The sequence below is a fragment of the Prionailurus bengalensis genome, unplaced genomic scaffold (assembly GCF_016509475.1).
Source record: "Prionailurus bengalensis isolate Pbe53 unplaced genomic scaffold, Fcat_Pben_1.1_paternal_pri Un_scaffold_82, whole genome shotgun sequence".
Classification (NCBI taxonomy): Eukaryota; Metazoa; Chordata; class Mammalia; order Carnivora; family Felidae; genus Prionailurus; species Prionailurus bengalensis.
This window is the reverse complement of record NW_025091181.1, coordinates 1-136,714: the sequence shown is the minus strand read 5'-3', so window position 1 is coordinate 136,714 and position 136,714 is coordinate 1. Positions and strand designations below refer to the sequence as shown.

Below are 136,714 nucleotides of genomic sequence, written 5' to 3'. Positions count from 1 at the left end.
AAACTAAAAGCAATAATACCAGTTAAAACCCAAGGTGCATCATACCTAATGAAAACCATGTATAGGAACCCCAGGATACAGCAAGGGTAGAGCTAAGGTGATGGTTAGGCACTAAAGGAAAACTCGCTTCTAGCTCTTATTTGTATCCATAATAAATGAGAAGAACTGGCAAGATCAAAAGAACATCTGTGTCCAAGGACCTTAGGAAGCAATCTTATCACTCCACCACTGCCAAAGACGACACACAAGAAGAATGTTCAATAAGCTGGAGACTTAGCTTTGCAAAATCAGTCTTAAAAGTACACAGTTTGGGGACACCTGGGTGGCTTGGTTGAACATCCAACTCTTGGTTTCGGCTCAGGTTGTGATCTCACAGGTTTGTGAGACTGAGCCCTGCATTGGGCTCTGCACTGTCCGTTCAGAGCCTGCTTGAGAGTCTCTCCCCACACAAACCCCTCCTCCCACAGTCTGTCCCCGTCTCTCTATTTCTCTCTGTATCAAAATAAATGAATAAACATTTAAAAAAAAGTTTAAAATTACACAGTTTAATTACAATGTACCAAGAAAAACAGTAGTATTTGTGATTAGAATTCATGAACATCTACAGGCAAAACTTTAATTTTCTAATTATCCTAAACTTTTAACTTGTTGAAATGGATAGGTGGTGAATTGTATCAATTTTTCAACTAACATCAATAAATAAAATGTAATTTTGACAAGTTTTTAAGTACTAAGTAGTCAACATAGCCACCACAACAACCCACCCCAGGAGAGCTTTCTGTCTTATGTACATCACATACATGATAATGGTAAGTCATTTATTTTGACATACAACAGAAGGTGAATCTTCAATAGATTTTCTTCAGTTGAAGAAATTCACATGAACACATGACACTAAACCATGCCTTATATTTATTCTTTGTTAAAAGAGAATTTCAAAATATTTTACCAACCTTTCTTTTCCTGCAACTGAAGCCAAATCCTTATTTTCAGGCTTTTGCTAATTTCCAAAAATGTCTTTACATAGAGCAAACATGTACTCAACTTCCCCCTCAGGACACATCTTCATGAGTATATGTATTTGTGACAATCTATGTGAATCTTTAACCTGCATTTCGAAAATTACTTATCAAGGCAACATATTATCTGAATAATTTTAACCTTCTGTCCTCTCTACCTCACTCATCAACCTATCTTTTCACTCAGTAAAAGTGTGGGGCAGTAATTTGATAGACCTCAGTTGGTTTGACATGCTTCTAATACTTATGAAGAATGTGTCAGTGAAAATGCTGTTTACTATATTGAAAAATTTTTTTCTTCTCCACAGATTTCTGTAAACTATCAATAAAGTTAATCCTCTAAGCATACTCATTTACTAAAAGAAATTGCCATTATGTCCACTTTGCATAATGACAGAACTATAATAAGATGAATTAAGACTTATTATGATGATTTTTACCTCATGATAATGATATAAAAATGATTAGACAGAACAGAAAATTGAAATTAGAAACATGTGGAGACCATCTTTCTGGTCCTTGGATTAACTTCAAATTTTCTAGGAGTATTACTCAGCTGGTTGCCCTACTTTCTACAGTCCTATTAAATTGTTAAAATCAACAAACACATTTCCCCAAGGAATCAGGCCAGGCTTAATTCAGTCCTCCACTCAGAGGATTTGCAGAATGGAAAAGAGCAGAGATATGCTTGAATTTGACATATCAGAGCTTTCTATGTGGTTTTAATAAAAATGAGCAGCTGGACTAGGCAGTGAGTTAAGGCAGGATATGATGTAATACATGATGATGATTATAGATAGATAGATCGATAGATAGATAATAGTAGACAGATAGATGATTGATCGATCAGTAGTAGATAGATGATAGGTAGATAGACAAATATATAGATGATAGATGATAGATAGATAGATAATACATAGGTAACTGATAGGTGATAGATATGTAGACAAATCTAACAATAATCAGTCAGGGCCTGGATAATGCTCTGAGTTGATAAGGATAGGAGAACCCACAAAGAATGAAGGCAAGCTGAGGTCACCAATTCCACTATGATGAGAGATATGACCTTGGAGTTATTATGGCTCTCATTACTGTCCTGTCTGTATTATTCTGTTTATCATCTTCTATTTGTCCCTCTCACTAGACAATGATCTCTTAAGATAATATATAAGAAAACAGATTTTAAAGTCTAACTTACCTGACTTTGAGTCCTGACCCCACCTCTTTTTAGCTCAGCAACTTTGGCCAGATTATTCTGCATTTTTACATCTCATTTTTCTCATCTGTACTGGAATGGAATAATACCCTCCTCAGGACTCACTGTGAGCTAAAATTAGAGGACATGTTGAACAAGAGAATTTGGGGCCCAAATTTCTATTCAGCTTCAGCCTCAGTCTGTGGAGGACTTCATAGCCCAAGAACATGTACAGTTTTCTCATTGGAGGCTCATTGCTGTGCTTGTGTATGATCAAGGATTGTGTGATCACAGAGACTGCCATAATAACTGCTAGTCATCTCAACAGCAGTAAGATGAGGCATGCCTTACGATTTGTCACTAATATCTACTCTCTTTCAAATGTAAATAGATGAGGAATCTATAAAGCTATAAATCTAAAAATCTATTTCTTTGAATTGACAAAAAATCTCTTTATGCATTAAATACATTGAAATTCTATTGATCGATAGAAAAATATATACTATTGATTAGTAGAATGATGTAGAAATTAATAATGGTGAAAGCTATTAATCTCATATGCAAAACAATTAAAGACTTCTGATTGGTTTAATAAACAGAGAATAAACCAATGGTTAATACAAATCTTAAGAAATTTGTTGGTAGATAACTTTATAAGGTACATTATATTCTTTAAGCCAAAAATTGTTGTAAAGATTCTTTTTTTTAAATCTTTTTTTTTAACGTTTATTTATTTTTGAGACAGAGAGACAGAGCATGAATGGGGGAGGAGCAGAGAGAGAGAGGGAGACACAGAATCCAAAGCAGGCTCCAGGCTCTAAGCTGTCAGCACAGAGCCTGACGCGGGGCTCGAACTCATGGACCATGAGATCGTGACCTGAGCCAAAGTCAGACGCTTAACCGACTGAGCCACCCAGGCGCCCCTGTAAAGATTCTTATAAAATAATAATCAAAGCAGAATAATAGAGAGCAGATTATATTAAATTCTAAATATTGTAGAATTTTCTGATGTAATAGCATTCACAAAGCAAAATGCTTTGAAGAACTCTATTTAATTTTATTAAAATCAACTTAGGCCCTGCCTCCTTTAAAGGAAAAAAAAGTGGGGGTGCCTGGGTGGCTCACCCACCCAGGTGAGTTAACCCACTGACTCTTGATTTCTACTCAGGTCACGATCTCACAGTTCCATGAGATCAAGCCCCACATTGGGCTCCATGCTGACAGTGCAGAACCTACTTGGGATTCTCTCTACCTCTCTTTCTCTCCCCCTCCCCCGCATTCTCTCTTTCTCTCTCTCTCTGTGTGTCTCTCAAAATAAATAAACATACATTTAACACAAATTAAAAAAAAACTATTTGGGAGTTTTACACATCTAAGGATCTATAAAAAAAAATATATGTGCTTTGCTATTTCAAAACTTCATAAAGAACAAAGTTCCAAATTTGTTCAACATCTATGATAAATAATCTTTACTGAAGCATAAAGCAGAATATAAAGAAATATAATAACAAGTAGTTATTATAAATAATACTTTATTAATTATATTAATCTATTATTTTATACTCATTAATATAATAAATTAAAAGCAGAATGTATGCTTTGCTATTTTAGAATTTTATAAGGAGAAGAAAGATTTCAAAATTATGTAACATCTATAATACATAATCCTTTATTGAAACAAACACAAAATACAGAATATGAAGAAAAGGGAAAAGGTGGGTTTATGACTCTAGAGAGCATGAGAAGTTGACATAGTAAAGGATATAGAAGCTGGATGTGGAAGGGACAGGAGAAAGGTGACATCTATATCTGTGGCTTAAAGAGTTGAAGACATGGTGGTGTCATCCATAGAGAGAGTGCTAGAAGGACATCAAATTCAATGGGAAAGATCATGAGTATAGCTTGGGTCAAGCTAAGATAAATGCACCTGTAACGTACTAAGATGGCTGGAATGGATGTATGTATTTTGCATTTCTGTGTAGACATAATGAATTAAGCCATGAGTATACATGACATTACTGAGAAGATTAGGCAGAGCCTGGAGGAACTGCAACATTTTCAGAGGGTGCCCATGGGTTGTGTCTACACCTGCACAAAATATTAATAAGCCATAAACTCTCAGATGATTTGAGGTGCCTTTCAGCTCTCCCTAGGAGCTGCCTAAAAGCCCCAGCTGCTACAACCTAAATCTCTTGAGTATAACAGCTTTATCAGTCCATGCTTTTGCCTGAAGTTTCCATCAATTCATTCATTCATTTGTTCGTTCATTCATTCATTCATTCAGCAATACTATTTTTTGAGTACTTGTTATGTACCAGGTAATCTTCTAGCATTAGAGCTATAACAATTTAAAAAAATACATTATTACCACACTCAAGGAGCTTACTTTTTTTTAGAAGGGGTTGTGCTATAAAAATAAACAAATAAATATATAATGTATCAGGTAAGTCCAAAGGAAAAGACAGTAGGATTGGAGGTATAGGCTATGATGGGGATGATATTTTATGTAGGGTCAAAGAAGGTATCTCTGAAAAAGTGATTTTTTAATAGAAACCTGAAGTGAGACAATGAACCACCTGGGGGAAAAACATTCTGAACAGAAGACATCTCAAGCACGAAGCAGCTGAGGTGAAATCTTAGCCTATTCTATTCAGGGAAAGGCACAGAGACTGGCATGATAGTGGGACAGCAAACAAGGATGAGAAAAATGGGAGAGGACCTCAGAGAGAAGAGAGAGGGCCAGACTTGTAGGACTTGTAGGCAATTATAGACAACTTGATTTCACTGTGCCTAGAATGAAAGATTTATTTCAAAATTTTAATCTGGTCAGTGGTATGATCTGACTTCATATTCAGATTTGAAAAACATGATCTGACCAATGCAGGAAGAGTAGATAATAGAAAGTCAAGGGCAAAAGAAAGTGACTTGAGTGTAAGTAGTAAAGGGAGTGAATGGTGAGAAGTGAATGGATTCCAGTTATATTTTGAAGGAAGAGTCAATAGGATCTTCCCATTGGGATTTGTATATGGAATTCAGAGGAAATGAGGAGAGTTGTGGTAAACTGGTCGCAAAATTGACCAAAACTCTTTGCCTATGACTTTATATGTGCCTGTAGCAATACTGTTGTGGTCTATTTCCTCTTCAATCTGGGCTAGCCTTATGACTTTATTGGGCAGATAGAGTGAGGCAAAATTGACAGTTCGTAGCTTGGCCTCAGAAGGACATGTGTACTTCCATTCAATCTTTTTGAACTCAAAGAGTGCCATGGAACCAGCCAAGGATAACCTGCTGAAGGATGAGAGTCCCCAGTGGATCAGCTTGCTGACCATAGATACATAAGTGGCTTATCAGATAAGACCAGCCCAGAGAAGTAGACTTCTGAATCAAATAAATTCTTGGCAGCTAGGCCATTGTGCTTGGGATCTTACTGTGGCTTATTGTGGCAATAATTAATTTATACAGAAATTTGTACCTGAAAGGAATGATGCCGTAACAAAAACTTAAAATATATGGCACTGGCTATGGAACAGGTGGCAGGAAGAAGCTGGCAAAATGAAAAAACAAAAAAAAAAGTTAGCAAAACCTAGGGGGGGAAAGGTAAGAAACAGTGTTACAAAGCTGGGGCACCTGGGTGGCTCAGTCATTGAAACATCTGACTCGATATTATCTCTGGTTGTGATCTCTCAGTCATGGGATTGAGCTCCATGTCAGGTTCTGTGCTGACAGTTCAGAGCCTGCCTGGGATTCTCTCTCTCCCTCTCTCTCTCTGCACCTCCCCATCTGTGCACTCTCTCTCTCTCTCTCAAAATAAATAAGCTGGAAAAAAAGCAAAAAACTTTATAAAAATGTATTATAAACCTGGGAGGAAAAGGAGACCTAGGTTGTATAGTGGTAGCAGAAAAATCTGTGTTCACTTGGCAAAAAAAAAAATAAATAAAATAAAATAAAATAGAAACCTAATGAACTTTCAGATGTAGTTAAGAAGACCTTCTGGTAGAATATTGAAAGTGTCAACTTGTTTCAGATATCCAGTAGTGAGTTGTAATCTGAATATACAATACCCAGTGTGTAGTTAAAAATAGAATCAATATCTAATCAAAGATATGTAATTCACATTGGGAAAAATAGTACTTGATACTTTCTCTGTAAATATGACAATGCTTAGCACACTGACAGTTACATAATATTCATATAATAAATGTCAACTCCCATTTAATTGTACTTTCTTTTCACACACAAGATAATATTCTATAGTATAGGACAGATTTTGGCAGCTATTGAATATTTTGTGTGTATAGACTTTAGATGATGAGATTTTCTATCTTCCAATGCAGTAAATAGGTATAACAGTTAATGAAAGATTCGAGATCACAAAGTTAAAACATGAGAATCTTAGCAATACATGGTGAGAACTTAAATCATCTGGTCTGGATGGACGGTACCCCATGGAATAGTGCAAGGGCCAGATATCCACAGTGCTGACTGAGCTAGGAATGATAATATCTGACAAGCTGGACGGCTTTGCTTGTTGATATGAAGACCCCAAGAGAGCTGTCAGGCATTTTATGCCTGATGAACTGTAGAGCAGCCTGTGTTCCTCTGACTGTGTTTTTCCAGTCTGGGATGTGGGGAAATAACAGACACATAAACCCTGGAAGCTCTGTTTAGTGGCCTGGAACACGGAGTTTCTTTCTAGGCTGATTTCTGGGTATTGCTCAAATTTCTTAGAGAAAGTAGGAACCACTAAAATCAATTAACTCTGTCTAAGGGCTTTTCTTGTTCTTCACAGTCCTTTTTTCATCCCCGCTTTGTTGGTTCATATCCATCCCTGATTTGTATTTTCTTCTTTTTCTTTAAGGTTTACTTACCATAAGTACATCTTTCATTGGACTTTGTTGTGTTCCTCCTCTCGATCTTTATCACTACAAATACCCTGGCCCCCCATTTTTCCTTCCCATTTCCACCCCACCCCAGCTAAATGTCTTCTTTTTGCAAAGGCTTCCTGAAAAAGAATATTTATAATGAAACCTGAGGAAGATGGTGACAATTTTATAAAATAGCCACACATAAAATGTGTTTTTAAGTAGCTATTCTAGGCATTTTGCTAGCTGCTGGAGACACATCTACAGACAGGATGGATACCTCCCTTTCTGCACTATTAAACATATATATACATGTAATAAATACTGTGAAATGTATAGGATTCTAGTGGGTGAAGCACTTGGCCAGAGATGCCTAGAAGAAATTGAGACCTGAAGGACAAATAAGGGGAAGATGATGGAAGAAACACTCCAGCCAAAGAAAATAATGTATGAAAACCCTGGAGTGAGAGAAAACACAGTCTGTTTGAAGACCTGAGAGAAATCCAGTATGGCTGGAACTTTGAAGAGAGAAGGAAGATGAAGCTGTGATTTGGGAAGGAGTTACATGAAATCAGTACTTGGAGACCACTTGTAGGATTTTACCCTAATGTCTAGGTGATGAATGGCAGTTTATCCAGAAGGCTGACATGACAGGAGTTATATTTTCAAAAGATGAGTCTATGGCTTGTGGATGGATTGGAAAGGGGCAAGATTTGGTGTGGTTGGGAGGCTATTTCTCAAGTCTAGAGGAGAAATGACATAATGTGTATGTGTCATGCAAGTGAATATAAAGGAAAAGGAATACATTCCTTAACTCCAGAGATCGCAACGGCTAATATAGGGGTTGTGGGAGGAGAAGGTGTGTGGGTGTGGGAGAATAACACATCAATTCTAGCCTGAGAAAGTAGGAGCATATAAAAATCAGATATGCCATGCTCTGGAGATTCCAGAATGCCAGAATAAGAAGGGTGTGCTTATTAGCATAGGCAGTTGGGGTCATTAACAGTTTGGGGTATGTGAAATGGCATGACTGGAATAATACTTTATAAAAGGAAAGCACACACTTTAAAACATTCTTGAATATGAAAGTCTGTTGCGTTTAAGCTTTTGCTCACTTAGAAATATTTTTTCCTGCCTTACCTCATCTTATACTGGACTTCAATAAAATGGACCTTTCATTTGGGTAATAAAACTCAGTCTGCGTTACTTGTAAAATTTGAGGATGTATCCCCACAAAGCATAGACTGAGGAAGGAGACAGCATGAGCCAGGGTCCTTGAAGAGAATCAGAAGATTGGGCAGCCTCTGAAAAATACATTAATTTCTATTTTTACTCCAACGGGACCTTGGAAGAGACGGCAATGAGACCAGGGATGAGCCAGAGCAGTGCCCTTTACTGGCAGAACTTGGAAGTCCTGGCCATGGACTCCCAATAAACCTGTCATGGCGATTCTCATATTTGATTCTCTGGAAGAAGGCACAAAATTTAAGGGCAGGTTCATGTCATTTCATATAAAATAGTATAAAAGAAATGAGGGAGAAGAGAAGGATAGAAAAATAATGGTGCCAACACATTTATTGTCACAATCAGAGAAAGAAGTTTAATTTTCCCAAGCAAAGTGAAACTAGCAAATGGGTCTTCGTTGTCCATTTGTGTTGCCTCCTTCCTCGTTTGCGGTACAGAAATAACCATAGAGGGAGATTCATACGTTCGTGTGATCTACAGAGTTTGTTTTGATGAGCTCTACTATTTGATCCAGTAAGGGTAGGTAGCCAATAATGCTGGCCTTCCTGCCTCTCCAGTGTCTCCTCTCAATTCCTGGAAACAGACTGAGAAGTTATAATTTTGTTCCCTAAATCCTTCATGTCTGTTTTCCTGCTGTGTCTGTTATATATATGAGTCATTTTCCAAATGTTTAAAAGACAAAAATATTGTGTCAGAGCTCATTGCAGCATCTTGAAATTCCTTGAGGAGGCTGAAGCCTCTAATGGAAACAGTCCTGGACCAGGAGCCTTGATATTAGCCTTCTAGTTTACTTTGTCACTCCCTTGCTGCAGGAACTTGGACAAACCAATGTGTCTCCAGGTTTCAGCTTACAGTTCTATGTGCAGTGAGGGCGTCAGATCGAATTAACGCTGGTCATGTTTTTATAGTGGTTTGTGTGTGTGCGCGTGTGTGAAGGCCCCTCTGAATTCCACTAGATGTACTCAGGGACTATAAACATACTAACACAGAGGTTATCACTCCAGAACTATTCATAGAAAGCAATTGAGAGGGAAAGAAAGAAGGAAAAGAGGAGGGACAGAAAGAGCTGGACTTCAGGTCATGTGACTCATTTCAGTATCTGAACTATATTTAGACTAAATTAGATACTTCATTTGGGAAGTTGTATCGATCAGCTTAAATCTGATTATGCTCAGTAATAAATGACCCCCAAATTATCAGTGGCATATAATAGCAACAAAAAGTTTTCTTCAAATTTACATTACACAGCCAGCAGATTTGGTTGTGTCTGCTTCAAATTTTCTTCATTCCTGGGCCCAGACTGAAGGAACAGTCTCTATCAATGACATGCCATCCCCCCCCTCTTTTAAAGAATAAAACTCACTTTATTTTTTAAGTGTTTATTTCTGAGAGAGAGAGTGCACATGTGCAGGGAAGGGACAGAGAGAAAGGGAGACAAAGAATGCCAAGTAGGCTCCATGTTATCAGTGCAGTGGACACAGGTCTCGAACTCACTAACTGTGAGATCATGACACGAGCCCAGGACCTGTGCCGAAATCAAGAGTCTGAGGCTTAGCCCACTGAGCCACACAGGCTCCACAAGGATATGCCATTCTTAAGTTAAAGGAAAAGAGCAAACGGTGATACCACGTGAAAGTTCTTTAAGCTGAAAGGAGAGCTCTTTCCTTCCACTCCCATTTTATTTGCCAAGTCTGAATTTGATGGGACAAGAATCCCCTCACAGGGAAAGCATCAGATAATTAGTCACAAAAATGCAATAAACTACAGTAACATTTTTATGAACACCAAACAAAATGTAGCAGTACCACAAGAAAAGTTAGGGCCACTGACCATTGACATTTGATAAAAGTCAGGTTGTGTCCTACACAAGTGTCATTGACTGTCTTTATATTGAGTGAAGAAAGTAATGTTAAAGGTCTTTCTAGTCCATGGGGCTCCTGGGTGGCTCAGTTGGTTAAGCTTCTGACTTTGGCTCAGGTCATCATCTCGCGGTTCGTGGGTTCGAGCCCCACGTAGGGCTCTGTGCTGACCGCTCAGAGCCTGGAGCCTGCTTCAGATTCTGTGTCACCCTCTCTCTCTGCCTTTCCTCATTCTCTTTCTCTCAAAAATAAATAAACATTAAAAATAAAGTCTTCCTTGGGTGCCTGGGTGGCCCAGTCGGTTAAGCGTCCGACTTCGGCTCAGGTCATGATCTCGCGGTCTGTGAGTTCGAGCCCCGCGTCGGGCTCTGTGCTGACAGCTCAGAGCCTGGAGCCTGTTTTGGATTCTGTGTCTCCCTCTCTCTCTGACCCTCCCCCATTCATGCTCTGTCTCTGTCTCAAAAATAAATAAACGTTAAAAAAATTAAAAAATAAATAAATAAAGTCTTCTTAGTCCAGCTTTCTCACAAACTCTGGCTAAATTATACACCAATCAAAGCAACAAATGAAAATGGAAACAACATACCAGAATTTGAGCCGCAGCAAAAGCAGTTCTAAGAAGAAAGTTTATAGCAATAAACACACTAAGAAACAAAAAAGATCTCAAATAAACAGCCTAACTGTTCATTGGATTGTTCTCAACTGTTCAAAAACCCCTGCCATGGCTGTCCCTCATTTCTTCCCAATACACATGGCAACTATTCTTACTTCTTTCTTATCTGTAGTACCTATTTGGATTATATGTACAACTTTTTTTACATGCTTTTATTTTCTTTTGACACAGAGAGAGACAGAGCATGAGCAGGGGAGGGGCAGAGAGAGAGAGCGAGACACAGAATCCGAAGCAGGCTCCAGGCTCCGAACCGTCAGCACAGAGCCCAACACAGGGCTCAAACTCACGGACCGTGAGGTCACGACCTGAGCTGAAGTCGGACGCTCAACCAACTGAGCCACCCAGGCGCCCCGTGTGTACAATTTTTAGACTTGATGTTTCACAGTTTTTCAGAGGTTGATAAAGCACGGTACTTGTTCAATACATGTGCATAGACTTGGCTTCCTGCAAACTAATAACAAACCAGCCTTCATAGGAAAGCTAGCACGTCCATAAATGGAAAATGTGGAATTTATTTTGCATATCATTATTTTAGTTTTGCAATATTTGAGTCTTTTAATCATTGATATCATAGCTACACTACTTAAAAGATTAAAATAATTTAGGGCCCTTTAGCTTTATAGCCTTCGAAAGACTTAAGTTATTTAGTTGAACGGGAGGAAAAAATTGTACTGGAGGAAAATGGACTTAAAGTTTTGCTGCCTATTCAAAGCCAGTCAATAATGGTCTTTCAGTGTTTGCTGTTGTTTTGTTCTGTTTTTTAAACAGGAAGGAACTTATACATAAACACACACAAATGTACTCCAGAAAACATTCTTAGCAGGGCTGTTTAATATCGTCTTACTTAGAGACGTAAACTCTAAATCTTCTACTTAATCCATATTAAACTATGATATACTTTCATTAGCCAATTTAAAACTGAGAATGATCAGAAATTAGCCATTTTTACAAAACAGTTCTCTAGAAGAAGCAGGATTGGAGACCATTAGATATTCTTGCTCCTTCCTCTCTGTCACCTGATATTAAAAAAGCCCCATTAACAAGGTTCTGGGAGTGGGTGGGTATATGCCCCAGTGTGCTAAACTTTCTGCTGATTAGATGACTATATTGTAATCTTTCCTTTACTCCCTCATTTCTTATCCTCTTTATGCTTCAACTCCTGCAGATGTATTTGAAATTTGAAAAATTATCAGCAGACAAACTATATCTCACCCTTTCCCCACTTTTGTCATATTCTTTTCATTTACCATGTTTTTGGTATTTGAAGTATGCTGCCCATGGGGCCAAGGTCAGAGATTGGCTCATTGGAAGACTTCCTCCAGTGAAACATTTCCAACTGTTATTTCCAACAACTCTGTATTACTTGCTGGCTTTATTGTGTTACGATTTTGTTTTCAGCTTCCACATTTGATTTGTTACTTGCTGCTATTTTTAGCTGTGTGATCTTGGGCCAGCTATTTAAATTCCCTTTGTCCCACTCTTCCTATCTGTATAATGAGGGAAGTATGAGTATCTACCCATTTGTGTTGTTATGAAAATAAAAAATAAACACTAAGAAAGTATTTGAAGTAGTAAGTGCTCAATAAATGCTACTACTGTGCAGACAAGTAGATGTAATAATCTCAAGTTTTAACATTTGACTCCCTTATTAATGCAGCCCTTTCCATTAATGATTTTGAAAATAAGAATATTTTCAATAATATAATAAATGTTTTTAGCAATTTTATTTATAAAGTACTTTGCATGTGATATTTGGGCAAGCTCTATGAGGATAGGAATCCCTGGCTTCTTGTCTTGGTTACTGTGATAAGATGTACCTTGGTATCTGTTTGTTGACTGCATGAATAATAGCATAATATTATTTTATCCTTGCGATTCTGAGTCTTGTTAAAACAATGATGATACATTAAGCCAGTTATGATTAATTTATATAATTTGGTAGGGCTGCTTAACCGAGTATACCTACTGGATGGTTAAGACAAGAGAAATTTATTTTCTCACAATTCCAGAGGCTGAAAGTCAAGATCAAGGTGTGAGAAGTGTTGGTTTCTTTTGATGCCTTTCTCCTTGGCTTAGAGATGGCTGCCTTCTCCCTGTGTCTGTATATAGTCTTTCCTCTGTGCACGTCTGTGTCCTAATCTCTTCTTACAAGGACACCAGTCATGTTGGATTAGGGTCCACACTAAACACCTCATTTTTAATTTAATCACCACTTAGAAGTCCTTATCTCCAAATACAGTTACACTTTGAGGTACTGGAGTAGGGGATAAGGGTTAGGACTTCAGTGAATGAATTTGGGGAGAGAGGACAGCTTTCAGCCCATAATACCATGTGACTCTCTCATTAAAGTCTCATGTGGAAACAGATCTCTTTAGTCAACAGGTTTATTTTTTCCTCCATCCAAATGTGCTTTATCCTGGTAGCAGGGGGCATGGGTGGGCAGACAATTAGCAAAATAAGGCACAGGAATAGAAATAAAGAAATCAAAATCACAATAAAGACACACAGGAAGAAAGATAATAGAAAAAGCATAAAGTGAAAGGAAGGAAGTAAAGGAAAAAGGAAGGGAAAAAAAGAAAAAGACTGGCTAGAAAAGTAACTTATCTTATGTTTTAAGAGTATTCTTTTTCTTTTTTTTTCCTAAAGGCTAGCATGATGCAACATGAAAAGGAAGATTATTTATTATGTGCCAGTAATCTGAGAATCAGGGGAAAAGGTAACTTTGGCCATGAATGTTCCCCATCTCTCCCTATGATTAATTCAAAACCTCGCTTGCTACTTTAGAATCCCATTTATACCATTTTTGTCGTTATTGCAGATCTTAGCCTGAAAGAATTGAAGAAATTCATTTAGAAAATCTTATGTACAGCAAACTGTTAACAAGCAAGCAAAACTAGTTTGTAAGGTTTCTGTTAGCTGCTCTGCAACTGGCTCTGTTCCCTTCGGCCGGCACCCTGTCACAACCGCCACCACGGCGATGTTCAAATCATCCAGCTGAAAGCCTCAGCCCATGAACCAGCGGTCTACACACGGTTTCTGCATTAATCCGTGAACTTAATAAGCATGTGTCTCCCCGGTGGTGCCTCGCTGTCTAACTGAACTACTTATATCCTGTAAATTTGCAGTCTGTTTGACTTCTAGAAAACAAAGCAGTCAGGCTTGCCTGATCTCATCAGTTTAATCTCAGAATATCTAAGCTCTTCAACAACCCGTGTATCTTTATGTAAAAAAAGAAAGAAAGAAAGAAAAATTGGCACAATGAGAGCTGTTATTAGAGACATGTGTTCCAGGCTGTGATCAGAAACTGTTAGTCTTTCTTGATGAACGCGAAAATACGAAATTAATATATTAAAAATGAACGTGGCTGGCAAATTACTGTGTGCTGAAATTACCACAGTCATCTACAGTGTGACATTATTGTTGGGGTCTTGAGGATCGGGCAGAAAATGCATTTTGCAAGGAAAATGGTTAGCCAGGAGGTCTGCCAGGTAAGCCGAGAGAATGAGTACACGTGAGTGCTTCTGATATATTAATTATACTTCCATCTGAAAGTGTCTTAGCCTTGGTAAGTTCAGTCCGAGAAGGCAAGAAATAGCATACACTAAGCAAGGAGGCTTGCTCCCAGAGATATCTGTGAACTAACTTGTACCTTTTCCTGAACTGCGTCCTTAGCGGCTTGTACCTTCTTGGTACCAAGCTAATGGTACGGCTGTCATATAACATTACAGGAAAGTAGAACACTGCAAAGAAGGAGTATCATTCATTATAAAAAGGAAAACCTTATAAGTAGGCCATCTTCCTGTTTTACCATTTGGGAAGTACATCACAGAACCTTTCCCTGTGTTGTGCTTGATGCAGGGACATACTAAGAATGGCTAGCATTGATCAAAAATTCTGTTCCAATCACTTCCAGTCACAGGAATCATCCAATTGAATAGTACCACCCTCGCTTAAAATCAGAAAAGGGGAGATTAAGTAACTTTCCAAAGGTGGCATACTCAGTGAGTGATAGATCCTGGACTTGAACTCAGGCATTGAATACAAGAGCATTGTCTTAACCACCATGCTGGGTAGCAGTTTGGGGCATAAACTTCCGGTTAATGAAGACTTGGCTTAAGACAGAAAAATGCTGAAATGGGAATTGGACATGTCCTGCCTATACCACTTTCCATATACAGTAAGACATGTGTGAAGCGATCTGAATAAGAGAGAGGTCAGTTTCTTTCAGAGAAATAACAGTAGGGTTCACTCCATATGGGTCACTTCTGGGAACACTCCAAGTACCTTTTATTTTATTATATTAAAAATGTTTTTAATGTTTATCTATTTTGAGAGTGAGAGAGAGCATGGGCACCCATGGGCGCACATGGAAAAGGGGCAGAGAAAGAGGAGAGAGAATCCCAAGCAGGATCCACACTCAGTGCAGAGCCGGATGCAGGGCTCTGTGAGATCATGACCTGAGCTGAAATCAAGAGTCAGACACTTTGACTGAGCCACCAAGGCATCCCTCCAAGTACCTTTTAAACATCCATGATAGTAAGGGCTCAGGGGATCACAGGATAACAGCTCTGCCTCTCTACCTGTGGGACATTGAGCAATTCTTTTACCTCCTCTGAACTTCATTTTCTTCACTGGTTTCTAAAAATAGTATTTCTCTGCTACATTTGAAAAAGTAATAAAAACTTCCTCATTTCATCTTCTCATAAATAGTGCAGATAATATCAAGAGGCACACTTTGTAAAATTTGTTTGACTGGTGAGAAAACTAGGAAGTAACGAAATTTAAATTAGACTCTGTAATTTCTATATTTCATGCTTTTCCTCCAAAATCATGTAGCCTACCATAAGGCACTTTTTTTTCCTAAATTTCTAAAAACTTCAATGGGCTGGGAACCATCTGGCAAGAAGCTAGCATTTAGTTGAAACAGGAGATATGTGAATCTCTTCTGAACCTGAGATGACTTGATTTTATGACCACCCAAGGTCTGACCATCTATGGTCCTGACTTCTTGGAAATTTCCTGATTCTACTGTCAAAGTTCTTTCATGTAAGCAGAAACCGGTTGTTACAGTGTCTCTCTGTAGCTGGTTAACTGGTTATTTCATGCTTCTAATTATACTGAATTATTGAGTCCAGGAAAATATATTTATTGTACTAGGAGCCAGGAAGTTTTATATTCCATGACTCTAGGTTAAATCCTTAAACTCATCAGGAATCCTTGAAACACAAGTGTGAATGGATTAACTCCAATCCATTTCAAATTCTGGGAAACAAGCAAAGATATATGCACTACTAAAGGCAACTTGGGAGCCTTATATGATTTCCTTATACAAAGGATGTTATTAACCCTTGAGTAGAAACAACTCACTGTCAAAAAGCTACATTTTATGGAAAGTTGTTTCAGTTTTATCAGTCCCAATGTGGGATTCGCTTTCCTAAAATCTGAAATAGACCTGCACGCCTATGAGTTTATACTCAAGCTACACCTGCCATCCTAAGGGAGTTTATTGTTAAATAGAACTTGTGACTAAATAAATAAACATAATACTCACAGTGGAACACAAATTTTAATGTAATTTACCATTCTAATACCATCTGTTACCTTTTGCGGGCATTGTGAACATGTCAGGCTGAAGGTTAATTCAAGAAGAAACCAGAATTCTCTCTGAACTATTTTATTGCAAGTATGTCTTCTGCTTCCTTTATGTACAGTTTATATAATTTTGTTTTTGAAGAGTCAAGCCTTTCACGAGAGCTCTATTTTCTTTAATTTGTATTTATTTTTATGCCTTGTCCTTGCCATTCTTATGCTCGGAGGCCATACTCCATTACCGTCTCAAATAAACAAGAAAAGATCAACTTGTGTGAATTGGAGCAAAGAAGAAATGCGTGCATACATAGCACTCGCCACTTGCCAAGATATGGTGGCATCAATTTTGCTCTAATTTTTAAGAGATGAAGGTAACATTCTTACCTAAAAAGAGAAGCAGATTCTTTAAACTCCAACAAGGTACATGTTCGACTTCCACTTCCAGACATGATGGAGGGCTGCTACTGGACTTGACCACCCACTTACTCCTAGTCACAGAAAACAATTTTGGGACTGAATACAATGTGCAAAGCAACACTGTAAACTATTGGACAACAAAAAACAGAAGGATGTGATCCTTGAGAGAAGAAAATACACAAAAGAAACTCCATGCTCCACTCAGGTTTTGCATGGAGGACCTTACCAGACGGCAGTGCAGGAAGATGGAAACACGGTTCTGTTCTAGTAAAGTGGCTGGGGTTGGAATTTGTGGGGTAAGGTATCACAAAGGAGGAAATTATCCAGAGTGAGAGGTCCCTGAAGTTTTAATGTGATTCCTTCTCAGGCTCTCAAGTGAGAGCCAGTTTATGCCCTCACAAGCAAGACTCCGCAGGCTTAGCAGAGTGTGGTGCTGACTGGAGACACCAGATGTTGTGCAGTGTTGAGAGATGCCAGATTTCTGGCCCAGCCATGGAGAATAAGGCTTGCTGAGCACATGGGCATTGAGGTGAGACTCTGGAAAGATCACACCTTAAAAATAAAGACCACTCTCTGGAGTAAGGGATGAAACCCAGAACCAAAGTCAAAACCAAGATTCTGATTTTTTTAAATTAATGTATTTATTTTGAGAGAAACAGACAGAGAGAGAGAGAGAGAGAGAACAACAGAGTGCACCTGCAAGTTGAGGATGGGGGGCCGGGCAGATAGAGGGAGAGACAGAGAATCCCAAGCAGGCTCCACACCGTCAGTGAGGAGCCCAATGTGGGGCTCGAACTCACAGACTATGAGATCATGACCTGAGCTGAAGTGGACGCTTAACAGACAGCCACTCAGGGGCCCCAAGATTCTGAGTTTTACCATAACCCATCACTTACTTATATTTCTACAGTTCTGGTCATTTTGCATACATATTCTTTACTTTTCATTCATTTGATAAATAATTCAACAAATAGTCACTAAGCTCCTATTACATACACCAGGGCACCACCATAAGTGTGTTTCTTTTTAGCACTATATGTAAGACATATAAACAGATATATAAATATAGTATATATATATACAGCATGTATTATTTATATGTTATATATTTATATATGCATTTATACAAATATAATTTTAATATAAAATCTGCATAAATATAAACTATACTTTATATAAATATATATAATATTAAGTGTATAAAATATCTCCCTAGTATTGCCTTTTTCTCATCCATTTATTCACTATCTGCCCACAAAAACCCAAAAGAATTCATCTGAACCTTTTCACATTCCAATTTGAACGTGATTAGTCCGAGAGTACTTTTCCCAAACTGGAATGATGGAACCATCGCAAAGGCAAGAGGGAAGCAGTCATCATAAGTGAGCATATCATGCATTGTTTATTACGCAAATATAACCTGTACGTGATTTCACTGTTACTGTTCCAGACCACAAAAAAAAAAAAAAAAGCAAGCCTTTCCACCCAATCTGAAATTACAAAATGGGAAATATAAACTTGTATTTTAACATGCCGGCTTCGTAGTAACCCAAATGTGGTAACATTTTTAATTAATTAATATTCTCACAGTCATTATAAGACATTTATTAAGCAGATAAGTTCAGCAGTTTAAAATTACTTGGTATGTTCTCTCTCTGTGTACAAACATTAAAAGGATACAATGACTATTGCTTCTCTTTGGGAGAGTTGAAAGCAAAGCTCACACATCATAATGATCACATTATGCTCCTTTAACATTTTCAAAGCAGATATTTTTACCATTTTACAGAAGGAAAAACTGAGATTAATTTTGCATTAAGTAATAAAATCCAGATTTCTCAAATCCTGCTCAGAATGCACTGGCTTCCAGCAAAACAGCTGCTTGACTTTAGACTTTCAAAAGAACTGTTTTTCATTCGAGGCTTATATGCATCTGTTGTTGGAGAAATTCAAAAAGGCAAAAGGCTCTTTGTGTACAAGCTCCATTCTGGCAAATGTATCCAGTGGATTTTGCCTTAATGTGAGATGTAACCAGAGAAATATTGGGGTTTATTGATTTTTTATTTAATGCAATGATAAGACTTGGGTGAGTCACCTCTTACAATCCTATAAACTGTAGTGATATATTTTGATAGAAGTATAATAAAACTAAAACTGCGCAGAAAACAAATGAATTAGAAGTCATTGGCTATCAGGAAAAAATGTTGGTCTACTTTATTATAAAATTTCCCTGAATTTACCAAACTTTTATAATTTGGTGTTTTTAACTGAGATTTGCAAATTATAAGGTTTCCAGTATATACACATGTTAAATCACAAGAAATCCTAACTTCTGGAAGCTATTGTGTATTACTTTAGCATTCAGCTCTATAATTTAACAAACAAACAAGAATCCCTGAGGCTTAAGCCTGATTGCCTAAAACCAATCAGTGATTGTTTCTAGAGCAATTTATCTACGATGACATTTGGGAACAACTGTTGCTTGGGATTAGTGTTATAAGGACTGAAACTAAAGTCTTATATTTCACTTTGGAAATCCATGCACCCATTGAACCAGTGGTCACGAAGCACCCTGACAATGTAGATGCCATATATTAAGGGAGGATACCAACAATGAGCACTGAAAACAGAAATTTACATATTAGACCAGTGATTATCAGCCTGGGGTGAATCTGTTCCAGTGGGACTTTTGGCAAAGTCTTGAGACAGTTCTGATGCTGCAACTTGGGAGTTGTTAAACAAACAAACAAAACCCACAAAACAACTGTCCCAAAAGGGAGTCACTTATGCTAAACTCTACCTCACCAGTGATTTAATCTAATTGCAGTTCTGACTTTCCGAGAAATGGAGTCTTAAACCAGGAATCACCTGATGGGCACTGCAGGGTAATCTACCTGATACCCTTGCCATCCCCTAAAGGAAACTAACCTTGCAATAACCAACTCAATTTTTTTTTTTTTTTTTTTTGCCTCATACAACTTTCTTGTTCCTGCTCCCTTGTGCTTATGAAAATATTTCACTTTGTACTTGGAACTCTTGCCTGTTAGCTTGGATGTTGCCAAATTTCAATTAATTTTTGCTCAAATAAACTCGTACAATTTTGAACATGCCTATTTATCTTTTAACCATGTGTACTGGCATCTAGTGGATAGAGTTCAGGGATGCTGTTAAGTAACCTTTCTTGTTCTTTCTTTTCTTTCTTACTTTCTTTCTTTGGAGAGAGAACTCAGGTGAGCAGGCTCTTCTCTCCAGTGAGCCAAGAGGAGGAGGAAGAGGAGGAGGAGAGACAGAGAGAGAGAGAGAGAGAGAGAGAATCTTAAGCAGGCTCCATGTTGAGTGTGGAGCCCAACTCAGAACTCATCTCACCACCCTGGGATTATAACCTGAACCAAAATCAAGAGTCGAATGTTCAACTGACTTTGAGTCATATCAAAGGCACCACATTTTTTAGAAACTTCTATAAACAGGAAAAAACTCCACAACAAATTCAGCCCTGAGTGTCAATATTGCTGAAGTGGACAAGTTCTGAATTAAACTAGTTTTAGTACCAGTCACAAGTTTTAGCTTTAGCATTGAAATAAACCTATTAAATGTAAATAGAGTTGTTTGTGGAAAAAGGGGATTTGCAAAAAGGCTTCTTTGCTGGTAATTAAAACCATTATCAGCTATGGTGCAGAGGTGAATTAATTTGGATTCTTCCTTGATTGAAATCAAAGGAGTCTTAGAATAGGAACAATGAAATAGTGGATCAGCTAGAGTCAAAGTGTTGCAGTTTAGGATTGTATTTAAATTAAATTCAGTGAAAATTGCAGAAGAAAAATCAAATGTTGGTACTCTTTAGTACGATCTTTAAATATAAATCATATTCTTAAGCATTTGATTTCCCAGCTAACATGCTTTAAGAGGCCACAACCTCACTAAAAGTGCCAGGAAATTGATGCAGATTAACCAATGCTCAAAATAATGTATACTCATTGATCAGGTTGGAAATGGTTTCTTGCAAAATGCAGACTTGGCTTAGATGCCCCTCTGAGCACATTCTTTGATAATACGACTCGAATAGCGTCTTACTCCATCAACGTTTGTTGGTGAAAGTGGTGTTATTGACGATTACTGGTCCTTCTATTCTTGAGAGCAACAATAAGTTATTAGTCCCAGACCAAATATTGCAATTGTCAAAACAAAACCAGTAGACATAAAAAGGTTGTGGAAATTTTTGAAAACTGCTCTAAATTCATGCAGACTGAATGAAAACTAATTTTGATGCTGAGGATAATAGTAATGACATGAGTAGAGACGTGAAATCCGTGTAAATTACACACAGCTTATGAATGTTGATGAGGAAGAAGAAAGAAGTGCTGATTTTCCCCCACAGTTGAATGTGTACATTTTTGCTTTTCTTTTGAGAAGTTGCTTTTTAAGGACTGAGATACATTGATAACTTGCTTTTCAATAATATATTTTTATTCACAGTAAACTTAAATTATTCAGTCACTTTGATAAATTACTGTTTCACTCTCTGTATATGAAGTGGGAATGATATTGTGACTTTCCCCAGATAATTCAAGGGTGAAGGGTACTACATAAATGCACAGTATTTATCGTGAGACTAGGCCTTATAGCTTTCATGGTGATTTCATCTGGGTTTAGCTAATGGCTTTTCCATTCTGGTTGGCTAACCAGTAGAAGGTAGCAGCATACCATAGGCCCACCCAAACTGAAATAATCTAAGGTTGCAACCACCACGGTAAATGTGCTGTCCTAGAATCCTGTGGGCCCTGTGGTTTATGTTGATTAATCACCTTTCACTCCTAAGCCTTTACATTTAATATCAAGTGTTTTAAATATTCTTTCTGAAGTCATTTCCAAAGCTCTTTGCAGTTCTGACATGCTGTGATTCCCTATACGTAAAATTGTTTCTCTTTCTCCCCGGCATAATTTCTTCCCTCTAGTAGGTATTGCCAGATGAATCAATTCCTGAGATATCATCAACATCATGTTAGAAGTCACCCTGCTGTCATAAATTCAGGCACAAGAACTTCAGGATAGAATCCACAAGATCAGGATTAGGGTTAACAAAGTCTGAATGTGTGAAAGCCTTTAAAACACAGTGGTGTTGAATGTTCAAAAAGTATTCAGTGTGATGCATTTGTCATGCCTTTTAAATATTTCTCTAATATGAGGCTTCATTTGTGAAAGAGTATGTTAAGGAAACCATAACAGGGAAAACTGGTGTTATTTAGACCTGTGGTTTCTAATTAACATATATTCTATTCAAGGGCAATTTAGGCCATCTAGAAACTCCCCAGCTGGAGCCATACATGGTTGCTGGATTCCACTGGATCTGTGTTCTTAGTCAGAACCTAAACACATTGTCTTAAAAAGGAATTTATAAAACTCTTCATCACCAAAAATGGATTTTATTCCAGTACTTGTTTGGGATAATGAAGGGCATTGCATATATTTCTAAATAACTCGCTGTATTAAAACTATTTCTGCTTGACAATACAAAGAAAAAGAAGGATAAGACAAGAAGAAGAAAGAGACGAAAAAGAAGAAAAAGTTGAGTGGAGAAGAGAGAACGAAAGCAGCAGCCATTCAAAAATATTCATGGACTACAGAGAAATCTGAAGGGCTCTGCTTTTAATACTCCACATCTGTCTTTAAAAACATATCAATCACATGATCACTAGCAGCTGTTGCATTAGACTTCTAATCAGCCATGATTTTCAAAAGGGAGAAAGAATGCTGTTGGATCAGTTGATGGAAAGTTATTGCTTCGAATGTACCAGCTTGGTACCAGCAACCAATGCAAAATTTAAAGAGACAAAACTTTACTAAGCACCGTAAACACTATTCATGTGTAAAGTGCTATGCTATGAACAGCATAAACGGTCCCACATGTTTGGAAGCCTGAAGAAAACAATGCAGGTTGCACCATGTATTCAAACTGATACATTTAATGGGATACGAAGTGTGTTAAAAAAGGGGGAGTGGGGAGAAAACAGTCTCTACATTCATAAGTCAGGAAAACACAAAAGCACCACATATTTTAATCACTGAACAGAATGGGCCCCCCATGTTTGGGGACCCTATTCCCTCCTAGGTCTGTGTGACTAGCACCCGTGCTGTTGGAAATTAATAATCCATGTGGGAGTGAGAACATCAGGGATTTCGGCAATTTCACATTTAGTGGGGAAGAGATTACTCCTGTTTTGAATTAACTTCAAGCTTTCTTGGAGACAACTTGTCAGGTCTGTAACATTTACCTTTTCATGCTAAGATATAATGGCAACACGCGAAAAACTCTTGCATTGAAGTAGGGCATGTTGTTCCAAATTAAGGGGAAAAAAGTATTCACTTCCAGCACAGGATATTTCTTAATTCATCAATCATTTGCTGCTAGAGCTGGTCACAGTGGAATCACTGGTGTCCAGTAAGTTGGAAAGAGAATTAAATGGACATGTGACTCTCTCTGGAAAAATAACTCTATTTATCACACCCCAGGAATATGTAGAATGGACCGTTTTCCTCCACTGTCATATTCATTGAGACCGTGGCGGTGATAATGTTTCACGTGTGATGGCTAAAATAAGTTGCAACCGATATCCCTTTAAAGATAGATTTCCAGTCAGAAAGAATTTCCTTTCAATGGCCAAAAGTACTAATTTATCTTTCCCCTTATTTATTATAAATAAAAGGCTTAGAATAATTATAGACATGAATATTGCATGGTACTTAATTTCTTTGTTATAATACAAAATTATTTAATGTAATGACTAAATTATCCTACAATATTTATGAGGATAATCATGATTGTTAACCATCATATTCTGCTCTAGAGCACAGCAAATATTTATTGCTGTTGGATGTGCCTGTGTTCTATATTCAAAAATGATGATAGACAAAAGTATGCAAGGACATGGGCTTCGCTTTTCTGGAGTTCAGGCATAAAACAAACCAACAATTGCAACCAGGCTGCCAATGGAAATGAAGAGAAAATAAGAGCTTCTGCCTTGGAGTGGCGGGAAAATAGTGGGATAAGAACCTGAAAGAGTTTTACTAGATATTTGTGCTAGACTCAGTGCTGGGTGCATGAGGGTGCCCTAGAGATAGGAAAGCGTGTAACCAGTGGCAAGGTAGACAACTGTGAGCATCCAGCGTGGCTCCAGTGTGGCACTCATATCCACAGAAGGAAAGAGAAAGGACATGAAGGTGAACACCTACATTGGAGATGGATTATATACAGTCATCAGTGTCATGCTCTCATATTTTAACTTTTTTAAACAGATACTAAGACTCCATCTGAACAAATCATTTTCAAACTCTGCTTTGAGTTTGAGAGTTCATAGGATTTATCAGGGGACTCACCCAAGACTCCGAAGTAGGTGAGATAAGAAGAGAAATGAGGTCTGAGGATCCCAATCCCCATTCAAGTTTCAGCCAGAGACAGATGAGCCACATTCACCCACAAAATGTTATTGAAGAAAGGGTTCGGCTGTGTAAGAAAAGTAAGTAAGAGAAGGAAGAAGTTGAGAAATCATTATATTCAATATTTTGAAGTGGGAAAACCACAAATATACAAAGTTTTGGTTTGTGGTCAGGTTAGTTGGTTAGTCTTTAAAGCCATTCTGACGGCTGTGTGAACAATGGATTTGAGGAAGACAGACCACTTGTGAAGTCAAGGCAACAATTAATGTGAGAGGTAACAGAAGTTGAAAATAGGCCAAGTGAAAATGGATAGAAGACAGATTTTAGGGATAAATCAGAGACACACTACTTAGCACTCAGCAAATTGGAAGGTGAGATGGTTTGGTGTTACATATAGGGCTATTCAAAGTGTGGTCTGTGGGCTCAGTGAGCTCACTGAGTCTCAATCCCCACCCCAGACTCTGAACCAGAATCACTGGGGCCGGGGAGGGGTTGGGAGAGCCCTAAACCGGTGTTAGAGTAAGCCTGCCAGCTGATTTGTATGCGTGCTACAGTTGCAGAAGCACTGGGAGAGAGGGTGAGCCAAAATTCCTAGGTTGGTATGCGGAGCGAACAGTGATTGAAAATGAGAAGGATATGTTTGGAGACCAAGATGATTGTTTCAGTTTGGGATATGTTGTACTTGACTTAGTAAAGAGTAGCCAAGTAAATATTTAGAACTATGGGTCTGGAGCTCAAGACAGGAGTTGGGATGGACAATTGGTTAAGGTAGTGCGTGTTATTTTAAGAGATAAACTCTAAAATTTCAGTGACTTCACTTTCAGGCATTTTTTTTTTCCTCAGGTAAAGTCCAAACAGATATTCCTGATGAATAGGTCACTGAAAGTTTCTCTGACTGGTGGCCTCACCAATGTCAACACTGACTCCTCAGCCTTAGGCTGCAGCGGAGGAAGGACTTGGGAGACCAGGCATGGCCAGCCTGAAAGAATGTCATGTCACTTGCATTCCTGTTCAGATAGGAGAATACAATCACTTGATCACATTTTGCTGCAAGGAAGATGGGGAAATCTATAATTCTAGCTGGGACTTCCGGAAACAGAATTGATGAGAAATTGGCCAGTCTTGGTCACTCTTAAAGATAGCAGTTTGGGAATCAGAAGTACACAAAGCACCTTCTGACACCATGGAAGAGGACAAGATTGCCCATGTAACATATATCTTGCCAATAAGTGACATAAATAACACAACAAGACATATTGATAGGCTCATCAATGACGAGCCATATCGCATACTTCTGAGAGATAAAATCACAATACTCAAAAAACGAATGTACAAAGTTAGGAAAATAAGGTAAGGTCAGCAATATTTGGATTAAGAGATCTGTTTTTGTACTCTTTAGGAAGGCAGCTTGTTAGCTAGACATTTGTTATAGTTTGTGGAGATTGAAGAAAATACATGTAGTCTTTAGTCTTATCCTAAAATTGATTATTGTAAAATAAACAATATGTATTGTTTTCTTGAATAGATACAATATTTATTTGAGATATGCTTTTCCATAGTATTATTTATGTTTTAACACTCTTGAAGTGCTTGGAGAGTTTTTTTTTCTTATATTATCTCATTCTTTTTTTTTTTTTTTCAATCATAATACCTGATGGCTAGGATGGCCGATGATTTCAAAGATGATAGAATAAGGGCTTAACTGGAAAAGATTTTTATCCAAGGCACAAGGTAAGTGCAAACCAGTCTTCATACGAAAGTGACCGAGAGTTCCAGTGGTGATCTAATTTGATAGTTGGAAATGATGATCCATGGAGCATTATGGTTTCTTCTTCAGAAAACATTCTGCTTAGCAGTGAGCAGGGAGCTAAGGAAGCTAAAATAATTCCTTTATAGGGTATGCAGAGCATTTTCTCCAGTTCATTTTCATCTGTCTCTGCAGACTTACTCGTTTTCACAATTGCTGGCTCACTTGTTTCCTACTGGCATTCTCTGACCCCTCTCACCTGCCCCCAGCAGGCTTGAGCTGGGGCTTCACTAAACGCAGACGCTTTTCCACAACACCTTCAAAACAATCCAGTAAGAGAGGAAAACCAGCAGAGACACGTGCAGACAAGACTTGCAATATGTGTTTGAAAGATTTTCTCTGTAACTTTTCCTTGTAAGCTAAATATCCCAGAGTTCACTCTCCTTACACGCTGAATATTTATATTCGTATATATTTTATTTACAATAGAATTTCACTTGATTTTAAGTCCTTTCCTGTCCATGGGATGATAGGGCTTTTCAGATGTGTTGTAAAGTATGATAGAGAGATAACAACTGACGGAGACAAAATGAGAACTCAGTGAAGACCAAAAGCTACGTCTATTATTTAGCCCCCACGGCATCACTAGATGAAATCTCGCAGGAGAGGGCGCTAAGATTGACTGGAGGGCTGTCCTGTCCTTCTCTGCAGAGACGGGCCACACTGCTCACGGTGGGAGAAGAGTTGCTATGGTTATCTTGGGGGGCTGCTGAACTGGGAAGGAATTGTGGCAGCTGTTGCAATGCGGAGGAGCCCTTAACCTCTATAAACTTTTGTAAAAGTGGTTTCCTTTGTGATGAGCTTGAGATGTTACACCACTTAATTTCATGTTGCCAGTGTATATCATGAGGTCAATAAAGTTTCCTTAGACAGCGTGAGGCAGGCTGGCGGGTGCCGTCAATGCATTGCCCAGGCAACCGGAGAGAAGCTGCGGCTACTGAGAGGGGGAGGGGCGTCCTAGTGACCTTTTGTCTAGAGTGTGCTTTTCTCTCTTGCTGAGAAAGTTCTAATCATATTTCAAATATTGCTTCCTTCCCCCAGTTAGCACTACTCCTTCACTCTTACCATCCTTACTCCCCCCACCTCACCAAAAAAATACTTCCCACTCATGATTCCAATTGCACTTTATTGCAAATTGCAAACAGGAAACAACTTTGTTAAGCTACCGGGGTGGAAAGGGCTGCTTAAGAGTGCTACAGGTTTAGTGTCATCTCGTCTTGGTGTCTCTAATGCAAGCAGTCATCTATTCTTCCTGAAAAAGCTGGGACAGAATAAAACTCATTTCAACTAAAATGCAGGCCAGAGTGAGTGCATGATGTGGGGCAGGGTGGGGGGATACAAAGCAGAGAGGAGGGCCACACAAATAGAAAGGCCACTCCAGTGTTGATAATTAACCAGAGGCAGCCTTTCAAAGATTTACTGGAAGAAGGCAACTCAGTTACCAACAAAGAAGAAATAGATGGAATGGGTATTTTTTTTTCAAATAACCATAAGGGCCCTAAAATAAGGAACTAGTGTTCCAGTCTAGATTAATATCTATCCAGGAAACTTTGGGTTCTGGCAGGCCAAAGAAAAGGAAAAATCTTGATTGTACCAGAAAATGAACAGTATCTTTACCTGCAAGGCTAAGTGGGTTTTTCTGTTCTTGTTTGTTTTAGTTGTGTCATTATTGGTTTATTTTTTCATCAATGTTGAATAAGGAAAACAAGAGTAACAGCTAACATTTATTAAGAGTTTACAATGTGTCAGATACTATGGTAGGGGCTTTATATATATATATATACACATACATATACATACATATATATACATATACATACATATATATGTGTATACATGTATATATAATACATATATAATAAATATATGTATTATACATATATATATACACACACTCACACGCACATGTATATACACATTTAGTCCTCACATCAAGCATAAAACTAAGTCTTTTTATTATCAATATTTTACAAATGGGAAAACTGAGGCCTAGAAAGGCTACACTACTGGCTGAATGTTACCAAGTGATTGTTACCAGGGGCAAGAGCTGGGATTTAAATCCAGACAGTTTGGGTGCACGGTGTGCTCCCTTCACCTCACCGCCATGTTTGATTTTAAAGGATTGTTGAGAATTCCATTTGCCATCACTGTATCATGGGTGGAGGAGAAGATGCTAGGCGCAAGAAGCAGAGCTAAAGGTACCACAAAGCAGTGGAATCACTGATGGGGCCAGGTCTCCAAAGGGAGAGAAATGGATGGGAACAGGATGATGAGTTGACTAGGGATAGGAGAATCTTCTAATCCAAAGAGAGAAGTGGATGAGTGGGTGTGTAAATTAGTGCCTTCTGACGGGCAGCAGATTAGGCCCCGAAGCTGGTTCAGGCATGCTACTCCAGAGTCAGAGCCCTTTATCTCCAGGCTCATGGTTGAAAGAGTGAATGTGGAGGAGGTGTTCCCTTTGTTACTTAAGTCAGTCAGAAGGACTCTGCTCACAGTCTACTGGTAAGAATTACTCATATGAACTTCAGTTATATGTATGTGGAAGAAGAACACAAAAAAATTTGGAGAGAGCTGATGGTCTCTAACAAACTCGTTAATGTTTTATAATCCAGAATTAGATTTATTTTTTTACCAATTTTCCAGCCTCAATTCAGCCAAAGTGGACTTCTTTTATTCTCTTATATAACGCCAGGATTCCACTCTACAGAGGGCCTTGTCACATACTGTAGCTAATTCTTCTGTATTCTTCAGAGTGACATTTAATCCTATCTTCAGGAAAGCTTTCTTGAGCTTCCTTTGCTAGATCAAATCCTAGGACAAGTTCACATAGCATCAGTTACTATTTTTGTTACAGACCAGCTTTGTAATTGACCAATTTTTATTCCTCCCTTCTCTCAACTGTATTTTGAATGAAGGCTCTCTTTTGGTTCATTGTTTTAAGTCCCAAGGTTCACAATAACAGGATTTACATTAAATGCTAGTTAGTGGAATGACTGGCTGACCAACTGACTGATTGGCTGAATAAATAAATAGGCAATATCTTTAAGACCAATTCTCTGCCACTGCAAGTGTTCAGAGACTGGAAACTCACCTGTTGGGAATACTGAGAGGTGTTGGTATTTTAACTCAATGGATTATTCATTTGTTCATTCCATACATGTACTGGAATCCCATACATATGTCTGATATGTACCAGGGATTATTAGGCATGAGAGCTATCTAGGACTCAGTGAAAATTTCCATGAGTTGATATACTTGCACTCATGTCTTGATCTTTGCATACTCTTCCTTTTGACTAGAAAACACCTTTGCTTTACCTTTTCATCTGATAATTCTTAAACATCCTAAGAATCCTGGCTTATTTTTTTATTTTTATTTTTTAAGCTTACCTACTTGCTTTGAGAGAAAGAGGCAGAGACAGAGGGGGAGAGAGAGAGAGAGAGAGAGAGAGAATCCCAAGCAGTCTCTGCTGTTAGTGCAAGAGCCCAGTGCAGGGCTGGAACACACGAACTGTGAAATCATGACCTGATCCAAAACCAAGAGTCAGATGCTTAACTGACTGAGCCACCCAGGTGCCCCAGAATCCGTTCAAATGAGTTTCATTCAGGTAAACTTCCATTGTCCTCAAAGAGTGTGTTAAAGGCATAGATTGCTATACGTCACCTATTATTGTAGTTCTCATGGAGTTTATACGATGACTCACATGAGGTGTAGCAGAGTACTATTGATCACCCAATCTCCATTCTTTTCCACTCACATACAATAAACTTTTAGCTGCCCCAGAGCCAGAAGGTTATAGATTACATTTGCCAGCCCTCTTGCAGCCAGGTGAGACTATGTGGCTACATTCTCATCATTCTCATCAAAGCCATATGAGTAGATGTATGTATGATCCTTTCAGGTCTTTTCCACATACATGATTGTCCACATGGTCTCTCGTCATGAATTCTCCCTTTACATTAACTGAAATATGGCAAAAACTTGGGGCAAACTTCTTGCATCTGTAAGTGTTGAGGGTGTTAATACCAGTCTATGAATAGAAATAAACACTTTCTGATTCATTTCTCTATACTTTGTCTCTTTGTTACAGAAGCTTAGCCTGCATCCTGACAAGTACAAGAGATCATATTTATATAGTTAACCTTTGTATCAGCTTTTTGCACTGGATCTGGCATATAGCAGGCACTCGATTATTTACTAAATAAATGAATGAGTGAATTGCTATTATCAAAATGAGTGGTATAGTAATTCTGGCTAGGGAATGGCCAGTGACTTGGTGAATGTCTGAACCAAGAAATAATGATTGGGCTTGTTTATTCCCTAAAGACATATCACCTGGCCATTATATACATAAATATAGATAAATAGATAAATAGATAGGTAGCGATGTATAGACATAACTTGCATAGATCTGTATCTATATTTTCCCCCTAGAGGAAATCAGTTAATTACTTAAGGGCTGAGAGATAAATGGGAATAATTGGAATGAATAGGTCCAAAGTGGGAGCAAGAAACAGAGTTTAGAAAGTCATTGAAGTTTTACTGTTTGGTTATTTTTTGAATATACATAAGCTCGTATTTGGATAAGCTCAATCTGTGAGACTCTTGAGGGTAAACATTGTGGTTTCTTTCTTCTATAGATAATTTGTGTTTTCTTTGCCCCATTTGAGGTTCTTGCCGTAATTTTGGAATCCTGTATTTACTTCCCTAACTTGGCAGCTATACCTTGTATGTTCTTAGACACCCTAGCCTTGAGCCACAATCGGGTATTATCATGTGCACCAAAACAATGCCAACGTCTTTCATTCAGTTTTCTTGTATTCGTATTTACACTTCATTTTCCACTGGTCTCTATTACTTCCTTCTGAGTCAAGTAATATTTTTAAGCATATGCCTGTGTAACCAAGATCTAGTTAATTGTAGTAGAAAGGACCTCCAGAGTTGTCTTACTCTTCAGGCTACTTTTTATCCTCTAAATACAGTTTATTCATTCTTCATAATCTATCTTTAGTGGTGGCGTTCTCTCCAATGTTGGTCACTACTACTTCTGTGCAATTACTTGCTTTATCAATCAATGCACTTGCTCATTTGACAAAAACCTTAGAATGATTATTCAGATCTAGGCAGGGGATCACTGCAATGTAGTGAATACGAAAATAGAAATATGCACAATTCACTGTAGCTGCTGAGCATTAGGGAAATCCTTACTCTTCCCTGTGAGGTCAGGAAAGGAAGTCTTCCCTGAGGTGGTATTCTTTGAACAGAAGTGAAAGTTGTGAGGTCTCTTGACACCTGGGCTTGGAAATTCCAGAACATGATTTCTACCATGGGTTATTGGTAGAACCCAGTCACAAGGTAAGTCTTGATTCCAGTGGATAGGAAATGCCCCCACCTCTTGACGTGAGCAGTGGCACGTGCACAGGGAGGGGGTGTGTGGTCGGCATCCATCATCACTATTTACCATGTACCTGTATCCTACAAATCCCAAAATTGATCTCCCCGTACGTCAGAACTGTGTTTCAATATTCACTCTCTTCCATTTCCCTCTTTATTAACCAAGTTTTTTTTTATATTGGGCTGCATTATTTTCTGTAAATGTTATGTTTCCCTATTACTTAAATTATTTTAAAATACATATTGTTTTAACTTTTATTTATTCTCTTAAAATTTCCCCATGTTCCTAATGAGATTTTCAACTTATTTTCCATATTGGTTCTTGATGTCTTTATTTTCCTCCTTTAATACTTTCTGGCATCTGTCCCTTCCACATTTAAATGACATTTTTTTTCTTAAAGCTCTACTTTATTTTTTTAATTTTTTTAAAAATTTATTTTCAGAGAGAGTGCATATGCAAGAGGGACAGAAAGAGAGAGAGAGAGAGAGAGAAAGAGAGAGAGAGAAAGAGAGAGAGAGAGAATCCCAAGCAGGCTCTGCACTGTCAGTGACAGGAGCCTGACACAGGGACTCAAACTCACAAATCTGTGAGATCATGACCTGAGCTGAAATCAAGAGTCAGATTCTTAACTGACTAAGCAACCCACGTGCCCCTTCAAGCCCTACTGTAAATAAAAGTCTTCCTTGGCTTATGATGGGGCTATGTCCTAATAAACATATTGTAACTTGAAAATATCATAACTCAAAAATACATTTAATACACCTACTTAGTGAACATTATAGCTTAGTCTAGGATACCTTAAATGTGTTCAAAACACATTAACCTGTAGTTGGGCAAAATCATCTAATGCAAAGCCTATTTTATAATAAAGTGTTGAATATCTCGTGTAATTTATTGAATAACGTACTGAAAGGGGAAAACAGCATGACTGTATTGGGACAGAACAGTGTTAAGTGTATCAATTGTTTACCTCCCTGATCACATGTCTAACAGAGCTGCGGCTGGCCGTCACTGCCCAGCATGAGAGAGCATCAGATAGCATATTGTGAGCCCTGGGAAAAGATCCAGATTCAAAATTCAACGTGTGATTTGTATTGAATGAGTATCACTTTCACACCATTGTAAAGTTGAAAAGTCATAAGTTGAACAGTCATAAATCAGGGGCCACTAGACACTTTACAAATCTCTTTGAGTTACTAGGAAATGTGTTGAAGCTTCATATCCAATTCTTACTTAGTGGTGATATTTTTTCACATCTGTTTTCTTCAATGATTGCTTTCTTTTGCCATTCCTTCAGCTCTTTCTGAGTAATATTTGTGTATGCATACTACATTCCTTCTTTCTGAGTATTTGAAGGCACCATCACTTTTTGGAAGAATATTCTGAGGGCTGCCTGGGTGGGTCAGGTTTAGGTTAAGCATCCAACTTCAGCTCAGGTCATGAGCTCGAGGTTCATGAGTTTGAGCCCCAAAAATAAATAAATTTTTTCTGTTTCTCAAAAATAAATAAAAATATTAAAAAAGAAGAAAAATATTCTGGGAGAAGAATCGGAGTATCAGGAAATTTATTTGCCCTCTGGAATGTTCTTCAGTGCAAGCTTTTATGTCTATGTATATAAAAAGTCACTTAAACTTTTCTTATATTGTCAGCTGACAAACATCAGCAGCTGCTCGTAGCTTATAAACCCCATCTTCTCCATGCTGCTTCTCAGTTGCACAGATGAGACACCTGCACTCCTCCTCTGTCCTCCTAGATGTGTGCTTTCTTTTTTTAATTTTTTAAATGTTTATTTTTGAGATAGGGTGAGAGAGAGAGAGAGAGAGAGACAGAGGATGAGTGGGGCTGGAGGACAGAGAGAGAGGGAGACACAGAAACCAAAGCAGATTCAAGGCTCCGAGCTGTCAGCGCAGATCCGGACACGGGACTCAAACCCACAAACCGAGCGTGAGATCATGACCCGAACTGAAGTCCAACGCTTAACTGACTGGGCCACCAGGCACCTTAGATATGCGCTTTCTGCACACACTCCGCTGCAGTCCTTGGTCTCTTTCTCTCTCCTGTCTTCCTCCTCCTCCTCTTTCTCATCTCCCTTCTTTCCCTCAGGCAGAAACATGCTCCAATATCATTTTTCCAAACAGTAAGTCAGTAGTTATATCCCTGAGGACATGCAATACACTCGGTGAAATCTGTGCTTTTCCACTGTTTTCCTGAGTGGTCTATCTTGTTTTTACTTACCCTTGTTTTCTTATATACTGAAGTTCAAGTTTCTTTCAGAATCAGTATATCAATACTTTTTAAGAGCTCCAATTACTTCTTGAAATATTGTAGATTACAGCTTCAAAATAATTCTACGCTCATATGTGTTTATGTATTTACATATATATTACATTTACATATAACATATACACATATTATATATAGTGTAGTATATATATTATATATAGTATCTTATTTAATATATGTGTATGCACACACACACACACACACACATTAAATACATAATGTAAATAAGGGCACCTGGGTGGCTCAGTCGGTTAAGTGTCTGACTCTTCGTTTCAGCTCAGGTCATGAGCTCACAGTTTTGTGAGTTCGAGCTCTGCATTGGGCTCTGCGCTGAGATCATGGAGCCTGCTTGGGATTCTCTCTCTCTTCCTCTCTCTTTGCCCCTCCCCCACTATTTCTGTCTCTCTCAAAATAAATACATATACCTTAAAGTTTTTTAAATAAATAAATATATAACATAAAAGAAAGAGGGCACAAAATGCGTGAGTTCAACTCCAAGAATCATAAAATAAACACTCAGCACCAACAACCACCTTAGGAAATACAATATCAACAGTACTGTTGAGACCACTGTGTGTTTTCATTGACTGCTTGCTCCTCTCCCCTTTCCAAATATAAGTGTGCCCTGAAGTCTGTATCATTTGTTTGTTTTTATTTAGATACTACATGTCTGTAGACATGAAGAGCTTCCCACACAGATATATAATCCATAAACTGTTTGTTTTTGACTTTTATTTGTTTCTGGCCTGTGCAAAAATTAAATGATTCAGTAAGCACTCTTCTCTAGTTGGTTTTTCTTTCCTTCTTTTTTAGACCTGCAGCTGCCCTTCACTCGTTCGTATTCATTCTATTATTATGCAAGAACTTTTCAAGTATCTATAAAATCACTGGGTTATAGAGCATGCATGTCTTCCAATTTACACATTTAAAACTAAGCATTTGCCACAGTGGTTGTAGCAAGGTACATCATAGCAGTGGATGAGAGTCCTCCTTGTTCCTCACCAGTGTTTCGGTCATACCTTTAATTTTTGTTTTCCTTATTACTAATAAGGTTAAATATTCTCATATGTTTAGAAGCCATGTATTTTCCACTCACTGCTATATAAAACCTTCTCAATTTGTTTTTCATTATTTTTTCTGCTTTTCACGGGACTTATAAATATGTGTATGTTTATATATGTGGGCATGTGTGTGTGTATTTACATATTAATTCTGCAATTGTCATATATGTTACAAATCTATACTCCGAGTTTGTGACTTTTCTTTTCACTCTTAACACAGTATGTTTCAGTGAACAGAAATTCCACTTCTGATTTGTTTTTTTAGTTTTATTTATTTATTTTGAGAGAAAGAGAGAGAGAGAGCACACACATGAGCCGGGGGGAGGGGGGTGGGTAGAGAGAGAAGAAGAAAGAGGATCCCAAGCAAGTTCCACACTGTCAGCGCAAAGCCCAACACAGGGCTCGACCTCACAAACCTTAAGATCATGACTTGGGCTGAAATCGAGAGGCGCTTAACTGACTGAGCCACCCAGGCACCTCTAAAAGTTCATACCTCTAATGCAATGAAAATCCTTCTCTATGTTACCCAAGGAAGTTATGCCTCTATTTGTTTGCCTAAAAGTTTAAATTTCTTCCTTTTGCATTTCAATCCATATGCTAAATGGAATTAATATTTGTGTATGATCTGATATGAGATAGGAATACAATTTCTTCGTCGATGGCTAATTAGTTACCTCGTTAGTTTCCCCCATTGATCTGCTTTGCCAGGTCTACCATGAATTATGTCTCCTACATATCCACATATCTGTTCTATTGGTCTAACCTAGTTCACTGCCACACTTTATTAACTGAATGACTCTAGCATATATGTTTCTATTTAGTGACACAGGTTCTTTTTTGGTCTTCTGACGATCACCTGTCTCCTTCATCTTTGTGGTCCACCTCCTATTCTACCCCTTTTCCCCAACTTATTCTTCTCTCATCTATTTACCTTTCTCTTCTCTTCTCCTCTCCCCCGTATCCCACCTTTCCCCCTTTCTTCTCTTCCTAGCGTTCATTCTCTTTCCTTTCTCGCTCTCCCTTTTATCCTCCTTCCCTCTTTATTCCCAGATGTCCATTCCATTAATTTATTCTTGAAGTCAGTAAGAATTGGCTCACCACTCAAATAAATTTCAACTGAGTGGGAGATAAAAACGTGAGCGAGATTTGAGTTGAGGGAGAAATTACTTCCAAGATGGATAAATCCAAAAGGAAAGGGAAACAGGATCCAGACACAATTCTCATAGTAGAAAGCATTTGAGTTACAGCTTAAAAAGACAGGTCACTTTTCGAGTGTACATCTCCAGGGTCAAAGCCTTCCAAGCATGGGAATGCACTGAAACAAGTTCTATGAACATAAGGGGTAGGTGAGAGTATGCAGTGAGTAGACAGTTCAGCTAATACATAGGATGCAGATGGTAGGAGGTCAAGTCAGCAAAAGAGAGTGACCTTAGTGACCTTCCCTTGTGAGCCATTGGAGAACCACAAAACATAACTATAACGTTATGATCAGAGATGTATTATAGGAGTGTTATTGGACAGCCAAGTGTTAGATAAACCAAAGACGAGAGCAAATGGCATCAAGGAGACCATGAAGTGGTATTGAAATATTCTATTCAAAGGGTAGTAAGGGCTTCTATGGGGCTTTGGCAGCAAATAACAAAGTGATGGACACCTGCCAGTTCCTTTGCAAAAGGAGAATCAACTAGTTTTGGTGATCATGGGCAGTGAGGGAGAGGAATAAGTCAAAGAAGACACTGAAGCCTTAATTCTGAAACTGGGAAATTTTCAAGTTCATTTCCAAGGCTAAATGGAAATACCCAGTAGTGAATTGAAAATGTAAGTTTGGTCCCTCAGAGCAGTAGTTGATATCATACATTTTGGTTTAGAGGCTATATGTGTAAACAAGATACAAATAGCACCATGCACAAAGGAAAAAAATAATATATTTCACTATATTAAAAGGAAGAATTTTTGTCCATTGAAATATACCAAGTTAAAAGTAACACTATATTGTATAGGACACTAAGGAAAAATTCACCTCCTCATTGAATGTGGTCAAAACTGGTGTCCTCATCCTACAGTTAGGAATATGCCAGCAAGACCTATTGTCTCTGGAGAAATCAATGTCCTTCTTCTATGTCCAATGCTCAATGCCAGGCCATGACATTGAAGAAGGAGCATTGGGTTGCTGGTGTCTCTAGGACTAAGTGGGTGGGCACCTGGGGTGGAGGAATCAGTATGTATGGCATCATCTACTATAGGAGTCATGTAGCATAAAGAGTAAAAGGAATCATTAAATTTGATAATCATAAGGTTATCATTAAATTTGGAAAGGCTGGTTTCAGGAGTGGATTTCAGGATAGACGTCAGATTTCAGAGATTTGAAAAGTAGATAACAAACGAAGAAATGTACATAGTTGATTTATGCCGCTATTTTCAGAATTTGGATTTGATCAAGAGGAGGCTACAATGGGCGGAGCTAGAGGGCATGGCAAAATAGACAATCGTTCTTAGAATGGGGGAAAACTTGTTTGTGGTTCAGCAAAAGCAAGGAAGGAAACATCTCTGAAGAAGTAGAGGCTGATGAAGCTGTTGAGGGGCTATGAGGGCCTGGAACCAAGGACACAGATAAAGGGGCGTCATGTGAAAAAGGACAGAGAAGTAATATCTACTGGAAGAAGGAGGCCAAAGACATTAAGACAGATGGATTCTGTCTTACTTCAGAGGGATCTGTCTTGGATTCAGAGGGATTCTGAGTTAGGAAAAGGCTTGCCAGGGAGACACATGGAATCATCCTGCTCTCAGTGAAGCACAAGGAAGAGTCATCTGCTTCAAGTGGTAAGGAGGCGTGTGGACTTGATCCCGGAGAATCACAAAGGATTGCAAACAATAGCTTTGCAAACTGTGGTAGAGATTTAATCACCAATCTGTGGTGAATCGACAAGAACACATCTATTTTTTTTTATTACTGCTGTTGATTTGCTGTTATGTTATATTTTTTCATAATTTCAGAGATTTACATCCCTAATAATACCAACACTGAGTAGTGGACGGAGAGTTCAGTTTTCTGCCTCACTGCTTATAGAATGTGCTAATAGGCAAAAATAGAAATCAAAGCCATCTCTCTCTCTCTTTCTTTTTTTAAATGTGAAATTACAGAGTCCACGTTTAAAAAACAAGTTTTTCTTTAACTCTAGAAGCAGACCTACATCTTGAGGGGTATAAAAAAAAGGTTTCACATGGGAAGCTGGATTTTTAGGCTAATGAATACAACTCTATTTTTGATACTATGCTGTGTGTTTATATAAAATCGAGGAGCATTTTAGGCCAATTAGTGGCTTGCAAACCCTATACTTTTTCCAGCAAGGGCTAAGCTTGACGAACTTGAGAAGTTAATACAGAAAAGTGTTGGCAGTGAATAATGTGGTTGGCTTGATTCAAGGCAACAAAGCTTTAGCATAAATTAGCTTTTATTTGTTAAAAGAAAAACAAATTCTGTTTGTTTTTGTAATACAGTTTGTTAGTTCTTTTAATTTGGGGGAAAATTTGGGGAATTCCAGTTCTCACAGAAGTGAGAGGCTCAGGCCAGCGTGAGCCAGGCCTCGGCGCACAGGCCCTGTGTAAACACCCACACGCGTCTCCCTCAATACACCTCGGTCAGAGGCAGCGGGGCGGGCCTGTTATGCCTGGACCTCAGCTGAACCGAGAGTGCCAGCCAGGCGATGACTGCTGTGTGATCCACACTAGATTATTCAGACCACCAAAAGGGAGCTTCTGGCACTTTCCCCCTCCCCACCCTTTCGTCTTGACTTTTATGTAGTGGCCATTGAAACCAAGATTTATGGATAGCTATTGCTTCGGTGGAATTTAAAGGGTGAGTCAACCTTCTCTTAGTTTTGGAGATAAGACGCGTGAAGATCAGACACACAGTTCAGTGTAGTCAAAGCAGAGTAGTGTAATACTCGACAAAGTCAGTTCCCAAGTGGAAGGCTCTCTGGCATAGACTGTGGCAGCAGCAGCCTCCTTTGTTTAGCTGGCCACGTGAAGAGAACAACACGAAATGAGAGGCTTTTTTAGCTTCAACCCAGAGAAGATGACATACGTGCAAATCAGATAAGTTGCAGCACAGCTAATGGTAAAAACTTCTAAATTCTGAAGGCCCGGGATCATTTTGCACTTTGCTTGGCAGCGTAGATCTGGGCTTCGGCTACAATTCCTAGCTGAAGTGAAGTTTGGCGCTCCTGGGGGCAGGCTTGATGGGACTGTTGCTACATTTTACTTATTTTGTTATGAGTTGGTAAAATTTCAAGATATGTGGCGCAAGCGTGTCTTTAGAAGAAGCCTGAGATTGGGGCGTCTGGGTGGCTCAGTCGCTTGAGTGTCCAACTTTGGCTCAGGTCGTGATCTCATGATTTGTGAGATCGAGCCCCACATTGGGCTCTGTGCTGACAATTCAGATCCTGGAGGCTGCTTTGGATTCCGTGTCTTCTTCTCTCTCTGCCCCTCCCCAACGCATACTCTTTCTCTCTCAAGAATAAACATTACAAAAAAAATTTTGAAGAAGTCTGCAACTATACTTAGTTCAGTGCCTTTGCTTAAGGGCCACTAAGCACTCTCACATTTATAATGCACTTGCTGGTCATGGCAACACTGAAGTGCTGTGGCAGAAATTGCTAGTTGTCTCCAATTTCTGGGTTTTCTTCCCCCATGGCAATAGAATTTCTATATTTGTCAGGGTTCACAAGAAAAACAGAACCAAGGGGTTATAGGTAGGGATAAGTACCAGTTTAGATATAGTTATAGGTATAGAAAGATATAGATACAATTATAGATATATGGATAAGAGAATTGTAGAAATTGGTTCACAAAGTTATGGAAGCAATAAAGTCCCACAGTCTGCCCCCTTCAGGCTGGAGAACTAGAAAATCAGTGTTATAATCCAGTCTGACTCCAAAGGAGCTAGGAGTTCTGATGTCTGAGGGCAGGAAAAGACAAATATTTTTGTTCCATTTGGGACCTCAAAGGACAGCATGATATCTGCCTACACTGGTGAGAATGGACCTCTTAACTTGGTCAACTGAATCAAATGCTAGTCTCTTCCAGAAACTTCCACAGATGACCCCAGAAATAATATTTTGCCCACTCATGGGCATCTCTTAGCTCAGAGAATTTGACACATAAAATTAACAATTCCAATCCCTAATTTTGATATGGACACAGATAAAGACCCCATGTGCTAACCTTTTCTGCAGCTGGGTGTGACCATATAGCTAAGTTCTGACTTGATGGGATAAGAGTGGAGGCAATGAAATGTGGGCATAATTCATGTGTTCTACTTCCTCATTATGCCATGAAAAGGCACACTCTCCTCCCCTTCTCACTTGCACACGAATAGCACCCAGCTTGAGAAACTTTGTTCTAGGTGATTTAGATACATCAGTGAATAATAAACGCAAAAGATTGCTCTAAACGTTAATAATTGTGTGACTTTGGGAACAATTATTTAATCATTCTAAGTTTATTTCTTCGGTTTAAATTTGAGGTACTAATTGTTACCGTGAGGGATATAATTCATATGGGAGGGGTTGCATACAAAGTGCCGATCACAGTCAGACTCTTGTTAACAGCAAGCTGAGCCCCTTGTTGTGAGCTGTGCAGTGGGAAGGACTGGATGGGAAAGGTGGAGAGGCTACCGGCGGGTGGGAACAGGCGCCGTGGCCAGGGCAAGAGGGTTTTCCTCTCTTCCGTGAGACCACTGTGGGGGTTTCCTCAGTGAACAAGACAGGACTCTGTGGTCAGTGCTGGAACTCTTTGTCCTGAATTCACAGTAACAGGAAGAGTGACTCAATATCCAGCCTCAAAGGATGGAGAAGCTGAGTCTGGTTTGGAACTTCCTCCCTCAAGTCAGGATAGGTCTGGAAACCAGAAGGGTATAGCGGAATGTTAGCATGATTCATACAGAGTAGTGGGCCTTGCTAAAGTAGTGGGGGATGGGAAATAAGGCAAAGGGAGCGAGCAGGTTCTGGCAACAGGGATTTATTAGCCTGGTGGTTTGAGCAAAGTTTTAATAGCCAATGGACCTTAGTTTAAATCCCAGATCTATACTTAATAACTGTTATTGACACCAACTTCCACATCTTTAAAATGAAGACAATAGCTACCTTTTGAGGACTATTAATAATAACTATTATGTACTGGGTTCTCATTATGAGTCAATCACTCTTATAAACATTTTTGGACAATTTATCAGGTAATCTTCACAGCAACCGTGGGAGGTAAGATCTCTCGAGATTTCCAGGTTACAGATGAGAAAACGGGCTTGGAGAGTCAAAGAATAGGACCATCACCAAATTCTACTGCCTGGTTGCCTTTCCCATTTAGGATTAAGCATGAAAATAAAGCGCTTAGCATACAGCTTAGGTAATTGCCTTGAATAAACGATAATTTTTTTTATCATTGTCCCAATTTCAAACGATGAAACGTGTTGTCCCAATTTCAAAGATGAATAACCCGAAGCTAAGAACAGTTAAGTAACTTTCTCCAAATAGTATACTGGGTTGGTAGAATAAAGCTCAAGCTTTCAGCTGCAAAGACTTAACCTGCCCCCACATTCTGCCTTGCACCTCAAGAGTGTCAAGTTGCCTCGAAAGAAGCCACCTCACCCAGGACTGAGTAGCCATGTTCAAGCAGCTCTCAGAGGTGAAACAGATGCCCGAATTCTTAAGGACACGACCTTACCCTTCTTAGAGAGGATGTTTTTGTTGTTTGATGCATCTCAAACAGCAGCCAAAAGCCCTCTCCATCCCACTGCCCATGATGCTCCCCCCCCTCCACAGATCCAAGCTGCCTGGAGTGCTCCAGTCACATGATCTCTCCTCACTTCTGTTTATGGAGTTTCTCAGCCAAGAGGAAAACCATTAGGTGTCAAATTGCAAGTAGAAAGCATCCAAGAAGCTGCCTATTCCAGCACAAGTTCCTGCCAAAGAACCTTAAATAAACTTGGTGGAGGGAAGATGTCTAAACCTATCCTGTATGCTGTATATTTAGTTCGTGAGATTAATACATAGAACTTGATTTCACTGAATTCATTAATTTGCATTCTAAAAAAGCAGATAAAAACTCTAGGCTTTTTTTTTCTTTCTTTCTTTCTGATTCTCTTTGTGGGTTTCTTTTGGGTAAAAAGCTGGTCAATACACTACTTAGGGTAAAAGAAAAATCTATGTAAAGAGTTAAACAACTCTTTATTTATTTATATTTTTAGCCAAAGGTGAGAGGTAAAGTTGAGCAATTTCTCTAAGAATCAATGGCTGTATACAGCAGTAATACAGAGAGAAAAGAAGATTTGAACATATAAGAGGAAAAATCAATATAGTTAAAAAGTAGAATTAAACACTTAAGATGCTTTGCATTAAAAAAAGTCTATTGTTTCTACACAAAGCTTTATGAAGGAATCTGAACAGTTACCCTCTTAAAATATATATATATATTTAAAATATATATATATGTTTAAAATATATATATTTATTTATATTTAAAATATATATATGTTTAAAATATATATATATTTTCAGAGGGTAACATATATTATATATATTTTATATATATATAATATATGTGTATATATACAATATATATATTAAGGTCAAATTCCCTTATGTTTTATGTGATTTAATGAATTTCATGCTACCTGACTGCTTTCCCTACCCAAAGGTATAATAATGGAAATGACTCTCACTAAGCTGTGGAAGCTAGAGGTAGACACTCCCCTGTCCTCCCGAGCTCCCCATTAGGAAGAAAGGGTGAGCAGGAGCCAGGCGAGTGAGTCCTGGTTCCTAAAGCTTAAATGAGGGAGATCTGGCAAGGAAATGGAAGAAAACAGGATATGACATTTTACCTTTAAGCAAAATTTATTTTCTCAGAAGAGAATTCACATGGGAGAGAGAGCAGATTCCCTCTGTACTCCTTTATCTAAATAATCCAGGAATCATTTTTGGAGGAACCTGGGTAGAGTTCAAGATAGATGCTTAGACTTTGTGGAAAACCAGAAAGTAATAAGAGATTATTCAGTAAGGAAGAATCAGAGAGACTAAGAGGAGATGCTTCAAGAAAAGAAGGCAAGAGTTCAAAGTTGCAAGAATCAAGTGCAAAAGAAGTAGAAACTTGGATACCTAAACAGTAAGACGTTAGGGTATATAGTCAAGAGTGAAGCAGTGGACAACTACTTGAGTATAGAGCAGGCAAGGTGTCAGAAGGTCAAAGAAAACCCTAAAACAATGGAGTGGGAAAGTTATAAACACAAAATCAGTGAAAAGTCTAGAATCCAAGCTGAACCAAGCTGAACCAAGTGAAATCAGTTGGTTCAAAGTGCCAGTCATGAATAGTGCATTAAGGAAAACTGAAAGTACTCACAACTGATAAAAAGAATATCCCTCTCCTGAGACAGCAGCATATGAAAAGGAGAAAATGCATTTGTATAAAAAGCAGATCATTTTGCCTTTGGGCTTGAAACCGTGGAAAAAGGCAGAATGTTTGCGAAAGAAGAAAAGAAAAACACCTTAAAGAAAATGGTCTCTCTCCCCAAGGCATGGCAGTCTTCCTCCTCCCCTGGTCTGAGGGCAGTAGGCACAAATAGTCCTCAGCACAGAGAGGAGAGGCCCGAGGCTCTCAAACACAGAGTCTGCATCACTGGGATCTATAAATCGAAAAGGCCACATATATGCAAAAGTGAGTCCAAAATCAATACACTTCCTAAGGACAGACGGATTGATCCTAAGATACTGGGCCAGCCGCAAACACTTGACCCAAAGGATAACTGACCATGTAGCCGAAGAACCACACTCTCTCATAAGGTATTGCTTCCCAAACTTGGCCATCTCATGAGCATAGAGCTAATGGAAGTAGTTAAAAGGCACACCGGAGAAAATAGCAAACTGAAAAAGCCGTAGTTTTTAAATGAGGATTCTTTTTTTTTTTTTTTTCAACGTTTATTTATTTTTGGGACAGAGAGAGACAGAGCATGAACGGGGGAGGGGCAGAAAGAGAGGGAGACACAGAATCGGAAACAGGCTCCAGGCTCTGAGCCATCAGCCCAGAGCCCGACGCAGGGCTCGAACTCACCGACCGCGAGATCGTGACCTGGCTGAAGTCGGACGCCTAACCGACTGCGCCACCCAGGCGCCCCTAAATGAGGATTCTTATCCTTGCAGATGACCAGCCTCCAGATTCTCGCAGTTTCCGAACCCTGTGAAAATGATGGAGATCAATATCAAGGTATACTAAGGTGCCCAGCTCTTTTGTTTGGGAAGCTTTGCCTTAGGGGAAAGTTTGAGATCTCCAGAGATAATTACCCTTACAGGCAGATGTCTACACATTCAAAGAAATGGGTAGACACAAACATCAAAGTTAAATAGCAAGCCTTGAAAACTTGTATAGAGCAACTGAGCCCAGTACAGCTTAAAGTGATGTCTCAAGTACAAAATATAGCAAAAGAAGTCACTGTTTCTTTGAATGGAAAGGGAGACCCTCTTCTCTGCCTCTTCTCTTCCTCTTCCTCTTCCTGTTCTGGCTCTTCTTCAGTGCATGGAACTTACAAAGTATACAAATGCACAGAGGTAGATGAGGAGAAGAACAATCCGGCAGACCAACAAGCAGCAGTTTCATACAATGGAAATGGCATTTGTAAAATGTAATGCCGAGATGGCACGTGTTCAGGCTGCCGGTGTGTTTTCTCGTGCCAGAGGCATGTTCTTAAAATAATAGAATTTGAGTGCTTTTAGGGAGGGTATGTGGTTTTTGTTTATGTTTTTGAAGCTGCCACCACTTAATATTTTATCAACCTTTTTCATTCAGCTTTAAAAACTTTTTTTTCTAACCTTTGAAGATATCTGAGCTTGCACACACCAGCTCTTAAGCAGTTCTGAGAAGATCTTGAAGCCAGCATTTTTAGAGGAATGACCTCTAAACATGGTCAGCCCAGCAGAGATAAGTCTGGAACCCAAGGAAAGGAATGTACAAAAATAAGGCGGCAGCTAGCATGAAGACAGAAATGATTTCTAGTAAGGAAATACTGTTATTAAGAGTTATCATAACAGTTTCAATTTTTTTAATAATAAAACACACAGGTTTATACATGCATATTTTTTCTAAAACCTATACTCCTAAAATATATCTAATTTATCATATTTTATTTAATTCTCTTTAATGCTTCTGTTTTAAAAGGTATCCAAAGAGGATGTTGAAGTGTCTATACTTACTTGAATTTGATCTACCACCTAATAAATGTCTAATTGTCTTGGCAGAAATGATCCTTGAGTGAGTCTTCCAAGTAGCCCAAAACACACAGTACAAATGGGCTTCGGGGGGTATATTTTTATATGTGTTAGATACACGGGCTGTTCCGATTTGGGGAAAAGTAAAGTATGAGTCAACCTGGAGCTCCTTATGTTTTTTGATAGAAAGAAGGTAACATGTGGGATAGCTAAAGGGATATGCTTATAAAGAGTAGAGAGAGGTATGAGGTCTACACATGGAGGCTCTGGCCTTAAAAGGCACTCACTTCCCAGTGGCTCCCACTGTTAAAGCAGTGAGATAGGATTGGATTTATATAATGGGTAAGTGGAGATATCATACCTGGCCCACGTTGGAATGATTGTATGGAATAAGATCTAGAGAAAAATAATTTTCCACAGAAAAGTACATGATTGATTTATCCCAATAGTACCATTCTTAAGTAAGTGTGAATAAGCTTGATGTTATAAAATTCCAGCATGCACATGGAAACCTGTAATGCAAACATGTATGAACATAGCATATAGTTTATTGACGTAACACATACATAAGTTGTAGCATTTAGAAGCACCCTCCCGCCTCCAGCTGAATAAAACCATCGCAATGGTTTTAGCACAACCTGGTGGTCATTCTACATTCTACAATAAGGTGATGAAAAGCATTCAAGTATATCTATGTAAAAACACTTCAGCTTAAGGAAATTACACCAGAAAAAATGCAAATTGTTCCCACGAAATTTACTATTTAGACTAATAAAAAAGTATAAAGTAATTCTATAATTTCTTTGTCTTGTTTTCTTGCCCTAGCATACAAATCCCACTGAATTTATTTGTGTCGTATGTGAAGTTCATTAACCTAAAAAAAAAAAGTTTTCTATTTCTCATAAAGCAAGGGATAGAATAGCCAATATGGTTGAGATAAGGATCAGGCTGCCAACGTACAGATTTACTTTCCACAGAGCATTCAGGGACTTATTTACTCTGACATTTTGTATTATGAAATATTGAGGTCTGAACTGTTTAAGTCTAAGAATTTTGAGTCTGCTTTTAAGATGTTTTTTAATAATTTTTGAAAAAATATGTTATTAAGCAAATGTATAAATAAAGCCCAGAATTTCCTCATTGCATTACGAATCCACAACTATACCTCCTTGATGATCTTCACATCTTCTTCAAAGATGGCATGATGTTTAAAGGATTAAATACCGGTTTATTTCCAAATGAGTGAATTCATGTTAAGAATTACTAGTGAAATGTGACTGTTTCAATAATTGAAATACGACTATTTTACTAAAATTGGAGTGGAATATTCTGTATAATGGGCTTGCCCAGTGAAAAAGAATAAAAGTTTCTTTTTTTAATACCATAAAGAAATTATACTTTCCCTTGGTTAAATTCACTTATTTTGGAACTTATTTCTATAAAAGTCAGATATTTCAAACTTATAAATGCTTTATTTATTAAAAATACTTATGAAAAATCACCAATATTTTAAATGCCTATTCAGTAATAAAATCACTTCACCGAGACTCTGTAAAATTCATGAAACATTATGTTATTTGTACTCTATGTTTACTGAAATGGTATTATCTGTGTTTTTGGGTAAAGTGGGATTGTTAAGTATGCATCCAAATGGAAGTTAACCACGTATTTATTTTTGCATATGTCTGATAAAAAAAACATGCCAATCGTGACATCTGAGGCATTATATTTTGGTAGTTGCTTCCAAACAATCCTCATTTCTATTAATTAATTAATTTATGCATTTATTTATTTATGAGAGAGCACATGCGAGAGCATGCACACACATGAGTGGATGAAGGGTAGCGGGGGTAGAGAGAGAATCTTAAGCAGACTCCATGCTCAGCACAGAGCTTGACAAGGGGCTCAATCCCAAGGACCCTGGAATCATGACCTGAGCCAAAATCAAGAGTCCAACACTCACTGAACCACCCAGGTGCCTCCTTCCGGCCCATTTCTTTTCTTAAAATTTGGTAAGTAGAAGGTGAAATTATTTGTGAGGTAAGAAAAGTAGGCAGAAAGGACCTAGAACCAGATGCTTCCCTGGAGGCACAGAAGGACTAAACTCCTAAAAGAGGCCTCGGAAGGGCAATTCTAACTGTATTTAGCAGCTTTCAGTCACTCCTTCAGGTTCCTTTCTGAGTTCCCCTCACTGAACCCTCCCCTTCCTGTCTGAAGGCAGGAAGATGACCTGAGGCTGCATGCCACAGTGTCTCCTGAGCAGTTAAACTCTGCTCTCTGGATGGGGTTTGTGGCAGACCACAGAGGCCCCCACAAACGTGCTTCCTTCCACTGTATAAACTTTTCTTTAAAATGTCCCTGGAGCCTACCATGTGACAAGTACTTGAAATACAAGTGACAAGCCCACTGAGGCTTGAGCTCTGTTAAGGTAAATCATGATGAAGAAAAGGCCCAGGGGCTGAAGGAGGTGTTGGAAATGATCAGAGGTGGGGAAAAACTAAAGCAGCCAAGAATTCTAGAAGATGGGAGAACACTACAACTTTTGTTTTAAAACACATTTGTTTTAAAGCACTTTTGTTTTAAATGGGGGGTACTTGGTTAAAAACACATGGTGACCAAGTTGAGGATCATCTGTAGTAAATATTTCACTTGAAGTTGATATATATTTATACTTTAAAAAAGAAGTAATGCAGTGACTGAAATGTAAGGCAACAGACAGCTTTTAAAACATGCCTATGGACCATTCCAGTGTTCCTGATACTGCAAGTTGCTACAGAAAGGATACACAGATAGGTTCAGGTATAGTTCCTAGTCTTGAGGAGGTATTTCCTGAGAGAGACACCTGTACAAAAGTTACAGTGGAATGTGACCTGCACTATGGTAGAGTTATAATCACTGTAGTGTGAGAATCAGATGAAGGGAGCAATAAATTCTGACTTGGGTAGTAAGGAGATATTTACAAGTTTAGTGATATTTGGAATGTGTCTGAACATAAATATTTACCAATCAGTGGAAAGAGCTCAAGTTATCTCACCAAGAAAGAACAAAATTCAGGAGTGGAATAAAGGTAACATAGATGAAAACAAAGCCAATATCTGGAATAGGAAAAAAAATGTGATACATATGCCTAGAGAACTATTCCCATCATAAAGTATAAACATGATTTGATTAAAAATAAAGATTCTGGGAATAAACAAGAATCCTTGTAAGTAAAATTATATTTTAGAGGGAATAAGTCAATAAAAGCTAGAATAATAAGGTTGAAGACCCTCAGAGAGGTATCAAAAGGACACTGAGATTAGAAAAATAACACAGTAGGGGCACCTGGGTGGCTCAGTCAGTAGGGCGTTGGACTCTTGATTTCAGCTCAGGTCATGATCCCAGGGCCCTGGGATCAAGCCCCACATCAGGCTCCATGCTGAGTGTGGAGCCTGCTTAAGATTGTCTCTCTCTCTTCCCCTGCCCCTCTTCTCCACTCCTGCTCTCTCTCTCTCTCTCTCTCTAAAAGAAAAAAGAAAAATAGCAAAGTAAATGCAAGAAAGTTAGAAAATTTGGAGGTTCTATTTAAGAAGGAAGGTAATCCTCACCCACCCCAACACACACAAAACAAAAAAGGACCAGAAGAGAGTAGGGAAGAGGAGAGAGAGATCGAGAGTTAGAGAATGGGAAGGAGGAAGGGAAGAAAATAATTTAGGGAAATTTGTCCAAGCTGAATGGGCCTGCCAAGTGAGCAAAACCATGAAATGAAACATAAAGCACCAAAATCTTCTCACATCAGATCACCTTGTGAAAATGTAGTTGATGGCGGAGAATGATCACCAAGATTTTAGGAAAAAAATAAGACAACAGCAAAATCAGAAATCAGACTCAGGAACTTAGTCTCAGAAGCAAAATTCAATGCTAGAGAAAAAGAGAGGTGCCTTTAAGAAACTGAAAGAATCCAATGGATGTAGAAGGTTGAACAAGATTCCCTGAAGGAAACCAACTATATGGAAAAGAAATTTGAAGATACATTTAAAAAATCATGAAAACATTAAAATCTGCATGTAAAGAATGAAAGTATACACTGTGTCGCAGGAAGATGTCATACAGTAGATCAAAGCCAAGATTGGGCTGAATGAGTTTCTGAAATTCAAAGATCAAGAAAGAATCATGAAATTATCCAAGAAGGCACAAGTTAATGCTTAAAAGAAGAAACATCTGTGTGGGCACCAACTTTCCACTGCATCAAAGACAGAATTCAGTGAAACACAGTCTATAAAATTCTTTGGAATCAAATACCTAATTCCTAAATTTTATACCTCCTGCCCACTGCCCTCCCAGTATAAAGACAGCTTTTACCAGACCAGAAGGAAACTGCATCATAAAGAATATCTGATAAGACTCGTTTTACAAGAAAATGAAGATAATTTAGAGATGAATCAAATAAGAAATTCAGGAATTTCAAAGTCCTAGCAAGGCCTCTAGCCTCCGGCTCAGTTTAAAGGTAAGTCTAATTCAGTACCAGTCAACTTGTATTGTGAAATTAGCAATACAAATAGGATGAATATCAAGAGGTGGAGAGAGACAATGTGGGTATGACAATTCTTTGTCTTTAATAGCAGAGAGAGAAATAATGACAAGTAAAGTTAAAACACTTTGAAATTTTTATAAACTCTGCCTCATGTTCAATGTAAAGTCATTTAAATTTAATATATGCTAAATATACATAAAAAAAGAAAATTTAAATATAGGTTAAAATTTACTTTCAACTCATTAAAATCCCATTTTCAATAAGGTCAATTGAATTAAACATAATCCTTTTTTAAAAAATAAGAGGAAAATCTGTGTTGTCAAATTTTTGTTATCCCAATTTTTTACACATTTTTCTAATCTAAAAAATTCTTATTTATTTTGACCTTCTTCCCCCCCTCTTTGCCTCCTTTTGTCCTTCTTTCTTAACTTCTATATATATGGGGAAATGACTACAGTAATATTCACCAAATTGTAATGATGTTTATATCTGAAAGTACATTTGCAAATTTTAAAATTAAAATGTATTGTTTTCAAATGGGTAATAAATTCACAGTTTAAAATTCAAAACAACATGCTAAGATGTACAAGCTCCTACCCACATCAGCACTCTCCACAAGCCCCTACAAGTAAATATATAATATTTCACTGAAAGGTAGGTACCTGAGTTTATTTATCCAGATGTCTATAGATGGATGCTTGGGTTGTTTCCAATAATTTCTGATTTCCAAGAAAGAAATATATAATAATGTGTACATGTGACATTTTATAACTGTATAAATATTTTTGAATGGTAAATTACAAGATGTGGGGTTTCTAGGTAAAAGTAGAAATACATCTGTAAATTTGATAGCTATTGCCACGTTGCCCGCTATTGGGTTGTTCCTTTGTACTGGTAAAATCGTGAGTCCTTATTTCTCACACAACCCTGACAACAGGGTACAGACAAGTCTGTATATTGTTCATTATGAACTGGTTACCTCAATGTAGTTTTAATTTGCATTTCTCTTATATGAGTGAGATTGAGCATATGTTTAGCGATTTTTGTAGTTTTTTTGAACTCTCTAGGATCCTATGATTAATTTTCAATTGGATTTGAATAATTTTTTACACATTATTATTGGTGCTTTTCTGATTGCTTGCTTTTATACAAGAATGTATCAGTTTTACAAAACAATGATTATTCTAAAAAACATAAAGACTCATTGATGAAAAATTTGGTCTGATAAAGTGTAGGAAAACCGAAGAAAGGACAGGGAAAGTGAGTATGGTAAGGATAAGAATATATATTTTAAAATGAATAAGAAGAAAATCAGGTGAGTGGCTTCTATTTTTTTTCTTTTTGTTTTCCTTCTCTTTTTTTTTTTTTTTTCCAGAAAAAGAGTCCATGGAATTTGATGAAAGTAATAGCCTTGGAGAGGGTTCAAGCATGGAAAAACACCAAGGAAGAGAGTAGAGGAAATCAATTTTGAACTGAAAATAATCCATACACCACACTGTGGTCCTGAATCAGATTTGGAATCACCCATGTTTGATGATACCAGTAGGAAATTGAAGTGTTTGGTGTCTTTTTGTTTTTTTTTAATAACAGTAGTTTCAGGCAGGGAACCTGCAGGAATGGAGGAGAGAATAGAATGGGGGAAACAGGACTAATGCACCCTCAGTTGTCAGTTGGGCAGGAGTGCTTGTGGGCCAAGATGGTTTGTGTAAGTATTTGAAGTTAAGGTACAGAAAGGAAAGAATCAGGATGGGAAGAAGGACTAGAGTTCTCCGTGGAGTAACTAGAAATCCCAGACCATACCCAATTCTTACTTCTTTTGTTTTTGTTTTCTTTTGTGGAAATTAATACTAAAACATGTCTTGCACTTGTAATAATTTCAGTGGCTACATAAAATCACCAAACATAAATCTCAGATGATATTCCCAGAGAGATATCTTCTATGTAAATCTCCATAGAATTCTGTTAGCTAATGAATAGCCTACAAAGTGTATCATCTTGCATTGCTACATAAAATTAATCTCTCCCTTTAACATTGTATAAATGTAGGGTTGCTATTATTTCTGAAATTCATATGGGCTCTGAATCACTACAGGACAGTGAATTGAAACATATTATAAAAATCTGTAGAAATTCAGTGGGTTTTAGTAACATGACTAAACTTGTCATTGATTTGACTGATTTTTGACCTTTTCTAACTTCCTGCAGTTAAATTGTGAATAAATATTTTGTGACCGCTTGAAAGAACAAATAGAGTTTATTTCCTACTGATTCTCACCAAAGAGAAATTTGACTTCCATGATTTAATGCTACTCTAAACAAAGGGAAAACTGTCAAAGCATGTTTTATTTACAAAAATAACTTGTTTCATTTAAAAAGTCATTTTAGGGGCGCCTGGGTGGCGCAGTCGGTTAAGCGTCCGACTTCAGCCAGGTCACGATCTCGCGTTCCGGGAGTTAGAGCCCTGCGTCAGGCTCTGGGCTGATGGCTCAGAGCCTGGAGCCTGTTTCCGATTCTGTGTCTCCCTCTCTCTCTGCCCCTCCCCCGTTCATGCTCTGTCTCTCTCTGTCCCAAAAATAAATAAACGTTGAAAAAAAAATTTAAAAAAAAAGTCATTTTATAAAACTAAAACAGATTGTGATCCCAGATGAGAAACATCAGTCCATCTTCAGGGAAACCCACACACTTGCACACACACACTGAAAAATCCAGACCAAAGTTTCCTGCTTTTATATCACTGCTATATATTTACTCACATAACTGACATGACCCTAGATGTTGAAAAAAATGCTTCTTGTATGTTGAACCAAACGTGATTCGTTATGGTGTTCGTGTGTTCTTCAAGAGGGAAGCAGAGTTATTTCGGGTTGCCAGATATTCAAAGATAGTATGGGGATCAAAGTCAAGGTGCAGCGTCTAAGACAAAGATCTCATGGATTATTAAAGGCTTGTCACCTAATCAGTGCATCCCTGTGGGAAATGAATAGCGTGGAGGGGGAGGAAAGCATTTGTTTTTTTAAAGATGCTGTCAAAATAATAATTGCTACAGTGTTCTACAGGGTGTTACTTTAAGTAACCTACATCTCTTTGCTATTGTTTATGAAGGTCCACTCCAAGATGCAACAATATGATGGAAAATTCATTGGCCAAGGCGATTTAAAGTAACTCAAAACAGATAATAGATGACCATTAAGTTTAGTTTTTATTTCTGTTAATTATGAAAAAAATCCAAATTATGGTATTAAATCTTCTGCGTATTTACCATCCCTGAAAACAAACAATTAAATATCAGTGGGAACTCCTTTATAAAAGGATTTACTACCTGTGAATTTCTTATAAATATAATAATTCATTTCTCTCCTTTCTTTTTTATAACTTATAACACAGAACAAAATCCATGAAATGTAATTCATGAGGGATAATACCGTCTGAGTTAATGAAATATCTGAATTATTGATTACCAGTAAAAATTCACAGTACACAGTTACCCAAGTATACCACCAGGAAACCCTAGCTTTGAGCCTATGTCAACCAGTGGGATGGACAGGTTCTGTGGGTATCCTGATACTATTCTACTTTTCATTCCAGGCCTTAATGGGCAGATTGGTTCCTTTCCTAGTGCCACATTTTGTCCCCCCTTCTCAGGGTATGTATGCAAAAGATTACACAACCATAACAATTCAAGACAATGCTTATACTTTTTGATGGTTCATCTGCCTCTATAGATCTGATTTGCCTGCTGTATACGAGAATATTAATGAACCCAATAAGCCCTCCTTTCTTGGAAAATTAAATATGTATACCAGAGGTCCCACTTTTATTATGGGAAGAAGGTGTATATGAACCAAGAAAGCACTGGTTTTTCTAGAGGGAAATGCATGTGTGATTTCACATGGAAAATCCATTTCCAGTTACCTGGCATTCTAAGTTTGGGGACAGCTGGGTCAGAAGAACCAAGCTCCCTTGGACTCACTTACCAGAGAGAGTGAATGAGTCATACTCTCCATAAATGTGGTTTGGATTTTATGGTGCCCTGTTAACTTGTTTCAAATACTGATTGATGGGTCCTCTGACAAACACACTGAAATGTGATCCAAACAGTAAGAACTTGTTCTGATTACCAAATCGAAGGACAATGGAACAGTGACATTTGTGATTTATTGTTGTGTTTTATTTCCTGGCACTCACTTTAGCGATGAGGTGATCTTTGTTTATATGTACTATGAGAACAATCCTTTCCCATGGATGTTTAAGAACGTGTTTATTTTGTATAATAACTTCAATGTTATGAGTTCAGCTAAGCTTACTATGTTGTGAAGTGTTGTTGAGTGTATGTTACACGTGGTTTTGTTTTTGTTTTCATTTTAATCATGGCTAAAGAAAAGACAGAAAATAAATTCAGATTATTTTCTTCACTAATTTTTCAAAACACACAAACCAAGTTGATACTCAGAGCCAGAAGAGCAAAAGGTTATGAACATAGCCTATGGTGCCAGTAAGAGCTGCTTCAAATCCTGGGTCTGTCACTCACTAGATGTGTTACAACAGGCCAGCTACCAAACTCTTCTAAAGTTTATAGACAGTTCCTTGTCTATAAAATGGAGATACTAAGAGTCTGTGCTCTATAGAATTTTTCTTGGCAAACAAATGAGGGTAAAGCAATTAATAAAATACCAGGCAAAAGGGGCGCCTGGGTGGCGCAGTCGGTTAAGCGTCCGACTTCAGCCAGGTCACGATCTCGCGGTCCGTGAGTTCGAGTCCCGTGTCAGGCTCTGGGCTGATGGCTCAGAGCCTGGAGCCTGTTTCCGATTCTGTGTCTCCCTCTCTCTCTGCCCCTCCCCCGTTCATGCTCTGTCTCTCTCTGTCCCAAAAATAAATAAACGTTGAAAAAAAAAATTTAAAATACCAGGCATGTATTATGCGTCAATAAACATTAGTTATTACAATAATTTTTATTTTTTTGGTTAAAAGTAATGACATAGCATGAATATCCTTTGGGCTAGTAGTGAGCCAACCAACCAACCTAACAAAAAAAGAAAAAACAAAAACAAAACAAACAAACAAACAAAAAAGCCAATGTATTTGCCAAGAAAATGTAGGGAGAAATGTGAAGAAGTTTACTGAAGAATGATTACAGAAAATGGACCCTTAGCAAAATTAATCTTTTCACCTGAAATTGGAAATGAAAGAGCTGAGTTCTGAATGTGTCTTCTGGAAGAACCTTTCAGATTGTTCCAGTTGTAAAATTTGTATAAGGGAATGAAAGCACAGCCTTTTCTACTTATTTCAACAAATATACTTTTCCTTTGAAGTTGTACATGTGGAAGTCTTCATATCAAGGAATATGTTACAATTAAGCAGGGGCAATTACCACCCATTTATTTTGACCTAATATAGTTCAATGAGAACATTTTATAACAAATCTCCAGTGTAAAGTAAAAATTAAGATCAGTCCTAGTTAGTTAAAAGAAATAATAAACTTTATATTTTGTGGTTTTTTAGCAAAATTAGATATGAAAATTTCACTGTACATGTATTGGAGTTTTGGGTAGAAGCTTACACTTCTAAAATTACCATTGCAAAGACATTCAGCTAATCACTACACACAGTTTTACAATTTCAAGGGACTATTAAAACGTATACCTCTTTGCTGAAAATATTTATCACTGTAAAATGTTCATGACTTGGGAGCTCAATTTTTTAAAAGATTTTATTTTTTAATGTTTATTTAATTTAAGAGAAAGAGAGAGAGCACAAGCTGGTAAGAGGCAGAGAGGAAGAGAGAAAATACCAAGCAGGCTCCACGCTGTCAACACAGAGCCTGACACAGGACTCGATATTACGAATGGTGAGATCATGACCTGGGCTCAAATTAAGAGTCGAACACTTAATAGCTGAGCCACCCAAGTGCACCTTGGGAACTGAATTTTTTTTTTAATATATGAAATGTATTGTCAAATTGGTTTCCATACAACACCCAGTGCTCATCCCAAAAGGTGCCCTCCTCAATACCCATCACCCACCCTCCCCTCCCTCCCACCCCCCATCAACCTGAATTTTAAGAACAGTAGACGTATCTTTTATTTCCAATGATTCCTGGTACCAGAAATAAAATAAACTTTAAAAGAAATATAACCTAGTCTCTTTTAGCCCAATAAATATAAAACGGGATACACAGCCCTGTCCCTAAAATGGACCAGATTTTATTAAATTGGAACTTTGCACTCAATTTTTCTAACTAGATCTTGGAATTACTAATGGCAGTACCAAACTTTAGAAAGTGAGTCTTTTCTATCTCATGGTAAATTCTCTAGGAACGCAACCGGTGGTCATAGACATGAGTCTATACTTCACACATTATTTTTTTTTCAAATAAAAATCATAGACATATAATTCTATGTTCTAATGCAGTGAGCCCTACCTTCTGGCTGGTATATATTCTCAAAGATTAGTGGGCCTTCTGACCTCCTAGTCTATCTCTCCCTTTACCACAACTTCTCACTTGAAGAAGAAAACAAAAAAGTTTCCAACTTGCTTCTTAAACTAACAGAAACTACCATGGATCTATTTTCTAACTATTTATTTTGTTATCTTCTCAAAAGGATGGACTCAAGTGGAAAATACACATTAAAAATACACAGCATCTACATTTGGAAGATGTCACTTGCAGCTGAAACCTCAGAGGAAAACTTTACCTGTAGACTATTTAAAATTCAGAACTTTTGCTGTTTGTATTTTGAAGCAGCTCACAGATAAATAATCACAGTTAACACCAGTCTACCGCATATTAAAACTGTGAATTTTAACATTATCTAGTAAATGGCGACTGATCACATTTCAGTTGGAGAAACCAAGGTATAAAAGTCTGGGTGATTAATTAAAGAAGTGAAAGCAAGCTTTATTTCTTTCTGTTGCCCATAATGGATGCTTCTCAACCCCCTTTTCTTATTAATAAGTAAGGAGACAGTAAATAAACTCAGTATAAATTAGAAACTATTGTTTCATTCTAAAATTCACCTCTTCTCATAGTTAACAAGGTACTATCCAATAATGTAAGAATTGATTCCTAATTTCACATGTCCAATAAAAGAATTAGAAAGATGAACATAAGATAAATTGAGTTGAATGGAAAGCAACTGATGATGTATAGTTAAGACACTTAAAATCAGTCAGGAGAGAGAAGATACAGAAAACCGAGCCAAACTAAAGGTAGTGGAATTAATGTAATATGCTGATGCAGAATTCACCAAAAGAGTGTTCTTCATTACTTTTTGAAAAATACCATTTTTCTTAATTTTTTTTATAGATCCTAAGCAATTGTTAGACCATGGATCTTTTAAAGCAGTTGAGACCTGTGACATTGCTGTACAAATGTTCATTGCATTAAGCTTATATTTTAGTATGTGCTTACATGGTTCATATATGAACATGTAACACAATATGTTACATATAAGAAAATATAATGATTGGATTTTATTTTGATTATTGATGTCAATCTCTGGTAAAAGCAGTCTAAGAATTTTTTTAATTTTTATTTACATTCCAGTTAGTTAATATACAGTGTAATATTCGTTTCAGGTGTACAGTATAGTGATTCACTTCCATACATCACCCTGTGCTCATCATGACAAGTGCCCTCTTTAATACCCATCACCTATTTAACCCATGCCCACACCCACCTCCCCTCTAGTAACCGTTAGTTTGGTCTCTGTAGCTAAGAGTCTGTTTCTTGCTTTGTCTCTCTCTTTCTCTTTCTCTTTTTTTTCCCTCTGCTCATCTGTTTTGCTTCCTAAATTCCACATATGAGTGAAATCATGGTATTTGTCCTTCTCTGATTGACTTATTTTGCTTAGCATAATACTCTCTAGCTCCACCCAAGTCATTGCAAATGGCAAGATTTCATTCTTTTTTAATGCTGAGTAATACTCCATTGTGTATATGTATCACATATTCTTTATCCATTCATCAATCAATGGACACTTGGGCTCTTTCCATAATTTGGCTATTGTAGTCTAAGCATTTGAGAAATTCAAAGCAAATGCACTTTCGTTGTGATGAGCACTGGGTGATGTATGGGATTGTTGAATCACTATATTGTACACCTGAAACTAATACAAGACTATATGTTAACTATACTGGAATTAAAATAAAGTAAAATAGAATGGGTAAAAACAAAGTAAATGTACTTGGGTGAAAGTCAAGGATAAATTTTAGCATGGAAAATATGCATGTGCAATATTACATTTCTCATATCGGGATTGCATTCCAAAAAATAGCTAGATTAGGTTTCAAATGTAAATATTTCACACAAATACATTTGCATAATTCTATTTTTATCCTATGAATATTAATATCTATTGCATTTGTTTAAAGATGTTTATTTAAATTCAACTGCAACACACATAATTTTTGGTCAAAAGTATCAAGCAATGAATTTCACATATTATACAGAGATTACTGCAAAATTATAAACACCATGTGAGTATAAAAGATAGGCTTGCTTGAAAATTTTAAATTAGATTAAATGAGCTTGAAAGATAGGGACTAAATGCTAACATATGGAATGTAAGATTTCCAAATGTTAATATAGTTAACTTTCTTGTAGTAACTACACAAACACACACACACGCACACACACACACACACACACACTACTTTTATGTCTATTTCTAGAAGTAAAATAGTAAACTATAAGATTTATATGAGTAGAACAAGGAGGACATCTTGAGGTCGTTTCAGAAATGTACATTTTATTCTTAGATCCCACACACAATTTATGATTTAAAAAATAGGTCCTTTAAGCTAAGTTAATATGTTCAACATAAAATGGGTTTTTTCTACAAAAAAAGGCAAGGTTTCTCAAAAGCACTTAAATTCACTTAAAAGCATCCTCTCTCCCTTTCCTGTTGCCATCTCTGTTTCTCTCTGTCTCTGTCTCTGTTTCTCTCTCTCTCTCTCTCACACACACACACACACACACAATCTAAGTCTACAAAGATGTTATTTTTTGCTTAATGGTAGGTAAAATTTTAACATATGCAAAAGACTGTACAAAACATTTTAGCAAAACTATCTTAAATATGTTTCTACTGTAGCAAAATAGAAACTTCTCACAAATATTGGTCCAATGCACTTCATTAATCCACTGTTTATCTATTTTGCCATCCTACTCCTAGAAAAATAGAAATAACACAACACAATGAGTCCTGTATACATCTTTTCCTATGCACTTTGAGTTAAACCTGGACTCGCAGGACCATTGGCGGAATGTTCTGCCTCCTCAGGGCTACTTGTGACTTTAGCACCTTCATCTTCTTTATTTCCTTCATTGGCCTTATCGAGGGCATCAGGTGAACTAACACAATTAGCATCCTGTTTTGCTTTGTCCAATTCATTATCAAATTCAATTTTATCTTCTTGATTGTTGCTTTTCTTTATTTGTCCATTCTGGGCAGGATAGGCACTAGCAACGATATCGTATAGGAATTGGTATTGCTCCTAGTAAAAGAAAGAAGCAAGAAAGATTATGTAATTATTATAAAGGAGGTTTCTGTAATTATTTGTATATCAGATGAAAATTAGCAAGAACTATCAATTTACTTGGAAGTCTTGGTCATTCTTGCTTGTTCATTCCCCTCACAGGCCACGAGGTGTCTCACTTCCATGACATGGCCCAAGATGCCACTTTTTGAGGTTAATGCTTCAGGAAGCCTATCTTGATCTCCATAGGTTAAATTAAGTGCCCTCATTTGTGTCCTTCTTATAATCTCTGTCATTTCAACTACTACACTGTTTAATAAATACCTGCCTTTTCCTCATGCTAAATGGTGAGTCTTTTAATGGCAAGAGCACATAACAGGCACTCAGCACACTTTTAAAATCAATATATGCAAGTTTAGTGTCATACATAATTAAAAGCTGCATATATTTGAGTGAGTAGCTAAGTTTATATGGCGACTGGTTATTAATTTCCAGATTGCCCTCTGCCAGCTGCAGAAGATCCATGCTTGATTGATTACAAAACTGCCACACTTATTATCCTCTCTGAATCCACACTTCTTTGCAATGTGACTTTGCAGACCCTTTCGAAAAGAGGCGGGGTCGATCTCCACATTCTTAAAGCTGAGCTGCCCCTGTGACTTGCTTAGATAAGGAAACGCAGAGGAGGGCAGATTGTGCCAGTTTCAAGCCTAAACCTCAAGGGGTCGTGCGCCCTGCCACCCTACTCCTTGGAGCTCTACCGCTTTTACGTGCATATGCGTGGGCTTGTCTTTTGGAGACAGAGACCTGCATTCTACTCATCCCTGTTGCCAGAGCTAAGTGCCAGCGACTGCCAATCTGCTGGTCGTAGAGATCATTTTGGACAAGCCACGCTTAGTGGACATATCAACAGCAGCAAACCTATGAGTGAGCTTGGTCTAGATTGGCTGAACCTGATGTCATTGGCAGAAAGATTTCATTGTTCCAATATACTATTGAACTATAATAAATGTTTTTTTTTTCTGCCACTAATTTTGGAGTGCTTTGTTACAAAGCAATACACATTAATACAGGAGTAAAGATGGGGGAAATTAGGGAATTCATGAGCGCTTGAAGAAATGTCTGACGTGAATTGCCATAACAAATTGCTGGCAAGCTCCAGTTAGGTCTCTTATTTATATTAATGATAATTTCATGTGAATCGTCATGTAAAAAAGGAATATAAAAAAGAATAGAACAGTGAATAGAAGACAAGAAAAGGAAAAGAAAGGAGAGGATTGGAGAAGAGGGAGAGAGAAGAAAGCGTCAAAATAAAAATGCAAAACACATCAAAAACAGCTCTAAGGTCTACTTACAAATGTGGGAACCATTCCTGGTCTAGCTCTGCGCAGAGATTTTACTACTTGAAAAACATCTATCACTTCTTCTGTTTCTGCACTTTCCAAGAGATTTAACAAAGCACAAAACAGTCCTGTTTGCTGAGATCCATCTCTGTAAGAGGAAAAAAAGATTTAAAAAGTAAATAATTCTACATTTTATGGAAAAAGTTATATTAGAATAAAAACTGAAAGGGAGAGATAGAATGCATTCTTCACTTCATGTTTATTGTAATTATAGTATTCCAATCTTGTAAGAGCAAAACATTTCTGCTAAATCCATTTTTCGGACAAACTTTTTTCAGTTTGAGATTATAATAATCTTATACTTAAAAAATAATTGTCTTAGGCTTTAAGCATATTTTTTCCTCTGTTTAACACCTTATAGATCATAATGCATTTTTATTTACATCTGAAGTTATTAGGACAACTTTCATAATTCCAATTTGCAGATGAGGACATCGAGATTTAGGAAAAAGAAAGACATGACTAGAAATCAATGAAACCAGAAATCCTGGACCCAATATTTTGTATATTATTAGACTGCATGCTTTTTCTCCTCCCTTCTGTTTCTCTAATGCTTTTACAAATGTCCACATTTCTGGATCAATAGAAAACTGATGCTTGGTGAAATTTTTCATTAAAAAGAAGACAACTCGATAATTTACCTGTGAGAAGCATGTTACATTATAATAAATATTCAATTTAAAGAATATGTTATTAGCAGGATTATATTTATTCAAGTCTTTTCAATTAATATACAATTTATAATATGTTTGCTGATGGCAAAGCATTCATTCCTCTGGATTCTGTTAACACCTAATAGAGTGGATCAGTGCATAGAAGCATAAATAAAATGTAATATCCATCCATCTGTCTGTTCATGCATCCTTCCATTCATTCATTAACTCATCCAGGACATATGACATTCCAGATTCAATGTTAGGCACTGGGACTGAAAGATGATATGACACTGGTAGTAAGAAATTTACAGACTAAAATGATTACACTATAATCATTCTATCATATTTCTGTAAGAGCTATGCTGTGGGAGCAAACCTGAGAGAGTGACTGATTCCACAAGAGGCTTTCAGTGTGGGCCTGCATTTTATGTATTAGCATAAATAATCTAACGGGAAGTGTGGACCATGAAGTCAAGCATTATGAAGATTTTTTAGAGAATATGCTATCAAATCCCACCCACCCGCAGTGAATGAGGAGAGGCACATTCTTGTGATGCTTAGTTCCTTCAGTGGAATTCTTCTTGGGAAGTTTTTCTTTGAGAATCTGAATCATAGAGATTAATTCTTTGGGTTCTGGAGGAAGCTCATCCACATTCCAGTTATTATACTGGTACTGGTACACAGTCCGAAAATCTTTCCTCTAAAACCAGAAAAGAAGAGAACATTAACTCACGTAAGGTTCGGTCCCTCTAATAACTTGATAGTCACATTTTCTTCACAATTACTTTCATTTAACTCATCTTAAAGTTATAATAAAACATTATATACCTTTTGCTTTACTTTTATAGAGTAATGTTTATTAGTTCTTCTACCAGACCAATAACCAGATCAAAAATATATACTCCTGAAATTATTTATGTACCTTGGAATGTCTCAGTTCAAATACACGGAGGGTATAAGCTGAAGATTGGTTGGTGTCTTTCATATCAACTTGTATATCTCCATATGTCTGCTTTCCTTCTCCCCAGTACTGAGCACAGACTTCCTAGATAAGAAAGAACATGATTCAACACCTTCTTCACAAGTGTTCTGTTTGCTTTTTAACACATTGAGATCACCTCTTACTGTCTCCGTCTCTCTCCTCTCTCTCTTTCCTCCCATTCTATTAAGTTGAAATTACTAATTGTGTTCTAAAATTAAAAGTTGTCCATAAAACTCTACAATCTATCTTAAGTATCTTGGACATGCATTCTACAATACCTGGTGTTTGCTTGTGCAAATCAAGGGAACTGAGAAATACCCAAAGTGGCCAGGACATCACTGGAGTGGCTCTGTCACTGCTAGTGTAGGTCTTTGAGATTTGTTTCTCCCTTCCATACCCTTATTATCACCTCTTCAAAATTTATAGATTGAGCTGGTGTTGATCATGACCCCTGCCATAACAAGTCTCACTGTCCCTCCAGTGGTCTTTGAGGAAGGAGATTTCATCCTTTAGTGCTTTGTCACTGTATCTTGATGACCAACACCATGAGCAGTTTTTTATAAGTTAACTGCAAATCTAAGTAAAGGGTCAGACTGAAGAGTAGGTGGGTCACAAAAGTGTGTTCTCTCTCTGCAAATGGCTCTGTACCAACTACAGTCCCACAACTTCTGACAACAACAGGCAGATGCCTAAACTACCATTTCATTTTCCAGTTTTCACAGTTTGATGAAAAAAATAATTGCTATAATACCATGCTGGAATTCCTAACAAGTTATTTAAAAAAAAAAAAGTAGGGTGCCTAGGTGGCTCGGTTGGTTGAGCGTCAGATTGTGGCCTGGGTCATTATCTCGTGGTCCATGAGTTTGAGCCCCATGTGGGGCTCTGTGCTGACAGCTTGGAGCCTGTAGCCTGCTTCGGACTCTGTGTCTTCCTCTCTCTCTGCCCCTCCCCTACTTGCACTCATGTGTGCTCTCCTCTCTCTCTCTCTGTCTTTCTCAAAAATAAATAAAAGAACATTTAAAAAAATAAAAAGGAAAAGAAAAAAAAACCATAAAATAAAAACAGCATTCCATGTCAGGGATAGGGAAACAAAGAGAAGACAGAGAGAAAGAGAAGGCATATAACTGCATGCTTATGAGAGTGTTCATTAAATAGGCTTTAACATAGGGGCGCCTGGGTGGCTCAGTCGGTTAAGCGTCCAACTTCAGCTCAGGTCATGATCTCTCGGTTTGTGGGTTCGAGCCCCGCGTAGGGCTCTGTACTGACAGCTCGGAGCCTGGAGGCTGCTTTGGATTCTGTGTCTTCCCATCTCTCGGCCCCTCCCATGCTCATGCTCTGTCTCTCTCTGTCTCTCGATAATAAATAAATGTAAAAAAAATTAAATAAGCTTTAACATATGCCATATAATGTGTTAGGTGCTAAAACTAAGTAAAATCTACTACCAGAGAAATTTAGATAACTCAAAGTATTAAGCGGAAGATCAAATACATGTCATAGGCATTAAGCAGATCAAAATGGACCTTAGGTTCACCTCCAACTATAGAATTTTATAATGCTGAATATTACATGAACGTAAAGAAGGCAGGATTTAGATAAATTTTTAAGGAGTTCTATCTAAACTCCTAAATATAAGGAGTTCATATATCTAAATGTGCCCTCTATTCCCATTTTGATCCTTTTCTTCTAGAAGGATCTAGAAGGATCCTTTTCTAGAAGAAAAGGATCAAAATGGGAATAGAGGGCACATTTAGATATATGAAATGCCGGTAAATTAAGTCTCAGTGATGAAAATGTAGATTGTGTGTTAAGATTCAGTCAGAAAACCTTCTTGTCCAGAATAGAAATTATGGAAAACATAAAAATATGAAGAAAATGGAAAGATATATGAGGGTCTGGTTATTGAGGGACTTCAATATCAAACTGAGGAGTCTGGTTCTCATCTTGAAGAAAATAGGAGGAAAACGTGTCAGTTGCTACTTGTTTGTATCAAGGAGCGACACAGAGACAGCTGTGCATTAGATGATCCACAGTTGGGGGTGGCTGGGTGGCTCAGTTGGTTAAGCGTCCGACTTTAGCTCAGGTCATAATCTCACGGTCTATGAGTTCAAGCCCCACATGGAGCCACTTCAGATCCTCTGCCCTCCTCCCCCCACTCCTCCCCCAACCCCTCTCTCCCTCTCTCTCAAATAAATAAATAAAACAAGAAAACAAACAGACAAGCAAAGTTGATCCACAGATGGTGTGCAGTACCAGACAAGGGCCACATGAGAGATGGTCAGAAACCAGACATGAGCTGCTAGAGGCCAACACTGGGATGGAAGATGGTAAGGATGAACAAAGGCAACTGTGTGACAGAAGGGTCAAAAACACTTGGGTATATCCAGCAAGTAATCCAAGAATGGCAAATGATATTTTATGACAGAAAAACAAAAAATATTCTTAAAAGTACAAACCTGGTCTCCATTCTTCAGCCCTGTCAGCATAACAATAACTTTGACTTTTCTTTGGAATATCATCTGCCAAAAGTCGCCAATGGTCTCTTTTAGTGGTCCCTGAGCAGCAATCATCACTTCAGGTTTCCAGTAACTCTTTAAAAGAGAGAGAGAGAGAGAGGGAAAGAGAGAGAGAGAATCTGTTACTCTCGCTCACTGGTGAGAGAGCGGTGGATTCTTAACATAACTATTTGGAAATATTGTCACTTAATTTGATATCCATGCTTTCATATAAAAACATTAAGATTCTTAGGTCCTAGAAACAATGTGGTATCTTTATGTAAAATACTTATTTGGTTTATGACAATACTTAGCTAATAGTATGAAATCAAGTTTAGAACATTATCCTAACAAACCTAACAAGTTTTCCCTTCCAAAAAGTTTTAGAAAGTTAATGTGGTTGAAAAAGAAAATACATAAGCATTTCAAATTATCTTCATCATGTCTGTACCTAATTGATGTATTTTCTCAAACTGTATTATTTTTCAAACTAATATGAAGAGTCATGTTTGTCATAAATTGTAACCAATAAGCATTGTTTTATTTTGTATCAACCCATTAGGTTTGGATATCTTTAAGTCTTTCAGTAAGTTAAAATATAGTATTAAAAACCAACACTTTTTTATCAATCAATATATAGTTATGGCTAAGCTCATAATTCTTTTATAAATTCACTTAATGAATGGCCATAGTAATATAGTAGATTTTTCAAAGGGTTAGATCCTGGGCTTTGGAAATTTAAGTACCTACCATTATAAATGACGCATTGATGTATTTACTTGTTTCTTCTGAGTCACTGTCATCATCAGAAGATTCATCTGAATCATGCTCACTCTCTTTGCTCATCTCTAGTTCATGTTTAAGTGCCACTCTGTTAAAGTCATCTATGTAAAATAAATTAGTAGTAAGTCTTTCTTTAAAAAATCAAATCTCTGCTTGATTGTCAGGTAGAAATTAGAGAAGTGACAGATTGCATCATGGAAATTTACTAATCTATATGAAATGAGACCCTACATAAAATTCAGTTCTTAGTGATTAACAGATTATAAAAAGGCAATCTAAGAAAAAGAAGGTCACAAAAAGTTTCTTGGGAAAACATGGGATATACCTCTGTGTTAAACAACAGATAGATACCATAATATTCCAATATATCATTTGATCTTTGACACATATACTTTAGTTTCCCATGAAATATCATCATTCTGCTAGATATAAGCTTAAATTCATAAAGAAATTAAAGAAATGCATAGTTTAGGTAAAAACCTAATTTCTTAATTATGTCAATTAACATCAAATTAATAATCTAACAAGTATCTCAGATGACTTATTATTTAATCAAGAAAATTATTTAGTCCCATAATTTCTCACTTTCTCAATCTCTTTAATCTATAATTTCCTAATCAAATGATCTGATTAGCTATATAACCATCAACTGCAGATTTTGAACTAATATTTATAAGGACTTCAGAAATTAACTAGGTCAACCACATATTGATATGATTTACCCAGCTGTCTAGTTTATTAGCTTGGGTTATATTTTCTCCATGCTAATTTTACTTTACACCAATGAATAAAATTATAGTTTTATCAGACATTACCTACCGATTCTTAAATAACAGAATTCAAGTATGGAAACTGTACATGCATTGATCTGTTAAATTTGATGATTAACAGTTTATAAGCTAGTTTCTACCTACTGTCAATCTCCCAGATAGAAGGAAGGGATGAAGAGAACACAGAAAGAAAAAAAGAAGTAATTTTTGCTACTGGCAATTACCCTGAAACAAACAACTGAAATTAACTAAAGATGAGAGAGAACTAGTAAAGAAGACTAGGCCTTTTTTTCTCCCACTGCAGAGGATACGTCTTTCTGACAACGCATTTCAGAAATAATTGGTAGAATGAAAATACTGAATACAGTCTATCCTCCAAAGTCCAAAATTCTTTGGACTTGGACTTTCAAAGAATTTGTTATAATTAAATATAAACAGACTCTTAGCTATTCTCTACTGTCAATCCAATGTTGAAAATTTGCTTCAACGAAATTTGTGTGTGTGCATTTACATTAAGCAAGTCCAAAAGAGAGTTTAATTCTAATACCAAAAAAAAAAAAAAATAATAACATAAAACGAACTACATACATGGAATGATGTTAGAATTCCTGTTTTTACTTTTATTTTGTTCTTGATTTCCAATGTGCTGTGTCCTCCAGCTCCTATATGAGGGAAGTCTCTGAGGGTAAAAAATAGAATGGAACACTCCTTTTAAGATGTAAATATTGCTTTTGTTTATTATTGTGACATAAGATGCTCCCTAAAGTATTTCATCAAGTTTTGTGAAATTTACATGCATTTCCCATAGTTCACAATTTTTACATTTGCCTCTGAATTTTTCCTTTTAATTGTTCAAGCATTTAATATGTATTTTTTTTAATTTTTTAATGTTTTATTTATTTTTTTTTGAGAGAGACACAGAGTGTGAGCAAGGGAGGGGCAGAGTGTGAGGGAGACACAGAATTCGAAGAAGGATCCAGGGTCTGATCTGTTAGCACAGAGCCCGACATGGGACTCGAACCCACGAACTGTGAGATCATGACCTGAGCTGAAGTCAGTCGCTTAACCGATTGAGCCACCCAGGCGCCCCAGCATTTAATATTTTTGACATGGAAATTTTGAACTAAATATATACAATTATATAACAAAATATGTTTCCTACTAAAGAGCTGATGAAAAGCAAAATAGCATGGTTTGTTCTTGTATAAGTTGAAGCACTATGCAGATGTTGATTATTATCCATATTGCAAGGGGTAACGGTAAATTATTTTTAAATGATCATAAATAAACTCTCCAGATACGGCATTCACAGGAGATTTGACCCATGCTTCAAATAATTGATAATTGATTTGTTAATGCCTTCCCTACTGCTTTTCCTCTCACTCACAGTTGCTAATCAGTCAGCAAGACCTATCATTTCTGCTGGTGAAGCTCTCAAATCATTTTGCTTTTCTCTCTTTCTACTTAGTACAGTCCACTTTGATTTCTCACTTGAAAATGTCAACAGTTTCTTAACTGGCCTCTTTATCTTCAATCTCCCTTGCTCTAATCCTCTTAAAACTTGAAACAGAGTCCACTGAGGCTCCTCAGAGGTCTCCCATCATTGGTAGGAAGTATTCGACCAATCCCTTTACTACTGCACAAAAACCTTAGGGAATGCACTCTTGATTGTCTGTCCCGCCTCACCCTCTGATAGGCCCCTTCCACTACAGCCAAACCAACGTCCTCAACTCCCCCTGGGAAGGGGTTGAATTGTCCTGAATCTTAGCAGATTCGCACGTGTGTTTTCTGCTTGGACTGCCCTTTCCCTTGTCACTCTAACACTTACTTGCCCTTTAGCTATCAGTTTAAGTGTCCTTTCTTCTGAAAGGTCTTTTTGCTTTCAGCCCTTTCTCCCCATTGGTCCTTAAATAAATATTTGTCAACTGGATGAATAATCTAAACCAAGAGAGCTCATCATGTACAGTTTAGCAGGATTTTATACACATACAAACATATGTGCATGTGGATGTACATGTGAGTGTGTATATATATGTATATGTATATATACATATATATACACATATATATATATTTTAAATATGGTTTGCTCTTTCAAACTAAATATGGCACCCTGTTTCAAACCCCATTTATTGCTGTGTAACTGAATGAATGAAAACCTCATCAGTGAATACTAGGCCACTTGAACACTTCCATGAACTGCTTGAAAGCTGATGCCTTGGAAAGTATTACAACACTTTTTTTGCTCTTGTCTGAACAGTCACCCAGTGGTCTCTTCCCTCTAGTCAATACCCAGTATTATAGATAAAACTAATGGTTCGCCTTCCTTGAAGACATGGAGGGGTTTTCACACCTCAGTCTGTGCTTGTTTCAGTTGCTACGAGTCTAAGCCTCCCAGGGCATCCATAACATCTAGAGCTCTACTACTAAATAATTACCTAAATGATTATCCTAAAATACAACAAACTCAATGTCTTATATCCCATCAACCAATGTCTTCCTCTCTGCCCTCTGGTGCTCATGGTCTGTTGTCAACAAACTGCCATCCATCTTAATGCTTTTCTTTCAATAGTCCCTTCACCTTTTTTCTGGGGAGGGGGCAGGTGTACCAAGTGAAACTTGAGTGTCCCTTGAGAACATCGCCAAAAATGCAGTAGTTCTTTAAAAAAAACCAAACAAATTGAATTCTCCCCTCATACCCCATATACATCACAGCGTGAAAAGATATGTGCTGTCGGTTTCTACTTGTAAACCATTTCTACTCATTTCTCCTTCCAAATACCCAACTACTTTGATTTTCCTGAAATCACGTCACCTTCCTTTAACCTTTTTTAGAGGCTTCAGGTACTAATTACTGGATCACCCCACCTCCTTTAGTTTCAGACTTGTTTAATTTTTCTCCCCAGGTCTGTCATCATTCTTGTTTACTTCTACATTGACAAGCATGATCTAGCCAACACTCTAGTCTCTTCACTTCTCAGCTTCTTTACCTCCTATGACCTTTCCCTCCACTCCTCTGCCGTCCACTTTCTCCATTCTACCTTTTTAAGTTTCATTTCAAATGTTCATTTAAAAATTGCAATTTCGGGGCGCCTGGGTGGCGCAGTCGGTTAAGCGTCCGACTTCAGCCAGGTCACGATCTCGTGGTCTGTGAGTTCGAGCCCCGCGTCGGGCTCTGGGCTGATGGCTCGGAGCCTGGAGCCTGTTTCCAATTCTGTGTCTCCCTCTCTCTCTGCCCCTCCCCCGTTCATGCTCTGTCTCTCTCTGTCCCAAAACTAAATAAACGTTGAAAAAAAAAAATTAAAAAAAAAAATTGCAATTTCAACCATCCCATTATTGAAGATTACCTCTTTTCTTCCCTGTCATTTGTTCTAGTATCTTCAGTTTAGCAACGTGCAAGTCTATCAAAACTTCCCATATACTGTCCTTAACATTTTCTCTATGTGCCCAAGGTCCTTCTGTGGCCAGTTTGCTCTTTATCATCCACCACTGTATCATTCATTTGCAAACACCCTCAATTTCTTCACCTGGGACTTTCAAACTGTCACTTTAAGAAATCCTCTGTGGGAGTGGGGGATGGGCTGGGTGGCCCAGTCGGTTGAGCATCTGACTTCAGCTCAGGTCATGACCTCGCAGTTTGTGGGTTCAAGCCCAGCATCAGGTTCTGTGCTGACAGCTCAGACCCTGGAGCCTGCTTCAGATTCTGTGTCTCCTTCTCTCTCTGACCCTCTCCCACTTGCCCCCTGTCTCTCTCAAAAATAAATAATAATAAACAATTCAAAAAAGAAAAAAGAAATCCTAGATGGGTTTAACTCAACTATCCGCATGCACAGCCCCTGTTTTCAATGTTTCTGTAGAAAACAATGAAACCAGATGACTCTCTTTAAATTCATGACCATAAATTTCAACTTTCTACTTTGATATAACTATTTCATATACTTTCCCCTTTCTGAAGCATAAGCTTTGCTTTGCTCTTCTTATCCGTGTACCCCTAAAAGTTTAACTGATGATCTCTTGCTTCATACCCTCTTTAGAAAAAGCAGGCAATTGGATGAGAAATGCCTCAACTTCCTATCACCAATTCTACGAACTGACCAACATCTCTACTCTCATCTTCTTTCTACCTTTATGCTTAGATGGAATAATTTCACTGCTCCCATCAGTTATAGTCTCTGGGTTACACTCTCTCACTATGTCTATCTGCAAATCACTTTGACTCTTATGCCCAAAATTGTACAAAGGGAGCAAAATTGTACACAGAGCAAAAACCCAATCATATTTGTTCAGTGAAAGAAGTTACTCTTTCAGTGGCTTTACGTAAGAATGTTTAAATGGCATTCATAAGTGTTTCCAAATGGCATATAGGGGGGCAAGCAGAGTTAGTGTACTGAATACGCTTGGTTTATCAGCTGAAAGAGCAAGAAAATAGCAATTAAACATCCTTCCCCTCAAGACTACTCTGGTAGACTGCTAGTTCTTACACGATAGTACAGGTCTTCTGGTGGATTGTGTTACGTGGTGATTATTATATGCTTCACCTCCACCCCCCACCTCATCCTTACTTTGAGCCAAGACATTAAACAATTCTGCATCCGATTAAAAGCATGTTCCTGGTCTTGTGAAACTCTCCAATTTGACCAGTTTGGCAGTTCACAGACAGTTTCAGTAAACTTGATCTCAGTAGTGAAAGAGAAAAGGTACAAAACATTTTGTTTGGACAACTGAGCAATCTGGAGATAGCTCCACAAATTCTTGGAACGAGTGAACTACATCCTAGGCTGGCTTTCAGAGTAATTGCCTAATAAATAGGTTAGGACACATGTATTTATCCTTTAGTTTCTGTCTACCAGCTCCAGCCAGTTAAACTTCCTAAGTAGTCATAAACTCCTCTAATTATTTCCTTTACAAACCCAAACCAGATGTAGTTTTAAAAGGTGAGATGCTACATTGCCTTTGGCAGACCAATTTTGTGGGTATTACTATTATTTTGACACTTTATTTTATACCAGCTTAATGAGAAATAGTTAAGAGGGGAGGGCTGGGGACGCATTTCTAAGCTTAAACAAGTCTCCTGCATAACAGCTGTTATGTTTTAGGTATTTCTCTTGAACTCCCTTTGTCTTAGTTTCCTCATCTGTACTCCATTGGTTATGGTGAGGCCCAAATTCAGGAATCATGCCGAATGCACACCCCCAGAAAATAGCCCTCGTGAAAGTTAACTTTAGTAACTATTATTATTGCTATCACATCATTACCTGGAATTCAGCCTCTAGGGGAGATGGCTCACTGGGGGGATCTCTTTTCTTCATGTTAAGTAGATATGGATGTAATTCAGACAAACTCACTTCTGTTTCCCCAAATTGGTTGTATTCCACCAAGGCCTGGTGGATCAAGATATACTGTGCCTACAATTTCAAAGAAAAATATGGATAATTAATTGATAACTTCTAGTCTTATGAATCATATTGAAATAAATTATGCATCTCTATAATTGTGCTCAGATTGGGACAATGTTTGTAAAAGAAAACCAATGCCCATAACATTTGAATAGTATGGAATTTGGCTCTCACAATTCTCTGGAATGTGAGCAAATTCCACTTCAGATCATTTTTTCAGAAAAAAAAATAGCTTGGTACATAGATTAAACATATACTATGTAGTGCATAACTTTTATTTGATTCCTAAAAATTAGAAAACATTACCTGTTACTTCCTTCAGTGACCATTACTGAACCAGTGAGTCAAATTACTAATATATAAAACTATAATAAATATCTAAGAGGAAAAAAATCAAATTGATACTCCATACAACACATTAGAAAAAAAAAGCTTCCTAGAATCTTTTAAAATAGAGAAAATTATCAAAAAAACACAATACACCAAATCCACATTTAACAACTCCCAACATTTTTATCATATTTGAATCCACTATTTTTTTTTTTTTTAAATTTTTTTTTTTTTTCAACGTTTATTTATTTTTGGGACAGAGAGAGACAGAGCATGAACGGGGGAGGGGCAGAGAGAGAGGGAGACACAGAATCGGAAACAGACTCCAGGCTCTGAGCCATCAGCCCAGAGCCCGACGCGGGGCTCGAACTCACAGACCGCGAGATTGTGACCTGGCTGAAGTCGGACGCTCAACCGACTGCGCCACCCAGGCGCCCCGAATCCACTATTTTTAAATAAGTGACAAATTTGTGATAATTGCATTCAAGCCTCTTCAACTACTAATGTTAGTTTCCTGAGTTTGACTATATCCTTTTAGCCCATTTACTTTTTCCACAGGAAATAATTTTTCCTTTTGTTCCTGGTTGACAATCTATTTTTATTCTTCTATAGTGACACCCATGTATCTGTAAGCAGTGTACAAATTTGTGTGCTTTTTTTTTTTTTTTTTAATTTTTTTTTTTCAACGTTTATTTATTTTTGGGACAGAGAGAGACAGAGCATGAACGGGGGAGGGGCAGAGAGAGAGGGAGTCACAGAATCGGAAACAGGCTCCAGGCTCCGAGCCATCAGCCCAGAGCCCGACGCGGGGCTCGAACTCACGGACCGCGAGATCGTGACCTGGCTGAAGTCGGACGCTTAACCGACTGCGCCACCCAGGCGCCCCATAAATTTGTGTGCTTTTTAAAAATTGTGTAAATTGGGGCGCCTGGGTGGCTCAGTGGGTTAGGCATCGACTTCAGCTCAGGTCATGATCTCACGGTTCGTGAGTTCAAACCCCGCATCAGGTTCTTTGCTGTTAGTGTAGAGCCCACTTTGGATCCTCTGCCTTCCTCTCTCTCTGCTTCTCCTCTGCTTTTGTTCTCTCTGTCTCTTTTTCTCTCTCTGTCTCTCGAAAATGAATAAACATTTTAAAAAATAATAATAAATAAATTAAATTAAATGGCATAAATAATATCTTACATGTTTCATTTGGTGACTTTATTCACTCTTTGTTTTCATCTGAACATGTAACCAGATAGATAGGTACAGACTAAGATTATTCCTTTCACTGTAGCATAGCATGCAATTGTGTGTCCACGTATTGTTTGCCCTTTATCCCATAAAGTGCTTCCTTTTTTTCCCTTTTGCTACTCTATCAATGCTGAATTTAACATTCTTTTTTTTTAAAGTTTATTTATGTATTTTGAGAGAGACAGAGTGTGTGTGTGAGCAGGGGAGGGACAGAGGGAGAAAGGGAGAGAGAATCCCAAGCAGGATCCTAGCTCTGAGCCCAGTGCAGGGCTCAAATTCACAAACCGTGACATGAGCCAAAACCAAAGTTAACCGACTGAGCCACCCGGGTGCCCCTAATGAACACTCTTGCACGTGTTTTTAGTTATGCACATTTATAAGTGCTTCCCTTGGGTATATACATACATGTGGAATTGCTGGGTCAAGTGCAGGTATTTTCAATAATAACCATCCCTTACAATTACTGGTTACATACTTGTGCCAGAGACTCACCTATGCATTTTACTTGGATTACCTTTTTGTCATAACTCTATAGGGTAAATATATCACTGTGTCCATTTTACAGATGACTTAACTGAGGCACAGAAACATTAGAAACTTGTGAAACTGTACATACCATTAAGAATTAACAGCAAGATAGGAACCTTGGAAGTCTACTTCAAAATCTGGGCTATTATTCACTCTACTACTCCATGTCCCTAGCTCTAATTTTATGAGATGCTGTCAAATTAGTTATCAGTGTTTTTGTTTATTTTTTTCCTAACATGTGTAAATGGTATCTTATTATTAATTTGTGTGCTTGTTTGTTCACATATATTTATAATCATCCTTCTTCTGCAGGACTTTCAGCCACTAACATGAAATGTTCCTAACTATAATTGGTGCTTATCAATTGATTTAGTTTTCATGAAATAAAAAGAAAACTATTTTCACTCAGTTGAGAAGAATTTGGATTTCTTTTAAGATCACCATTCCCACCACAAAAAGACTTCAGTCAAAAAGCAAAAGGGATAACAGTGATTGAAGGGGAGCACGTACCTCCACTTGAACCATCAGGCACCTCTGTCGCCTTAGCTTGACGACATAACCATAAACGTCCACTTTGTTCTCTGCCTCCAGGCCTTCTAGCATGGCGTCAATTCCAATATAAGTGCCTGTGCGTCCAACACCAGCACTGACAAAACAACAAGCGAACAAACAAACAAATAAACAAAGTGAAGGCATGATCATGGTGGGGAAATGAAAAGACAACAGGGGTGAAGCAGAGGAAAGGATAAAAGTCTCTCCTCACAGACTGTTTTCCAAAACAGCAATCGCCAAAGGGAAGGGTGTTCTCTAACAGCCCAAGAGGAAGAGTTGGGACAGCCCTGGTGCCGGCCTTGGGAGTTCTCCATGTACCTGCAGTGCACCACAATGGGGCCACTGAAGAAGTTGCTGAAAGCGTTCACTCTCCTTCTCAGCTTGAGGAGCAGGTGAGGATCCTCAGGAACCCCGTGGTCAGGCCAGCTGGTGAACTGAATGTGAGTCACCTCTCTTCCGGTTGCTTTTTCTTTTTTCTAGGGGAGAGATAATTTTTTCTCTGAGATGATTTTCTTGCAAGCAAATTATCTGGCATAAATAAGTGGGGGCAGGGGGGAATCCAGTATCAAAAACTCCTCATGCAAAGGTTTTCAGCCATTATTACATTTTTTTCTTTCCAGTTAATCACCAGGAGTTGAGATGTCATGCAGGGGTGGCATGCACTAACCAGCAAGCAATAACTTACCAGTAAGGTAAGCAAGGTGTGGTAAGTTCGTGGAAACTGCTGGGAACTTTCATGCTGCCATGCCAAAACCAAACAGCAAAAACAAACACACACACCAAAAAATGGGAGTGTGGGTAGGTGGAAAAAGATATGAAGTAAAGACCATTCTCACAGTTCTTTGAGATATTTCCACTTGGTAGGTCAGCAAATTTTCTTCATGTGAAGAAAGTCTGATTAATTGTTCTGCTAATGCTATACTTCTTAGCATTAGAAAGGTCAGCTCAGACTGTAGAGAGACAACTGAGGAAACTCAGCCCCAGACTACAGCTCGTATTTGTCCCAACTTCAAGATAATTACTACAAGATGAGTAATTCATAGTTCTCTGACCTGGTGTGAAGAAGAACCACCTACATTTAGGTAACAGAAGAAACAACAAGACTTGGGTGGTTGTAATTGTCTGATGGGAAATGATTATGTTAATTAAGAATAATGATGAGACTAATCAATACAACCAGATCTACGTATTACCCATAAGTATGGATGGGGTGGGGGTCTCATGCCTAAGTCCATCATGTATTTAACCACAAACTATTGGTGGTAGAACCACTGTTCCATAGCCCTCTGTGGCCCATAGTAGTTAGTAATGCCATGGGAGCCTTAGAAGGCTTTGGAAGAAATATATAATTGAAAGGGGTTGTTTTTGCATCTTTAAACAGCTTTAAGATATATTCACATAGCATAAAATTCATTCATTTAAAGTATAATTTTTTTTATTATATTCCCAGACTTGTACAATCATCACCACTATCTGATTACAGGACGTTTTCATTACCCACTCCCAAAAGAAACTCTTACTGATTACAGCCATCCCTCTTCCTGCTTCACCTCCCTCAGTTCCAAGCAATCCTAACCAGCTTTCTGACTCCATAAATTTGCCTATTCTGGGGACGCCTGAGTGGCTCAGGCGGTTAAGTATCTGACTCTTGATGTCGGCTCATGTCATGATCTCACAATTTGTGCGTTCGATTCTGACATTAAGCTTTGTGCTGACAGTGCAGAGACTGCTTGGAATTTTCTCTCTCTCTCTGTCTGTCTCTCTCTCTCTCTCTGCCCGCCCCACTCTATCTCTCTCAAAATAAATAAACTTTTAAAAAATTTGCCTATTCTGGATTTTTCATAAAAACAGTATCCTAGAACATGTGAGGACCTCTGTTTTAACTATTATCTAAAGCCCTACCGACTGTTTTTTCCCAAACTAACATTTTATCTTTACTACATAGTTAGTGCTTTGTATTTCTTACAGTAGTCTTTAATTGTGCCATGTGTATATTCTTTCCATAATGGTAATTAATAGACCCATAGAGAATAAGGGCCATTTTACCATTCATTCAATAATTCAGTCATTTATTCAACACACTTAAAGAGCTCTTTTCTTTATATGTCAAGAGTCATAGAATTATAAATACTTTTGATGGGACTTGGACAGACAGATCCCACTTTCACCAGTGATTTAACTTGACCTGCTGGCTTGTGTTCTAACCCAACTCCTCCTCCTGTAGGTTGTTAAAAATAATTTTTCTTAGATATAATTTCTCACATTTAATTCCATAATTGTATTTTTAGACAAACCGTATGAAAATAAAAATATGTGATAAAACAAACTCACGTTTGTAACGTTCAACTTCTGAATGATATAATCTGGACACCTTTTGTGCTCGGTGATCTTTACCACAACATCTCCAAAAGTCCGTGTGCCCTCTTCCATTGACGGCCAGTATTCTGCACACTTGTTCTATATTTTAAAAAATATTAATAATTTTTGTTTTTCATTTAAACAAATGTATGTATAAAGGCTCTTTAAAAAACAAAACAAAAATTATTCATCTGAAATTCTCAAAATATTCATGTATTCTCCTTTAAGTACATATACACCTTAAGCTGTGATGGTTGAAATGTATTCCATTTCCCATTAATGGCCCTGATAGATTTCCTTCATACTACGTAGCCAGAGGATGATCTTCCCAAGCTTAGCTGCATATTAAAAGGAGATGTGCTCAGTTGTCAGCAGAAATGATGTGGTTGCATGTGGTTAATTTCAGGCTGGAGGATAGGGAGGCTTTCACGCTTCCTAAAGTCCCATTACATGAATTACCACGTATCTGCCCAAGGACAGTTTTCTTTCAAGTATTCTCAAGTACTTGTGAAATCATTTCACAGAAATGCACTAAACTTGTAACAATAGTGCAAAGAAATAGGAGTCAAATGTAAGTCCAGCAATTAAGCAGAAGCACTTAAATTTTATTCATATATACATATATTTAGGTATGGACACTATTTTTCTACATGTGTAAAAAGTTCAAATCAAGTGTCATACTGATTAAAATAGAGAACTGTCTGTTTTTGTCATCCATCCAGCACGTGTGTGTGTGTGTGTGTGTGTGTGTGTGTTTTGAAATACGATTCAACACTCTCTTTTTCTAACCCCAACCTTTACCCTATGAATCCTACCCTGTTTCCTTCTTCACATCGAGTGACCATGACAATGACTGTGGCTTTCTGTTCCCAGATCATCCTCCAGAAATCATCAACAGTTTCATCCCTGGGACCTAGGAAGTAAATAAACACAAACTGATAAGAAATATCTTCTTAACTGCGCTATGAAACAATTTTCAAAAAGAGTGTTAAACTGTCAGATAAATTACCTTGTGCAGCAATGTATTTCCTGGGTTCTTTGAAACCCTGTTCAAAAAACACACAAAGGCATATCATTTACTGAACACTCAATTATTTCTTTATGTGCAAAATCATGAGTTAGAGGAAGTTAATTTAGATCCCCCGTCTCTTGGTTGTGGATTTCTCAGGACATTTTCAGATCATAAGGGGGATTTTATTAACTCATGGTCACCCTTTAAACTGCACCAAACATGTTAGCACTTACAAACACCATTCCTGACCTTTATGTATCTTTGCTATATATCCAAAACAATTTTGAAAACTGGACTTCATCCTCATCGGGATGATGCAGCAATTTACAAAAATAATCCAGACATTCTTATATTTTATGTCCTGACAACTCAGAGCACCGTCTGTTACAGTTTAAACCTTCTTACAAGCCATATTGTTGCTTTGGGGATTTTTACTCAATTTCTTTCAATAAATCATTGTGAGATATCCCCACACATCTACCTTTTAACTAGCGCTGGGATAGACCACCGATTCCCTAGACTCCTTTTCTGCCATTGTAGATAAGAGACAGAGTGACTTTAATTTCATTACCTACAATGTTTGCTTTTTCCACTCCTATTACCAAGGCAAAGAAGGATGACAGAGGCAAATAAGATATTGTGCTAGTTTCTTCCAAATTATCTCATATTCCTTAAATTCACCTGAGCAATCAGAGAAGCCCTTCAGAGAGATAACCTTCGCCCATTAGATGAAATATTGTTACATGGGCTAACCTTCTCCCATTAGGTGAAATATTGTTACATGGGCCACAAGAATTCAGGATTAATATTAGTAACTTCTTGAAACTTCTATCTCATGACATAGTATTATTTATACATTAGCTCATTCAACACTTATTTATTAACGGGCTACAATATGTCAAGTACCTATCTAAAAGCTGAGACACATTTTTCAGGAACTCCTAGTTCTGCTGGAGCAGAACTTATTTACTTATTTACAAATAAGTAAAAGTCAACACCATAATTCCCACATATATTTGAATAGGAAATATAAGGGGTTTTTCTCAGAGATTATCTAAATCCTTATAAAATCTTCTGTCAATTACTTTACTTTGAAAAACAACGTTTGGAAGAAACCCTATATACTAAAATAAAGTTTATCAATGCTAATTGTGAAAGCCTACAGAAGTCACCTGCAGAATCGGTTAAAATAGAGGTCAAAATTATGGCACAGTGCTAGTAATTATCTTTAGACAATGACCTCACATTTGTAACTGTTGCTTGTGATTATAAACAAGCCTTTGAGGATAATATTAAAAAGGAATGAAATAAGAAATGGTATAAGAATATCATAAGCACATGTCATTTGTTGCGTGGGATAGAGCTTACAAGGACAACAGCAAGCAAGGATACAAAATTGTCATGTATCAAAGTTGATGGGAGGCAGGACATTAGTACAGGTTAAAGTGATGTCTTTAGGGACAGAATACTTGAGAAGAAAAGTCCCAGCCCTGCTTCTACTTGTAAAAATGTTTCATAAATGATCTGAATAAAAAATATTCTTAAATATTTTTTTTTCATTTTACAGAATATGTGTGTAGAGGATTCAATAGCATTTTTCAAAACTCATATCTACTCAGAACGTCAGGGTGTGAGTTCATTTGCAAATAAGGTCTTTGTGGAAGATAAGGCTATAGCCCTCTGAGGCTGGGCTCTAAATCTAATGACTGGTATCTTCTTTTTTTTATGTATTTTTTTTTTTTTACTTATTTTTGAGAGACAGAGAGAGAGAGAGAGAGGGAGGGAGGGAGAGAGTAGGAGCGGGGAAGGAGCAGGGAGAGAGGGAGACACAGAATCTGAAGCAGGCTCCAGGCTCTAAGCTGTTAGGACAGAGCTTGACAGGGGGTTTGAACTCACGAACTGTGAGATCATGACCTGAGCCGAAGTTGGATGCTTAACCAACTGAGCCACCCAGGAGCCCCAAATGGCTGTTGTCTTTATAAGAGAAAGGAGACACAGCGCTGTAGAATCACACAGGGAAGATCATGTGATCATAGAAGCACATTTGAAGGTGATACAGGCACAAGACTAGGAAGGCCAACGATTGCCAGGAACCACTAGAAGCTAGGAGAGGCAAAGAGCAATTTCCCCCAGACCCTTCAGAGGCAGCATGTCTCTGCTGACACCTTGATTTTGGATTTCTTGTCTCCAGAACTTTGAGAGAATACTTTTATGTTGTTTTAAGCCATCTTGTTTGTAATACTTTGCTATGTCGGCCCTAGGAAACTAAGATACCATGTGAATAAATAAATATATAAACAAACAAACAAACAAATTTAATTTGACCATTTTACCTACTCCACTAAAAATTTATATATTCATGTACATCGAAATAAGCAAACCTCAGTTTCAATATCTTTCTGCAAGAAAAGCTGGTGAATTGCCTTATAGCATAGTATACAATTTGTCTACTATTTGACTGTCAAAAAAAAATTTTTGGCATTCTTCATATATTGCTGGTGGAATGTAAATCGGTATGACCCAGTGGAAGACCATTTGGAAATATCTTTTAAAATTGCAAATGCATATTCTCTTTGGCCTAGAAATTCTTCTTTTAGTATTTTATCCTAGATACACTAAAACATTGTAAAATAGTAAGTCAAGATTTTCCATTGAACCATTGTTTATAACAGAAGATTCTAAACACATTTAATGTCCATCAATATAGGCACTTATTAACTAAATCACAATACAGCTATACCATGAATGACTAATAAAATATAAAAAATGCAGAAATTTTCTATGTCCAGGGTCAGCAAACTACAACTTATGTCTGATTTTGTTAAAAAAAAAGTTTGGAATGCATTCACATTGTGTATGGAATTGTGGCCACTAAACTTCAGAGCTAAGTAGTTGTGACAAAAATGTCCTGGAAAATCCAAAATATTTGTTGCCTGGACTCTTACAGAAAAGATTTGCCAAACCCCGTTCCTGTAATGATATTATTGTAATGTATTGTATTGTAATTATTATAAGGATATATCCATATATATTCTTATTGTATCATTACTATATATATATATATATACATATATATGTGTATATGTGTATATATACATATATGTGTATATATGTGATATACATATCACATAACTTTACAGGTTTATAAAGCATGGCACAGAAAAATGTGAATATTATGTTAACACTTTTGGATAAAGAGAAGATAACAAATGTTAGTGCCTTCGGACTGGATCAATAAGAAACAATATAGAGGTTACCTTGTGTAGTAGGTGGGAGCATTGCACAAATGGTAGATTGGGTGGAAAGAAGCTATTTTTCAGTCTCCCTGTTTTTACACTGCTTATTCTTTTTTAAATGTGTGATGCATTACTTATTCAGCAATTATATAATAAATAACATTTTAAAATATTTTGGATAAATTAACCATATGCAACATTTATTTTTGGATAAATATGATGAACAAATGATCTGGGTCAATGAAGCATATCTCTGCTGAAATGCAATGTTATGTAATTGAAGAACAACAGGCTGGAGTCAGGCAGACCCGGGTTTGAATCCCAACTCAACTTTCTACTGATTGAATGAGGATAAGGATAACTAATTAACCAGAGTCTCCCAGTCTTCACCTCTACAGTGAGTATGGTGCACGTGGTCAGGGCAAATGTGGGGCTCTTATGGGAAATACATATACAGATCATTAAGACTAATATCCAGCACAATAGTAGGCACCAGAGTATTTTAATTATTAGTATCACTTTTGGTAGAGAAAAATTTTATAATATACCTAGCATGAATAACAAATAATAAATAACTATTCCTGTAGATATTAATGATTTTGTTGTTTATGTAAGTGACATGAGGAGTTTACGTCAAACTATTTCTAATAATATTTCTAAACTTTTGACATGACAAAGAAAGAACTGAATGGAATGTATAGATACAATGACAAAACAACAAAGACATAAAATAATCTAGCAGTTATGCGTTTTTACTCACGTCAATATAGCTGGCATTTATATAATTTGACCCTGCATCTCCACTTATATCAGAGAGTTCAACACGGTTGTAATCATCTGTTCAAAGAAAAGAAATATAAATAAGTGAAATAATGAATAACCAAGGAGCCTAAACATATAGAAATTCAATTCTCCATGAGTACTTACAAGGAAGGATGTCAACATAACGATTTTTGTTCTGGTTAAAGGGTTTTCGAGCATCCTTGATGGAAAACTTGCTAAATACCCGTGGAATGCTCTGAAAGACATAATGGTCCTTTGGGTCATGGCAGATTCAAGAAAAATAATTTCCCCCTTGTCACTTACCATTTTGAGCAAATGAGACATCCTGGAACGTATTTCTTTTTTGCTGATGAACAAGTTGCATGGAGTAATTGAAATTAACATTATTAGGAATTATGCAAAAAATACTAAAAATGAATGATGGGCTACTTTGAGAATAAAGTTGTGACACAACTTTATAACTAATAATGATACAATAAAGAATTATTTTGAAATATTTGCCAGTTTCATGACTATGACAATCTCTTCTGGTCTATAAATATCTGCTGATAATATCTGCTTTGACTATGTTGCTAGATTACGTAGAATAAATTATAAAGACAAAGCATTATATAATACATTTAAAATGGAATTATCCTGATAATTGAGTAAATTTCTCATCACGTATCAAGAAGAGCACACACCTGAAATTCAGCCAGAAACAGTCTTCCTTCATCAGCAATCTTCCTCTTATAAGTTTCCAACAAAATATCTGCATGGATTGGCTCCACACTCATCAGTTGCTTTTCATCATCTTTAAACATATTAAGGATTCATGACTAGGGTTATGTCCATCTTTCAAGTGTTCATACAAATTTCATTAAATTTATCGCTTGGATTAATCCTTTGCTTCTTCCCTTCTCACACATACTACCTGGAAAGTCTCAGTCACATACAAAGATTCACCTATGACTTCTAAATGTTGTACTCCAGCCTTCTTCTGGGCTTTATTTTAACCTTTCAATCTCCCAGATTTTCCAAAGGGTTATCCCACATGTACATCAAAGTCAAAATGCCCAAAGTAAAAATCATTTTTCCTTTACTCCAGTATTTCAAATCTCAGTAAACAAGATGACCATTCACAAACTAATTTAAGATGGAAACTTCCACAGTTATAGATTTCTCCCTCCCTCTCCATATCCAGTAGGTGACTGGGTACTTTCCATCCCTCTGCCAGTGGTCAGGTGCAGGCAGGCCTCCTCATCCATGTAACTACATCTTCCCAAGTCCTCTCCTTGTCTCTAGTTTTTCCCCATACTGATTTGTCTTTTAAACTGCTGCAAATTAGTCTTCCGAAATAAAATAAAAGCATGCAACTTTACTTGTTAAAAAAAAAATCTGACACTCTTATTAGTGTTTCATTGACTAAATGCTAAGGTTTGAACACATAACGTAATATAACAATTACCATACTTATTTATCTATATCATAGTTATTATTTTTTCCTTTCATTATTTCCATCTTTAAGTTATCATGAAATTTTGTAAACAGACAAGTAAGAGAATATGATTAATATCCTTATACTCAAGACTCAGCTTAATTTGCTAATCCCTTTATACTAGGCTATGAACAAGTTGTGTTCATGTGTTAGGCCTCCAGAGTACGAAGCACTTTATATGGTATGCTTGCTTAATAACTTACTAAGGAGTAAGAATACATATTAACCATAAAGAGCTACAATTGTATATGGCTCCTGAAAAGCAAAGTTTCAGAAAATTAAGCGAATATAAACTGCCACTCATGTAAAAAATGTGTTTCTCCTATTCACGTCAATGTTCTCTATCAGATGATGCAAGACGATGTCCATTAAGGTTGCACATTTGTCTTAGTGTCTGCAGAAATTTCCGTCCAAATACAGCTATCAAATTGGCCATGTACAGTCACTTCTTTGGGTTGTTGGGAACCTCTGGTATTCATTCGTTCTGAACTCAAGGCCACCTTTGAGGTTTTAGAGGGTTTGGGTAAGTTCTAATGCATGCCAATGGACAATTAGTATGAACTTTGAGATAAAATGCTTCTTTGACCCTCCCTAGTCTGCCCTGACACCTTGAAATTGACTCCCCTTCTCTGCTCAGGTACTTGTTACTCTTGTGCTCTTCATTCTTCCCTCAGGCTTTCAAAACTAATCCTCAGAACATTTCATCTCATTCATCTATGCATTCATTGACATTTATTGAATTCCATATACTCACATAGATACTCAGGATAGAGCAGTGAAATGAGGGGGAAAAAAAATCTCCTTACTTTCGCATCCCTAGCTTACATTCTAGTCACGGGAGGATAGTTAACAAATAAAATAGATAATGCAATATCAAGTAGTGATAGATTTTGCAATGGAAAATAAAGTCAATGAGAGGTTCCAAAGAACCAACACTAAAGCTTTTGTTTACTGATTTGGTACCTGCTCTTGCAGAGGGAAAGCTTTCAGAGATAAGTTAAAACAAGACAGAAGAGTTCTTAAATTTCTCCTGTCTTGACTATGAGGAGACAGATCATTTTATTTATTGTAAACAGTTTCAATCTTTACCTCTATCCCCTTTAATGGATCAAAATCACATTTAAAAAATGAAAGAAACAATGTACAGGTTAAAAAGAAGGGGAAAAATGGAATTTCTTTTCCTCTCTTAAGTCAAATTGCATTTTTTGTCATGTCCTTAAATGGGCCTTATGTGGAAACAGCCACCATCCCACCTTTTAACCTTTGCAGAGACTTGAGCACACTTACTAGCTCTATCTCTATGTGACTTTTTGTTTACTCTTGTACTCCCTTATTTGTTGGTCTAATGTCTCCCCACAATCTTAGGTGACTCAGATGCCTGCCTTTCCCACTCACAAGCTTCTATCTTCTATCTTTCTCTAGAAGCATACACATTCAACCACTATGGCATTTACCAAGTCGTTGTCATATTTGCTGATACTTCTGCCTTCCTCTATTAGATTTTCAACCCTTTAAGAGCAGGGTCTGTGGCCTATCACTACCATATATTCAGCTCTGGCACAATACTTGCCATATACTTGGAAATTCATAGTACTTACTAATTGAATAAATAGATAAGTGAATCTAAGTTTCTTCATTGTATCAACAGAGGAAGTCTAGGTTAGATAAAAAATGTTGAATTCTTATTTAAAACGAATAGATTCAAATATGAGGAGGATATTCATCAGTAAAAAACTGGTATACTTACCCCTTTCAACAAGTTCCTGCTGTTCATCTATATCACTGTGAAAATAAGAAACGTAAGTGTCTATATTTTTTAAGAAACATAGAATTCAATTGGGATTCGATTTATATTTAATGAATGTATTGAAGGAAGGAAGGAATGGAAGCAGGAAGGATAAAGAAAGAAGAAAGGACAAGAGAAGGGGAGACAGGAGAAGGAAGGGAAGGGAGGGGGAAGGGGATGAGGAAGGAAGGAGCTTAGCAGGGGAAAGAGGAAAGAATGAAGGGGAGGAGAGGAGATGGAGGAGAATGGAGGGAAAGAAAGAAAAAGGAAGGAAGGAAGAAACCAACCAAGGGTTGTCTGCTAAACTCAGGTAAGTGACTAAATTATTTTATTTTAAAATTCTTGTTTTTCATAAAATATGGTTGTTCCTGGCCCAAAGAAATACATATACTTCCCTAGATACTTCTTTCTTTTCTTTTTGCCTCTATCATTTCTACATCCCTTTGACCCACTTTTAACTAAAAGAATAAATACCTATTCTCTTCCTTTGTTATTATTAAAAAAAATCTATAACAGTATTACTGTAGAAAATGTTACTATTTACTACAAACCAACAAGACGTTGCGAAGTTTTTGATCAAAAGTTCACTGATGAACTGGACTTAATGCTACTTCTCATTCTATACGTAACTGGTTCTAAACTTGCCTCATAGATAGATGTTTTCATCATTATTACTACTATTTTTCATTTTGAAATCAACTCTTACCTGGATCTTCTGTTGCGCAGGTCATAGATTTTGTAGAGAACGAAAAGCAGGGCTAAGAATGTCACAATGATCAGAAATACCAGAAATGCAATCAATGCTTTAGAATTATCTAGAAATGAAACATAACACATGAAAGGAGATTATTATGTCAAATACATTGCTGGGTTCTTTGAGTAATCACCTTTAACATACTTTCATTTTTATTATGTCCATGTCTTTTGAGGCTTTCAAACAAACACATTTTTTAGAATGAGACCAAACACAATAAATTCCTGATATTGTGTATTTTGCCCATATTATTCAAAACAAATAAAAACATCTTATATTTTAAGAAAGCAATTAGAATACAGAAGAGAAACTCTCCTTCCACAAAACACTATTCTTTTATGCGATACTATCATTTAGACTTAATTCTCTTTCTTTCAGTCACTCCATTTGGAAGGGATTAGAGAGGGAGTCTAGTTATTATAGATCTCAGAGAGAAACTCATTTGGTGTAACTTTATGTGCATAAGTAGATAGCCTCCCACAAAGATCACAAAGGCTTCTGTCCCACACAGATAAACTTTCTTACCATTGAGGTATAAAATCAATTAACCGAGGGACAAAATTGTTTTGTTCTACCGTTAGGATTACTTATCCTGATGTAAATGTTCACCAGGGTTTAATGGGAAATCATACCCTCTTCTGGAGAAGGACAGAGAAAAGACAGTGTACTGGAAACATCCTTTGCCCTGGGGGAGTATCTCCTACTTTTCATATACAATGAAAGGGCAGAGAGGAATGCAGTGAAACCAGGGCCTCACTTGGGAGCTAGACTGCTTCGGTTCCAACCTAGCCGTACCACTTCCTAGGTGGGGCCTTGGCTAGAATCTTCATTATGTTTGTGACTCCATTCCCTAATTCCAAAAATGAGGTTAAATGAATTGATTTACAATAAACACTTGGCACGGTGTCTTGGACATACAAGGACTAATTACTCACTATTCGGAAAAAAAAAAAAGTTTTGAGTCCTACTGTGTGCCAAACACTGATTTAGTTACATAAGATATCTCGGAGAACAAAACAAGGATCCGTGTCCTCATGGAAATGACCTACTGACACGACAGACACTTAACAGTGCACATAATAAATAAGCAGATGGTAACGTAGGTTAGAAGATGATAAAGACTGTGAGCAGGTGAGAGAGTTAGCTAAGCAGATATCTGGAGGCTGCCTGTTTGAGGCAAAGGAAGGATAGGGCAAGAACCCACAGGTAGGAGCATGGCCGGCATGTCCAAGGAATAGCCAGAATGCCAATGTGGCTGGAGTGGAGCCAGTGAAGGGTGGCAACAGGAGTTGTCACGTAAGAGTATGACGCAGAGAGGGGAGAGGCAAGGGCCAGATTTGTAGGGCCTGGAAGCCATTTTAATGATACATCAGCTTTTTTGTTACACAGGCAGCACCTGCAGGATTTTGAACAGAGAAGTGATATACTCTGACTACACATTTTACAGGTTTTTAGGACTACTCGTTGAGAATGCCATAATCCAGCCAAAATATGACAGTGGTTCATACCAGTTTGGTGGCTCTAGAGTGAGTAGAAATAGTTACATGAAGTTATAATTAATGGACATCAGGAAGACTGTGGGTGCAGCGGAGAGCAGGAGCTCACTTTTGGATTTGTGAATTTGAAAAATAATTAGACACCCAAGTGGAGATGCCAAATAGGAAGCCTGAACATGCAAATGTGGAACTCTTGTACCATAAATCTTGCAAGAAAGGGTCTGGGACTGGACATAAATTTGAAAGCTTTCATCATGGAGCTGTTATTTAAAGGTAGAAGATTGAATAATTCACCAGGAAATTAAAATTAGATAGAAAGGAAAGAAATCCCAAGACTAAGTCCTCGGACACTCTAATATTAAAAGTTTGGAGAGGAAAGATAGAACCAGGAAAGGAGACTAACAAGTGAAATAGAAGAAAATTTAAGAGCGTGTCCAGGAAGCCAATTTAAAAGGAAGTCTTTCAAGGAGGAGGGGGTAATCAACTATGATGAATGGTGTTGATAAGTCAAATTCAATGAGGACTGAGAATTGACCTTTTTTTTTTTTTTTTTTTTTTACGTTTATTTATTTTTGAGACAGAGAGAGACAGAGCATGAACGGGGGAGGGGCAGAGAGAGAGGGAGACACAGAACTGGAAGCAGGCTCCAGGCTCTGAGCCATCAGCCCAGAGCCCGACGCGGGGCTCGAACTCACGGAATGTGAGATCGTGACCTGAGCTGAAGTCGGAGGCTTAACCGACTGAGCCACCCAGGCGCCCCGAGAATTGACCTTTTGATGTACTATCAGAGAGGGCATTGTTGGATTTGACAAGAGCGATTCAGTGGAATAGGCAGGCCCAAGAGAAAAATAGGAAAAGAACCAGAGACAGTCAAAATACAAATCTCTTTCATAGAAGCTTTACTGTTGGGAGGTGGGGGGGTGTGGAGATGAAATAAAGGGGTGGCTGAAGAGGAAATAGTGTCAAAAGAAATATTGTGGTTGCTGTTTGTTTTCAACAATTGCATACCGATTAGACTTATCTAGCACAGAAGGGAAATAATGATGCAGGAGAGAGAAAAGAAAGCTGTTGGATGTGGGAATTGGGCGATTGATGGGATCAAGGGATTCAAGAATAATTTCAAGGGTGATCATAATGATTGATTATGAGTTTACATTGTATATGGAGGGATTGGAGGATACCAAAGGGATGTGGAGTGGTGCACCAGTGTTATATATTGCTACTATGGTTTGCTCTGGCTAATGCAGATAGGAAAGGAAATGATGTTCTTACTATTTTAGATGAGGAAATTGAAATTCAGTCATCCTAAATCATGGTTTTTTTTTAACTTTTTAACGTTTATTTATTTTTGAGAGACAGAGAAAGAGCACGAGCATGGGAGGGCAGAGAGAGAGAGGGAGACACAGAATCTGAAGCAGGCTCCAGGCTCTGAGCTGTCAGCACAGAGATCAACGGGGGGCTTGAACTCACAAACTGTGAGATCATGACCTGAGCCGAAGCCAGACACTCAACCGACTGAGCCACCCAGGTGCCCCCTAAATCATGTTTTTAAAACAATATAGGAATAATACATTTGAAGCAGTTTGGTAAGACTGAGAAGACTGGGTATGCTGGGTATTTAATCAGTCCTCCTTTCTTTCTTGTGGCAGAGATTGGCTAATGCTGAATCCACCTGTTTTCTTTTCCTTCTGAATCAGCTTTACTTGCTGTTCAGTGTTGCCATGTGACTGAGATAAAGGTAGAAGTGAGATATGTTAGTTCCAGGCCTGGTGCTTAAACCCTCTGGAGAGATGTTACACACTCTCTTCTCCGGGTTGCCGGATGGATGTTGGCAACCATAGCAAAATTAGAAGCTATATATGAAAAATAGAAACCCTATGTCAGCCTAGAGTTTTGAATGAATATGTAGAACAGAACTCCACCACCTACACACACACAAACACTTACCAATTGGTGTAGGGTAAGAAATAAATTTCAATTCTGTTAAGTCACTGGGATTTGGAGGTTTATCTGTTAAAGCATCTGTCGTTACATTAATTCATTGGTACCCCTCATTCACCCCATACTTACTGAGAAGTGCTGCACTGGGATAGTCTCTAAGGATACAGCAGAATATAAGGCATGAGAAGTTACCAGTTCTAAGGAAATTTTCATTCTTTGGGGGGGAAACAAATGCTAAACAGGTAAACCAACAAATAAAATAATAATGTATTTTCCTTAGATTTATGAAAGAGTGAGTAAGTGGAAAAAAAGTAAGGGGAACCTATTTTCTACACGTTCAGGAGTGGCCTTGAGCATGAGACTTTCTATAACCTGAAAGATGGGAATGACCCAGCTAAACAGATAGCTGCCAGAGACCGTGTGTCTCATGTTCAAAATGTCTGTAACTGGAAATTCTTAATAGTAAGAATAAATTAATTTCAAATAGAGACTGGCAGATGTTGGACCTGTGTTTGAATTCTGGCTCCACCACTTCTTTACTGGAAACAAAAAATAAATTGATTGAATTATCTAAGTTAAAATTTCCTCGTCTATAAAATGGAAATGATTTTATTTTATTTAAAAGGATCTTGTGAGGATACATGGGTTGCATTGAATATTTTAGAGAAGTTCTTATTGCAATAGACTCCCAAAATGACCCAACGTGTTTTTCTCAAATTCTTTTCACTAAAATTATCAATAAACCTGTGATTACTGGTATATATATTGATCGACATGATTGTTTCCAAAATTTGTGGATAAAAACCTCATCAGAGGAACAATCATCTAAACTCATCCACCTCAAGGAAATTACTAAAATGAAAGCATGTTACTAGAAAAATAGGACACCTTGAACTGAGATTTTGCGAGAAACTGCCCCAAATGACTATGAGTAAGCGTTTCATTCCACAGCAATTAACTAGGGTCCATTCTACAGAAACATTAAGTAGCTTCAGACTTGCCTTGATAAAATTATTAATGATAAAACAACCAAGACTTCAGATATATATCATGACCTAAGAACACGTCTCTCTCCCTTCTTTCCAGGAATTCTGCTAATATTAAAGACCTGACAGTGGCATAGATCCATAATGCCAGAAAGAATGGGAGAAGGGAAATTAGAGTTAGAGAGATTTCAGCAAGTTTTGGAAGGTAGAAAACAAAGGAGAGAAAGCCAGCACCAAAATAGCACACTGCATAAGATCCATACCAGTTACCCAGAATGCCTGAGTCTCAAATTTGGAGGCACATAGACAGTGGAAATGAATCATAGGACCAAAAATGGTACAGTCGAATGTCTATTTACAGAGAAACCAAACACCCTTTGAAAAGACACTCCAGGGAGGAGACAGAAGTTTATTCTCTGAGAAAATTGAAAGGAAAAGGTTAAGAGACTCAAGGTAAAATCAGGTTCAGAACAGAGCAGGGATGTGGCCCAGGACTGAGATTAGGAGGGCAAAGTCAATGTCTGCCTATGAAATGGTTGAACACCTGTCCCTCTGCCCTACTATGGGAAGAACCATTTCCCTACACTGTAACACTACTACAAGAAGTATTACATTGATTAATTTCCAGAGATAATAAATGGCACTGGAGAAAACAAATCATAAATATTACAAGGAATCTCCTCAGTCAACAGTCCCTGTAAGGGCTACAGAACTTTTTTTTAATAATTTATTATTTATTTTTTAAATTTACATTCAAGTTAGTTAGCATGTAGTGCAACAATGATTTCAGGGGTAGATTCCTTAATGAACCTTACCCATTTAGCCCATCCCCCCCTCCCACAACCTCTCCAGTGTTTGTTCTCCATACTTAAGAGTCTCTTATGTTTTTGTCCCTCTCCCTGTTTTTATATGATTTTTGTTTCCCTTCCCTTATGTTCATCTGTTTTGTCTCTTAAAGTCCTCACATGAGTGAAGCCATATGATTTTTGTGTTTCTCTGACTGACCAGTTTCACTTAGCATAATACCCTCCAGGTCCATCCACATAGTTGCAAATGGCAAGATGTCATTCTTTTTGATTAGGGCCATAGAACTTCTAATCAACCTTTTCTATGGTCTCCCTGTAACTTTGATCAAACTGCTGATAAGAACCGAATTGTCAAAGAAATCCTCAACAATAAAGGGGGGTTCCAAAATAATAATTTGACTTAGGAGTTCCAAAATGGGACTAACAGGAGCTCCAGAAGGGCTACAGGAAAAAAAAAAAAGTGGAATGAAAAAAAATTTCTCAGAGATATGTTTCCAGGTCACAAAAGCCAATAGTATACAAGAAAAGACTCGTGCAAGACAAAGAATAAAGAGGAAAGCCTAAAAGTCCCAAAGAGAGAAAAGATATGAGAATACAGACAAAGAACGAAAAACAGGATGGCATTAGAAAGTAATACTGGATGCAGGAGAACGAAACAGAAATACTTTTTCAATACTAAGTTTTTAAACACAGAATTCTATGCCAGGTCAACCTATGGATCAAGTGACAGAGTAGAATTAAAGCATTGCATTTTTATGTGTGCCAGAATTAGAATATTTTCTTCTTACACTAGAGAATATATACCAGTAATTTTTTTTTAACAAATGAGATTCATATGTAGCAATTCTGAAACAGGAAACTAATGAAGGAAAATTTTACCACAGTAGCTAAGCTGTACACCTAGGTAGTCCAAATCAGTACAGGAAGAAAGGGCCCCAGGAGCTCTTTCGGGAACATTGTCAACGTGTGGCTAATGAAGTCTTATGCCAGGGAAGCTCAGCAAAACTTTTCTAGGAGGTGCATTCTTGGCAAGTCACAACCCAAGACTTCTCCTGGTGAAGACGTTACTATTAAAACCTCATTCTGTCATTTATCTATTACAAAAATGCCATCGTGAGTGAAGAGTCAATAAAACGTTTTCTGCTTGGTGAGGAAGGGACCGTGGGATAACACTCTAGCTCCACGGACATGGAAATCTGATAAAAGCGGAATGTTAGCTGCCTTTCTAGGCAATGTTGCCAATGACGAAAATGATCCCTGGTTGCTCAACTGTGCCTGGACAGGAAGATTTATGTGTGAACCACACTGTCCTGGTGCAAGCCCCAGTTTTCGGTCTCCCTGAGTGGAGTAACCCAGGGCACATCTCATTTTTGGGCACAATCCCTGTGGCATGTCTGGAAGCTACTCCCAAGGAACTATTCTAAGAGATACCGATTCCTTTCTTAACGGGGGGCTTCTAAGCAAGGGCAGCTAGCACACCCACACATGTGACCCAATTCTCTCACATCTCACTTGCCTCTGGGAGGGTCAAAGAACAGTTCCAGGGTTGCCATGGGCACTGTGACCACTATCGCTACGCCCCCTTGCTGGCGCACTGTGTTTTCTGTTCTGTGTCTCCTTGAGTGAAATGGTATCACATCTGGCCTAGTAAAATGTGAGTGAGTGTGAAACGTCCAGTTGAGTCTATGACTCCCAAGAGTAGGTGCTGCAGCTAGAAGTTATCTGCATAGGCAGAAAAAAAACAATTCAATGGAGTTGTTTTTATTGTAAGAAATTATAAAAGAAAAGTATTTATATGTAAATAAAATCAAAGCTATCTGGTTGAATTTGGTGGGCATTTAGTATTAGAAGCTTTTATTTAATAAATCAGAGCAGGAAGAGTGGAAACTTTACATGGGACCTGGGACAACAGTTTGGAACATGAATTTTTATATCTTTCCTCTTTTCAGAGACTTTGGGAAATAAGGCATTAGTGCTTGCACACTTGCATGTGTGTGTAAGAGAGTAAGACTGAGACATTGCAATGATAGCATCAGAAACTGTCTAGAGTTGGGGCGCCTGGGTGGCTCCGTCAGTTAAGCGCTTGACTTCAGCTCCGGTCATGATTTCACGGTTCATGGGTTCAAGCCCTGCATTGGGCTCTGTACTGATAGCTCAAGCCTGGAGCCTGCTTCAGATTCTGCGTCTCCCTCTCTCTCTGCCCCTCCCGGCTCCCTCTCTCTCTCTCTCTCTCTCTCTCTCTCAAAAATAAATAAACATTAAAAAAAAGTAAAAGAAACTGTCTACAGTTGATAACACAACACAGAAATTTACATCATTTAATTTAATTTACAAACATACAAATGGTGAACAAGCTGAGAAACTTAAAACAGTGTACTGCCTTCTCCCTCTGTAGGATGAAATCCATGGGCAATGTTACTAACTCTAGAAAGAGGAGCAGCTAATATTCTTTACCCCTATAGAGATAACCATAAGAAGAACTGAAAACAGAAATGGTGAAAAGTGGCTGTCTTGGTGAGCAGGACAATGAGTGGGGAGTGGTGACACAAAGCTGTTAATGTCATTGTTATAATGACATTTAAGTTTAAGTGGTTTTTTTCTATCTGCAACTTTATTTTGATCAAAATATTTAAAATAGCAATGATAAAAAATTAAATAGCCATGTTGTAATTAAGCGATTTTTATCTTAGCTGTAATTAGGTAAATCAGGACAGATTTGTATCTAATGCCTGCCTCTACCAAGCTCAACTTTGAGGGACAGAATAAGACAAAATAGGTAAGTCTCCAAAACGGTACACAAAACAAACATGTTTTGTTAACAGTCATGAAAAATGTCATAAACATACTCATAATTTAAGTCTATACAGATATATCCTCTTACAAATTGTTTTATGAAATCTACCTCCTTTAATAATGGAATCTTTTAATTGAATTTAAAATACTGTATTTTACAGGGGACGGATTAATGATTGCCAGAGAGAAGAGAGGTGGGGTGGGGGGGCAAAATGGGTGAAGAGGAGTGGGAGATACAAGCTGCCAGTTATGGGATGAGTAAGTCACAGGAATAAAAGGCACAGCAGAAAGAATATAGCCAACAATATTGTAATAGTGTTATATGGTCACAGATGGTAGGAACACTTGTGGTGAGCATAGGATAAATGAAGAGAAGCCAAATCACTCCATTGTACAGCTGAAACTAATGTAGTATTTGTGTCAACTACATTCAAATAAAAAATTAAAAATAAAACAATATTATTTTATTCACCTACACATTTTTTTTTCAGAAAACATAAAATATTACCTTGATAGGAAATATATAAACATTTAATAATTAAATATAAGCACGAATGTAAAATAATAAAGGTTTGTAATGTTAATATATATTTTAATATAATATAATAAAGAGCCACAAAATGACTTACAAGATGTTGAATGAAAAACAGATTCTGGAGTTCCATTATGGTGTCTGTTGTTGTAATAGACCTGAATTCCAGTAATAAAACAAAATAGTTTTCTAACGTGAATTTATCTATCATAATGCAACACATACATTATTTCTCATACAGTGGTGTCTATTTTAATTTAAAATATACAGGTTAACGTTAATTTAAAAATAGAAACCTCAAGATTATGTCAATGTCTTATTATCAAATAGTTTTTCAAAGAAAATATTTAACAGTGAAAAAGACATAAAGAAATCTTAGCTTATTTGGCAACAACAACAACAACAATAATAGTATAATCGGCAAGAGTAAGTGAAACTGAAGGAATAATATCATTAAAAGATAAACATGATACATTTGGACAATATATATCTAAGTTTTTACCCTTTGGAAGATATATAATTTCCTCAGTACTCACAGAATATTTGTAAATATTCATTATACATTTAACTGTAAAAAATACTCTATTAATTCCAAAAAATAGAAATTGTAGGACTTCTGGGTGGTTCAGTTGGTTAAGCGTCTGACTTTGGCTCAGGTCATGATCTTGTGGTTTGTGAGTTCGAGCCCGCATCAGGCTCTCTTTTGAGAGCTTAGCATCCTCTGTCCCCCTCTCTCTGTCCCTCCCCTGCTTGCACACATTCTCTTTCTCACTCTCAAAAATAAATAAACGTTTAAAAATAGTAGAAATTATAAAAGCTAATTATCTTTTAAAAGCTAGAAACACTATCTCTTTAAAAAACAGATAAATTAGAAATTCTTTCCAACTGCAATATAAATTCTTGGGAAATATAATCAGAACATTCTACTCTAAAAATCCACTTGTTAAATTTTATGTCAGTCATTGAAAAATTAATAATAATAGGGGCTCCTGGGTGGCTCAGTCGGTTAAGCATCCAACTTTGGCTCAGGTCATAATCTCACAGTTTGTGGGTTCAAGCCCCGCGTCAGGCTCTGTGCTGACAGCTCAGAGTCTGGAGCCTGCTTCAGATTCTCTGTCTCCCTCTCTCTCTGCCTCTCCCCCACTCTCACTTTGTCTCACTCTGTCTCTCAAAAATAAATAAATGTAAAAAAAAATTTAATAAATAAAAAAAAAGAAAAATTAATAATAACACAGGCATGGGATACAGTCAAAATTTTACCAAAAGACAATTCATAGTTTATTTTTTTCTTTTTTTGTTGTTTTTTTTAAATAATAAAAAAATAAAGAAATGGACCAAAAATGCTTTCAATCCCAAATTAGCAGAAGAACATAAAAATAAATCTACAAAAAGAAAAGTAATAAATGGAGCAATGATAAAAATTACTTTATGAATCTGTTAACCAGAGATCACAATGATGAATAAAGCTAAAATTATTGATCCCTCGTGATGGCATAAATGTTGTAGTGGAGACAGAAAGAAACATGAAAATGAATTATGGTACATGCAATGAAGAAAACAAGAGACAATCTTTTGAAGGCTGGGGAAAAGAATGAATAACTAAGTAATAATCTACTACTTTGAATTTGAATGTTGTATTTTTTAAATTTTTTTTAACGTTTATTTATTTTTGAGACAGAGAGAGACAGAGCATGAACGGGGAACGGGCAGAGAGAGAGAGGGAGACACAGAATCGGAAGCAGGCTCCAGGCTCTGAGCCATCAGCCCAGAGCCCGATGCGGGGCTAGAACTCACAGACCGCGAGATCGTGACCTGAGCTGAAGTCGGACGCTTAACCGACTGAGCCACCCAGGTGCCCCTGAATGTTGTGTGTTAATATGATGTTTACCTATATTTTTTCCAGAATAACTTACATTGATGAATGGGAGAAGAAAATTCTAGAAAGAGAGAAGAACATAAGGTAAAGTACCTATGGAGAGCAAATTCTAGGTGCATTTGAGAAACTGAAAATAAATGGAGCTTAATGGGTGCTGGAAAAGTAATGGGAGATGAAGTATAATGTACATGATATGTAATAACAAAATATTTCTTTTATATGGATTATGGGAAAAATATAAATCCACAAAGTGTAAAATTTCTGAAAAGAACAATAATATTGAAAAAAAATGGCTCTGAGAGGATTCCTCTGTGTCAAGAGGATTAAAAAAAATTTTCAGAGAACAAATCATTCCTATACTATTTAAGGTTATAAAAAGGCAAAGAAACAAGAAAATGTGCTATTTATCAGGTTAGCACAACTTTTATAGCAAAGTATACTAGGAATGATTCATGCCCACACCTATACAAATGCCTGTGCCCGTCATCTCTACCCACTTATTGAAGGGTTTCATTTATGAATGTCTATTCATAAAGACTTAAAAAAAGCCTTTGAATTCAATAATGCTTTCAAAGAATAATACACAGTGACAGAGCAAGACTTTTTTTCTTGGAACGTGACATGGTTTATCCTTACAAAACCTATCACTATAATTCACCATATGAACAAATCATATCATGTCATCACAACCATGGCATCATCTAATATAGTACAATAAAAACACAGGAAGAAGTCCAAACTATGTCTGATTAAACAAACAAGAAAGGTTATATATTTATAAATACATATGTTTTTGTATATAAACATATGTATGTATAAACATTTCTTTAAGTTATAAAGGGTATAAGGTCAATTGTCAACATTATTTTGAATAGTCAACTATTGACTGTTGAAATTTCCATTAAATCAGAAATAAAACTGATAGATCTGACTGAATAAAAATAAAAGGAAAAATTGTGTATGATTTAAAGTGTTATAAATAAAGTTAAAAAGCAAACTACAAGCTGGAAACAAAACTTGCAACTTATATGACAAAGAGTTTAATATCATTAATATCCAAAAACCTCCCCCAATAAAACTGGACAAGGGAGCGGCAACAACAAAAACTGTAGTTATCTTCGACAGTTTGTTCTTCAAACAAAAAGAGATGTCAATACCATATCTCACCTACTCAACATCAAAGAAAAAGAAGGCCATGCCCAATGTTGGTGAGATTCTCAAGAGCAATTATTTAATAGACTGTATGGGAAGGGTAATTTGGTAACTTACAGGGAAAAAAAAATTATCACAAAAATTCTTAAAATACAAGTAAATTCCTTTTGACCCAATACCTTTATTTCCAGGAATTTATTTAAATAGAAATCATTAAAGACACATTCAAAAATTGTGCTATTTACCAGTAAGTGTGTTAATTGATTGTTGTTTGTAACAGATGAAAACTATAGTTAGTAGAATGTTAAAAAGCCAGATAATAGAATCTTAGGCAACCATTAAAAATTGCATTGTAGTGAAATATTTAACATGGAAAAAGTTCATGTTGTAGTGATATATGAAAAATGTAGGTTACTAAACTATGTGTTCAGAATGTTGATAATATGTATGATGAATATATATAAATGCACATTACAATATTATGAAAGTTGTGAGATAATGGAAAATATATATTGGTTTCTGCCCTTGGTTCCTGGCACAGAACTCCTGAAATCCTTATAATTTCCCTGGTAATAGGAGTGTTTTTCATTCTAATCAGGTGACTGGGTGGGCTCCTGGATGGCTCCTGGATGAGGACTAGTCATTAGAAAGCCAAAGCTATGATTAGAAGCTTGGAATTTTCACCCCAGTCCCCATTCTCTTGAGAAGGTAGAAGGGCTGAAAATGAAATTAATGATTGGTCACACCTACATGATGAAGCCTCCTTAAAATACCCCAAAGAAGGTGGCTTGGGGGCTATCAGGTTCCATATGGATATGGAACACATCCATATCATGAAGGTGATGTATCCCAACTTGATGGGGACAGAAGCTCCTGTACTTGGGACCTTCTCAGACATCACCCTATGTATCTCTTCATCTGACTGTTCCTCTGTATCCTTTATCACATATTTCAATAAACTGGTAAACGTAAATAAGTGTTTCCCAGAGTTCTGTGAGCCACACTAACAAGCAACTAAGCCTGAGGAGAGGGCCATAGGAACCCCTGATTTATAGCCAAGTCAGACAGAAGTTGAGAGTAACCTAGGGACCAACTACTGGCAGTTAGAGCTGAAGTGGGGTGGAACAGTCTTGTGGGACTGAGTCCCTAACCTGTGGAATCTGCCACTATCTCCAGGTAGATAGTGTCAGATTTGAATTAAATTGCAGGATACCCAGCTGGTGCCACAAAGACTTGCTTGATGTGGAGGAAAACCTCCACACAAATTTGGCGACCAGAAGCATCAGAAGGGTGGCGCTGCACATGAATTGTACAGGAGACTCACAGAAAAGAACACACAAGAAAAGACGGAACTACGGTTTTTCCCTACAACCAGGGCCAAGACTGAGTTTTTTCATTTCAGAAACACATTCATAAAATATGATCAGTAGACAGTAAGCTTGTAGATGAGTTTTTTTTTAATTCTCCATGTTCACTGGTATTTCCTAATATTTATTTCTACTATTTTCTAACCTCAGTGCACCTGTAAAATATTTTGCAATTTAAAAAGTCATGTTAGTAAAGATTAAAAGTCAAGGTAAATAAAACATTTTGCAAAGTAATAATCTATTGTGCATAAATTTAAATTAATTTACTGTGTATAAAATGTTGTGCTTCTTGACACAGGCACAATAATTTTGCTATGAGCAAATTACATTAAAGGTGAAAAACACTCCAACAAAATATTTGCTTGAAACCATTGTTCTTAGAGCTGGGGATAAGAAGTTCGGAGTCAACCATTTAAGACTTTAAAGTATGATTTCATTAGACGAAGAGTTTCTAAAGCTCATGTGAGCATCAATTGGTCTTAGTATTATTGAAGTATGGTGTAATAATCAGTATAATGTACATTAGTACTACAGTTGAGGATAGAAATTATCTTACCTTAAATTCGTATTTTGTTGAATATTGAAGATATAGTACAGAGAAGTGGCAAATTATTTGTGACTCATTTTTAACAAAGGCATCTCCAATTTTGATTTCCAGATGGTAGGATCCATTACTGGGGCCTTTAAAGTCCGAAGGAGGATCACACTTCACAAGAATACTATTATCTGATATCCGAGAAGCAAGTAAGTTCCTGACTTTGGTTGGCTCTATCAAAACAAAGGAATATTTGTTACTTTAATCACTTTGTACATGCATATTTAAATCAGTTGGCAATAGTTGTGTACATTATTAATTATTTTAAAAAATTTTTAATGTTTATTCATTTTTGAGAGACAGAAACAGAGCATGAGTAGGGGTGGGCAGAGAGAGAGGGAGACACAGAATCTGAAGCAGGGTCCAGGCTCTGAGCTGTCAGCACAGAGAATAACGTGGGTCTCAAACTCATAAACCGGGAGATCATGACCTGAGCTGAAGTCGGTCGCCCAACGAACTGAGCCACCCAGGCACCACCAATATAAATTATTTTCAGCATTAATTTGGAGATTATGGATGAAGAAGCTATAATAGTACATGCATCAAGAAGCTGTACCAAAACATCTAAAAATAAACTCCCCAGTCTTTCAATGAATATTAGCATATGTGTTATACTTGAAGTCATGGGACTTCATGCCATCCCCTAAGGAGAGTATACACAATTAGAAAATAGAAGGAAAGAGGGGGTAGAGAAGAGGGGAAGAAAGGTGCAGGGGGAGAAGAGTGGATGATAGAGCGATTCTGAAGGCCTACATACAGTAGAGCTCTTCGGCTCTTTTTTTTTTTTAAGATTTTATTTGTAAGTAATCTCTACATCCAACATGAGGCTTGAACTTGTAACCCTGAGATCAAGAGTTGTATGCTCTACTGTCTGAGCCAGCCAGGCGCCCCCAGCTCCTCCGTTCTTGAGGTGCTTACATTATCCTAGTAACTACCTACCTGGCTGCATTCTTTAGGAGGAGCAACAAATTATCTTTGCTATGACTTCACAGAAATTTAGGAAAATAGCAAAACCATAAAGCTCAAGGATCTGGACTTTTAAAACCGGAATCTAAATTACATTAAATTTCATGAAGAGCATTCCACATCCATCCCTGAATAAGACAATTTTTCTTCATGAACTTGGTGCCAGCTAAGGTCTCTGGAGCTACAGATACTGCCTTACACAGGGGTGTTTCTTCTTTCCTGACTTAATGGAGTTAACATTCACCACGGAGATAGATCTAGCTTTAGGCCTGGAAACTATGGAGACATCATACAGGTAGCAACAGGAAAATGACTTTGAAAGGAAACTTCAAAGGACAAAATGTGCCATAAAATAAAACAAGTAGTTCGCTGTAACAAAGAGAAGACAATGCCAATAAGTTACTGTATTTTATAAGGTAAGCGGGTAAGTAGAGGTTAGCAAGTGAATGCTTTGTGGGTGAGATGTTATTAGGTGTCTCATTGGCAGTTACTAGTTCTAGATAATAAAGAAAACAATAGACAATGCATTTTTATCTATGTTGGTTAGGTACTTAAATTGCCTGAAATCTTAAAATTGTTCCAGTTAATATGGCCTCAAGCTTCATTCTTACAAATCTGTGATGGTCTATGAAGAATACAGAGAACCCAGGATAACAGTTTAGAACATTATTGTATTTTAAATTATTATAAACCCTAGATGTTAATAAATGTGCCAGGTCAATGTGTTTCCCCAATGAAGCATAAAGAAAGACGGATTGTATACTAAAAAGTTCATACTGGGGTGCCTGGGTGGCTCAGTTGGTTGAACGTCTGACTTCAGCTCAGGTCATAATCTCGCAGCTTGTGAGTTCGAACCCCACATGGGGCTCTGTGCTGACAGCTCAGAGCCTGGGGCCTGCTTCGGACTCTGTGTCTCCCTCTCTCTCTGCCCCTAACCCACTAACCCACTCACATTCTGTCTCTGTCTCTCTCAAAAATAAATAAACATTAAAAAAAAAAAAAGAATGGAAAAAGAAAAGAAAGTTCATACCTTGTTTCTTGCCATTCACAGAAAGAAGTATTAAGGCTTATAACTTACTATCTGGAAGTGTGTCAAATTCACATGTCACAGCAGGTCCATCACGTCGTACTTTTCCCATGGTGGAAGCCTTTAATGACACACTGTACTTTGTATAAGGTTTCAAATTTTGCAGAGGTTTGGTCTTCTCTTTACCCAGACCTGTGCAGTTTTCTTCTAAAGAAAAAAAAAAAAGGAAACATTTAAGTCATTAAAACTCAAGATTGCCACATATTTAACTTGCTGTCTACATTAAATCATTTTTTTTTTTAATTTTTTTTTTCAACGTTTATTTATTTTTGGGACAGAGAGAGACAGAGCATGAATGGGGGAGGGGCAGAGAGAGAGGGAGACACAGAATCGGAAACAGGCTCCAGGCTCTGAGCCATCAGCCCAGAGCCCGACGCGGGGCTCGAACTCAGGGACCGCGAGATCGTGACCTGGCTGAAGTCGGACGCTTAACGACTGCGCCACCCAGGCGCCCCTACATTAAATCATTTTGAGCTGACTCTGAGGGATTAGGCATTTTTTTTTGCTTCTTGTGGGCCTGAATAAGGAGTTCAAACTGTGCAACTCATATAATATTTGGAGGACAATAATGAGGATTATCTTCCTGAGGGTTTCTTTCTCCAGGCTTTAGAGAATAAAGATTGAATTTAGAGTGTAAAGATTGTACCAAATAACAAGGCATCGTATTTCTGTTGTTGCTCACTAGTTCAATCCACATTGCTAGTGCTTCCCACTTCTTGATTCATCTTTCCTGACATGGAATTAAATCTTACACAAATTACCTGAAGCATGCAGCAAACAAAAAACATAATTATCAAAATAATCTTCAGGGCTTTCCCAGGTGATCATTCCTTCTGTTGAGCTTGTAGGCTTGCATGTAATATTTGGAGGTGCTTTTGGACCTGTTAAAAAATAAGAATGAAATATGAAATATGAAAAATAATACGTGGAAAAACATCCTTTGTATAATTATGATTATTAACAGTCACATTTTAATTATGAGTTAATTATGCAATTAAAAGAAAGACATCTAGTCTCATTAAATTTGCTTTAGAGGTCGCTTAACATAGGAAATGTCACTCTACAGTGGCACTATGGAGCCCAAGTATTCCACTGACCTAAAATATCTGCGAATATCCTCTTCCTCTCAGATATAGTATTATTGTTCATCTACCTTGGAATTCCTAGATTTCACTGTGCTGAAAATCTGTCATTGGTAGTACTGATAAACCTAACTGTCATTATTTGGAAACTTCCAACTTGAGATGAAGAACGTAATAAATGCTTAAATCAATTTATGAGGTGTAATTTACATTAAAACACACCAATTTGAGGTAAAATTATCACTTCTGACAAGCATATGCATCTACATAACCACCACCACAATCAAGCTCTAGAACATCTCTATCATCCCCCCAAATTTCTTCTGTGTCACTTCCCAGGCAACTCAGCCTCTTTGCCCAACCCCAAGCCCCCTCTGAACTTTTCTCTGTTACTATAGATTCAATTTGTTTCTTCACCCACTTCACATAGATAAAATCAAATAGTACTTTTGTATGTCTATCATACTGCACTCAATATAATGTTCTAGATATTCAATTACGTTGTTGCATGTGTCAGTAGTTAGTTCTTTTACTTCATGAGTAGTATTCCATTGTAAGGATCCACCACATTTTATCTATTCGTTTAAGTGTTGGTGGGACATTGGGACTGTTTCCAGACTTTCGGCTACTAGGAGTGAATCTGCTATGAATCTTTGTGTAGGAGTCTTTCTGTAGAGATGCTTTTTTATTCTCTCTCTTTGATAAATACTGAGAGTAAAATTTCTGAGTTATTACTTTACATTCACAAATAGTATTGTTGGTTATTTTGACGTTAGCCATTTTAGTGGGTGTGTAATGTCATCATCCTCTCATAGTTGTTTGTTTAATTTTTTTTAATGTTTATTTATTTTTGAGAGAGAGAGACAGAGTGTGAGCAGGGAAGGGGCAGAGAGAGACAGAGACACAGAATCAGAAGCAAGCTCCAGGCTCCCAGCTGTCAGCACAAGAGCCTGACGTGCCGGGGGGCTCGAACTCACAAGCCGGAGATCATGACCTGAGCCAAAGTCAGACACTTAACCTACAGAACCACCCAGGCGCCACTCATAGTTGTTTAAATTTTCATTTCCTGGTTGGCTAATGACATTGAGCATCTTTATATATGCTTATTGACCATTTGCATATCTTCTTTTTTGAAGCAAATGTTCAAAATATTTGCCTATTTTTAATTTGGTTACTTGATTTCTTATTTTGTATTTGGGAGAGTTCCCGATACATTCTGGAGAAACTTCTTTTGTTGAAAATTAATTGTGGATATTTTCCTTAATGTATGGCTTGATTTTTTTTTATTTCCTTAATGGCTTTATTTGAAGAGAACAGTCAATTTTGATGAAGTCTAATTTATAAAATTTACAAAATTCTTGTTTTATGTGTCTTAAGAAACCTTTTCCTACACCAAAGTAGCAAAGACTTTCTAATGTCTTTGTCTAGACATTTTATAGTTCTAATCTCAGTGTTTAGGCCTGTAAATCACTGAGTTAATTTTTATTTTTATTGAGAGGTAAAGACTGAATGTTCATCTTTTCTTCTATAGGGATACCTGGATCATTTATTGAAAAACAAAATAGCCTTTCCCCCACTGAATTGCCTTTATACTTTTACAAAAATATATGTATTCCCCCCCCCCCCAGGATTTCTATTTTGTTACATTGATTTATAAGAATTGCAAAGATTTTAGTACTTAATATTCAAAAAGTATTAAATTTTTCTAGGTATGCTGGGGACATAGTTTTAATGTAATTTTATTTTTCTTCTTGTGATTTTGTTTTGGAGGGTTTTTGGAAGGCAGTTTTAGGCAGTTCCCTTAGTCCTTAGCTAACTCCTTCCATATGAAATTTAGAATAACTTTAGTATATTCTATCAAAAATTCTATAAGATTGTCATTAACAAACAAGTTCAGTAATATGGCTGACTACAAGATCAATACAGAGAATTAATTGTATGCCTGTATACTGGCAATAACCAATCTGAAAATGAAATTAAGAAAATACTACCATAGAATCGGGAATAAATTTAAAACTGAAAATAAATTTAATAAAAGAAGTACAAAACTTGTTGACTAAAAACTACAAAAAAAATTTGTTTAATAAATTAAGGAAAACAAATAAATGGGAAGACATCCCGTATTCATGGACTGGAAGGCTAACATTGTTGAGATGATATTACTCCCCAAAGTGATTTTTTACAGGTTCATTGCAACCCCTATCAGAATCCTAACTGGCTTCAGCCTGGGTGGCTCTGTCGTTTGAGTATCCAACTCTTGATTTTAGCTCAGGTCACTATCTCAGGGATGTGGGGCCTGCATCAGGCTCCATGCTGAGTGTGGAGCCTGCTTAAGTCTCTCTATCTCTCCTCCATTCCACTTCCCCAGTCACGTGTTCTTTCTCTCTCTCTTTAAAAAAAAAAAATCCAGTTAGGCTTCTTTGTAGAAATTGACAAGTTGTTCCTAAAATTCATATGGAATTCCATGGACAGTTGAATACTCAAAATAATTTTGAAGAACAAAGTTGAAGGAATCATACTTTCTGATTTCAAAACCTATCAAGCAGCAGTAACCAACAGTGATCCTAGCATAAAAATAGATATGTAGATCAACAGAATAGAGCTGAGAGGCCAGAAATAAGCTCATTATTATTAATTAATTTTTGACGATGTGGCAAGACTTTTAACGGGGGAAAAGATGGTCTTTCTAGAAAATGGTGCTAGAACAAGAGAATGACTGCATCAAAAGAATTAAACTCTGACCTCACATCATATACAAATATTAACTCAAAATGGATCGATAGTGTAAAATTTAGTAGGGAAAATTATCAAATTATTAGAAGAGAACATAGGAATAATTCTTTATGGCTTTGGATTTGGCAATGGGTTTTTTTAAATAAATATTTTTAATGTTTATTTATTTTTGAGACAGAGACAGAGCATGAACGGGGGAGGGGCAGAGAGAGAGAGGGAGACACAGAATTGGAAGCAGGCTCCAGGCTCTGAGCCATCAGCCCAGAGCCCGACGCGGGGCTCGAACTCACGGACCGCGAGATCGTGACCTGGCTGAAGTCGGACGCTTAACCGACTGAGCCACCCAGGTGCCCCATGGCAATGGGTTTTTAATGTGACACCAAAAGCATAAGCAAAGGAGTAAAAATTGATAAGTTTGACTTCATCAAAATTAAAGTATTATCAATTTCAAAAGTTATCAACAAAGTAAAATGACAATTCACAGGATGGAAAAAGATATTTGCAAATGATATATCTGACAAGACACTTGGGTCGAGAATATATAAAAAAACTCTTCTAACTCAATAAAAATTTTTCTAAGTGGGCAAAGGCTTTGAATAGATAAAATATATACAAATGGCCAATAAACACCTGAAAGCCATGTTCAAAATTATTAGTCATCATCCAAATCACAATGAGGTACTACTTCACACGCATTGAGATGACTATAATAAAAAACACAGACAATAACAAGTGTTGGTGAAGATGTAGTAAGTTAGAACCCCCATGCATTCTGTACGGGGAATGTAAAGTGATGCAGCCACTTTGAGGGAAATACAAACCAAAACCACACTGAGATACCACCTCACGCCAGAGTGGCTAAAATGAACAAATCAGGAGACTATAGATGCTGGCGAGGGTGTGGAGAAATGGAAACCCTCTTGTGCTGCTGGTGGGAATGCAAACTGGTGCAGCCGCTCTGGAAAACAGTGTGGAGGTTCCTGAAAAAATTAAAAATAGAGCTACCCTATGACCCAGCAGTATTACTGCTAAGAATTTACCCAAGGGATACAGGAGTACTGATGCATAGGGGCACTTGTGCCCCAATGTTTATAGCAGCACTTTCAACAATAGCCAAATTATGGAAAGAGCCTAAATGTCCATCAACTGATGAATGGATAAAGAGATTGTAGTTTATATACGCAATGTAATACTACGTGGCAATGAGAAAGAATGAAATGTGGCCTTTTGTAGCAGCGTGGATGGAACTGGAGAGTGTGATGCTAAGTGAAATAAGTCATACAAAGACAGATACCATATGTTTCCACTCTTATGTGGATCCTGAGAAACTTAACAGAAGATATGGGGGAGGGGAAGGGGAAAAAAAAACAACAGAGAGGGAGGGAGCCAAACCACAAGAGGCTCTTAAAAACTGAGAATAAACTGAGGGTTGATGGGGGGTGGGAGGGAAGGAAGGGTGGTTGATGGGCACGGAGGAGGGCACCTTTGGGAGGAGCACTGGGTGTTGTATGGAAACCAATTTGACAATCAATTTCATATTAATATAAACAAACAAACAAATAAAGTGATGCAGCCAGTTTGGAAAACAGATTGGCTGTTCTTCAAAATGCAAAACATGATCCCCACATTCTAATCCTAGGTATGAACACAAGAGTAATGAAAACATATGTATACACAAAACTCGTAAATGAATGTTCATAGCAGCATTATTCATAATGGCCAAAAAAGTGGAAAAAACTAATCAACGGATGAACAAACAAAATAAGGTATATCCATACGATGGACTATTATCAGGCAATAAAAAAATAAACTGAAACATTGATACATTTTGCAACATGGAAGCACCCTGAAAACATTATGCTAAGTGAAAGAAGCCAGTCACTAAAGACAGTGTATTATACAATTCCATTTATATGAAATATCCAGAATAGGAAAATCCATTGAAGCAGAAAGTTGATTGGTAACTGCGTAGGTGTGGAAAGCAGGAGAGAAATGAGAACAGCCTGCTAATAGATATGGGGTTTCTTTTTGGTGTGATGAAAATGTTCTAAAGTTGATTCTGGTGATGATTGCACAACTCTTAATATATTAAAAAAAACACTGAATTATATACTTGAAGTGGGTGGGTCATGTAGTAGGTGAATTAACAAAGTCTTTTGTCTTGTTTTTAAGAATGTAACTTCTTGAGGCACCTGGGTGGCTCAGCTGTTTTGAGCGTCCGACTTCAGTTCATGTCATGATCTCACGGTTCGTGGGTTCAAGCCCCGTGTCAGGCTCTGTGCTGACAGCTCAGAGTCTGGAGGCTGTTTCAGATTCTGTGTCTCCCTGTCTTTCTGCGCCCCCCCCCCCCCCCCCCGGCTCATGCCCTGTCTCTGTCTCTCTCTCAAAAATAAATAAACATTAAACAAAAAAAAGAATGTAACTTCTGTTGCAATGGTCTTGCAAAAATCCCCCCTTTCCTGAAGTAAATGGTATGTAAAATGGTTTAATTGCTATTTTCTAAGGTTGACGGATTCTTACATTATTGGGATAAATCTTATTTCATGATTTATGATTATGATTATTAAAGACTTACTTTTTTAGAGCATTTTTAGGTTCACAGCAAAATTGAGGGGAAGGTAGAGAGATTTCTCATATTCCCCTGCCTTTGCCCATGCATAGCACCATCATTACCAGCGTCCCCCACCAGGGTTTACAAGTGATGAACCTACACTGACACATCATTATCTGCTAGAGTCTATAGTTCATATTAGGGCTCACCCTTTATGTCATGTATTCTACAGGTTTGAGAAAATGTATCTTATGACATGTAGCCATAATTATGGTACCATACAGAGTGTTTTTATTGTCCCCCAGATCCTCTGTGCTCTATTTATTTCACTCTCCCCACCTCGTCCTGGCACCCACCGATCTTTTAAATGCTTCCATAGTTTGGCTTTTTCAGAATATCATATAGTTGGAAGCATACAGTATGTAGCTTTTCCAGATTGTCTTCCTTTCACTTAGTAATTAGCATTTAAAGTTCCTTCGTGTCTTTTCATGGCTTGATAGCTCATTTCTTTTTAGTGCTCAATAATATTTCAGTTGTCTGGTTGTACTGTCCATCCACCTATTGAAGGGCATCTTGGTTGCCTCCAAGTTTGAGAAAAATTATGAATAAAGGTGCCATAAACATGCCTGTGCAGGTTTTTGTGTGGACATAAGTACCAAGTAAGTATTTGACATAAGTATTTGAGTAAGTACCAAGGAGTGTGATGGCTAGATTGTAAGGTAAGAGTATGTTTCGTTCTGTCGAAACCACCAAAACATCTTCCAAAGTGGCTGTACTGCCTTGCATTCCTCCTCTCTCTGCCCTTCTTTCTTTGGTGGTTACTCATAAATTGTCATACACATAATTAACATACTTTTCCTAGCAGACTCTAGACTGGAATCTCCCTCCTTCCACTGAATAAAAGTGGAATTTTAGGACTTCCTTTCCGCCCCCGCCCCCCATCTCCCAAAAGCTATTATTTTCCAAAATGGATCTTTCTAATTGTCATTGGCTATTATAGTCTTGTTATTATTCATATTGCTTGCATTTTAGTAACACTAATTATCATATCGCCACCAATCCTTAGATGCGCCACTGTGTTTTCATAGCCATGTGCCCACTTCTATCAAAGGTAGGGTTTACTAGAGGGGCAGAGGGTGCAGGACGCGCCAAGAAAGGAACTTGGCTGCAGGAAGAAATGGGAAGTAAAGTGAACAAACCATTTCATGTACCTCAGTTTTGTGTCCACCATAAGCTCATGATGGCCAAGAATTTGCAGTTTAAAAAAACAAAACAACCAAACCAAACAAACGAACAAAAAAACTTGTCAAAGGTTTGGATCTTCGATCATCCATTTTTGAAATTCTACTTTAAAAATTGATACATATCCATTTTCTGAAACCCTTTCTCCAAATCTACAACATCATTTTCTTTGGTTCTCAAAGAATTGTAAGACCATAAGAAGAAATTTTACATATAGATGTAAGTGATATACTCACTTCCAACATCTGTTTCAAAGGTTTCATTTTTGTTCAAAAACTCATTGGCACCATACAATACTTTTAAATTACAGGAATAATTTTGTTTAGGTGAAAGGGGTTCCAAATAAGTTTCGGTCTTATTAGATGAAGAAAAGTTAGCTGAAAGAAATAAGTATCATGTATCAGTACATGTACGAATACAATAATCATATTTAACTCTCTCTTTAGATTTCATATCTGTAATAAATATCTATTAGATTGAAAACTTTAGCAAATAGGAAATAAGTAAAAGATACTAAAAACTACTATAATAATGCATGATTTTGCCACACTCAATTTTTTTTCCAGAGGAAAGCGCAAACTCAGTCCCCACTACCACCAATTATGCATTCGAGTTACCCACATTTGAGGAAGATGCAGGGGTCAGTGCATCTGGAGTGCAATGGATAAAACTCACCCTGGGAAAACCACCTTCATGATCGTCGTATCTCCCCTGCCAGATAAGTACACCATACTCGATTTTAAAGAAAATATTAAAAAGTCTAACTGAATTTGAGAGTGTCTCTAATTTCACTGATGGAATGAGTTCTCTGTTCAGAAACTAAGAATCCACCTGAGTTAGCCTTTGCCTAATAGATATTTTAAGTACACCATTACTTTATCATCATTTCATTGTAAATCTGTTCTTGCTTTCCTCATACTGCTTGTATCATAGCTATGAAGCTTCGTTACAACATGATGATTGCAGTGTCACACTTCATCCTTTGTGTAGTGTGTGTGTGTGCGTGTGTGTGTCTGTTTGCCTTGCCAAATACGGCTTAGCAAATGGCTTTACATCAAGGGAGGGTTTCTACTTTAACAAATTCAAATAAAAAGAAAAAAACATTAATTCATTAATTATTAAAAAGAACTGGTATCTCAATTATTGTCCCCCATATGAGGCCAAACCCATATTCCTAGAGGCACTGATTGTGTTTTTCCCACTTTTCTTTCATGTAAATGTTCTTGAGATTGTCCATGAATTTTGTTGATGGAGGGTTGACCACATACATAAACTCTTGAGTCGCATGATCTTACGTTTGCTTTTCTTTTTATTCTAACGGTATGTTTGTCATATGTTTTCTATGGCACCCTTCCCTGATAACCTTTTCAACAATGCCTTGTGTATAACAGTTGCCAAGAAAATTCTTATAAATTAATTGACTTTTGCTATTTCAAAGATTATTTTGGGGGAAAGTATTTGTCTATTTTGTGAATTTGAGTGGTATAGACAATACAATGTTTTGACTCCATAAAACCATAGACCAAAAGGGGGTGAAGGAAGGTAGAGGAAGGGGAAGAGTGGGGGGAAGAGGAGAGAGAGAGGGAGAGAAAGAAGGAAGGAAAGCAAGAGGAAGGGAGGGAGGGAGGGAGGGAAGGAAGGAAGGAAAGAATAGATAATATCTAGAACAACTTTCTACCATAAAAATATTCCAATCAAAGCTATATTCTTACCACAATTAAGTACGTGTGTAATCTTTTTTTCATCACAAGTAAAGTTTTCCTTTTTTTCCAGTCTTAAACAAATAGAAATATTTGCTTTTGTTGGCTCTGTACAAGTTTTCAAATAGAAACTTTCAGGATCTGTCAAAAAGAAGATATAGAAACAGATGATTAATGATTCATAATGTGTGCCATATGTTCAATTAAAGTCTCTGAAACTATATTCGTGATATAGTCTTTGAGAGCATTTAGTTTGGAAAGTTTTGAAAAACTCCAATAACTCGGGGTTTAACATGCCTCAATTATATAGCTTATTCTTTTTTTAACATCACACATTTTGGAAAGCATTTAATTGGCAGCATTTTATTTAGAATTTATCTTACCTTTAAAAAATGGGACCCAAGCAAATTTCTAGATGAAATTGCATTTTTTTGCACATTTTAAAACACTCACTTCATTTGTTCTTACTTATATCTTCAACTTTTTAATTTACTCTGTGATTTTTTTTTTATTAAATGATTATTAGAGTATGGGGGTCCTGTCTTGGAGAATACGTTTTTTAAATTGTCATTTTCTGTTTCTAAATGATAATTTATTTCAGTAATATTTGGAGAAAATGAATAAGTTACATGACATTTTTCTGAAAATACCAAAATTTAACCTACTTTTTAAACTTTTCATTCCAGTTAGTTAACGTACAGTGTAATATTAGTTTCAAGTGTATGATATAGTAGTTCAGCACTTCCATACATCACCCTGTGCTCAACACAAGTGAAGTCCTTAATCCCTAACCACCTCTTCAACCCATCTCCCCATCCCCTTCCATTCTGGTAGCCATTAGTTTGTTCTTTATCGCTAAGAGTCTGTTTCTTGTTCTCTCCCTCTCTCTCTCTTATTTTTCCCTTTGTTCATTTTGTTTCTCAAATTCCACATGTGAGTGAAGTCATATGGTATTTAACTGTTTCATTTCACTTTATACCCTCTAGCTGTATCCATGCCGTTGCAAATGACATATCTGATGAAGGGTTAGTATCCAAAATATATAGAGAACTTATACAAATCAACACCCCAAACACAAATAATTCAGTTTAAAAAGGGGCAGAACACTTTAACAGACCTTTGTCCAAAGAAAACAGGCAGATGGCCAACAGACACATGAAAAGATGCTCATCATCACTTATCATCAGGGAAATGTGAATCAAAACTACAAGAGCTATCATCTCACACCATCAGAATGGCTAAAATCAACAACCCAAAAAACAACAGGTGTTGGTGGAGAAAAAGGACCCCTCACGCACTGTTGGTAGGGATGCAGACATTGTGGAAAACAGTATGACCCTTCCTCAAAAAGTTAATCATAAAACTACTTTATAATCCAGCAATCTCGCGGATGGATATTTCCCCAAACGGTACAAGAACATTAATTCAAAGGGACACATGCATCCCTATGTTTAAAGCAGAATTATTTGCAATAGCCAAGATACGGATGCAAACTTCAACCTATTTAAATGTGTTCTTGAATTATTATGTGATGTGAAAGAGTAGACAAATGTACACAGTTCCTGAATCCCTTTTCCAAAATGCATTTTGTTATATTCTTCGGTGTAGGGGGCTTGATACCCTTACCCCCTTCCCCTTCTCAGCAGTAGGTGAGCCGGCAGAAGTGGCTTGATCACCTTAACATGATTATAACTCTCTTTTTGTGTGTGTGAACGGAGTTTTGTTCTTTCCACAAACATCAAATCCTTGACTTTGGGGTTTACCCCAATATACTCCAGACACACTTGTATCTAGAAGAATAAATATGTGCACATCTATATTTAATGACTTGAACTAAGTACGGAGGGGGAAGAAAGCTTATAGGTAATCACTTATCCACAGTGGGATAAGTCGTACCTAATCTACTTGAAACACTCTGTAAAAGGAGTATAGGGAGGGAATAAGGGGTAAAGAAGGCTTATGAACTCCTAATTTCACTGGGTTAGAAGAACAGAAGATTCGCCCACTAGCGTCCAGCTGACATCTTTCCCCTCACCCCTGTTCATTTACCAGACAGATTCCTTCACCCACTAGAATGAAAAACACGTGGATTTGTATTCTTTTGTAAATATACAAATAGAAACCAATTTATACTTACCTGGTGGTACGTCCAATTCTATAATTTTATTTGGAGGATCACAAGAAGTATGACTGATAGTAACATTCTTATTTTCACATGCTGGTAGGTTACGGATCTCATTCATTTTACATATGGCATTTTCACACTTCACATCATCGCTAACATTTAGTTTTGCTATAAATGAATTATTTCCATAGTCATAACGATATTTCACACTGATAACTTTATATTTCTCATCTGAAAGAAAATAAAAATGTGGATTCCCTTTTTTAAAATTTTTCAGAATAAGCTTACATCAAATGCAAGCGCTTTAACATAGATTTTCAAAAGTATCAAATATCTAACAAAATGTCCCCAGAAACATAAAAAAAAAAAAAAGAAACACATCAGGTGTGTCCATGATTATTTTTTCAAAATTCCCTTTACATCAACTGCCTATCAAGGACCTCAGCTTTTAAGTTTATACTTGGATGATTAATAGATTAATGTCTTATCTCCCTAACTCGACTATATGTTCTATGACAGCAAAGGCCAGTGTATTTTGAACACCACCATAAACCCAAGTCATTACATAAAACCTGTCATTAGCAGGGGCACACTTGCTTGAATTACTTGCTGAAATGATACACGAATGAAACATCTGATGAATTTCTTCTTGCTTTATCATTTCCCTTACTTCCTAAAATGCAGTTGTTGATTACCTGTTTCTCCAAATTTGTGGAAGATTAATTCAGGGGCCACAGGCCTCATTATTCCTTTACTTAGGTAGAATTATTGATAACGAACCCTCCTAAGTACCTCTCCTTAGCGCTATGTTGCATTCCCTTCTTTATTTAAAAAACATTGTTGAATGGTAAAAAATATCTTTTCAACAAATACTAATTTGTCCCTCACTTTCAATCCAATGAACATTATTAAGCCCTTATGTTTGAGACACTGTCCCAAGCACTAAGAATACACACCATCGGCTTTTAGAAATGTAGAGTCTAATGTGGAGACCGACATAGACGGGTGGCTGCAGACGAGCAAACCCCTAAAATAAGAATGTGTACAAAATAATAAGGGAGGAAAGTAGGGAGAAATCTAGTCAGAGTGTAGGGATAGGAGAGGCTCTCAGAGGAGGTGGGTGACTCAGTTTGTATTTTGAAATATGAGCAGGACATAGAAAAATAGATGGTGGGAACGGGGGTGCTGGATGAGGATAGAGAGGAATTCTAAGTGGAGAGGAAGAGCAGGAGAGAACACGGACGCATGACGTAAACATTATGTGTTTAGGAAACTGTAAGTAGTTTCATATTAGTTAAGTGAAGAGCGTCAAGAGGCAATAACACAAGAGGAATATGATCATAAAAGACCATATTAATTAAGCAAACATATGAAGGCTGATCTTTACATTATAACGTATGGACAGCTACTGAAGGCAGAGACTTCGGTGGTGAGATTTAGCAATGTCCGGAGGGTTAAGCCCTGACCATGAATGACTACTTTCACTGGGAAGAGAGTAGGAAGGTGCAAAGAGGGTTGTACAAGCGGTTCTCAAACATCTGCTTTGAGCCAAACCCTGGCAAGACAGAAGGACAGAGAGACAGAGACAAAAACAGATTCTTTTACTTGATAAGCCTTGAAGACATTCTCCACATTTCACATTTATTGTTACAACGCATCCTCAACTCCTGCCACCCCAAAGCAAGTTTGGTATTTTCCACTTCACACACACTCAATCTGAAGTTAAGTGGCTTCACCAAAGTTGTTTAGCTAGTAATTATTAATTCTGGTGCTCGAAACTTATGTCTGAATATGACATCAAAGTTTCTTGCCTCTGAAGGACACAGGCTCTTAAGATTTGGAGCTAATCATTGTGGGGAAATGGGAGCCAGTGAGTCTAGCTTGTCAGTGGCTCCGGGAGGTTGGAATGAAGAAGCAGATAAGGAAAATGCTATTCTAAAGTGATATATGCTGCCTCCAAATTAACAAACTTACCACATGATTGCTTAGGTGTGGTAGGAACTGTAATAGAAAAAAAAGAGAGAAAGCAAATTATTAAAATTTCATTTACAACATCTCTGCTATGGTCGTTTGGGGTGAGGAGGTTTACAATGTTTTCAACTTCATAAATTGGAAAGTCTGTGGGTTTTAACATACAACACAAGGTTTTGTACAATGTACAACACAGTGCTTGGTATAATGCTTTAATCTCAAAACTTCAAATGTTATAAACTAATGAGCTAGTTCTGTAAGACATTTTCATGAGTTTAACCCAATAAACGTGATGGTAATAATGATAATAATAATAATGTTGAGGTTTTTTCCAGCACACATTTGATTATGGCGTGGTGACTTGGCTAACCATTCACGTACCTAAAAACATGTAAAGGTCCTCCTCCCCTTGATTACTCTCAAAATAGATTTATATCATTATAACCCCTACAGAGTTCAGTTGACACCTTTGTTGAAAAAAAAAAATCAGAAAATAGGCAAAGGCGGCTTCACTCTCTAGTTTAACTTGTGTAAGTTCTTTGCACCTGTAGTGGATCCAGGGTAGTGAATGGCTCTTTCAACAAATTGAAACATATCGTGGGGGAAGCATATTTGTATTTAACTGAAGAATGGGTGGAAATGTGCCAAGAGATCTTGCCAATCTGGTCTTTGAGTTGGAAGAATTTGGGAGAGGACCATGGGCTTGCCCGCTCTGCCACGGCCAGCCCACTGACTGCCACCGCCAATTGCTGGGTCCGTTCAGATCTCTTGCCTTTGCTTGCATGGTCCATGCCACATGACTGGAGCTCTGCACTCAATCCTCTGCCTTTCGCCACTTGGAACGGGGAGTCCCGTGGATAGACTTGTTCTTTTTCATGCTAATACCTAAGCCCACTCTTAGAGAAAGAAGTCATAGTATTTTTGATCGTTTTTCTATGCCTTTGCATAAAGCACACAACCCTTGGGGGATGTCATAATGATATGAAAAGATATCACAGTAACATTATGCCCTGATCTCACCAGCTATTGCACAGCTAAAATATGTGTGTTAAGACTAACTGCCATTCCACAGCCCCCATCATTCGAATACTCAATTGAACTTCTCAAAAAAAGGGCCCCCCGAGAGAGCAAATGGAAGACCCTTCTACAAGCACATCCCAGGTACATGCTAGTAATATGACTGCATGGCTGAGGGTAAGATTGTCACCTGTTGCGGAAGCAGTCATAATGCTTGTTGCGGGTGACGTGGACGTAAGACTCTGATCTGCAAGGAAATGAACAGAGAATAAAAGTTAGTGAGTTTGTCATAATGAAGGGCAAGGGAAAAACTCTTCAGCAACGATAGTTTCTTTCTCTCCTAACTGAATCACTGGACTTGACACTTGCTCCTTGTCAAAACAGGAAAGTGAGCCAAAACCTTATCTACCTACCAATGGCCCTTTAAGATAACCCATAGTTCCAATAATTAGAGCTTGACATTCAGTAAGTTGAGAGAAACTGTTCTTTCTTTGGTGTAATTCTTACCTGATGTGCAATCTTCCTCAAACTACTCCTTTCTCCTTCAATAACTTCCTTATTTTAATTACTGATAAGGATCCCACTTATTCTTTTTAAATACTCACTGCTTCCCAGGCATTTTACATATTTGGTCCTCACATCCATCCCCTAAAATGAATATTACAATATCTATTTTTACAGAAGGGAAAAACATCACCCAAAAACTATTAGTAGCTTGTGCTAAAGTCAGCCAGAAAGTTAACCGGACTGGATTGGACCCCAGAGCTATATCCTGAACTTTCATGATATGAATAACAAAACGAAGCATGCCCAGAAACAAAGCTTACTGGCAACTTTGTTTTGGCTCATTTGATATCAGTATGTGAAACGTCGCTGCAAATAATATTTGGTATGAAATACGTAAAAGAACTGCATTCAAGTCTCAAATTTCCAGTTCAGTACCCACAACTCAAAACCCCTAGAGCACCGCGGGCAAACCTGAGGAGTTATCTTTGGTGGTGATGCTGGAGATGAGTGAGGGTAGGGCAGCAGAGCTGCTGAGTGCGGGGCTGAGGGTCGCTACTGGTGTGAAAGCTGTGTCTGCAGGGAAGGTGCTGGGTGGAATCGTCTCTCCTGGAAAACCTGCAATCAGAAAGGCCATCATCACGGTCATCCCTTTTTGCCACAGAAGGGCAATGGCCAGACATTCAGCGTAAACAGAGCATCGAGGCTTAGGCCAAGCAACGATTGAGCACGTAGCTGTCTGTGTTCTGCAAAACTGAAAGAAAACCAGCCAGGCCTGCAGAAGTTTCACATCGTGCAACTCAGCGCCTAGGCAGCTTTGTAATCAGAGCACCACTTGTAAAATATTTGGCACCTGAGGAGACAGCTGGTTTGCACAAGCCAGGGAGGCCAAGCTTTCCAACCAAGGGATGCCTTAGGTGATGGCGAAAATGCACCCGAGCGACAGAGTGGGGTGCTGGCTTGCGGAGCTCTGGGTGGCAAAGGGTGTGTGAAGGTTGGAAGAAGAGGAAGCACAACGTGCCATGGGCTGGAAACCTTGCCTGGGGGGCACCTCCCTGGGGAGGCCTTTCTGGGTGCAGATGCCTAGCTCTAATTTTCTTACATGAGAGCTGAATGGGCTTCTGCCTTTGCAGCTGCTGAGCTCAGGGTGTTTTCCTTTCCAGGTGGAGGTTACAATTCTACTTTCACTATGTTGATTGCCCTCGCCAGGAAAAAATCAAATTGGTTTAGAACCAAAGAACTTCTGCATCATCCAGACACCATTTCCTTATTTTCCAAGCAAACCTAAGCAAATACGTATAGAATTAGGTGTCGTAGCTGAAGAAACTGCACAGTGTATTTGGTTAGGACTTATCGTTGCCAAGCTTCAAAGCACCCAAGGCATGCTACATCTTCCTGCAGACATCACACCCAGAATTCTGACACAAGCAATCAGTATGTATTCACTGGATGCCTACTAGGGGACTGGCACTCCGGTAATTGTCGCGGCAAAAACAAAGGACATGCTAACCAGCCTTTATTTGAGCTTGTTTGGTTATTTCCCTGTCATGGTCCCTGGGGTCATCAGTTCAATGATACAAATTTAGTCTTGCATTTCTAAGATTCTCAGGGTTTCGGAAGAATGAAACAGGTATGCACATTCTGGAAACGGTTTCAGGACAAGCATGCAGGCATCGTCCAATTACAAACCGAGCACAGTCCGTAACTTCACATCTACAGCCATTAGCAATGAAAAGGCATCTTCCAAAAATTTGAGTTTAGGTTCTCAGCTCAGTCTTCAAAAGCCACTACCTCCCCTGCATGTAAGTAAACCATAGAGTAGAATGAATAACATAAATATCAGTTCTGCAGTTCTGGATCCCCAGAGAAAGTCTCCAACACAACACAGAGAAGGGTAGGAAGGTTTAATTTTTCTTCTTAAAAAAAAAATAGACTCAGAAATGACCCTCTGCTGAGCTTGAAAAATCAGTGGGTTTGGGGCGCCTGGGTGGCTCAGTTGGTTAATAGTCCAACTTCAGCTCAGGTTGTGCTCTCGGGGTTCCTGAGTTCAGCCCAAGGTCAGGCTCTGTGCTGACAGCTCAGAGCCTGGAGCCTGGATTCTGGTCTCCCTCTCTGTCTCTGCTCCTCCCCCACCTCAAATAAAATTTAAAAACATTAAATTTTTTTAAAAAAATCAGCGGGTTTGTCTTTCTCCTTCTTCCACATTCTTTCCTTCTCTTTCACAGGCTTGTTCTCTTTGCCTCCCCTAAGAGTCCCTTGTCCTCATGCTGTTCTAAAGCCCCTGCTTTTACAATTTTCATCAGGTTAATGAATCCTAATCAGTGTTTAATTAGTGGAATTAGCCACCGTGAGAGGAAGAATTTCTTCATGAGGACACATAGAGTGGTTTTTGCAACAACCAGCCCCTACAGGCCAGCCCTCTTCAGTTATTTTATAGCTCCTTCTCATCTGTAACTTCTGAATCTGTGGCTTTGCTAAAAGTTCCAGATTGTCTTACTGTAGTTCTCGTGGTAGCTGGAGTGGGCAGAACAAGGCAGGGAAGGGAGGGCAACTCTTTCCCAGGTCACTTTAACTTTGTGCATTGCCTGTAATGATTTTTGTGCCAACGGAAGACTTTTAATACCTCAGAATTATTCTATTTGATAGGTTGGACTTGCATATTTGATTCTTGTTCCAAGAAAGGCCACTTTAGTGCCTGCTCCATGGGCTTTCCCATTTATATCTTTTTATTTTCAGGCATTGAAGCCATCACATTTTTATATATGTCTGTGTGGATTTTTGTCTTTCAGGATAAAAAAAAAAGTCAACATGAAGTGACTTAGACCCTGATTTGGAAAGATAAAGGAGGGGGTATTTTGCTTTGTTTTATATACATACAGAGATGCTAAGCTGAATCTTAATGTTTGGATGGGGGAAATGAAGCATCTATTTCCTTTTTCCCATTCTTTTAAAAAAACAAACTGTGGTTACAATTTCTTAGTGGCTTTCACTGAAAATGGAAGTCATCTACTCTTCAGGATTTTGTTTATTGGTTGGAAGTCTATTGGCAACATTTCATACATACTATTCTTTATTATTAGCGAAAGTTTTCACTGTGCAGTGGGTCTTGCCCCAATATGAAGAAACGTATAGAACACCCTGAGTAACCATTTATTCCGGAACAGGTTTTTCCTTTATTCTGCGAGGTCTCATTCTTTATTATTTCATCTGTACTAGAAGGACCTTAGGTAGGTGTCCTCATAAACTAAGGATAAACATGAAAGTATGAAATACCGAATTCACCAACTAGCGAGTGCTATACGTTTAACAAGTGGTTGGATTCCCTGACACCACTCTTAACCACAGGCAGCTGTCAGGCTTTCTCCACAGTTGCATAAATCTAAAAGCCCGGCAAACCTGATGTGTCATTCTTCCCCGGAGCAGGGGTGAGTGCGGGAGGGGTAGCAGTGCTGCTAGGTGTCTGCGTGTCAGATCCGGCAGAGGGCGCCTGCGAGTCTGCGTGCGTGGGGAAGGTAGGCGGCTGTGTAACTCCTAGGGTAAGAAAGTGAAATCGTTTCAGTATTTCCCTACTGCAGATGAAACATTTAAATACTAGGACGTTATCAGCATCTTTGTTTACCAAACCGTGAAATGACCCTATCTATTAAAATGTATGTCTGCCTCTATTTAAGTTCGCCTGGCAGGAAGGTGGCACCAGAGTTCTTCATTTACATATTCCCAGAGGCTTCCTGGGGTCCTGTTGAAGTCATAGATGACTCAGGTTTCCAAGTGGCTTTTTTTTTTTAACCTCCAAGTCTCTGTGAGCTTTTTGGATTCTCCTTCAACTTTACAAACTGAAAGTTGGGGTGTTTCTTCGTAGGCAGAATCAGTAAAGAATCCCTCAGTGTACAATATGCAAATCGTAAAAAAAAGAAAAATAGAAATATGGACAAGACATGTAATATACGCAATGGCTAAAGAGTGTAGGCAAAAGTGCTCATCACTATGAAATTTTTTGATGTTAAAATAAAATATCTTAACTCTCATACTGGCAGAGTTTTTGAAAGATTAATAATATCTAGTGTTGGAAAAGATGTGGGGAAACAGTTGCTCACACCCCCAGATTCTCTCAGAGAATCACATGTCTAGAGTCTGGAGGATATACCGCCATGGATAAAATGGTATGGTATCTTTAAGGATCAGGATTTGGGAAAACAGTATTCTCAATGTGTATGTGTGTAAATACTTTATATATATATATATGTATATATATATATGCATAAAGTATGTACTTTATATATACTTCTATATTGATATTTTGCAACTGCATAAATGCAAACAGATGCTTATTATAATGATTTTTGAACAATTTTGAAAACACTTGAAAATATTATACTGTTAGAAGCATGGATTAAGGGATTTTTTTTTTACTAATGTATATCGGTAAGCAGGAAAATTGGATTGTATTCCACAATACGAATCAATTGCGAACATAAATTAAATAACACATACGATTTTATCCCAGTAGAGAATTGAAATATCACCAGAGAGCAAAGTTATTTTGTAGGGAGATCAAATGTCTTATTTTATTTGAAAGTGTAAGAAACCTTCCAAGCTAATTTCACCATCAAGTTAGTATTTTAGTATTATTCATCCTTATTTCCAATCCTTTCCATTTTAAACATTTTCTCTTCACATTTTGCTTCATAGAGAATATTATGTGTGTGTGTTTGTGTACATGAAGCTAAATGTGAAAACTTTAAAATAGAAAACTGTGTGACATCACTCAGTCAGTAAAAAAGTTTACCCTGGAATGTTCTACCTAACCATTAACACCCTCATCCTCACATTCTTTTTGTTAAAATTTTGGGCAATGAATTCAAATGCCTGCAATGTGTAGATAGATCCTAGCCACTACTCTGCTAAGGTGGAAGGAGAAAATGGAGGAAAGATTGAATTTACAGTTCTGTAATCAACATAAGGAGGCATTTATCATTTAATTAACTGCTTATTATGGCCAATAAACTTCATCAATATGGTATTCAAAACACGACAATGTACCCCTCCACCAAATTTCTGAGACAGTGTTGAACATACTTGTTTTTCAAACTAAGATTAATGGCACTGTTAAGCAAGTAGCTTAGTCTCTAATGTCTATAAACCTGTTTGCCTCAGAAAATGACAACATAGCACATTATTTCAGAAAAGGCATGAACAACCCTCATGATGGTGGATTTATGTGCCAAATACACTGGCAGACCTAACATCAAATATAGAATGAGCAAACCACAGATTTATTGGGATTCTGAAAAGCATCAGTGGTCTTCACTGGTAAAAAATACCTCCCACATCACTGTTATGAATGTGGCCACATTCCCTTCAATTCCGCCCTAAGACCCACAACCTTGATTAATTTTTTTAATGCCAATATCTCTGGAGGAAATTCAAACAGCAAAGCTGGATTATTGATCCTCGGTGTGGTTTTTCAAAAATAAATTGTTTATCTCCAGTAATTTCTGGTATTGAGATTGTGGAGTTCAACAAAGAAAAATCCTACTTTGGAATTACAGCCAGGGAGGGCAAGACTGACAAAGCGCTGAAATGCTGAGTTCTGACCCGGCTGGCACTGCAGAAAACCCAAGTGAGCAGAACAGTGGCGATGACACAGCACATGCAGTTCAGTGGCTACTGGAGAAACTCCCCTCCCCCTCCCCACCAGCCTTACTTGCTGGGGGCTTCCCTGCCTCCCTGTCCATCGGCTCCTCAACAACTTGCCTTCACTACTTTGGTCAGTCAAAATTGCATGAACGCCTGGATGTTCTACACTTTACATGCTTGAATAAAACCACATTTGTAGAAACTGCACACGTATTTTAAAGAAAAACAGTTCTGATAACTTTCAGATTCAAAAAGGAAGACAAGTTCTCCTAAACTCATTTCAGTTAATTAACACCTCTGTGCCGACCTGTCACATTAAGAGTATTAGCATTATCCAAAGAGTTCAGGAAGTCTTCAGTTGAAGGATTGTCTGGACTAAGAGTAGGCGTGGTCTCTGAGGAGTTATATTCTCTTTCAGAGATGCTTGTAAGTGAGAATGCAGTGGTGCGGGCAGGTAAGGGGTCGCTTGGAGCCAGAACACTGGGCTTTTCTGTTGAGTTCAGTCCTATTGTATTCATGGGAGATGGAAAAAGGAAAACAAAATAAATACATGAATCATATCTTGCAACATATACTCATCTGAGTTAACTAACTCCTCAGTCCATTACAGTGTGTATATAAATATATATACATATATGTGTGTAAATGCACACACAACATACAGAGATGATATACAGCGTGTGGTAGTATGTATATTTTACCAAATACATATACATATATACACATAGATAGATAGATAGATAGATGCACACAGAGGTATATAGACTTAGATATAGTGGCTAAAGATATAAATGGGGAAATGAAGTTGAAAGCAGCTATTCCCTGCCTTCTTCCCTTTGGATTGCTGGTTTCTTTACTGTCCAAAGCAGTTGGGTTCAGAAGGACGGAGCACACACATAAAGAAAGTCAACTAACAGAAATTATAAAAAAAAAAAAAAAAAGAAAAGAAAAAGACTTATCAATGAGCACTAGAGAAAGATAAAGTTTAAAGGGGATTATTAAGAGGACGAGTGTTTCTAGGAAAACAAAAAATGAAAAATAAAAGTTCTAGGTACACACTGATTTTCTTTTTTTACAATTTTAAGTGATCTCTGTACCCAACGTGAGTGAGGCTTGAACTTACAACCCCGAGATCAAGAGTTGTAGGCTTTACTGACTGAGGCAACCAGGCACCCCTGCACTGATTACTTTTTAGCAAATCAAAAACAAAGCAAAGATTGGACAAAAGACAGGGAAACAAAATTCTCAAACAGGTACACAATGCCCAAGTCTACAAAATGGTTTCAACTTTGTGATAATATAAGAAACACAATTTGAGATATTGCAACAACATTTTCCATGGTTTCAATTCACTTCAGAAGAAAAAATAACAGTGTGACAAGTAGTGCTGAATTAGGGAACACGTAGCTGATAGAGGCGTACAACTGATAAAAGCTTCCGGAGGGCACATTAGCACTGTGTATTAAAGGCCTTTAAATTTTTTGTGTTCTCTTACTCAGAAGGTGTATTTCTTTCTAGAAGAATGGGGAGAAATACACCAAAATTGTTAAAAAAAATAATAAACCAACACATTGTGATCTCTGGATATTGAGGTTATAAAGATGTGGGGTTTTTTTTTCTGGATTTTCTATGTTTAACATATATTCATTTCTACGAAGAGTCAAATGTTATGTTTTTCAGTGTTTAATTAACAACAACAAATGATAGCACACAAGTACTTTAACAATTCAGTTCAACAAGAGTAAGAGAAAATGGCCCAAGAGTGAGTAAGAGAAAATGGGAAGAGAATGAGAATGGGAGAAACTGGAAAAGATTAGAAGCGATAAGATTTAAGAACTGAAATTAAAAGATTACTGAATGGGGAATTAAGAAAATGGAAGTAGAAAGGGCACAGAGAAGTCCTAGCTTCATTCATTATTGTTGAAGGTAAAATGAAATCAGCGTTTACTAAATACAAATAAAATACATCCAAGCCTTATTGAACTGCCCCAATGACAAGAACATAAAATAATGTAGAACTCTTCTGTGGTTACTGAAATCCAAAGTAATTTCAGTACATTTGTTACAGTTGTTATTTTCCAACAAAAATTTTCAATCTCTAGAATTTCATAACCTAATAACACACAAAGCAACATATTTACTAACAAACCTCTACCCGAGATACACGTCAACATATTTAGCACAGTGATAGGCAAGTCACCCCTTCCTGTCTTCAGTGTAAAATCCTAAATCCTACTTGACTTATTCTCTCACCTGCTCTTTGTTGAATAAAAGAAGGGACAAGGGTGGAGGCAAAGACAGGAAGAAGAAAGATAGGGACAGAGATTGAGAAGATGAGAGGGAGAGGGGGAGGGAGCTTAAAATTATGTGCAATAACATTAATATACTTCCATCATTATAGACGTGAACAATTATTAGTTTGTTGTTTTTAGGTTAACCTATCTTTGGTTTTGGCAGGATTCCAATGATCCCCTGTGCTCTGAGAGAAATGTGACATTTTCCCTTTATCACCCACTCCCACTTATCTTTTACATTTGAATTACAAAAAGACTAGAAGGAAAACCACTCCAAATACCTCGCATAATAGGGTTATGCTTTGTTGAAGAGTACCATTCCTAAAGATTATATATCATCAAGTAAATTCAGTCCTAGGTCTATGAAAAAAACGGTATTCAGAAAACTACCCTCCTACCTAGAAGCCTTAATATTCTTGCGCACATCTTAAGCTCACTGCACATCCCCTGGTTCAATAAATAAGGCTTTAATTCAGGATGAGAAAAAATGCTCCAATTGCCAATTCTACATTGGCCTTCATCTTCACTTTGGAGATACTACTGGTTTCCACTGATCACATTCTTGTTGATATTTGCAGGAAGCCATTCTCATTAGCATTTGGGGTCACTATTTTGACTTACCTGATGTCATCATTTGGATGTGTCATCCATCATTTTATAACAGTGCAAGGATAATGGAAACTCTCTCAAGAAGGTGGTAAGTCGTCTAGCGTTTTAAACATTCACCCCCTATTCTACCCCATTCCCAATCCCCTCCTGCAACAATAACCAGTTTATATGGTTGGAATGAACTTAATCATTTGTAAAAGGTGGAAATGCTAAAATGCATGAGAGTAGCTGGCATAAACCAATCACAGTTGCTATACCTTAATGACTTCCATGTATTTATAAAGCTTCTCTACCATACTATCCAACCGTAAAATTCCAATATTACATGTTTTAAAAAATAAGAGAATGTGCTTCTTATGCAGATTCAAAAGCATTTTGTTAGTATTCACATGCTTCCTTGTTTCCATAGTTTGGAATGAATTTTCATTTATTTACAAAAATAATTCCTTTAATAACTCAATTTGCAGAACATTTTGAATGTACCTAACTAGAACTGTGCATTAAAATGATTAAGTCAGAATTGTCTTAGTGGCTTTACTTACCTTCTCAATGCATATTTCAACTGTATGATGAATCAGGAAATCAGTAATACATTTTACATAACACTAACATTTAAGTGATATAACTTATTTTTAACCACATGAAATGTACGTTTCTCTCTTATTTTTGCATATAATATGTAAGAATTTATTTTTAACATCTTCATTGTTTAAATGTAATTGGTCTCAGGATTAGAATACTCATTAAGACTATTAATTCCATTGTGACAATAGAATTTGAACATGATTATAAAATATCTTACTACTCTCAAAGCTTTTCTTTTATACATATATGTATATACATATATGTATTTGTATATATACATATATAATATGTTTAGAATTCTAATTTCTCAGATAATTCTTTAACCAATTTTTGACTATAAAGTTTTGCGACCTAACTTGAATTATTTGCAATGTTAAAATTTAAAAAGAGATTGGAATCCTGCTATGCAATTTATTGTCAAGTTTAAGAAAAGCTATAACTTATACACAATAATATATTCAAGTAGTTAACAAAATTTATATGTTATAAGCAGGAATATTAAGAACAAGAAAGTGTCAAAAACATTTTCACAATTCAAGAAATAATTCATAATTATAACATTTGTCCTTGTAAAATGATTTTACTAGACAATAATAGAAAACTCTATCAACATTAAATATATAAACTTTGCAACAAAATAATAAAATAAGTAAAATGAAAATATTAATTCTTACCAGGACTGGAAAGAGTATTGTCTTCTCCTGAAAAAAGGAAAACAAACATCTATTAGAAAACTTCAAATTTCATAATACATATGTAAATATAAGTTAAATTTCCATATATACATCATCTCTGTGTTAGCTAACATTCACAGAGGGGCAATATTCAGTACCTTTTACCACTGAAACTACATTTCTTCTCTTAAGGTCATGTTTACAATGTCCAAGTGTGTTAAAACTATGGTATTAGTTTTTGACTTCTCAGGTAAAATAAAAAAGTAACAGAATAAAGGAGAGCTATTAGAATTAATCTCAAGCCTATAAAAGACTTTGGACTTTTTCCCCATATGCATTCATTTATTTAGATAATGATTATTTATTGAGTGCCTACTGTGTGCTATATGCCACATACTAGCGATATAATATGACCAAGGTAGAGACATTTCCTGCCCCCAAGGAGCTCAGTTCAGTGTAAGATACAGACCCCCCAAAAGAAAGAAAGAAAGAAAGAAAGAAAGAAAGAAAGAAAAAGTCTTACAGTGTAATGACCAATGAGATAGAATGTGCTGTAGCAGCACAGTTTGGATTGGGGCACCTGGGTGGCTTAGTCAGTCAGTTAAGCATTCGACTCCTGATTTTAGCTCAGGTCATGATTCCAGGATTCTGGGATTGAGCCCAACATCGGGGTCTGCACTGAGCATGGAGCCTACTTAAGATTCTCTCTGTCTCTCCCTCTGCCCCTCTCCCCGACTTTCACTCACTGTCTCTCAAATAAATTTTTAAAAATTAAAAAGAAAAAGCTTATAGAGGCATCACCCAATTTAGACTTCCAGGGTTGGTGTCCAACTGGTAGAGAAGGTGACAGAGAGGGTTTCTTGGATACATTTAAGGATTGTGGACAGCTAGCTCAGTCCTAGAGGAATAAGAAGTTGAGATTCGTCCTACAGGCTTTAGACAGCCATCAGAAGAAGGTGTTTAAGGGGAGGACTATTGAAGAAGCATTTCAATTTTCGATTGACCGTGTTGTAAAATGGAAAATAGATTATCAGAAGGCAAAGTTGGGGACAGGAACATCAGGAGACTAAAATAAAAGCGTATGAGAAAGATGATGTTCTACATGAGGAAAATGGTACCAAAAAAAAAAAAAAGCAAGAAAAAAATCTGTGAAACACTTTGGAAGTAGTCATCAAGACTTTGTAAATCGTTAGAAGTAAGAAAGGCAGAGAATGAGTAACACGGAAAGCATTCAGGTTGATAGTTTAACATACTAGGCAAGTGTAGTAGGTAGATTGTGGAAGCTTTCACTAAGCTAAAGAAGAAAAGCAGAAGAGACGGGAAAATTTGATATTCTTGAAACTTCTACGTAAAAATGTTTAGTAATATTTGGAGGTGGAGGTTAGCAGCTCAGGATATCTCTCTGGGTTGAGGCTTTGGATCAACATATAGATGGGTATTGTAGCTATGACGGTGAAGGAGGTCCCCCAGTTATACAAAAGGAGCGTTCGGGGTAGAATTCTGAAGTTGAGTAAGCATTCAAGGAGAGGGCCTAAGATTAGGTGACCTAATCTTCTATGTAGGAGGGAAAATGAAGTCAACAAGAGTTACCAATAAAGGGTGTTTCAAGAAGGAAATTAATGAAATCAAATAAAATGAGATTTATCACCTGAGCTTGTGGGAATGTTGGAAAGGTCGGTTTTATTGCCATGATGGGAACTAGATTCAGTCTGCAGTGAGTGAGACACGTTTCACTCTTAGTAAATGACCGTGAAAAAGATCATAAAATCCTTTCCCAAATGACAGTCAACTGATGTGAAAAAGAATGAAGAATCAGATAAAAGAAAGGGTTGGTTAATATTTACGACAGCTTCCTGCTTTGAGATTTTTATTTTTTCAGGATAAACTGATCTGAAAAACTTGTCTCCCCTCAGAAGGGCCATCAGATGGGTAGGACCCAGTCTCTTCAGTGACATTCTCTGGTTTATTCCTTGATATAAATAGTATTTTTGTATTTTATATTATATTGTATGTATTATATATAAATATGTAATTATTAAAATATATATTATTAAAACATATACTGCATCAAATATTTTCTTATTTTCTCATTATAGTTCTCCACTTTTTCTTAATCATTCATACTTAAGTATTGTTTTTAATGTACATGATTTGGATTTTTGTCCCTCCTCTTGTTTAATCAGCTTTTATCTTTCTATCCCATATAAAATCATGTTTTGATTTTTTAATATTATTTTTATTTTCCTATTAGTAGCTTTCTCTCTCTTCTCATTTATTTTTATTTCCTTCTAAATTAAGTTCTTAGAATTGTGTCAATTTGCAAAAGAAGCAATAGGTAAAATAAAAAACATTACTATAGGAGGGATTAACAGCTCTTGTGTTTTAAGTGAAAGAAGAAATAACTGTCATGATAATTGTAAAGAATTTAGCATATTGCCACATTCAAAATATTTGAGTTAGTTCGAGTGTATAAACACATTTCATATAATACACCTCTTTTCTTTATCTAAGAAGTATATAAGTTTTTAAATATCTAAAACTATTTTGGGGGCGCCTGGGTGGCTCAGTCGGTTGAGCGCCTGACTTTGGCTCACTTCATGATCTCGCAGTTCGTGAGGTCAAGCCCTGCGTGGGGCTCTGTGCTGACAGGTCAGAGCCTGGAGCCTGCTTTGGAGTCTGTGTCTCCCTCTCTCTCTCTGCCCCTCCCCCACTCACAGTCTGTCTCTCTCTGTCTCCGAAAAATAAATAAACGTTAAAAAAAATGTAAAACTATTTTGATATGTCCCTTCTCAATATAAACACCTAATTCCTTGGAACTTCAAGCAAATTAACTTGATTTAGTTAAGTTTAAACCCATTTATTGTTTTGCTAACTTGATATTAGGTGCTGGGTTTGAACATGTAACAGGTATGGTCCTTTGCCCTAGGATAAATTACAAACTGTAAGATGTATAGATACAGATAGATATCTACATATATATAGCTCCAATGGTTTGCAAGATAAAGAGAGAGAGAGAGAGAAAGAGAGAGAGAGAGAGAGTGAGAGAGATCCAGTAGTCTGCAAAGACATTTAAGTCATAGGTGAACCTGATTAGGACTAATAATTAAAATTCTTTCCATTGGAGATCAGCAAGAATTACGCAATATGAGGAGGAAGCGAAGCAGCTGAAGCTATGTAGCTAAGAGCCTTGCATATAGTAAGTGGTAGATAAGTAATTGTTGAATGGTTTTAAGCATGTGTAAATACAAGGGAGAAATCAAACAGATCTGATGAAAACACCTTTGGGAGAAGAGCCAAGAGCAAGCCTTATAGGCCACGAAAAGAGATTGAATTTTTTCCTGAGAGTGATGGAAGTCATCAGATCAATAAATATAGAAGAGAAATCAAATAGATTTGATGACAGAAAAAAGAGGAATCTTAATGTTGCCTTTACTAGACCCATCACTAACTCCACAGACCATTATACTCTGTTGTTCTCATTTATTAGTTTGTTACCGCCCAAACATGTAGCATAAATGGTATAGAATATGTTATAAAAAGGAATTGCGATTTGTCACATATTCATTATGGAAATGGAAAAGGAATATTGGGATAATAAGGAAGCTTTCTTTTTTTAACATAAGAACCATGAATACTAGAGTAAATATGCTAGAAATGTTCCAAACAGTAGACTCTTCATCAGGCCACATGCATGTTAAATGCCCCAGAGATATTAATTTAATTCTAACTGGTGCAAAAGCAATGAATGTTTTGAAGACAATACGTGGTGTATAGTATTTTAATTCAAGTTCAGAAAATGGTAAATTACCAAAATGGAAAAGACAATTTCTACAGATGTGTCTTTTTAAGAGAATAATTCAGAAATGATACTTTATTGTTATTAATTGCTAATATGTATTGAGTGTTCATGGTGTATGAGGCACTATAGGAAGCCTGTTGCTTGTATTTTCTCTCTTAAGGATCACAACACCCTAAGAAATTAGAAAAGTCAAGTGTCTTGGCTAAGTTCGCAAGGCTGGTATATGCTAGCCCAGACTTGAACCTGAGCCTGTCTGACTCTGCAGACATTGCTGTCAATCCTCAGGCTTCCAGCTTTCCTCATTAATTTATCCTTATCGCTTTTCCTCTACATCTGACCTTTCAACATGAAAATTCTTTTAGCCAATGCTTTAGGCTATGCAGAGATTGGTATTTATTAAAAGCCCATAGGCTAAATAAAAAAAAAACCTCTTAATCAGTATTGGACTACAGAATACATGACTAATAATGTTACAAATGCTAAAATAAACTTGACCCTAAATATAGACATTTGCAGTAAATTATAGTTTTCTGGATAAATGCTCTATGTATGGTATAGACAAATATTGGAGAAAAATCAGAAGTGTGCCGGTTTAATTTACTAAAGAATATTATTTTGACAGGGAAGTCAACCAAACTACAGTAACAGCAAACAAAAGTACTATAACGCACAGACCCCGTGTTTATCTGTGAAGAGACTTCCATAGCTTGGAAACAGAAAAACAACTTATTTCTATATGTGTATCTCCATCTATGTATTTCTGTTCTAATCACGGCCCCATTCAACATTTCCCCAAATCCGTTAATCTTCAATGCAACAAAATTTAACATCCATGGCAAATAACATATATCTAAAAATGGATCACAGTTTCCTTTCATGCTTACTTCCCATAAAGGCTTCTCAGATTGAACGTACGTTTTCCATTATACCCCTTTAGCTCAGAATCTGATTCTGAAGTCCTCCACTGAGTGATTTTCAGGCTATTTTGAAATCTTGTAGCTTATTTTAAGGTTTATCTCATTTTCTTTATAGAGTATCACACACACATACACAGTCTTTTATCTCTTTGACAGAAAATTCCAAGTCCAGCATCACAGTTTAGATTCAATAGAAGACTAAATTTATTCTCATAGTCACAAAATCCCTATAAACAGATTTTCAGTCTCTGTAACACTTTCAGTTAACATGATAAATCATATGAAAATTACTTAGGCACTCAATAAATCTTACAGAAGCTCACTAAAATAAAATTTCAAAGATGAAAACCACTTCCAAATTTGAGCTAATGTCCTTAAGAAAATATTCAGGAACTACAGCAGTGCGATTGACATTAATTTCAACAAGCCATATCTACTAGATTACATAAAATAAAAAAAATTTTCAATTATTTTTATTTATTTATTAATTTTTTAATGTTTATTTATTTCTCTGTGTGTGAGAGAGACACAGAGAAAGAGAGCGCACAAGTGGACGTGCGCTGAGGGAGGGACAGAGAGGGGGACAGAAGATCTGAAGCAGGCACCGCGCTGACAGCAGACATCCTGATGTGGGGCTCAAACCCACCAACAGTGAGATCATTACCTGAGCTGAAGTCGGACACAACTGACTGAACCACCTAGGGGCCCCAATTTTTAAATTTTTTAAAAAATTTTATTTATTTTTGAGAAACAGAGAAAGAGAGAGAGAGCATTAGCAGGGGAAGGGCAGAGAAAGAGGGAGACACAGAAACCAAAGCAGGTTCCAGGCTCTGAGCTGTCAGCACAGAGCCCAACGCGGGCCTGGAACCCACCAACTGTGAGATCATAATCTGAGCAGAAGTCAGACCCTCAACTGACTGAACCACCCAGGTGCCCCTCAATTACTTTTAAAATATCAAAAAACTTAAGTACAAATCTCAAAGTAGGAACATATATAAAGACAACCTACATGAAAGAGCCTAGTTAAAAATCTAATATCTGAAGGACATATCCCCTCCAAAAACCATCTAATGACTTCCATAAATGTAAGCATGCAGTAACAAATACTTCCATGGAGACTGTTTCTACATATCAGATAGGATAAATAGGTGAAGTTACTTAAATGTTTAGAGGAGACTGCACTATCAAAGATATCTCTATCACATTTTGCAATTCTTCCTAAATTATATGAAAATGACTTCAATTGTCTATTATATTTCCATATGCAGACATTATCAGAACATTACTGAAACACAGGAAGAAGCAACTGTGCTGAAACCTCATGATTAAACAGTCCAACCCTATCAGACTGGTTATATGAAATCTTTAGTTATTTCATGAGCTACTCATTCTACTGCAGGTCAAAGACGGATCTGCTTGGCCAATGCGAAGGAAAGAACTAATGTAGTTATCTCAGCTGTTTGGCATAGGCAAACATCCCCATACTCTTTATGCTCTAGTTCACATATAACTTAAAAGCAACCATACACTGTTAGTGGAGTCAGACTTGGAAAAAGCAAATAAACGTCTGCATAAAGTACTTAATAACTAGTGCATAACAAATACCTATTTAATATTAGGAAAATGCATTAATATAAGTAGCATTAAAATACATGCAAACATTCTATATGAACAATGCTGGGAGGGTGTGGAAAACAGGTAAAGAAAATAGCAGTGGGGATTAAGAGGGCGTGTGTGACAATAAAGAGAAAGCACTGGTACTTCTAAAAGTATAAACTGCATTGAGCACTTTTAAATTCTATAAACACAGGGGATAAATATAATAAAATAGATGATAGTAATAGACTTAGTATTTCCATATATTATCTTTTGACTTCACTCTTCTGGGATAACATTTTCTGCCTTTTTTTTTTTTAAAGGGAAGTGCCTGTTTTCATTATTTAGACAAGGGAATATTTAGAAATATTCCAGTAGGTGGCACCATAGCTCCAAAAATCTGTAAATCATGGTACACCTGCTCTTTTCCATGTTAATCCTGTGTGAATTACCAGTGGAATTGACTACATTAAACAGCTGAACATGCAGATAACAGAGCACTCGATCTTCAAAGCTGTGTTATTCTAACACGTGTATTGTTGCTGAATTTACCTTTCCCAATATGTTTCCTTTACAACTCAAAATGTTTAAGTGATCACAAATCAAAGTTACCTTGAAGTCATGCCCCTAAGTCCCTGTTCAGAAATTTCATCAAAAACCGGGAATCAGTCGAGTGAAAATGACATTTCAAAAGACGTACTTGGGCTTTAAATACCATCCGTTCCCAACCCCACCGCTGCCCCCACCCCACACACACACAAAAAGGAAATGGAATGCCATTTCCAAAGGGATTTAAACATGTCTAATTCAGCAAATCTAAGTACAAGGACAGAAGGGTGAAACAGGATAGATGAAATAAATATGTATTCTCAGCATCTGCCCTAAAAGAACAGTGGCATGTTTTGAAGGCTGAGAATGCATATCTGACCCCTATAAATATAAAGGCCATACAAAAGTGAAATAAGAACACCAAGACAAAAATTAAGGGTCAGCGAAAACAGATATGCCTGGTTTTCCTTGTTTGGTAAGGCGTGATAATAATAAAGCACATAAATAAAAAATGAAAGGATTCTACTTTTAGTTACTCTATAAACCTGGTATATGGTTCACAGACAGCAAATCCCACAAATTACATCCAATTAATAAGTTCTATGGAGTAAGCACTCTGAGCAAGGGACAGACAAGGTTTTATCTAGATTTCATAGAAACATAGGAAATAGTCTATCCTCCATTAGCTTATCAGTAAACATAATAATCACAGCAGCAGTTTTACTGAAATGTTATGTATCAGACACCATGTTAACATCTTTGCGTGTTTTTGTATTTACTCATCCAAGCAAAGCCAGTGGGTTAGCAAGTATTTTTCCTATTTTGTAGAGAATGAAACTAAGACTTGGCGTTTAGTAAATTTCTCATAGTCATACACCCAGGAAGTGTTGACTTTGAAGGAGTGTCTGTCTAATCACAATTTTCTTCTGCTTCACTCAGACTTTATGTTAAAACGTTGGTTGTATTGTGAAAATGCCTGGAATCTCATGAATGAAACAGGTACTGCCTACCACCAGAAAATAATTTCAGAGATTTCAACTTCTACCGAAACATAGGATGTTAATATCTATTGACATGTAGTTCATTTGATAGATAAGGAAACTAAAACTCGGGAAGCTTAAATGCCTTTCTGATTTCGTGCAATTTAGTAAGACTCGTGATTTCCAAGCTCCACCAACTACCACAGAATTTCAACATACTTTAAATAGAAATGGACCTTCAAGGGTTGCCTGGGTGGCTCTGTCGGTTTGGCATCCGACTTCAGCTCAGGTCATGATCTTGCGGTTTGTGGGTTCCAGCCTGCATTGGGCTCTGTGCTGACAGCTCAGAGTGAGTCGGGAGTCTCCTTCAGATTCTATGCCTCCCTCTCTCTGCCCTCCTTCTCTCTCTCTCTCTCTCAAATAAATAAACATTACTAAAAAAAAAAAAAAAAGAAACGGACATTCAAGAAACAACTAGACCAAAGCCTCTAAGAAGGAAGATAGAAGGCCAAATAAACAGGAGACTTGGGAGAAACAGAGACAATGCAAGGAGCAGCAGAAACCCTGAAGCCAACAGTAGTAGTTCATATTGTCAGAAATGAGACAACATGGCATCCATGAACAAAGAACAAGGAGTTATAAAAAGCAACATTTCAAGATCAAGAAAGGAAGCCAATAGATACTGGATAAAACATTTGAAACGAAAAAGAAAAAAGAAACAGCAGTACAACAGAAAATATCATTTAAATGCCAAAATATCTTGAAGTATTTATGTTTGCTTCTGGAAAGCAGGAATTGAGGATGGGAAGTGGGATGGAGACAAAGGACTGACCTTATTTACTATAAACCTTATAGTACTATCCAGACTTTCAAACTACACATACACACATGCACACACACTTGAATAAAAATACGAATAAAGTTATCAGTATGTAAAATTGAGGATAAAGAGGGCAAATGCCTAAGGCCTGGGGTAGAGGAAAATCAGGGAATACATTACTTTAAATATAGCAATCATATCTAGGTGTTTCTTAAAGAACTTGTGTGTGAAACATCACAGATATTCTTGTTTAATTGTTTTTTTTTTAATTTTGTTTTCAACGTTTATTTATTTTTGGGACAGAGAGAGACAGAGCATGAACGGGGGAGGGGCAGAGAGAGAGGGAGACACAGAATCGGAAACAGGCTCCAAGCTCTGAGCCATCAGCCCAGAGCCCGACGCCGGGCTCGAACTCACGGACCGCGAGATCGTGACATGGCTGAAGTCGGACGCTTAACCGACTGCGCCACCCAGGCGCCCCTATTCTTGTTTAATTGTGAGCACATATGAGTTTTCAAACACATTCACCTCTAAAACCAGGCATGCATTTATATGTCTTTTATATTTGGCTTAAAACATCATATTATCAATTTTAGCCATGTTGATTAAATAAATAACAATATTAATAAATCCAAGATGATCATCTGTAAAAGATTGGTTACTTTGCCTTATTTTTTATCTTAAAATATTTATCTCTATGTCACTGCGGGGCGGTGGGGGGGTGGTGGTGTGGGGGCATTTTAGGAATAGCCAGATTATCACTTCCTGTCTAATGATAGTCAACCTGAGATCTTTGATTTAGATTCACAAGTCTTAAAATGTCCCACAGTCAAATTTGTTTCAGAAATATTTTATGCTACATGTCCCTCAGAGACATTTATTAAGTGTTAACATATTAAGGGCAAAGAGAAATTTATGTAGCTTTGTTTAATCAGAATCTCCCAGAGGTATTTGCCACCGATCCATTTTTTTCCAAGGACAATGTACACACTATCATGAACCAAAGCACTTTGGAACCTCAAGGAACACAGTTTATGATTCTGGTTTGGATTAGTTATATATAACTTCACATGTATATAAAGAGAAAGAATAAGCCTTGTTATAATCCTGATAAATATAAAATCAGGAATTGTATTTGCACCAGATTAAAAATTCAGATTAAATTCAGTGAAAAATTCTGAGCTCCACCTCTCCACATGCCGACTCAGTAGGTTTGAGGTATGATTGGGGCTCTAGTAATTTCTCAAAGTTCTGATGGCGATTATGGTGGGGAACATGGCTTAAGAATGATTCATAAAGCTACTTCCCTTATGCACGTATAGTTAACCCTTGAACCATACGGGTTTGAACTACACGGGTCCGCTGACATGCAGATTTTTTACAGTGCGGTACTGTAAATGTATTTTCTTTAAAATTTTCTTAAAAGCATTTTCTTTTCTCTAGCTTACTTTATTGTAATAATACAGTATGTACTACATATAAACATACACACTATGGGCCAATAGACTGTTTTTGTTACCAGTAAGGCTTCCAGTCAAGAGATGGCTACTAGTAGTTAAGTTTTGGGAGAGTTGAAAGTTGTACTCTGATTTTCAACTGCAGGGCGGCTGGCACCCCCTCACCCTCCCGTCAGATTTACAGGGCATACCTCAGAGATACTGCAGATTCAACTCTAGACTACCGCAATAAAGCAAATAGCGCCATAAAGAGAGTCAAATGAATTTTTTGGTTTTTTTAGTGCATATGTTATGTTTATACTACACTGTAGTCTATTAAGTGTACAATACCTTGGGTCTAAAAAAATGTACATACTTTAATTTAAAAATACCTTAGTGCTAAAAAATTCTAGTCATCTGAGCTTTCAGCGAGTTATAATCACTAATCAAAGTCACCATAACAAATACACTAATAATGAAAAAGTTTGAAATATTGCAAAAACTATCAAAATGTGACACAGGGCCATGAATTGAGCAAATGCTGTGAGAAAAATGATGCCAACAGACTTGCTGGAAGCAAGATTGTCACAAACCTTCAATTTGTAAAAAAAAATCCAGTATCTGCAAAGTACAGTAAGACAGTGCAATAAAAGAAGTACACCTGTATTCTCCTGTTAAATGTCTTTTGT

General features: G+C 37.3%; 1 protein-coding gene and 1 non-coding gene across 8 annotated transcripts; both read right to left on the bottom strand.

Moving 5' to 3' along the window:
• Positions 1–57,958: 57,958 nt before the first annotated feature.
• Positions 57,959–126,000, bottom strand: LOC122478539 (receptor-type tyrosine-protein phosphatase C-like). 7 transcript variants are annotated; one of them, XR_006296078.1, is made up of 32 exons: positions 125,929–125,999; positions 122,074–122,271; positions 119,526–119,660; positions 116,604–116,747; positions 115,816–115,872; positions 114,612–114,638; positions 112,650–112,868; positions 110,525–110,653; positions 109,049–109,189; positions 101,966–102,085; positions 101,196–101,351; positions 99,113–99,324; positions 94,259–94,319; positions 85,560–85,668; positions 84,815–84,849; positions 82,274–82,383; positions 81,735–81,825; positions 81,568–81,644; positions 77,569–77,605; positions 77,375–77,472; positions 76,533–76,658; positions 74,520–74,677; positions 74,160–74,295; positions 71,418–71,567; positions 66,751–66,841; positions 65,360–65,493; positions 64,571–64,705; positions 62,058–62,180; positions 61,657–61,835; positions 60,432–60,567; positions 58,565–59,094; positions 57,959–58,250 (listed from the first exon to the last, which is right to left on the bottom strand). XR_006296078.1 is itself a non-coding variant. In XM_043572088.1 (31 exons), the coding sequence occupies exons 1-31, from the start codon at positions 125,975–125,977 to the stop codon at positions 58,819–58,821; spliced, it is 3,849 nt and encodes a 1,282-aa protein (XP_043428023.1). In that variant the 5' UTR covers positions 125,978–125,999; the 3' UTR covers positions 57,959–58,818. The 7 variants fall into 7 exon arrangements, 6 of the variants coding, with proteins under 6 accessions (XP_043428023.1, XP_043428024.1, XP_043428025.1 ...); XM_043572088.1 differs by having other exon boundaries at positions 57,959–59,094; XM_043572089.1 differs by having other exon boundaries at positions 57,959–59,094; positions 101,196–101,348.
• On the bottom strand, positions 109,377–109,538 carry LOC122478540. Its single transcript, XR_006296079.1, has one exon. It is a non-coding gene; the product is annotated as a U1 spliceosomal RNA (small nuclear RNA).
• Positions 126,001–136,714: the final 10,714 nt, after the last annotated feature.

Coding starts and splice junctions, on each gene's coding strand:
- LOC122478539 (XM_043572088.1), bottom strand. CDS start 125,977: ATGTTTGTTTTCCTTTTTTCAGGAGAAGACAATACTCTTTCCAGTCCT. Junction 109,190..110,524: donor TACACACGTACTTAATTGTG/GTAAGAATATAG, acceptor TATTTCTTTCAG/CTAACTTTTCTTCATCTAAT. Junction 66,842..71,417: donor CCCTAGAGGCTGAATTCCAG/GTAATGATGTGA, acceptor TTTTACCCTCAG/AGACTTCCCTCATATAGGAG.